Below are 144179 nucleotides of genomic sequence, written 5' to 3' on the forward strand. Positions count from 1 at the left end.
GGGTGGATATAGGGTGTATTATTGTGCTAGGAGTTTGCTGGGTTCTAGGAGCACTTGTAGTTGGTTAGATAATTAAGGGGGCATGCCAGTGGTACTATAAATGTAGTACTACCGGGGGTGGGTGGGATGGGGGGCAGAGTGGGGCACAGAGTGAGCAAAGCGAGTGGAGCAGGGCTAAACTAGTAAAGCAGATGCCTAGAGGCAGCATGTGTAGGTATGAGTTACAAGTACGCTTTTTTGTTTCTTTTTATATGCCCAATACTCTGTTCCTAGGCCCTACTGTTAAAAACTACACAGTTCCCTGCCTGCTTCTCAATTTACAATGGAGAGAGCCCATTTTCCAGTTCCCTTTTGTAGTACACTTGTTTCACTTAGTTTATTGAGAAATGCACTGTTTGGAGGTGCAGAGCACACTACACTCATCTGATTGAATAGTAGAAAGCACACTATTTTTACCTTAATTAGGGAAGAAAGAAGGCTACAGGAAAGTCTAACCCTTCCAACCTAATGCTTATCAGCATAAACAGATTGCAAACAGGAGTTATGGGAACATTCATCAGTGCTTTTTTGGACCCAGTTTGTTAGATTGACAAGTGGCAAGGTATTTTAGTGGATAGTGACATTATTAAAACAAGTTCCATGGTGGGGGAAGTCTTCTGTACTTGTTGTTATTCTCGGAATGACCCTATATGCTTTCACAAGCCTTTCAGGGGGAGGTGAGGTAGGAACACCTAGAGAGGGGATATGATTATTAGTACTATACCAAGAACAGAGGTAATGCATTCAAGCATTCAGTATACATGATTATCAAACAAGTCCACGTGCACCTTTTAATATTAGCAAACAGCAGCACTCTTTACTATTAATATTCATTATTTCTGTACCTTATCAATGCTACACTACCCAGGACAAACCACTAAATCAATGCAAATGACAATAAATGGATACAATATCAACAGCAGTTTGCGAGTAATTTATAGCAGCCGGTGCCAACAAACATGCCTTAATTCATCAAGGTTTCAGTTTGTGTGTAAATGCAGTAAACAGTTAGTACATTGAGCTCAGATAAAGAAACAAGAATTAAATACATAAGTATGTGAACATACCTCAACCGACTGGGACCTGATGCACTGGTTAATTTCAAAATGGCTGGTCAAGTAGGTGATTATGTAACCTCTGATTACCTGAGAGAGGTGGGAGGTGAAGGGCTGAAACTGGAATAAACCAGTAAAGCAGATGGGGTTGGGAGGGTGTCCTAATGGTTAAGGTGTTTGTCTTACAAACACAAGGTGCAGGGTTTGAGTCTCATAAGGAATAATTGGTTAGGCTTAAAATGGCTCGCAAGGGCAGTTAGCTTAGTACTATCCTATGAACCTATGCCTAGATGCAATACTCTGTTCTTAAGCCCTACTGTTAAATGAGTTACAAGCATGCTTTTTTTGTTTCTTTCGATATGCTCATTACTCTGCTCCTAGGGCCTACTGTTAAAAACTACACAGTTCCCTGCCTGCTTCCCAGTTTACAATGCAGAGAGCCCGTTTTCCAATTCCCTTTTGTAGCATGCTTGTTTCATTTAGTTTATTGAGAAATGCACTGCCTGGAGGTGCAGAGCACACTACGCTCGTCTGATTGAATAGTAGAAGACATGCTGTTTTTACCTTAATTGGGGAAGAAAGAAGGCTGCAGGAAAGTCTAACCCTTCCAACCTAATGCTTATCAGCATAAACAGATTACAAGTGGGAGTTATGGGGACATTCACCAGTGCTTTTGTGGACCCAGTTTGTTAGGTTTATAGGTGGCAAGGTATTTTACTGGATAGTGACTTTATTAAAACAAGTTCCGTGGTGGGGGAAAGTCTTCCATACTTGTTATTTTTCCCAGAATGACCCTATATGGTTTAACAAGCATTTCAGGGGGAGGTGAGGAAGGAACACCTTATTAAAACAGGTTCCGTGCTGGGGAAAACCTTCCATATTTGTTGCTATTCCCAGAATGACCATGTATGCTTTCACAAGCCTTTCATGGGTAGGTGAGATAGAAACACCTTATTAAAACAAGTTCCATGGTGGGGGAAAGTCATCCCTACTTGTTATTCCCGGAATGACCCTATATGCTTTTACAAGCCTTTCAGGGGGAGGTGAGGTAGGAACACCTTATTTGAACAAGTTCCGTGCTGGGGAAAGCCTTCCATACTTGTTGCTATTCCCAGAATGACCCTATATGCTTTTACAAGACTTTCAGGGAAGGATGAGGTAGGAATACCTTATTAAAACAAGTTCCGTGGTGGGGAAAGTCTTCCATACTTGTAGTTATTCTCGGAATGACCCTATATGCTTTTACAAGCCTTTCAGGGAAGGATGAGGTAGGAATACCTTATACAAACAAGTTCCATGGTGGGGAAAGTCTTCCGTACTTGTTGTTATTCTCGGAATGACCCTATATGCTTTTACAAGCCTTTCAGGGGGAGGGGAGGTAGGAACACCTTATTAAAACAAGTTCTGTGGTGGGGAAAGTCTTCCGTACTTGTTGTTATTCTTGGAATGACCCTATATGCTTTTACAAGCCTTTCAGGGGGAGGGGAGGTAGGAACACCTTATTAAAACAAGTTCTGTGGTGGGGAAAGTCTTCCGTACTTGTTGTTATTCTCGGAATGACCCTATATGCTTTTACAAGCCTTTCAGGGGGAGGGGAGGTAGGAACACCTTATTAAAACAAGTTCTGTGGAGGGGAAAGTCTTCCGTACTTGTTGTTATTCTCGGAATGACCCTATATGCTTTTACAAGCCTTTTAGGGGGAGGGGAGGTAGGAACATTTTAATACAACAAGTTATGTGATGGGGAAATTCTTCCGTACTTGTTGTTATTCCCGGAATTACCCTATATGCTTTTACAAGCCTTTCAGGGGGAGGTGAGGTAGGACCACCTAGACAGGGGATATGATTATTAGTATTATACCAGGAACAGAGGTAATGCATTCAAGCATTCAGTATACATGATTATGAAACAAGTTCACATGCACCTTTTAGTATTAGCAAAAGCAGCTCTCTTTACTATATATCTGCCTTAAAGGCTCAGTTAATATTCATTATTTCTGTCCCTTATCAATGCTACACTATGTGTTCATTATTTCTGTCCCTTATCAATGCTACACTACCCAGGACAAACCACTAAGTCAATGCAAATGACAATAAATGGATACAATATCAACAGCAGTTTGCAAGTAATTTATAGCAGCCAGTACCAATTAACATGCCTTAATTCATCAAGGTTTCAGTTTGTGTGTAAATGCAGTAAACAGTTAGTACATTGAGCTCAGATAAAGAAACAAGAATTAACTACATAAGTATGTGAACATACCTCAACCGACTGGGACCTGATGCACTGGTTAATTTCAAAATGGCTGGTCAGGTAGGTGATTATGTAACCTCTGATTACCTGAGAGAGGTGGGAGGTGAAGGGATGAAACTGGGATAAACCAGTAAAGCAGATGCCTAGAGGCAGCATGTGCAGGTATGAGTTACAAGCACGCTTTTTTGTTTCTTTTTGTATGTCCAATAATCTGTTCCTGAGCCCTACTGTTAAATGAGTTACAAGCACGCTTTTTTGTTTCTTTTTATATGCTCAATACTCTGTTTCTAGGCCCTACTGTTAAAAACGACACAGTTCCCTGCCTGCTTCTCAATTTACAATGCAGAGAGGCCATTTTCCCATTCCCTTTTGTAGCATGCTTGTTTCACTTAGTTTACTGAGAAATGCACTGTTTGGAGGTGCAGACCACACTACGCTCATCTGACTGAATAGTAGAAAGCATGTTGTTTTTACGTTAATTGGGGAAGAAAGAAGGCTACAGGAAAGTCTAACCCTTCCAACCTAATACTTATCAGCATAAACAGATTACAAGCAGGAGTTATGGGGACATTAACCAGTGCTTTTTTGGACCCAGTTTGTTAGGTTTACAGGAGGCAAGGTATTTTAGTGGATATTGACCTTATTAAAACAAGTTCCGTGGTGGGGGAAAGTCTTCCGTACTTCTTGCTATTCTCGGAATGACCCTATATGCTTTTACAAGCCTTTCAGGGGGAGGGGAGGTAGGAACATCTTATTAAAACAAGTTCCGTGGTGGGGAAAGTCTTCCATACTTGTTGTTATTCCAGGAATGACCCTCTATGCTTTTACAAGCCTTTCAGGGGGAGAGGAGGTAGGAACTCCTTATTAAAGCAAGTTCCGTGGTGGGGGAATGTCTTCTGTACTTGTTATTTCCAGAATGACCCTATATGCTTATGCAGGCCTTTCAGGGGGAGGGGAGGTAGGAACACCTTATTAAAACAAGTTCCGTGGTGGGGAACGTCTTCCGTACATGTTGTTATTCCCAGAATGACCCTATATGCTTTTACAAGCCTTTCAGGGGGAGGTGAGGTAGGAACATTTTATTAAAACAAGTTCTGTGTTGGTGGAATGTCTTCTGTACTTGTTGTTATTCCCGGAATGACCCTATATGCTTTTACAAGCCTTTCAGGGGGAGGGGAGGTAGGAACATCTTATTAAAACAAGTTCCGTGGTGGGGAAAGTCTTCTGTACTTGTTGTTATTCCAGGAATTACCCTATATGCTTTTACAAGCCTTTCAGGGCGAGGGGAGGTAGGAACACCTTATTAAAACAGGTTCCGTGGTGGGGAAAGAGTTCCGTACTTGTTGTTATTCCCAAAATGACCCTATATGCTTTTACAAGCCTTTCAGGGGGAGGGGAGGTAGGAACATTTTATTAAAACAAGTTCTGTGTTGGGGGAATGTCTTCTGTACTTGTTGTTATTCCCGGAATGATCCTATATGTGTTTACAAGCCTTTCAGGGAAGGATGAGGTAGGAACACCTTATTAAAACAAGTTCCGTGGTGGGGGAAAGTCTTCTGCACTTGTTGTTATTCCCGGGAGGTAGGAACACCTTATTAAAACAAGTTCCGTGGTGGAAGAAAGTCTTCTGTAATTGTTCTTATTCCCGGAATGACCCTATATGCTTTTAGAAGGCTTTCAGGGGGAGGGGAGGTAGGAACACCTTATTAAAACAAGTTCTGTGTAGGGGAAAGTCTTCCGTACTTGTTGTTATTCCCAGAATGACCCTATATGCTTTTACAAGCTTTTCAGGGGGAGGGGAGGTAGGAACACCTTAGTAAAACAAGTTCCATGGTGAGGAAAGTCTTCCGTACTTGTTGTTATTCACAGAATGACCCTATATGCTTTTACATGCCTTTCAGGGGGAGGTGAGGTCGGAACACCTTATTAAAGCAAGTTCTGTGTAGGGGAAAGTCTCCCATACTTGTTGTTATTCCTGGAATGACCCTATATGCTTTTACAAGCCTTTCAGGGGGAGGTGAGGTAGGAACACCTTATAAAAGCAAGTTCCATGGTGGGGGAAAGTCTTCCGTACTTGTTATTATTCTCGGAATTACCCTATATGCTTTTACAAGGCTTTCAGGGGGAGGGAAGGTAGGAACTCCTTATTAAAACAAGTCCCGTGGTGGGGGAAAGTCTTCCATACTTGTTGTTTTTCCCAGGATGACCCTACATGCTTTTACAAGCTTTTCAGGGGGAGGTAAGGAAGGAACACCTCAACCGACTGGGACCTGATGCACTGGTTAAGTGATATATGTATATATATATATATATATATATATATATATATATATATATATATATACACGGGATCTGTACTGATCCTCAAAGGAACTTTTCACCGAAGCACAAACAGCTAGGCACTTTCGCGGAAGTATGCCTGCAGCTAGAGGGAGTCGTGGGGAAATTACTGTTGTGGAGATCGTACTACGGTGCAGATAAGGGACTATTCCCTTTTCCTCACTGTAGTGCAATCTCGGAGTGAGAATATTAAAGTAGGGGGGGTGTGCGGGGCACAGGGTTAGGCTTGTCCCCCCTGCATAAATGTAGATTTATTGGGGTTTTTTTTAACGCACTTTAACGAAAGCACTTTTTTGGTGAAAGTGCTTTATTTAAAGTGTGTTCGGTGATTGTGGATTTGGATTATTGAACTTTTGTTCAATAGTCCTAGATATATAAATTTATATATACATATATATATATATATATATATATATATATATATATATATATATATAAAACTATATATATATATATATATATATATATATATATATATATACACACACACACACACACACACACACACACACACACACACACACACACACACACAAGCACACACAAAAGTGTTTACTGTACTTTTGGATATTGTTGATTTGTCACATTTACAATTGTTTTTACTGTTACATCTACTTGAAAACTTTTCTTGGTTTAACTACATCTAAATGTACATCTTCCATCATCCAAAATTCTAGTCTAACTTCCTGACTGTGGCTAATTTTTATCAGTCTATTAACCCCTATAAAAAAACTCAAATACATAAATAAAATAAATGCTATGAAAGTTAAAACTTAACACAGCAAAGTGTATATAAGATCACTGATAGTGACCAGTCTGTTAATGGGTTTTAGAAATGTCTTCATAAAATTTATCTCAAGTAGGGCAAAGTGAAGCTCATGAACTGAACTTCTTGAATCCATCTTAAGAATACATTGGCAAATAGTCTAGACTGATGATCCAGATATAATTCATTGTAATACAAGAGAAGTTTTAGCAGCTCTGATGTATTGCAAGTTCAAGTAAATAAGCACAAAATGATAGCTTTCAAAGCTATCTTTCCCTTCACATTGCCACATCAAGAATAACCAGAAATAAAACAAAATCTAACCAAAAATAGATTCAAATACTTTTTTTTTCTCTAAATAATAGTTATTGAAATCATGCACATTATATCTGAACACATAGCTTCACCCAATTGTCTTGTATCATTCAGTGCCATTCATCAATATAACTTAATGGGCAAAAGAAACAAAACTTTTTTTATTATTGTTAATACTTCATATATCCCATATAAATCAGATCAAAATTCATATAATGTTATAAAGTATTATATACTTTTTGTCCCCATCTGTTAGAAAATCTCCTCCTGAAAATTATAACACTTACCCCCTTTGCCTCTCATCTCCTTCTCTTCCCCATAGTCTCTTCTATCTACTTCCCCTGACCTTTAATATTTTCACCCAGCACCTGTTACCTTCACCTCTACTTCTGTTATTCTCTGACCTAACCATTCACCATTAACATTTCTTATATCTTTGGTTTCTATTCTTTGCAACTTCCCTGTCCAGTGACTATGCCATAACTAGCATCTCTCTGCTTTCTTCTTTCCTCCATACCCTGTGCCTTTCTTAACTACTTTGTTATAGTTCCATGTTACTTTGCTGTCTGCCATTTTTTTGTTCTGTTTTACCTGTCACCACACATGGATGTTATCTACTACTTCTTCTTCCCCCGCATCTCGAGCACTCTGAGTTTTCCCATTGGACTTCCTCTTCTAATATCCTTATGGTCCTACACCAACCAGTGTTACTGCCTCATATATTAATCTTCACTGACCTCGATACTTTTTAAATCTTCACCATCTCCCATGCTTTTAGCCACTTTTTGTCTATCTCACATAACCTCCTGTCCTTAATCCACCTATCCCTAAGCTTAATAGAATATAATACGTCCTCCTCTTCCCCCAACTTCCTGTATATCTCCCATACTTTTTCCACACTTTTTTCCTCTTCCATCTTCCATAGTCCCTCTCTTGATCTCATCTTTCCTTTCTACACCTACCATACTCACAATTATTCCCCTGTTTACTAACTGTTCTCCTTCTCACAGTCTAAAATTGCAATGTGCCAGCTTGAAGAACAGATATTGCCTGCTCTCCCATTCTTTTTTCATCTGTTTTATGTACATCAAACCTTGTTCATCCCAGTGTCACAATACTGTCCCAAATACTTGTTCCTGCCTGTCACTCATTGTTTCTCTTATTCTAGTCCCTTTTGATCCTTGCAATCCCTCCCCACCCTTTCATAAACATATGTGTTCCTACATCCATTGCTTTCTGTATCTAGCTAAAATAGTTCTTCCATCCTCCTATAATTATCCTCTTAGGCCTTCCATTCAACATTATAATTCCCCAAGCCATTCGGGCTTTGCATTGCATTCACTGCCACAGCATATGTGTTAAACCCAGGCATACATTATCACTCTACTGCCTTTTGGGCCTTGTTTACCCTACATATCCTAGTTTCATTGTTCTCCATACAAACCTATCAAACACATTCTGTATTTTCCCTAGCCATATCTCCATTGTTTTCATCTGTATATGCCTCAACACAGAAATTACTAATAGAGCACCATCTCTCTTACCTTTTCTCATCTCACATTTAATGTACTCACCCCACTGATCCATTATTCCAATTTTCCCTATATTTTGTCTCTTAACTCCTCTCAGTTTTCCTCTTGATCTCCCCTTCTCTTGGATATATTTTTACACCTAAGCATTTCACCCTGATTTTGACCAAAACAACCCTAAAAGATATCATACTTCCCTCATTTCCCTATTACTAATGTACCAACCAGATTCTTTCTTTCTTAACTTCCTCTTCTACAGTTGCCAATGGTAGCATACATTCATTGTCAAACAAGTCAATGCTACTCTTGTTGCCTGGAATCCTTTAGATTTCTATCAATTTATTCCCTGTGCCAGCTTTTCCATGACAGAAGTTAGGAATCCTGGGGCATTTTGCTTCTTATTTAGTTCTTTGATACTCCATATAGTCCTTCCTTCCTCTAATACCTATGTTATGGTTTTCATCATATGGTCCCAAAATACTGAGATGAAAACTTTCTGAACAATTATGAGTACCACCCCTGCTACTTTTATTTTATTTTCTATCATGCTAATTCATAAAATTTAATAATAGTCTGTAATGATCTATAAATAACCTCACTTTCATTAAACCCACTTTTGTCATTCCCCACTAACTTTGGCATTAGTGTATCTAACCTAGCTGTGTATATCTTGGCCATATTTTTGTGTCACTGTTGCATAAAGAAAACTGTCTATAATTTCAAGGGTCCCCTCCCTCCCCCTTACACAACTGCTTGCAGCATTGATTTTGATATCTTCTCTTCTTCCCGTATCTTATTAAACAAATTTAGCAGGTGCACACCATTTGTGCATAACAACCAACTTTAATAAATCATTTAGAAAATATATGGTCAATTTGCTTTTCCTTTTTCATACATCTAATCACAGCTACCACCTCTTCCTTGTTCATCTCTCAAAGTATCTCTTCCCAGTATCTTTGTCCAAGTTCTGGCTCTTCCCATTCCTCAGACTTTGTCCTTTCTGAATCCTTCAAATGAAATTCCTCAAATAATTTTCAAAATTCTTTTTTGGATCTCTATTCTGAGTAACTCTTCTATTTTGCTGTTTCCATTCCAGCTTCCCATGATTTCTTCTTTAAACATTCAAGTCTGTACACTAGGAACTTCACATCTATATTCCCTGTATTTCCCCACCTTGCCTCTCCTATGTCCTACTTCTGCATGTATCTGATCTTTGTCTAGTTCCTCCATTTCATCCTGCAGATGATTGATCCTGTCCACCCTACATATTATGCTTTCCTCTACTTGCTGCTCCACTTCTTTTTTGTATCTATCTGCTCCTGACACAATTCTTATCTCCTCCTTTTCTGATTTATTCTTTGAGATCACCTTTCATTAGCCATATGTTGTAACTACTCTACCTGATCTGAACATCTCCACTTACTTGGGTTCCATCTCCACCACTCCAGTCTTTCCTTACTGTTCTTGCATAACACTGCAACCAAGAAATGACTGTCACTCTTCTTTCATGTATGACTATAGTCTCGGTCTCACACAAGGTTTCATAGGTTCATAGGTTCATAGGTTTATACTAGGCTATCTGCCCCAAGGCATTTATAAGCCTAGCCCGAATTTTTGTGGCTTACGCCACCCCTTATATGAAAAAATACTGTACCCATTAGTTTGTTGTGCCTCTGTCCAGCAGTGACACAGAGATGATTCCCAGGGTAAACCTACGATCTCCCATCCACAGGTCAAGATTTCTCTTGAACAGAGCCAGCGAGGTGCTCTGCCTCACATGGACCGGGACTCTATTCCACAGCATAGGGAGTCTCTGAGTGATAAATCTGTCCCTCCAGCATGTCCTATTTATATCTGTGCTAAGGTTTAAGTCGCTTGCTCTAGTGGTTTTGGTGGATTTGGATTTTTTGAGGTGGAGCATGTCCATTAATTCCGGGTTGGACATGGCCTTGTATGTCAGGCACATGTCACCTCTGAGCAGACGGTATGCGACTGAATAGAGCTGGAGTTTCTTCAATCTGGCAGCATATGACAGATTTTGGAGTCCCTTTATCCTTTTGGTGAGAAACTTTTGGGGTCTCTCCAATTGCTGCAGATGTCGGGCGAGATACATCCCGAATGGGGCATTGTACTCGATCATTGGTCTGATAAGTGAAGAGTACAGGGAAACAATGACCTCACTAGATCTGGATGTGAATCCCTTCATGATCAGGTGGTCAATGTAGAAGGTCTTTCTAACCACTTTAGCAACGTGAGTGTCAAAAGAAAGGCCACTGTCAACCTGGGTCCCCAGGTCCCTGATAACCTCTTCTGTGCTTAGTGGATTGCCACCTATATGGTAGCTTGGGGTTACCTTGTTTTTCCTGAAGGGTATGACTATACATTTTTTGGCATTTAACTTCAGGCCATGGCTCTGGCACCAGCTATCTGTTTCCGTGAGTCCCTTCTGAAGGATATCCGTGTCCGATGGACTTTCCACTATGGCGCCCAGTTTGCAGTCGTCTGCAAACTTTGTCAGCCAAAGACCTCCCATGTTGGCCTGTACTTCTGAGAAGTAGATGCCGAACAATAGGGGGCCAAGGACCGAGCCCTGTGGGACACCACTTGTGACCGGCTTGGAGTCTGACATAGCGCCAGCAACTCTAACCCTGTGGGTTCTGTCCTTAAGCCAGTTTGCAACCCATCTTGTGACATATGGGTTTACATTTAAGCTGGTAAGTTTTTACAATACCCGAGTGTGGTATTGTGTGAAAGCCTTTGCAAGATCAAGGTAGGCTGTATGGACTGCCTTTCCCTCATCAATGGCCTTGGTGACTGTTTCGAAGAAGTCGACCAAGTTCAAAAGGCATGATCTTCCCTTGACGAAGCCAAACTGGGTCGGGTTCAATGTCTGCAAGTCCCCTATATCTTTGTTTATGAGCTCCATTATGATCCTCTCCATAGCTTTGCAGACTAGACTTGTTAAGCTTATGGGGCGGTAATTACCAGGGTCCGTAGAGGCACCACCTTTGTGGAGTGGGACCACAGTTGCCGTACGCCACTCCTTGGGCACGTATCCTGTGGTAAGGCTGAGATTAAACAGCTGCCTTATCTTCTTCTTCTTCTTCTTCTTTCGGCTTTTTCCCGGTTAGGGGTTGCCACAGCGGATCGCCTTATCCACACATTGAATGGCAGTGGAGTTTTACGGTGTCGAGTTGCCAGCCCGGCGCCCAACCTTCCACAGAAGGCACACTCACACACACACCTAGGGCCAATTTAGAGTGTCCAATCCACCTGCAGCATGTCTTTTGGGATGTGGGAGGAAACCGGAGCACCCGGAGGAAACCCACGCAACCACAGGGAGGACATGCAGACTCCACACAGAAGGCACCCCAGCCGAGGATCGAACCGGAGAACCTCTTGCTGTGAGGCGGCAATGCTAACCACTGCACCACCGTGGCTGCCCTAAACAGCTGCCTTATGTGCGGGTTTAATTCCTCATTTAGCTCGTGTAGCACACAGCCGGGGACACCATCCGGTCCCATTGATGCTGTGTTTTTAGCTTTAGAGAGAGCAGCTTTCACCTGCGCATTTGAGATGTCTGGGAGGCTACACTCCACTGGGATAGTTATCTCTCCTTTAGGGGGGGAGAGGGGGGTGAAGTTTGCACTGAACCTGTCTGCCAGTATGTTGGCAATGTCTGTGGGTTCAGTGATTTTTGTATCATTTTGGACTAATTCTGAGCATATCTGGGAGTTTCCACCCAGGTTCCTAACATAGCTGAAAAAGGCCTTATGATTGTCCTTTGAATCCATGGCAATTTTTCTCTCAAAATTGGCCTTAGTTGATTTTATGAGTGCTCGTATTTTTTACTAATAATGATCAGGGGTGACTTCCCTTTTATGGATTTTGTTCTATCATGTAATAGCTTTCTCCTCTTATTGTAAAGTTTGTTAATGGCTGGGGTCCACCAGACTGGACGTTTGCCCTTTGTGGAAAGAGTCTTGGTTTTATTTGGGATTGCCTGATCCATGCAGTCCTGGAGGTGTTCATAGAAGGCATTTGTAAGGGCTTCCGCAGCTTGGATTGTGGTTTCCACTGTCTCAGGGGCCTTGAAGGATACCACACCAGTCTTGAGTAGTGTGAAGTTTGCTTTAGAGAAGTTCTTCACTGTGGTCTTTTTGTTTGGGGTGGGGCGGGATGTGGATTTCCAGTGAGATTAGTTTATGATCAGATCTCACCAATGAGGGATATACTTCCGATGTGGAGCATTTTGTCCCCATGTTTGTGATAATGAGATCTAGTATATTTTCTCCTCTCATGGGAACAGTGACTAGCTGTTCCATGGCATTTGAATTTATGAACTCCAGGAACCATTGGGCTAGAAAGTTAGGGCTTGAGTAATGTTCCCAGTCTATATTCGGGTAGTTGAAGTCACCCAATATGATGGTGTTTGGAGATACATTTATACCCTCCAGTGTCTTCAGGAAGGCTGTGTGGTGTTCCTGAGTTTGAGAGGGTGGCCTGTAGCATGCTACAATTTGTAGAGCAGTTTTGCCTATGGTTAGTTGCACCTGGATGGTTTCAAGCTTGCATTGCCACCAACCTGGAGGTGTGGGTATCCTTTATGAATATGGATACATCCCCTCCTTTTGTGGTGTGGTCCGGGTTTTGGGGCCGGAATGCATGATATGAGGTAAAACCTAATAGTGCTGGGGTGCTCTCAGGAGCCTTGAACCAGGTTTCAGTTACAGCACAGACATCGATGTTCTCCATACTGAGAAGGGCCTCGAGTGTGTGCATTTTGAGATTTAGACTTCTGGCATTGAGCAGCATTACCCTCAGTTTCTTCCCATTTTTGTTTTCTAGGGTGGTAGGTTTAGAATTTGAGCCTTGCCTAAAAAAGGCACTATAGGGGTGGCAAGAGCCTTAGCCAATATCCGGAATCCCAGGGGTGACAGGTGCAAGCCGTCTCTTGCGAAGCAGCGTGGCTTGTCAAGAATGTCATCCCAGGCAGACAGACACTGGATCCCCTTTGAATGACACCAGACATTAAGCCAATTGTTAAAGCTGATCATCTTGTCTCTATATTGTGGCATCATTCTTGGTGAAGGAAGGATACTGCTCAGGGTTAGGGTCATACCTGCCTGGGCTACATAATCAGAGAGCTCCTCTATGTCTCTTTTCATGTAGTCCAGGGAGGTGCGTCTCAGGTCGTTCACACCAGCATGGACAATGACTGTGTCATATTTGTACTTGCCGTGGAGTGACCCGAGTGCTTGTGTTATGTGGCAGATTCTAGCGCCCGATAGGCAGCTTACTGTGACCCTCTCCTTGTTCAGCCTGGTGAGTGGGACGCCAGTGTGTCTGACTATGGAGTCACCTATGACAAGTATGTTTGGTGTTGTATTTGGCTTTAAGGGCTGTGACTGCTTTGCACACTGCTTTTGTGGTTTATGTGTTGCTTGTGGGGTGTCTTGAGGTAGCAGTTGTTTGGGTGTCTGCTTTGGAGGCCTCTGCTGTTTAGGTAAATTTTTACTCAGAGCCTCCGAGTATGTCTTTGTGTGTTTATGTGTTTGATTCAGTGGTGTGGTAGCATTATGTGAGGCTGGTTTTGTGGTGCGTGTAGTTGTCTTCTCCTCCAGTCTGGTCTTGCCAGTCCTGAGTTGAGAGAGCTCAGCCTCCAGTTTGGCTAAATAGCTGCATCTCTCACAAGTATTTGTGTTATGTGGGAGGAGGAGAGGGTTGTCTGTGTACATGAGGCAGTTATAACATTGCCTCAAGATTCCCAGATTCACCAGCTGGACCGGAGAGGAGATTGACAACTGACCTTTGGACATGCTAGAATAATATTGGGAATTCCTTTATAATTGAAAACAAGGGCCAGTGGGGAGTGAGGGTGTAGTGCTTTTAATTTTTAGTGCTGACTTATATAATTGCTTTAGTGAGCAAGTGCCAGGTAACTTGAGTGCAATGTGTTACAAGTAACTAAATGCAAAAACGACAAACAGTAACTTTCTTTCAAGTGAAACAAGGAAATAAGTACAGTAAGCAATGCAGATATCACTAGTGATCCACAGAAGCGCTGAGAAGCCGCGTATTAGGTGGAATTAGCTTCCAGGGAAATAACAAGCAAACAAACAACAAGCATATAAACAAAGCTAGATTCAGCAGGCCTGGATCTAGTCTATGCTAGAGCAAACAAGGTGTACCAATTTCAGTATAATACAGTTCAAATATTCAGGCACTATAAACCTTTAACCAGAAATTCCCAGCTCAGAAGGGCAGAGTCCAGCCTCTTCTCCCACAAGAGTGCAGACCACGAACCTTCTTAATGTAAAATAACTGGCCTGAAGCCCAAGTGCCTAAACCAGAACTAATACACTTGGACACTGGGCTCGCAATCAGCAGTTCCCAACTTAGAAGGATGAAAGCTACCTGTCCTGCCACCACAGTGCTTGCCACAAACCTTCCTAATGTAAAACAACTGGTCTGAAGCCCAAGTGCTTAATCCAAAAGGCTTAGAATGATAGCTACACTTTAATCAAGTTACAACCAAGCAGTAATAAATACAATTGAATACTTTAGAGAATGTCTGGATTAGTGCTCAAGTTACACAAACAACGCTAGATCCAGCAGGCTCGAATCCCGTCTATGCCACAGCAAACAAGGTGCACCAACTTCAGTAAGAAGCAGTTCAGATATGCATGCACAATAAGCCTTTAACCAGAAATTCCCAGCTCAGAAGGGCAGAGTCCAGCCTCTCCTCCCACAAGAGTGCAGACCACGAACCCTCTTAATGTAAAATAACTGGCCTGAAAGCCCAAGTGCTTAAACCAGAATTAATACACTTTTAGAATAACAGACACTGAGCCCTCAATCAGCAGTTCCCAACCTAGAAGGATGTAAGCTACCTGTTCTGCCACAACAGTGCAGACCACAAACCCTCTCAGTGCAAAACAACTGGTCCGAAGCCCAAGTGTTTAAACCAAAAGGCTTAGAATGAGTTACACCAAGCAGTAATAAATACAACTGAGTATTTTTAAGATGATGCAAAAGTAAAATGAAGTAGGTAGAAACACAAGTACAGTAAAAGCAGATGAAATTTTTTTTTTTTTTTTATCTGAACAAGTGCTGAGATCAAAGAAACAGATTTGAGAGCTGAAACTAGAAAACTGGCTAGTTATAAGGGAAAAAAAAACAAGCTAGAAGGCTTCCCTCAAACACAGAAGGGCTTGGGGGCTCAGAAGCCTACAAATAGTCTATACCACTTAACAGGAAAGGCAGGAAATGAGCTTAATTTTTTTTTTTGTCAGTTTCCCAGATGCTCTCTTTGTACACAGTAGGAGTGCCTGAAATCAGAATATGATCTCACTGCACTCAGTTGAGTGAGCAAATGAGATGAACCCAGAGGCAGGCTGAGGGGCGGGCAGTTTCAAGGCCACTAAGAAGAGCAGAAAAACTGCCAGCTCAGTTAAAATTCCTTCAACACAGTTTAAATCAAATTAAATACTGTATATATTTTTTTTTAAAAGTGCAGATAAAGGTACTTAAATTCTCTTATACGTCCAGTTGAATATAACCAAGTTGTTAGCCGGCCAAAGCTGAGGTATTTAAGCATCACCTACTTATATCTTGTTCAACTTACTTATTTACTCTGTTGTCTGCTAAAAGCAAACTGCTTCACCATTCCCCACAGAGGTGCATTAAGCATACCTAGTTGTACAGTTCCTTAAACATTTCTGACATTTCAAATTAAATTCTGATCTCCAGTATAACTAAGTTTGAATCTAACACTGCATTCAAATCTCCTGCCTGTATCACTCTTGTCTATTCTACGACTCACTCTTTCAGTTGTCTCTGCAAACCCTGTCAACAAATAGTTTTAAATGCTGGAACAAACTTTATTCTATCATATTTTTGTTGTCAGTTTTTAATCTTTCCAAGTCTTTTGGGTTTTTAATACCATGATGGGAATGGATGCCATTCCTAAACCAAAGTGTGATTAAAGTTTGTGAAATTAGTATTGTTTCAGTCTTTGATGTTAGCCAAAAGTGCTCTTCACAGCAGCCACAATGTCCCCAGAACTGACTCCTTTTGCAACTCATATGGAGTTGCATGTATTGGTAGCATATCTAAATATGAATGTACATTCTTTTTTATTAGACTCATTGCTCCTACTACTACTGGAACAGTTTGGGTATCCTGCTTCCACATTGCCCTTGTTTCTGTCTGGAGATCCTGGTATTTTATGACTTTGTGTCTCTTTGTACGTAAGACACTGGGTGTAGCAATGTCATTGGTCAGTGTTACTTTTGTCTCCTTTCATGGACTACACTACCTGGTTTTCTAGCACCTATTTTTTGAATGGTTGGTAATGGGTGATCCCATGATCCCATGTGATATAAACATTATCATTATCTGCAATGCTTTGTGGCTCATGTTTCAAATGCTTCTCAACTACTTCAATATTGTAATGTTTGCACAATCCCAGTTACAACAGCCTTGCCACATTATTACGCCTTTCAGTATACAGGCCTTCTACCATCAGTGTATCACACCCAGCAACAAGATGCGCAACTGTTTCCAGTTTTGTTTTCCAGAACCTGAATTTATCTGTTTTCTCACATGTTCAGTGGACTTTGTAAACCAGTGTGTATGTAGTCCACTATCCTGGGCCACCAATATCAACCTTTCATCTTTGGGTTTAAATTCTCCATTCCTTAACCATTCATTTGTCAGATCTTGATCGACAAGTGGTTGTTTGAAGATGTTTTTGTACTTACAAATATATATATGCCTTTTCCACATTTCTTGCCTTCTCATCTGAGCTTTTTCCATATATTCTCTTTTGCTTTTTTTTTCCACATTCAGTTTGTTGCTTTATTTTTGTCTACTTCTGGTTTGATTTCCATTTCCACTTGACACCAACATGCTTCTACTAAACTAAGCAGGAAAAGTCATCTTAGAGTTATTCTCCTCATGTTTTAAAACTTTCATTATGCTTGAATCTGGTGAAGTCAGCAGATATGCATGCAGTTCTACAATTGCAGATCTATACATCTAATCAATTTTGAGGAGGCCCATACCTCCTTCAGAATGAGGAATATATAATCTTGGTATGAAGTGATTTTTATACATCATTTGATAAGCATGACACATTTTTCTTGTTTTCCTGCCCAACTAAACAAATATCTTTTCAGGACAGTCAATCACCCAAAAACTGTAAGCTGGAACAGGAAGAACAAATTGATTCATAGCATGGACTTTGTTCCAAATCTCAGGGCTGTTTTCTGTATTAATTGTAGTCTTCTAAAATATTACTTACAGAAGTTAGGTACTGTACCTGAACCTGGGGTTTTTCCATTTAAAAGCATTTTTTAATTTTATTTCAATTTCTATGGTTGTTAATTCATCCCTTTTCATATCCTGCACATTTGAACTGATTACTGTTTCTTTTATTTCTTCCATTCAGTTCAGCATCTCTGTTATGTACCACAAGGTCTTCATAGATGTTGTTGTCCATGTTGAGGTAGTAAAAGTGATGCAGATTTCAGGCTGTTAAAAGGCTGTTTCAGTGCTGTTCTGTGGTGGTTGCTGTCTGTGAGGCAGTTTAAGCCTCAGTCAGAACAAGGTTTTAACACATGAACCTCACCATAGCAAGCTTGTTATAGTCAGATGAATCAATAAAATCAGGCTATAATAAGATTATTTTTCCTGATTTCAGTGCAAGTTGTCATGATTAGTGTGTTACAAAGGCAGCTCAATATACTTACTACTTGGCATCTTCATGACTTTACCATCACCACCATTTAATTGCATACTGCAGGTATTTTTGATGCCATTCAAACTTACCCTAGGAAAAAGTTGACTTTCGGGTTTATTCATAGGTTCATAGGTTCATAGGTTCATACTAGGCTATCTGCCCAAGGGCATTTATAAGCCTAGCCCATAGTTATGTGGCTTTCGCCACCCCTTTAGTTTGAATAAAAACTATGCCTATCATTTTTCTGTGCCTCTGTCAAGCAGTGACACTGAAGTAATCCCTGGGGTATATCTGCGATCTCCCATCCATTGGTCAAGATTCCTCTTGAACAAGGCCAGCGAGGTGCTCTGCCTCACATGTACCGGGATTTTGTTCCACAGCATAGGGAGTCTCTGGGTGATGAATCTGTCCCTCCAGCACGTTCTATTTATAACCGTGTCAAGGTTTAAGTCTCCCGCCTTGTGGTTCTGAGGGATCTAGATTTTTGAGGTGAAGCATATTCATCAAATCTGGGTTTGACATGGCCTTATATGTCAGGCACAGGTCACCTCTGAGCAAGCGGTATGAGACTGAATAAAGCTGGAGTTCTTTCAGTCGGGCAGCATAAGACATATTTTGAGACCCTTTATCCTTTTGGTGAGGAACTTTGGGGCCTTTCAAGCTGCATCAGGTGTCTGGTCAGATACATTCCGAACGGGCATTGTACTCAATCATAGGTCTAATGAGTGATGAGTACAGGGGACGATGACCTCCCTTGATCTAGATGTGAATCCCTTCATGATCAGGTGGGCGATATAGAAGGTTTTCCTAACCACTTTAGCAACATGAGTGTCAAACGAAAGACTACTGTCAACTTGGGTCCCCAGATCCCTGATGACTTTTTCTGTGCTCAGTGGATTGTCACCTATATGGTAGCTAGGGGTAACCTTGTTTTTCCCAAGGGTATGACTATGCATTTTTGGCGTTAACTTCAGGCCATGGCTCTGGCACCAGTTATCTGTTTCTGTGAGGCCCTTCTGGAGGATATCTGTGTCAGATGTGTTTTGGACTATGGCAGCCAGTTTGCAGTCATCTGCAAACTTTGTCAGCCATAACCCTCCTGTTTTTGCTTGTACTTCAGAAAAGTAGATGCCGAACAAGAGTGGACCCAGGACTGAGCCCTGTGGGACACCACTTGTGACAGGCTTTGAGTCTGACATGGCTCCAGCAACTCTGACCCTGTGGGTTCTGTCGCTAGCCAGTTTGCAACCCATCTTGTGATGTATGGGTTTACATTCAAGCTGATGAGTTTTTCGATGATACCTGAGTGGGGTATTGTGTCAAGGCCTTTGCCAGGTCGAGGTAGGCTGTATGGACTGCCTTTCCTCATCAATGGCCTTGGTGACTGTCTCGAAAAGTCAACCAAGTTTAAGAGGCAGGATCTGCCTTTGACAAAGCCAAACTGGGTTGGATCCAAAGTCTGCAAGTTCCTATGTCTTTATTTATGAGTTCCATTATGATCCTCTCCATGGCTTTGCAGATAAGGCTTGTCAAGCTAATGGGCGGTAATTTCCAGGGTCTGTGGAGGCACCGCCTTATGAAGTGGGACCACAGTCGCGCCACTCCTTGGGCACGTATCCTGAGGTGCGGCTAAGATTAAACAGCTGTCCTAACTGTGGGTTTAATTCCTCGTTGAGTTCATGAAGCACACAGCCGGGGACACCATCCCGTCCCATGGATGCTGTGTTTTTTGCCTTAGTGAGGGCAGTTCTCACCTGGGCGTTGGAGATGTTTGGGGGCTACAATCCTCTGGAATAGATATCTCTCCTTTGGGGAGGGCGAGAAGTTTGCACTGAACCTGTCAGCCAGTATGTTAGCAATGTGTGTAGGTTCAGTAATTTTCACATCATTTTGAACTAATTCTGAGCATATCTGGGAGTTTCCTCCTAGGTTTCTAACATAGCTAAAGAAGGCCTTATGATTGTCTTTAGAGTCCTTGGCGATTTTTCTCTCAAAATTTGGCTTGGATGATTTTATGAGAGCTCTTAGTTTTTTACTTATAATGATCAAAGGTGTCTTACCTTTCAAGGATTTTGCTCTATCTTGTAGTAGCTTCCTCCTTTTGTTGTAGAGCTTGTTTATGGCTGGGGTCCACCAGACTGGACGCTTGCCTTTGGTACAGAGAGTCTTAGTTTTGTTTGGGATTGCCTGATCCATGCAGTCCTGTAGGTGCTGGTAGAAGGCATTTGTAAGTGATTCAGCGGTTTGAGTAATGTTTACCACTGGCTCAGGGGCCTTAAAGGAGACCACACTAGTTTTTAGAAGTGTGAAATCGGCTTTTGAGAAGTTTTTCACTGTGGTCTTTTTTGTTTCAGGTGGGGGCGGGATGAGGACCTCCAGCGAGATTAGTTTATGATCTGATCTCACCAGTGAGGGGTATACTTCCGGTGTTGAACATTTTGATCCCATGTTCGTGATGATGAGATCAAGTATGTTTTCACCTCTTGTGGGGATGGTGACTATCAGTTTTGTGGTTTTCGTCTCAGGCTTTTAACCATCAATCATATGGGAGTTGAGATTTGAAAGTAGACCCATATATATATATATATATATATATATATATATATATATATATATAGAGAGAGAGAGAGATGTGTATATACACAAGGAAATGTTTTGATCGTTCAAAATGCCATCAATTGAAAGGTGAACCACAATGCCAAGGTTTTAATGGCTTATAGGTAGTTGCTAGGCTTCCAGTGGGAACCATGGAAGAGCTTACCCCAAATTCCCAGTTGGCTCAAGCACTGTCTGGATAAGTGGCTTGCTCAAGGACACAGAGTAGGCAGAGGAAAACTAACAGCTCACAACCTTAACCCTCTACACCAACTGTCAGTCTGGAAGTATCATTTTTGACACAGACCACCAAAACTCTAAAAACTACTTTCTTTGAGTTGTAGCAATGCCTGGGTTGGTCATATAAAAGAATCATGGTTCCCTGGAAGATGGGTGTGGAATACTCTACTTATTCTCCCAAAAACAATATTTGTATGCTTTCCCATCATTTATGTTGGCTTTAGGAATTATATTTGACCTAAAACAAATGCCAACTACTACAAATGTATTTAGTTATATGTAAACACGTGTGTCACTTCTTCTATACATCGATATTGCATACGTTTTACATATGTTCATAGGTACAAAGGAGATTACTAGACTAAAGGCTTAAGAACTCTTACAAGCCTAGCTAATATAACCTGATATTATACAATATATGACCCTTAGGGACAGGAGGATGGCATGGAATTGCACCTATGCATTCAGTGTCTTACAGAATGCCACTGTCCACAAGGGACATATGCACTACCCCAGGTGTGAATTTGCGATTTCCCATCCTTTGATCCAAACTGTGTTTGAAGAGGGCTAGGAAAGGGCACTGCTTAATGTGAATAGGAAGCCTGTTTCCGAGAAATGACAATCCCTGAGACACAAATCTCTCTCTCCATCATGTTTTGTTTGAGTCATTGACTAAGTTTAGATTGTTTGATTATGTCACCCTTGTGCTGTTTGACTTGTGAATCTGTAGCAGTTCCATCATTGTTCAAAGCCACAGAGAGCACACTGAAACTGCAAGGTCATAATGCCTCCCACACATTTAGACCAACTACTACACAGACAGGGATTAAAGGTGGAGGTACATAAAAATAAGTATACCTCAAGGCTTGTCAAACAGGACAATGGATTTATGCTACTCCATGTTCAAATCACTATAGGTAAAATCCAATACCACTTCCTTGCAAACTATAGGTCCACCTCTATGACCCAAGAAACCTATACCATGTATTTAAACTTATTGGAAACACTCACCATCCAACCCAATACCAAATTTATGAGGGACTTTAATTACTCCACTATTAAGTGGGAATTCTATATGACACCAAACATACAGGCACAGAGATTCCTGGATTTTATAAACACAGCTCATTTGGTGTAGTGGTAGTTGCTCTGACGGCAGTACACAGGGGCCTAGGTTCGAAACTTGGCCTGATTATTTCCATTTGGGAGGGTGGCCTAATGGTTAAGGTGTTTGCCTTACAAACACAAGGTGCAGGGTTTGAGTCTCACAAGGGATAATTGGCTAGGCTTAAAATGGCTTGCAAGGGCAGTTAGCTTAGTACTAATCTATGAACCTATGAACAAATTCCCTGGACCAGATTGTCAATACACTAACTGGGGGTGCAGCCTTACTGGATCTGGTCCTCAATAATATGGGAGAGTGCTGCACACACCCCTGGTAAGGTCAGACACCAAAATGGTCTCATTTGAAGTAAAAATAAAACCTGGACTCCTAGCTTACCCTGGAATATTCAGGAACAACTTGTAGGCTAACTTCCTGCTATTAAGTGATAACCTGGCAAAATTTCAAGCCCCCATACACCCAGAGAACACTGCTGCCTATGCAGAATTGTTCACTGAAACTCTATGCACACATGTTAATAGCTACATACAGGCAGCTGCACCCACCAGGGAAAAGTGTAGAACTAACTCAAAAACAAGCCTGCCTGGTGGAACCACAAAATCTGTATAAGAGAAGGAAGAAAATCATAGCAAAAATAAGGAGGTGCAGCACCCAGCAGGATAAAAGCACCCTCCTCAAACGAAACAAACAACTCAGTGGATATGAAGTAACTTTGGCCTCCCAGGTCAAGGACAAGCACAAGGCATTCTTTAGCTATGTCCGCCACCTCAAAGGCAATACACAATTGTGTGCAGAGCTCATTGTAAATGGATCCACCTATAATGAGCCAGCAGATATAGCAAACCTACTGGCTGACAAATTCAACTCCAACTTTACCCTTCTTTCGCCTTCAACCTTCCCTCAGGAAACTCCATCAAATATAAGACCCCCTTCTGTCACTAGGGACAGATCCTTAATGCTGTCTCTAAAGCCAAGAACACTGCATCAATGGGCCCAGACAATATCCCAGGATGCCTTGTAAATAGCATGAAAAATGACCTATCAGGCCCTCTGGAACTGCTATTCAACTATAGCCTCCAAACAGACTTCGTGCCTCATGAATGGAGAACAGCAACAATCATCCCTGTGCATAAAGGTGGGCCATCTACAGACCATGGAAACTACAGACCCATAAGTCTCACTAGTCTTATATGCAAAGCTATGGAAAGAATTATCATGGAAATGATCAATAATGATACAGGAAACTTCCAGACACTGAACCCAACCCACTTTGGTTTCACCAAGGGCAGGTCATGCCTACTCACCCTGGTGGACTTCTTTGAGAATTTCATCAAAGCAATTGATGAGGGCAAAATGGTTCACACTGCCTACCTTGACCTGGCCAAGACACTTGACACAATACCCCACTCAAGCACTATTGACAAACTCAGGAGGTTAGGTACAAACCCGTATGTCACCCACTGGATAACCAACAGACAGGACCCAGAAAGTTAGAAGTGGGGAGTCTACCTCTACAAAGAGGCCAGTCAAAAGTGGAGTCCCTCAAGGATCAGTCCTTGGACTGCTCCTTTTTGGCATTTACTTCTATGAAGTCAAGGACAATGTCAATCATCTCTGGCTGCCTATATTTGCAGATGACTGCAAATTAGGAGCTGTCATTGAATCCCACACTGACACAATTGCTCTCCAGGAAGAGATGCCACAGACAAACAACTGGTGTCAGAGCCATGGACTAAAAGCAAATGCCAAGAAATGCATAATAGTATGTATCCTTCAGGAAGTCTTCTACTCTTGGTAACTATCAAATTGACAACACACCCCTTAGAGCTGACCCAAAAGTCAAGAACTTTGGGACACACATAGACAGTAATCTAGCCTTTGACCATCATGTTTCTACAGTAATGAGGAAATAATTCTATGTTGCTCAACTTCTAAACAAACGTATGGCATCTAGGTGCAAGGAAGTCATTATGCCACGGTATTCAGCATTCATCAGACCTATCAGTGAGTACAATTCTCCCTTTGATATGTACCTAACCAGGAATATCCAAGAATTGGAATGTATAGAGAGGTTTCTCAGTAATAGAATACAGGATGAAAGTAAAATGTCCTATGCAGACCATCTCAGTGACCTATCCCTGTATTCTGACTCCTACAGGTTGTTGAGGGGAGATCTACGCCTGCAATACAGGGCATTATCAGACCCCATTCTGATGTACATCTTGCATATCCAATAAACAAACAGTACCAGAATTATCTATTCTAAAGACATAAACCTTGCCTGTGATATAAATAGGACATGCTGGAGAGACAGATATGTATGCCAAAGGCTACTTTAATCACACCTTCTGGAAGCAGATTTCCTTCCTAACCTGATTCAATTGAATGAGGAACAGGAAATTCATCCCTGGCTTGATACTTATGTCTGTAATGGACACAGGCAACTTGTAAATGGCTCATCTCCCAGGCCTCTGCTTGTAAACGTTTCATCTTCCAAGCTCCTGTTTACACTTGTCAAGAGTACCAGAACCTATCAGAGATTTGGGATGCATGGTTAGGCTTAAAAAGGCCCTTGTGATCATTAGCCTAGAAAACACCTATGAACCTATTTGTAAGGGCCTTGTAGGTTAGGCACAGATCACCCCTTAATAGTTGGTAGGAGACAGAGAAAAGGGATAAGGCGTTTAGTCTATCACAAAAGTCTTTTAGTCTGTCACATAGGACATGTTGTTTATGCCCTGCATTTTCTTTAGGAGGAACCTCTGCGATCACATACTACCTTCGAGATTTGATCTCTTGGTTTCTTCTGAAAAAGGACTCTACTCACTAGAACTTATTCAGGGTAAACATATCACAAATGCATACATAAACAGGCAGCATGGGTATTCACACAAGTAAATTCAGATGAATATGTGTTTAAGGGGTTTGCTGTCATTAATTTGACACACAGACGGTTGAGTCAACTAATGCCTAAAACTGTTCCATGAAAGTTGAAGTATTGAATACCAGTATACCTGACACAGACACCAAACCCTGAAACTCCCTACTGCTCTGGACCCAGGAACAATCATTACTCTGGATCCAGAAGAGGGGTAGTTTTGGACAATAAGTAATGTTGGTTTTCAACATTTCAGTGTTCGTAATGGGGGATTCACACAGGTGGACTCGACCACCTGTGTGTCAAGTTAATGATAGTAAACCATTTAATATCATGTATCAGGAGAAGCTTTAACTTCTCTTATTAGATAATGCTCCATAAGGGTATATCATCAGTATATCTATTAAGCCATAATTGTGGTCATTCTGAGCTACACTAAGTAAATCTCAGACTCGGGATAGCATGCTGTCAGTGAAACTCCCTCCCTGCATAGAACTTACTCAGAGTGACTTTCTCAGAGGAACAACAATAATAAAAAATGTGTACTGGCTAAAAAAAAATAGACAGAGAAATCAAAACACACAAAAAAAATAATAATTTTGAGCTATAGCATAAGACTGTGACACTCAGGGTAATATGCTATCAGTAAAGATGCTAGCACTGGAAATATAATAAATAGTGTCTTCATTCAGAAAGCATAACAGAAAAACTGAAGAATACTAGGTACTGTGTAAAAAAAATAAGAGATAAATCAACACAGAAAGTAGAGGGAATCTCTCCTTCACTCTCTCTCTCTCTCCATCTCCCCTCCTATCCCTCCTTCCCTCCCTCCCACAAACCCCTCCTCTTTTCTTCTCCTACCTCCCCAGCTAATTTTTTCCTCCCTCTTTACTATTTCTATCCCTATCAACTGCCTCCTCATCTAATAATGTACCTTTTACTTGTATTTCCGGGTAATATTGTGGTTTTTCTGATTCTAACAAATGTCCAGTCATGTCTTTATCACAATGTACCTATGGCTTGCATTTTTTATTTTAATGTTGTGTTTTTTCTGTTTTATAAAGCTTGTATATTTCAGTCTATAACTGGAGCTTTTCTCCCCAGTCTACCTCTGAAATTGGGTTCTTTCTGACCCAGTCAGACCTTCCCGGTAAACAAATACATACATACATACATATATTTCAAGCACGGGCATTAATGCCCTTCTACCTTGCCAATATACCAAAACACTTGTTCCCATAATAAGTATCCAGACTGTTCTTAAAAATATACAAACTAGTACTTGCTTTAATGTAATTAGGTAGTCTGTTCCAAGCATCAGCTACTCTATCAGAGAACCAATTAGTACACTTCTCATTCCTGTATAATCTTCTACATAGGTTATCTGATGATTCTCTAGTACTTTTTGATAACCCCAAACATTCCCAGAGTTAGTTGTTTCTAAATGTCCTATATACCTGAATAAGATCTCCTCTTAAATATCTGTAAGAGACACTGTACAAGTTCAGATATTTTAGTCTTTCATAATAACTTAAATTTTCACATCCATGGATTCCGCTGGTTGATATGATTAGAAAAATGCAAAGCTGAATCTACCTATATACCCAGGTCCTTAAATGAGTCTACAGTTTCAATCACTGTGTGCTGTATTAAATATTCACTTTTCAGTTTATGCCTACCAAATCTCGTATGCTAAGTTTTTTATGTATTTGTCAGCATATTATTCTCCTGTGCCCAAATGGTCAATTTAGTCAAGTTATTTTGCAGACATGCCTTATCTGTAACACATGTAATCAGTTTTCCCTAATTTCAGGTCATCTCCATATAGACTGTAGAACACCTCAGATTAAAAAGTTAGGTCTGAAAGATACAGTCTAAACAAGTAAGGGCCTAGGACAGAGCCCTGAGGCACACCCTGACTGTAACCAAGGAATTCACCTGTCCATTTATTGTATGATACTTGCCATGTCCTATTTATAAGCCATGCAGCTATCCAGCTTATCAAGAATACATCAATACCTAGTTGTACTAATTTATTTATCAGTGTTATGTGTATGACCCTGTCAAATATTGAAGTTAAATGCATATAAATTACATCACAGCACAATTTTTCATTCATAGCTGTTATTGTATTGTTATAGAACATCATATTACATGTGGTAAAAGATCTGTTTTCAACATATGCATGCTGATATATGGTTTCAAGTCCCAACCTATACATTTCTGACAATAACTTATCCAATATTAACCTTCTCCATTATTTTTCCACAACATGAAAGTAGACTTAAGGGTCTATATGATTCTGGGTTTATCCTACTCCTCTTTCACTTAAAAACAGGTTTAATAAGCGCATGTCTCCAATCTTGAGGAATCTCCCCATATTTATATGACCTAGTGAATAATAGATATAATGGTACTGTAAGTTCTTGCTGAGGTGTTCGCAGGTCATTGTTACTAATTCAGTCTCCTCCCTGCACTTTGTTTGGCAAATGTCAAATAAATAAATAAATAGTATGCAGATTGTGAGGTTCGGCCATATCTTAATGATACGCATAAATAATGAAAAATAAAGCAACTTAGGAAAGATTGTTCATATTTTGCATTGCAATTTCCTGGTTCAAGCAACATTTTCTGATGTTTTAAACAGTAATACATTAAGAAGCTTCTATATTTTAACTCATAGCATGCATTTCTTATTTATGTGGAAGTATGCCAACATATCATGCTGAGATGTAGAGTGCAAGTAGTGTAAATGTACCTTAAGGCAGCAGGCTAGACGGCAATGATAACTTCTTTCTTTCATCTCTGTTGTATGCACGGATGAAAAGAAAACATGCATTTTCTAAGGAATAGTTTGCAATTTTTGACGGTTCAGTGATGATTATATTGTGATTTTGTTTACATGGACCATAAAACGGTATGACTCCAGAACATACTTTTTCACTCAGTTTTTTCCTAGAAAATACAATCATTTTTGCATGACAATTTGCTGTTATTTCTATGTGTTAAAGAGAATGATTTGTGGTAGATTGTGGCGCATGTTATGAATAACTGCTCAATATGAGGATGCATACAGAAAGCAAAGATACTGCTAAAGCCATGCAAATTTTGGGCAGGAATAATGTTAGATGTCAGCCTTGTATTGTACAAAAGGCAACGTACAAAAACATGCATATTTTAAACATTTTAAATATCATAAGTTTAAAATTATAAGATAGAAATTCATTTGTATTTTAAAATATTTTAAAATGGCAGCATACTGCAGCATGTCTGTTTTAAGTATTAAGTTATTGATTCTAATAATACATGGGGTCTGGTGTATGATTCATGAAATATCTTCCTATGTATGTTTATGAAATGGGTGTTTTGATGAATGTTAAGGTTAAATGTCATGAAATCAAGTTTTGTAGTCTGACAGTGGGATATATTTCATATTTCCTCACCAGCCAGGAATATTTATATTCCAGGAATCTTTTTTTCTTAACATGTAAACATACTGAACCTTCCTGAAGTCTTCTCAACCCAAAAATATATATGTGTGTGCATGTTTGTGTATGTGCGTGTATATATGTGTGAGTGTGTGTTTGTGTGTGTGTGTGTGTGTGTGTGTGTGTGTGTGTGTGTGTGTGTGTGTGTGTGTGTGTGTGTGTATGTGTGTGTTGGTCTGTCTATCTAATGACTAGTTTCCTACCGTACTTCACAAGAAACATTTACATTTTGTAGTGTTTTAGCTTGCATGGCTTCTGAACGCCCATGGCTTTTTACATTTTAAGTCTTTGTGGGTACATTTAGGCAAGTAAAGCCAAATTAACAGTGAAATCTTAAACTTGGCTAGATATTTCTCACAGTTTTTACTAAATGGTTTATCTGTGTGACTGTTATACTCTTTGATTTAGATGTTATTTGGGATATTTCAAAGGCATCCTGCACCCAGATATTTATGGACATCAGGCTTCATTTTAAGATTTGCATTTCTTAAACATAGCCAAAGAATTCACTTATGCTATAATGATGAGGTCACAAAAAAAAACATAGCATGCCTATAACTAGTGAGTGTTGGCTTTATTTGTCTAAATGCACCCATAAAGACAAGAAAAAAGTTACAGGCACTCAGAAGGTATGTAACTAAAACACTGGTATGTTCTTAAGAAATCATTATAGCAATAACCCATGATGTGGGTGTGGTAAATTGAAGATTTACCCATGGTCGACGTTGTTTAATCACAAGGGCGAAGCCCGAATGATTAAACAAAGACAACCATGGCTAAATCTTCAATATACCATACCATAGAGTTGGTTATTGCTATTATACAATGACATTATTTAAGAACAAAATTACTTACTTTTCTTAAATAATGTTATTGTATGATGGCACCTTGGTGTTCTTCCACTTTCCTTGGATATCCCGCTGCTATTTTTTATGTACCGCGCATATGTATGGGGCTTTCATTCTCACAGTTACACAGCACATTAGTGTTGTGTGATGGTGCTGTGTATAGGAAGAAATGCAGAAAAGAAGATCTCCATTGATTTTTTTAAATGTTTTTTTAATTAAAAAAAGATACCTGGATACTCTGAAGGTATGTCAGTGATGGGACATAGAAAATAAAAGGATAATCAGGTACATTTCTCTAGTTTTTCATAACGTACCTGATTATTCTTTTATTTTTGTATGTCCCATCTCTCTCGTTGGTTTCAAGTGTCTGATTTTGCAAGTTTATTATTATTATTATTATTTTTTGTTTTGTTTAAGTAAAGGCAAAGTGAAATTTTTACGGCATATATTAATGGAAAAAAGATTTTTCATTGGTGTATGCTCAGATTTATAATGGGCATGCTGGTTGGGCTGACCAATTAGAGTGCTACATTTTGAATATTAAAGGCTAGTTGTTGTATAATTACAAATATCCCATGGCCCTTCTTACAGAAGGTTCAGTACTTTACACAGTGAATATTCTAGCTTGGCTGGGTCTTTTTTGCAGTTTTTACTACATGGTTTGTGTGTGTGACCTTTTTACCCTTTGGTTACGGTTACCATTAGAAAGAGCAAATAATTATATGAGTGAATACTCATTCAAATGGAGTTTTTGCTGGCAGCCTTTTGTATACAGTTGTGGTGCAGTCAAGTAAAGGAATTTGCCATTATCCCACTATTGTGTGATCTCAGAGTTAGTATATATAATTAGCAGGGGTGTGTGGGGAGTGAAGGGGCATTGCCTCTTGCAAAAAAAGAGTTTTTTTTTTTTTGCATTTTCAATCATTTTAGATTTGCATGCAAAGTGATTGTTCTGAGCATTCCATATTTGATGAGACACAAACACACACACACACACACACACACACACACACATATATATATATATATATATATATATATATATAGATATATATACACACACACACACACACATATAACACACACACACACACACACACACGCACACACACACGCACATATATATGTTCTGAAGTTCTATATATCATTAAAGAATGAAAGCGCTTAGCATCAGTTTTGTCTTGTCTTCCGTTTAGTTTATAGAAAAGATTTCTGTTGTTTTAATATATATATATATATATATATATATATATATATATATATATATATACATATATAAATCTGGATCTACAAAAGTACATTTATACCTGAGTTAATTTCTCTGAAATGGCATTTCAGTGAATGCACAGACTGCTGAATTCCTTTTCCGGTGAAAGGAACCAGTTGGCCACCATGGTAATTAACTGAAATGGAGCAAAAGTAAGCCCACCAAAGTGGGGGGCTGTGCCCCCCATGCCCCCCATGTGAGGGGCTTTGCCCTCCACACCCTCCCTACTTAAATATACCAATTCTGAGATCCCACTAAATGGAAGAGAGAGGGCATAGTTCACCATGGTGGCCAAGTGTTTCCTTTCACAGGAAAAGGAATTTGGCAGTCCATGCATTTGTTGAAATGCCATTTCTGAGAAATCAACTCAGGTAAGTCAGATTCATTTAAACATGCTTTTGATTAAACAATGGAAATCTCGCTGTGTGTGTGTGTTTGTGTGTGTGTGTGTGTGTGTGTGTGTGTGTGTGTGTGTGTGTGTGTGTGTGTGTGTGTATGTGTGTGTGTGTGTGTGTGTGTGTGTGTGTGTGTGTGTGTGTGTGTGTGTGTAGATATATATATATATATATATATATATATATATATATATATATATCTACACACACACACACACACACACACACACACACATATATATATATATATATATATATATATATATGTATGTATATCCAAAACAAAGCTAGGGATGTGTTCATCAAGGCCAGGTACTTAAATATATGCCAGAGAAAATATAATGAATAAAGTACCAAATCCACCACAGTTAAAACACCAATAAACTTTAATGGAAGTAAAAATTAGCACTTTTGGGTTTTCAAAACCGTTCTTCATATCAGCTTACAAATACGCAAAAGCATATATTTAAAACATCAAACATCCAATAGGGTTCATCATAATTAGCACCAAAAACTTGGCCAATCAGTATAAAAATCTTTCTAAAAAATAAGTAAATAAACATTCTCATTGGACTAAATGCTAGAGACTGTAACACCAATCATCTTCTAGCATTTATCAACTTGTCAAATCATAGTTTAAACAAGCTCATCATGTAAACCAATGGTCATATCAATGCCTTCAACCAATTGTTAAAGGCAGCGATAATCAAAAGTGAAAATCGGCAATATATTAGCAGCGTACAGTCCAATAACATGTTTCTTTATCCCATCTAGTCAGCAGAAGCCTTGACATTACTCACCCAATCAACAATGTAAGTCTCTTAACCAATAAAACAATAAACCGGCCATCCACTGCCTATACCATACAATATCGTTCTCAAAAGATTTAGCTCTAAAATAAAAATGTCAATAAAAATGAAGTGACATTAATAATTTACCTGTGCTATTAAGCTATGACTCTGTTAACTAAATGAGGCTAGTGGTGTACTTTACAACTATATAATATATTGGACTCGTCCTCATTTAAAAATGGACACCTTTCAATTTTCGATAGATCATATTCACAATATCTCCTTATATTGTACTTAAAAATGAGAATGCCAACTGCCAGCCATTCATAAATTGAATATAAATGTAAATATCTAGATGAAAAAAAAATATGGCTGTCATATACCCAATCCAGTGTATTTGCTGGCTTTACTGTCGAATCAAATCAACGAACAAATTGAAAGAACAAGCTAGCAATGCTATCTAATGAAGTGTTTATTTGTCCCTACCAATCAACAGAAGCCTTAACATTTATCATCCAATCATCCACATAAATCTTTAAAACAATTGAATAGTAAACTGCCCATCCACTACCCAAGACACGCAACTTCACTAAACATCAGTAGACAAACATAAACGTAGAAGCCAATCACTAAAAATAATATAGTAGAACTCTTAAATTAAACAGAACAAGTGGCACACATTTCAGCTGTTTCAAATAATACAATGATATAATGAGGCTGCATCTGGTACTCATTAAAATATCAAAATGTTGACAAGTAAGAGTTTGTATCTATCTTTGAACTTATAACTAAGCACTCAAGAAATATGATGCCAACAAAGAAATCATACAACGTCAATTCAAAAAAAATAACACTTCCTGATAATGTTGTTATAAAATTCAGTTAAAATTGTATTTCACTTTAAACTTCTGCATCCTAATTTGGGATTTATACTTGCCAGATTTAATCCTGAGGCAAATATGCCCCTGAAACCAACTGCCATTGCAATGCTTTTATTTCTAAACTATCTTACAGTTGTTACAAATAGTACTCGTGATTATTATAATATCATCAAAGCAGTCTAAAATCACCAACCTTATTTCACCCTTTTTTTGGTAAATGCCACTCTCATATCCATCAATGTTTTGTATCTATTGTGTCTGTTCTCTTCAACTTTTCTTATTTTAATGTTTATTACATGCTTTGTATAATTCCTGTTTTGGGACATAAGTATATATTCCCTCTCTGTCAACTCAAATTCCTCATAACTGGTAGATAGCCTAGAAGCCCTGAGCAGTACACTTTCAATAATTTTCATTTAAGCCAATTCAGACAGTTTATGTTAATATAAAAATATTGCTGGCTACCTCATTCCTTGATGGAAATGAGCCTTTCCCTTCCTATATCATTCACTAGTTGAAAAAAATGTATATTATCCCTATTGGCATTTATTTCAAGCTAGAAAAAAGCTGGAAGAATCATTTATGAAATTAAAGAATGCAAGTAGCATCATTTCATTTAGCCAAATTAAGAATAACTTGTTAGTGTACCAGCAGTAAAACTAGCTATAAGTCTTATATTTGGAACACCAATATGTCTTCTCACCCTGTCATTACCAAATTGGCATAACTTAGCACCATTATTGCACCATTAGCAGCCCCAGCTAATTGCCTATAAAATTCACAATCAAAAACAGAATATGTATTTTCTAAAACTAACACCAGAATTGTGTTTGTTATATGCATTTTGATATCTGTCAAGCCTTACTTTAGTTTCAGACATTTAAGTGCCATAACACTATTTTTCTTAGTTTTAAATTAATATTGTGGTGGTACATAGGTAAGTACTAGGTTAGCTGTCCTGGTGGGGCATTTTAAGACTAGCCAATTTTCAACAAAGGTGAAAATCAAACACTGTTCTTTGTGGCTGTGAGATAAAAATGATGTCCATTATGCCAACCATTAGTACCATCAATAGTTACTAAAAATACATAAGAATTAATGTATACATTCCTATTTGCATTTACAAACTGAAACAAATTTCTAGTATATAAGCTGTTTTTTTTCAACTGCATTTTAACTGCTCTCAATAAACATTGCTAAGGGGTCATTTCCAGATTTTGCTGCACCATTGGTCTAATGGCAAGAAATTACATATGTTGCTGTACCTTTGGAATTCCTAAAAATAAATAAAGTGGTATTCTGCAACTGTTTAACATTAGAAAATCGAATGTGTCATCACTAATCAAATTATTTGCAAATGACTCTGTGATTGGTTTCAAAGCTACTTAACTGACAGGTACCAAGCTGTGAAATGGGAAAATTCTCTCTCTCCTCAGCTGCCTATAACTATAGGAGTCCCACAGGGTTCTATCTTAGGACCACTACTATTCACAGTCTTCACAAATGACCTCCACACAGCATGCATCTATAATTCAGTATGCAGATGACACTACCTTAATCTGTGCTGCACAAAACATTCCCACCCTCCTGCACACAACTCAACTAGCATTCTCTGATGTTGAAAACTACCTTACCAAAGCCCAACTTATCCTCAATCCAAAGAAAACTCAGCTTATGATTATAACCAGTTCTAACAAAAACACTAACAGTCAATTCACTATCTACTCCACAAATGCTACTCCAATTGCTCCAGTGCCACAGGCTAAGCTATTGGGAATAACCATAGACTCCCACCTAAAATTTGATAGTCATCTGAACTTAACTATTAAAAAAGTACATGCCAAACTGGGGTCACTCTACAGTATCAAACCATTTCTTACCAACAACACAAGATCAGCCATTGCTCGCTCCCAACTTCTATCCACCCTACTCTATGCATCTCCCATTCTGACTAATCTCAACAAAACTGAACTAAGAAAAATGGAAGCTTGCTGTAATAGAATTGCCCATTTTGCTGCAAATTGCTCATATAGAACTCATCATTGTACTGCTTTGAGACAGCTCCACTGGCTTGAACTGCCCAACCTCCTAACCTACAATCAGCTCTGCCTCTGTCATTCTATCTATTACCTCCCCAATAAGTGTCCTGCCCTCAAAAACCTAGTACAACATCACTCAGCCAAAAGGCCTCTTAGATCATCAAACAAACTACTACTAGAAGTCACCAACAGCTACAATAGCTTTGGAGATGCACTATATAGTAGTTCGGTGGCTAAAAAATGGAACTCTGTCCCTACTAGCATTCAAAACACATCATCCAAAGCCTCCTTTAAAGACCTCATCAGGCAACATCTCAAGCAAAGTTGGCAGTGCCATGATTGCTCCCCAGGCTAGTGAAAGCGGATAACATATGCATACTAAATCTAGAGCAATTTATAATAGCTTTTCAATCTTACTCAAACACTGGCTAATCTACAATGTATGTACTGTACCTGTGTACTATGTATGTATTCTACCTACATTCCAAAGTTCAGCTGTACACCACAAATCTATTACTTACCTTTATTTTTAAAATTAATATCTTTTTTGATTGTTCTCTCCACTGTAACTGTTTGTGCCGCATGCCACTGTAAAAACATGTCTCTTGTAATTTGTGTGTATACTGATTATGTCTAAATAACTAAATGTGTCTGTAATTTTTCTTTGCGGAGCTTTTCTCCCCGGGCCTCTGCTGAAAAAGGGCCTTTTCGGCTCAGTCAGACACCCCCGGTTAACAAATGTAAAATAAATAAATAAATAAAATAGCTATATCGATATTTTTGTATGATTTGTACACAAGATTCACATTATAAACATCAGCATTTATAAAAAAAACAATACTTATCTGCCTTCAAAAAGCTAAAACATTTATAATTATATTATTCTTTCTATAAAACTTCTCATCAAAAGACTAATTGTAATACTTATTTTTACAGATATTTCTAAAAGGTTTTGAATTTCTTTGCACAGGTATTTTCAAAAACATTAATAGCTGGATTAAAAGTGGGGGGAAAATACTTTTTCTTTAAAAAGCACCACTTTTGTGAGATTAGAGTATACTGTTGGACTTTTAATCCAGTAGGACTCCATTTTCAGGGTGAACATAAAGTAAGTTATTGACTGTGTGCAGAAGTAATGCCCACAAAAGAAAATTCACTATGGTTCACTCCTCATCTGAAAAAGTCATATCAGCAATAATTTATAATTATTTCAGTAAAACAAATTTCACAATGTTTGCAGGAGATAAATGAAACTGTCTGTACTGATCTATTTATACTGTCACTAGCAGATAAAACAGATTGTGTCAAAAGATGATGTAAGCAATGCACCTAGTACATTACAACACAGCATAAAGAATGAGTAGCTATGAAACAAACATACAGCTGCTTATATAAACATAGACTTGTTTTTAATGTTTACCATTCCACAGGATCACATGAAAAGCAAGGCAACTAATTCACAAGACTATTTACACCTTACAAATACCTACCCTCACTTATATCATACTTCTCAGTAAGGATGAAACAGGTAGGTCCCACAGTAAATTTATGGGTGCCCATTAAAATTGTCTAGGTTTAATAAGAAGGATTCCAGCCACGGTGGTGTAGCAGTTAGCATTGTCGCCTCACAGCAAGAGGTTGTCCTGTTTGATTCTTGGCTGGAGTGCCTTCTCTGTGGAATCTGCATGTCCTCCCAATAGTCGAGTGACGACTAAAGAAATGCAGGTAGGTGCTTGCATGAATGGGTATGCCTTCTTTGAAGGCTGGGTATCAGGCTGGCAACTTGGCAACATAAAAATCTACTGTCAATCATTAGCGTACCGGAGTTCTGCTGTGGGGACCCCTAACTGGGAAAAGCCGAAAGACTTAAAACAAATTAGAAGGATTCCAAAATGTAAATGACAAGGGAAGTCTGTTTTGTGTCAACATGTAGGCACTGGGTAATACATTTGTCTCTCTAGTGCATTTTATTTATGTGGTGGTGGAGATTTAAGACCCTAATGCCGGTATTAGTGGAGCTATTTGGCTTACAATCAAAGAGGATGGTGTCACTAAATGGCATGAAATTCAAGGTATAGAATACCATATAAATCCCTAAAAGGATAGTGTTTCAACCCTTTCTTTACTGTTCAGGGATGTTAGACCATTACTCTCAAATAAAATAATACTAGAGTCAGAGTCCAAGGAACTTCCCAAACAAGATATAAAGTATAATAAAGGACATTTATTTAGTGTTTTCATCTCCACACAAACAGGACTTCATCAGAATGTCAGATAATACCACGCACTGTAATTTTCATGATTTTGAATATAACTAAGTAAGTAATTGCTTGCAAGATTTAAAGATATAAAACATAATTTTAATACGACTAAATACATTAAAATTTGACCAGCAATTAAATCATTATAAGACCTATATAAACTTATGAACTAAACTTTAAAAATCACCCCTTGGGTGAATTTTACTGTAATTTAGCTGTTCTAAACTTCAAAATAGGCTGAATAGATGCATAATAATTAATTCCTGAGTATTACATGGCATGAAGCTTAAGTTGCCATCTAAGTTCTTTATTCTCTAATGCTGTTTTAACATCTCCTCGTCAGGAGTTCAAAATGACTTGATCCAAAATTGCAAATTTAAACTGAAAAAGACAGCCAAGTAGTTGAATGTTTAAATAAAGCATTATTTTAATTTTGCTTTGAAATATCATACCATCATCTTCTTTCGGCTGTTCCCGTTAGGGGTTACCACAGCGGATCATCTGTTTCCATTTCTTCCTGTCCTCTGCATCTTGCTCTGTCACACCAACCACCTGCATGTCCTCTCTCACCACATCCATAAACCTTATCTTAGGCCTTCCTCTTTTCCTGTTACCTGGTAGCTTCATCCTTAGCATCTTTTTCCCAATATACTCAGCATCCTTCCTGAGCACATGTCCAAACCAATGTAATCTTGCCTCTCTGGCTTTGTCTCCGAACCTTCCAACCTAGGCTGACCCTCTAATATACTTATTCCTAATCCTGTCCACCCTTGTCACACCCAGTGCAAATCTTAACATCTTTAACTCTGCCACATCCAGCTCAAACTCCTGCCTTTTTTGTCAATGCCACTGTCTCCAACCCATATAACATAGCTGGTCTCACTACCCTCTTGTAGACCTTCCCTTTCACTCTTACTGGTACTCATCTGTCACAAATCACTCCTGACACTCTTCTCCACCCACTCCATCCTGCCTGTACTCTCTTCTTCACCTCTCTTCCACACTCACCATTACTCTGAACTGTTGATCCCAAGTATCCACCTTCGGCACCTCTACTCCTTGCATCCCCACCATTCCTCTATCCTCCCTCTCATTCACACACATATATTCTGTCTTAGTCCTGCTGACCTTCATTCCTCTTCTCTCTAGAGCATATCTCCATCTCTCCAGGGTCTCCTCCGCCTGTTCCCTACTCTCACTAAAGATCACAATGTCATCTGCAAACATCATAGTCCATGAGGACTCCTGTCTGATCTTGTCTGTCAACCTGTCATTGTTGAGCACACTCTAACATCACCATTGCAAATAAGAAAGGGGTCAGAGCTGATCCTTGATGTAATCCCACCTCCACCTTAAATGCATCCATCACTCCCCCCGCTGACCTCACTGCTATCACACTACCTTTGTACATATCCTGTACCACTCTTACATACTTCTCTGACACTTCCGACTTCCTCATACAATACCACAACTTCTCAATAGGCACCCTGTCATATGCTTTCTCTAAGTCTACAAAAACACAATGCAACTCCTTCTGACCTTCTCTGTACTTCTCCATCAACACTCTCAGAGCAAACATTGCATCTGCAGTGCTATTTCCCAGCATGAAACCATACTGCTGATCACTAATCATCACGTCCCTTCTTAACCTAGCTTCCACTACTCTTTCCCATAACTTCATGCTGTAACTGATCAATTTAATCCCTCTGTAGTTACTACAGCTCTGCACATCACCACTATTCTTACAAAATTGGTACCAAAACTCTTTTTCTCCATTCCTCAGGCATCCTCTCACTTTCCAAGATTTCACTAAACAATCTGGTTAAAATTGCCATTTCATCTAAACAGCTCCATGCTTCCACAGGTATGTCATCTGGACGAACAGCCTTTCGGTTCTTCATCCTTTTCCTAGCTATCCTTACTTCCTCCTTGCTAATCCATTGTACTTCATGATTCATTATCCCCACATCATCCAACCTTCTCTCCCTCTCATTCTCTTAATTCATCAACCCCTCAAAGTACTCTTTCCATCTCCTCAACACACTCTCCTCGCTTGTGAGTATGTTTCCCTCATTATCCTTCATCATCTTTACCTGCTGCACATTTTTCCTAGCTCGGTCCCTCTGTCTAGCCAATCAGTACAGGTCCTTTTCTCCCTCCTTAGTGTCCAACCTTTCATACAACTCTTCATATGCCTTATCCTTAGCCTTTGCCACCTTTCTCTTTGCCATGCACCTCATCTCCTTATACTCTTGTCTACTTTCTTCATCTCTCTGACAATCACACTTCTTCTTTGTCAACCCCTTTCTCTGTATGCTCTCCTGTACTTCCTCATTCCACCACCATGTCTCCTTGTCATCCTTCCTCTGTCCAGATGTCATACCAAGCACCTTTCTAGCCATCTCTCTTACTAGCTCTGCTGTAGTTACCCAGCTATTTGGTAACGCTTCACTGCCACCCAGTGCCTGTGTTAACTCATCCCTTAACTCCACCTCACAATTACCCTTTTTCAATTTCCACCATTTAATCCTTGGTGCAGCCCTCACACTCCTCCTCCTCTTCTTGATCACCAACATCATCCTACAAACCACCATCCTATGCTGCCTAACTAAACTTTCCCCAGTCACAACTTTACAGTCTCCAATCTCCTTCAAACTGGCCCTCCTACATAAGATATAATCCACCTGTGTGCATCTTCCTCCACTCTTGTATGTCACCCTATGCTCCTCCCTCTTGTTAAAATATGTATTCACCACAGCCATGTCAATCCTTTTTTGCAAAATCCACTACCATCTGACCTTCTGCATTCCTTTGTTTAACACCATACTTACCCATCACATCCTCATCCCCTCTGTTCCCTTCACCAACATGCTCATTGAAATCTGCTCCAATCACCACTCTCTCAATCTTGGGTGCAGTCATCACCACTTCATCCAACTCACTCCAACATTTTTCTTTCTTATTCATCGCACACCCAACTTGTCGAGCATATGCACTAACAACATTCATCATTACACCATCAATTTCCAGCTTCATAAACATCACTCTATCCGACACACTTTTCACCTCCAAAACACTCTTAGCATACTGTTCCTTCAGGATAACTCCTATCCCATTTCTCCTCCCATCTCACCATGCTAAAACAATTTGAACCCACCTCCGATACACCCAGCCCTACTCCCCTTCCATTTGGTCTCTTGCACACACAATATACCAACCTTCCTTCTGTCCATCATATCGGCTAGCTCTCTCCCTATACCAGTCATACTGCCAATATTCAAAGTTCCGACCCTCACTACCACAATCCTAGCCTTTTTCCTCTCATCCTGCCTTCAGCCATGCCTTCTACCTCTTCTCCTCCTTCGGCCAACAGTAGTCTAATTTCCGCCAGCACCCTGTTGGCTAACAGTATATCATAACAGTTTTCATGTATTCTTTTACAAAGGCTGCATTCAGTTTTCCCTACATAAAATGCAGGGCATCCTGAAGATTTAGCAAGATACACCACTAGTTTTGAATGACAGTTGCCTTTGCAAAAATATACTTTAGAGTGAACACCGTTTTCTAAAATCAAACTTTTCTCTTCAAGAATAAGTGAGCACTGATTCCATGTACCACACTTCACAGTTCCTTTCTTTTCATGTTCGAATCCCTGACTTTCTCACCCTCCTTCAAACAATTTTTTTTCATGTTGAATCCAGTTTTGTGAATGAATAAGGGTTCTCCCCCTAGATGGCTAAGCACATTAGGACTAGCCTTAAAAATGTTCCGTTTTTTTCAACTAATGTTCTTAATTTCACCTGACTGAGAATTATATTGAACTACCAGAGCTTTTTTCATTGTTTTTTGCTAGTGGGGCCTGGATATTAGGGGGTAATTTAATACTCAATAATGGCTTATATCTAGTACCCCATTCACCTTCTACTTGATGTCTAATACTCTGTACCAGGGAGCTAGGATAACACCTGGCTAAAAACATATTAACAACCTTGTCAAGTTCTCCCACCAGATCTTCATGGTGGGAGGTCATCCTTGCTATATGTATATACTGTCTTTTCACCAAAATTTTCTTTTGGGCTAGGGAGTGGCATCTAGAAAAATGGAGATATGAGTTGCTAAAACTTGTTTTCCTATATACTTTAGATCTAAATCCTCTGTCAATGTGAGAAATGCCTTTAGTTGCACAATTGCAGCCATTCACTACTTTCACTTTCAAATAAGATAGACTTACAAAAAGTTCAAGTGCCTCCGAAATGTATCAGCATTGATTACAATGCTTGCACGTTTTCATCTCTTTCATAGGTTGAGCACAAAAAGAAAACTGATTTTCAAAAATGTTTTTCATATTCCTTCCTTTTTTGTATATAATTTTGGTTCATGCCCTATCAGTTGCAATAGGGCTCTATTTGACTTAAATACCGCCCAGTACTTCAAAATGGTTTTCCTAATTTCATTACTTAATGGGTGGTAACTTACAATAAAACTAAATAATGCTAAATAAAGTAAAATAATGTAATCTTTTATACTTAAATGATATCTCATATACTTGAATTGTATTCTATGCATTATGGATTTTGATTTTTTTCGCAATGTATTATGTTAGCTATTATATCTTCCTTTATTCACAATTGTTAAACTGTACTTCATTTTGTAAATTTTTATGGAGCTTTTCTCCCCTGGCCTCCACTGAAAATGGGCCTTTGGTCCAGTAGGACATTCCTGGTAAACGTATGTAAAATAAAATAAATAAAACTTTTAGTGAAATCTGAACTCAAATGTGAACCATTAGGGGTTTCTGCCTGACCTGTTATTGGACCAAATCTTGAGGTTCTCTGTGGATAAATCTTCATCTTTTATATTTTCATTGCACCTTCTAGGGTATCCTCTCTCTCTCTATGAACATGTTACTTAGATGCCCACATTCCTTATCAAGTACTACATCCTCTGATATCATCCTGCTGATTCCGTCAAATTGACCTTTAACGACAGACTTCTTTTGAAACATTAGATGTGAGCTATTAAAATGCAAATATGAATTTGAGAATGTGGACTTTCTATAAATTGTAGACTTAAATGTACCCTTTTATTTATATATAGTCACATCTAAATAATTAGCAGATATTTCAGAAACAGAGTGAGTAAATCTTAAAAATGGAATGGTCGAATTAATAAATACTAAAATCCATCCAAGTTACTACTAGTATCTGTCCATGTGATTAACATATCATCCAAATGGTGTGTATAAAGAGACTGACAATTTCTAAAGGGAGAAGCAAAAAGTTTGTTTTGCTCCCATGCCCACAGAACTATATTTGTGGAGATGGGCACACAAGCAGTGCCCACTGATACACCTTGAACTTGCTTGTAATAGTTACCTTCAGATGACAAAAAATGTTTTTCCCAAGACTAATTCCATAAAGCTAATCAAAATTCTATACTGTTCAGTTGTAACAGTTGGGCAACATAATAGTTCTTCTGAGAAATTGTTTTCAATCCATTCGAAAAGGGGATACACCCAAATAAATCCTCAGCATTTATACATAGTAATAAAGCATCATCCATGCTTACATCCAAAAGTAATTGCCTCAATAAAATCCCATGAGTCTCTCAATATATATTTAAAATCACTCATAAAAGCCTTTAGCATTCTACCAATATAAATGGCTAAGGGCTAGATCTTAGATCTTTTAGCAGATACTATGGGTCTCATGGGATTATTACAAATATCCTTATGTACCTTTGCAAGTCCAAAGATGATAGGTATCATAGGATGCTCTATATACAAAAATTAATATGTACTATGTGTAATGACATCATCAAATAATAGTTCTTCAAGATATAAATTGATTTTACAATATGCCAAATGTATTTCATTCAAAGACACTGCTACATATTTATTTCTGTCTAATTAAAGGTGTAACATTTTGTTAAAATAATCTGTCAAATCCATCAAAATCAACCTTTCCCCCTTACCAGGTCTCACAATCTTAATAGTTCTATCAGAAGTTTCAGAACACAAAATATATTTTTCATCACTATTTAAATTATTATTATAGGGATGAAAAGTTTGAATAAGAGAGAAGATGCTCCCCCAGATTTACTAATCTTCTGTGTAAGACTAGATTAGTCTTGCACAGAAGTGCCAGTGTAAGATTATGACAGCAGCGTGCCATGCATATTAATGAGGGCACGCTGCTTCAACTCCAAAGCTTACATGGATCGTGGATGAGTTTAGGGGGCGTGTTGGACTGCTGAGCAGTCCAAATATCCATGCCCCTGCAATGAAGAAATGCTGCAATTTCACATTTAAATGAGCAAGTCCACTCATGTGTACAATGTAACTCTACACTCCCCCATATGTTCAACAACTAACAGAATATTTTTTTTTGTCTTCAAATATAGCTGCACATAATTGCATGGGTTTGCCCGGGTTTTCCCATTGCTTAGCTACAGTTACAGCAGCTTAGACACCAAAAGAGGATAACAAGAAAAATAAATGCAAATTACGCAACAGAGCAATAGCGTAGTGGTTAGAGCTTTTGCACAAAGAGGAGGAATTCCTGGTTCAAGTCCCACTACTGCAGGTTCCATTTTCTGTGGGAAATCTGTATACAAAAACATTTCCTACATTTTTTTATGTATAAGTTTTGTAAAAAGCAATGAAATGTCTAATTTGGTAGTGCATGAATTATATATATGAAGGTGAAATGTTTATGCATTCTGAGGCATGAATACCTTATTTTTAAGCAATATAAAGCACTGCTAACCACATGTTACCAATATTGAGTGTATTTAAATACATTTGCGTGTAGCTGCGCAATGCTAAGGAGGAGTAACACAGGTTCACCGCACATTACTGCTGATTACCTTTGCGCAACTCCGCGCTAACCAGTGCAACATCGGGCAAATTCATGCAAAGTCGGGTAAACATGCTCACACCTGCTTTACTGTTCGTTAACCAGTCAGTTCTGCCCAGCAGGAAAATAAAAAGCAATGACAGGGCTCAAACTCAGGATACTGTGCACTATAGTCACAGTACTTAACCACTAAGCCATGATAGCATTTCACAAACATGCACTTTCAATAGAGCTATATTTATCAAAGGGATTTTAAACATTGCCAACATCAACTAAGCAGGCGTGCCCACAGCTGAGCTTTTTCAAAACTGGCCAATCACAAATAAGTGTGGGAAATGAGGCATATTTAATCTCCACAGGCAGGAATACTTGCTATAACTTGTTGTAGCTTCCTTCTGCAGTCAGCATGGCTGGTGTAGGTGAGGGCACTCAGTTTAGAGCACAACGCTGGGACATCCAGTAGTCCAAAATTATGGTTTGGCTCCTCATCCACAAACATGAGCAAAGACTCCTGCAGAGCCAGTACCAGGGTACCCTACATAAAACGGAGGATTGGAACAGTCTTGCGCATGATCTCACCAGTGTCAATGGTGTTCCTTGGACTGGTGAGCAGGTCAGGCACCATTATTCTGACCTGAAGTGGTATATGGGGGATGAGCTGGACTGGTGGATCCAGGAATCCCGTAGGATGCCTAATGTTCCAGTACTGAGTAAGTAGCCATTGTATTAAGTAGTTAAGAATTGCCATGCTTGTCTATACTATGGAGAGGTATGTCTTAATATCACTGCATTTACTTCACAGCTGCAGGTGAGCGGGCTATGAATCTGCAAGCCCATGAAGATAGGCTGCAAAGGCTGTGTCATGAGGCAGGTTAGTAATTATTCTGCATGTACTGTTGTATAAAATAAATGAAAGAGCCTTCAAAAAGTGTTTTAACCCAATAAATAAAGGTGTAATAATCCTTTAATAAATGTATAATTCCTGGAGTGTGTCTTTGTCATTTTCTTTGATATGTTGTACTGTCGCATTCTACAAATAGTAGTGTTGTATTAAACAGTGTCAACCCACACTTGGGTAGGCCCATATAATGTGGATGAAGGGAGTGCCAGTAGCTTTTATGCATATTTACAGCCCTCAACTGTTGGTTCATGCCCAACATGTGCAGATTAAGATGGCACATGAGTAGCTTGGTATTGTGTTCCCCCAGAAATGTCAGAGGAGCTGTTAACATATAACTGATACTTTCACCTGAACATATCTAGATAATTATATGAAAGTAGAGCTGTCAGTGTACCATCTTAGCAGTAGTGTGTGGGAGCAATTCTCAAAATATGTTGCAGTAACATCTGCATCTTGGACAGTTTGTATGTAAGATACAGCTCATGTATATAATGATCTAGCAAAATCCAATTACACAATATAAGGACATTGGGTAGTGTAATAATACATGTAAGGGACATATAACTGCAGTTAATAGGAATGTAGTGAAACCTAGAAGGATATATAAGTTGTTAATTGAGCTATCTTTTTCCACCCTACTGCATGTGCATGAAGAATGCAATTCCACTCCTCAATTGGTATATCTAATCTCAAAACATTTGTTGGGACATATATCCTATTAGTTTATAAATATTTGCATTTATTTCTATGCATGTGCCCTGTTAAAATACCACAATATTGGTGGCCTGTTGCCATCAATTAAACCTGCATGCTATTGTAATGTCCACTATTGTTCTATATATGCATGTTTTATGCTTGCTTTTCAACTGTTGAAAATCTGGTGTGTTGGGTTAATGGGAATACTTCTGCATGCTGTTATAACTAATTGGGAATGCTGTTGACAGTTACTAACCTATATCTTTATTAAACTCTCCAAAACATAGTTCGTATGGGAAGGCCGGTCCCAGCAGACCCACCTGTCCCACATCAGCTGACCATGGCACCTGGCACCAGCAGATCCGGTGCCCAGCCTGGGACCTCCTCCTCCGTTGGCCCTGTGCCACCTTCAGGTGGAAGCCCTGCAGGGGATGGGGCTCACCCCCCCCCTGTGCAAGCATGGGCAGAGAGGCACCTATCACCCTTCGTATGGTCCGGGCTGTGGTGCATAGAGAGTTTGAACGTTACACCAGCTTGAGTCCTGAGTGGCGCAACTCATGGGTCAGCCTGCCCCTCCTACACAGCCCCCCAGCACAGCCACCTTCTGGGCTGTGAAGGTGCAGTGGTGACTGCCCATGGGTGGGGACCTCAGTCCCACTGTTTCCATCTGGGGGCTCATGGGCTTGCGATTTCCAAACATCCCTCCCCATCAAAGTTGTTCACTCACCACATGTGTCATATACTGCCCCTGTGTGCATCTTGTTTGTCTTGTCTGTTTACCTCCCCAACCTACCTCCCCAGATATACCTACTTCTCCTACCCCACATTCCACTCTCACCTGAAAAAAACAGGGCAATCTGTTCCCAAAAAAAAAATTATGCCCCATACATAGCTGCCCATTTTGCACACATGTCCACTGGACACATGATATGTTGTTTAATTGGCATTACAACATACTTTGTTGTCCTCACCCTTCTCTCAGGGCTTGAAGGGTTCATATCTACCTCCAAATTTATTGCATATGCACAGCTGTGGCTGTTGAAGAAATGGGCAGCTATGGAGCTTCCCTACACCCGTCCTGCACATCCTGAGCTATTTTCCATACTGTCTTTCCCTCTTTGTGCCCCTTTTTCACCACTTCGCTATCTCCCCATTTTTCTTTTCTTTCAAAGAAATTAGCGCGCGGGTGAGTGGGAGTATGCACTATTAAGCAGTAGTGACCGGGTCTGTGTGGGTTTGTGCTTGTTTGCGCTTGGCTAAGTAATGTGAGGCATTGCGCAAACCCATGCAAACCTGCTCACAACTGCTTAAAAGTGCCTTAATCACTCTGTATGTGAGGGCCCTTGTTCTGCTCAGGAACAAAATTAAACACCTCTGTAAGTCACGACCCTCGGACCTTACACACATTACACAACATGAAGTACCACTAAGCCACAGTAGATATACATTAAGTTGGCACTTAAATAATTATATAATGCATCAGAATGAGTGAATGTAAAGGAAAATTAGGAATACCATACCACTCAACTTGTTCTGTGGATGTTGACCAACAGTTGTGGGATTACATTACATGACTGTGATAAGAGAAGCAGTCAGTCTAGCAGGAAAAAGAAGTTATGTCTTACCATAATGTTCCATCTGTATTGTTGATCCTCGTTCAGTCATTACGCATGGGTATCGGTTCTGACCTCGGAACCGAGCCGGCCATATTAGAAGCTCGCGCCAGCTTCAAACTCTTGAGCTAAACTCTTACCCACAATCCCCCTATCCCTGTTACCTCAGATTGAGTTTGCAAGTCAAATAAGGTAGAGGCTACTTCTGGTCAAATAACCTAAGAGAGCTGGATGGTGAGATCCAGTAGAAATCACAGGAGGGGGAAGGAGGGAGTGTCGTAATTACTGAACGATGATCAACAATACAGATGGAACATTATGGTAAGATATAACTTCTTTATCTGATATTGTTAATCCTCGTTCATTCCTTACACATGGGTCAGAGTCCCCAGCTACCTCTATTCCTGGGAGGCTCTCATTTAAGGACATTCCTGAGCACCATAGAACCGAAAGGTGCTCTTCCCCTGGAGGCCAAATCCAAGTTGTAATGACTGATGAAGGTATGAGGCATAGCCCAAGTTGCAGCTGCACAGATGTCATGTAAAGAAGCTCTGGCATGGAAGGCAGCAGAAGTTGCCACCGACCTTGTTGAATGAGCTTTCATGGTAGTAGGTAACGAGATATTGCGTTGTGTATAGATGAAGGTCACACAGTCCTTCAACCATCTAGCTAATGTGACCTTAGCAACAGCAGATCCTAATGTAGGTCCAGAAAAGGTCAAAAATATCTGGTCAGATTTTCGAAAGGACCTAGTCCTGTTTAAGTAAAAATGGATTTGCCTGTGGATATCTAGGGTATGTAGGCAATACTCTCCTCTGTTTGAATGATTAGAAAAGAAAACTGGCAATTCAATGGTTTGATTAATGGACATTTCAGAGATCACTTTTGGCAGAAATGATGGATTAGTTCTCAGAGACACTCTATCTCTATGAAAAATCAAGTATGGACTCTTGATACATAAAGCTTAAAGCTCAGAAATACATCTGACAGAAGTAATAGTGACCAAAAACAAGGTTTTCCATGACAAATGCTTGAGGTTGCAAGAGGAGATTGGTTTGGAAGGTGGCATTGTCAGAGCTTGTAGAACTAATGATAAATCCCATGGTTGAATAGGTTCCCTAAAAGGTGGCTTCAGATGAGTCCCACCTTTTATGAAGGTCTTGCACAATTTGTGGGACATAAGAAAGGAATCCTGGACACCCTCATGATAATTAGAGATTGCAGCCAAATGAACTCTAATGGTAGAGGCCGATAGACTCAATTGAAAAAGGTCAGCCAGATAGTCTAGTATTATCGGCACAGGTGCTGAGAAGGGATCTACTTGTTTATCTTTCAGCCAACAGGTAAGTCTTTTCCACTTGCTCAGATAAGTAATTCTAGTGGAAGACTTATGAGATGCAATGAGAATGTCACGTACTGGTAAAGAAAGATCATTCTGCCTGGAAATCAAGGGAATTGGAGTAGCCAAGCCATGAGCTTCAGGCTGTTCAAGTTGGGATGGATCAGGTTCTGTGGATGTGAGATCAACTCCGGGGTTGGATGGAGAATCCATGGTCGATCTAGTAGGTGAGGCCAAAGAAAGGGGAACCAAATCTGTCGAGGCCAATATTGTGCTATGAGGATCACCTTGCTCTTCAACCAATGGGGTTTCTTCAAAACTGGGGAATGAAGGGATAGAGCATCCCTGGCTGACTGTCCCAGAGGGGGAATCAGGGCGAAGTAGTTGCTGCATTTGTTGTTGGTCGGGGATGCAAAGAGGTCACAGCAAGGACGGCCTCAGCAGTGGAAGATCTCCGCCACTATCAAGGGATTCAGGGACCACTTGTGAGGTTGAAGAATGCACCTGCTGAGTCTGTCTGCTATCATGTTGGAACTCCCGGGAATGTGCGTTGCTAGAAGAAAACAGTTGGTAGCCATCACCCATTGCCATATCATCATGGCCTCTCAACAAAGGGGGTAAGATTTGGTTCCACCTTGCTTGTTGATGTACCAGACCACCACCATTGTCTGATTGAATCGCAACTGTCCCAAACGGCAGCAGGGGATGGAATGCTTGCAACGCCAAAAGCACCGCCCACAGCTCTAGAATATTTATATGCAGATGGGCATCCAGTTCGGACCAAGTGTCTTGGACTGTCAGTCCCTGACATAGCCCTCTCACCCCATCAGGGAGGCATCTGTGGTCACTGTGGCCTCGGGTTGTTGGGGGAGAAGGGGCAAGACCATTGTGACAGATTGTGTGTCATCCACCAGTTTAAATCCTGTTTGCAACTGTGGGTTACTCAAATCATGGCTAAAAGAGGATGCTGAAAGGGATACCATTGGGTGAGCAGTAGCCATTGTAGAAGCCTCATGTGAAACCTGGCCAAGGGGACAATGGTGATGGAGGCTGCCATGGAACCCAACAGCTGTAGAACTGAGTGAGCGGTGGATTTCTCCCTTGAAAGGATTGGAATCAGTTGTTGCTTTATCCTTAAAAATCTGTGCTCTGGAATAGCAGCTCTGCAGTTCTTCATGTCCAGGATAACCCCTATGTATTCTGGTGATTGAGATGGGGTGAGTATGGATTTTTTGCCAGTTTATGGTTATGCCTAGCCTATGTGCAGCAAGGAGAGAGAGTATGCCAGGGCTTCTTTCAGTAGATGTCTGGTGGGGACGGAAATGAGCCAATCGTCTAGGTATGGAAACACCTGGAATCCTTGAAGTCGCAAGTGAGCTGTAACAACTGCCATGCACTTTGTGAATACTCTGGAGTCTGTAGAGAGTCTGAAGGGCAGTACTCTGAACTGGTAGTGACTGGCTTCCGCACAGAAGTGCAGAAATCTTCTTGATGGCCTGTCCACCTTTATGTGGTAGGACGCATCTTGAAGATCTATCGAGCACATCCAATCATCTTTTTCCAAAAGTGGGAGGATAGACTGTATTGTGACCATCTGGAATTTTTGTACTCTCATAAACTTGTTCACTACACTAATATACTTATTCATAATCCTGTCCATCCTTGTCACACCCAGTGCAAATGTTAACATAAATTGATTAAGGGTAGAGCTACAACAGATCCTGGAAACTCTCACCCTATAAGCCAGACAAATGTTACCTAGAATGCTATGGAGCACAGCATTATGGAACTCGTTAACAGAGACATTATGAACCTGCAAACACTGCACTATACCCACTTAGGTTCTCTAAAGGCCAGACCATGGCTCCTACACCTAGTAGACTTCAAGCCAGTTAACAAGGCTATAGGTGAGGGAGGGGAGGTCCACACAGCCAAGCTATAGCTCACCCAGCATTTAATACCCATCCCACATTCTGGTATTATACATAACCTCAACAGACTGACCATTAACGACTGTTAGATGATGGATTGACAACAGACACACAGATGTAAGACACACAGTAACATTTGCAGCCTCCATGTACAATTATATGCTAGTAACAAGTGGTATTCACCTGCACTCAGTCCTGGGACCACTCCTGTTTGGCATATAGTTTTCTAGGTACAGACAAACACAGTAGGGATATGTATGCCCACATTTGATGAAAATGCATACTGTGGGCTATACTTTATTCTCCGGATGACACACACATCCTCCAAAAGGGTATCATAGAGACAGATACCTGGTGTCAAAATCATGATGTAAAGCTATAAGCCAAAGAAAGCATAGTTATCCACTTTTAGAAAACAAAGCATTCCCAGAGTACCACATAGGTAGCAGCCCCCAAAATGTGGAACAGGTACTAATATACACATAGAGCCATGTGTTTAGTCATCTCTCCATTGATAATCATATTACCAAGGGGTTTTGAAAATCCCTCTGTGGAGCACATAAGCAATAAAGGGTTTGCATGCAGATTAACAGAGGTTGTTGCACACCTATAATGATTAGTCATCTTTGCCAGACTTTGCTTGCTTTGGAACAGGATTCAAATATACTTCAAGCATAAACCCTCACTCACACTCTTCAATAGAAACCGTGATGAGTGAATGTGAAACAGAAGACGTAGCCCAGGGATCACTGCAGTGGCTAAGCTTGTCACAAGCATACAGAAGTAACCTAAGGTCTGGAAAGCACCAGCATGCTCTGGCAAGGCTAACAAATGCTTTCATGGAGAAAGCATAGTACCCACCTATGAAAAAAATTGAGGTCACATGTATGTTTATGACTTTGCCCCACAGCTACCTTACATGTGTTATGCAAATACAGTTGTCATTGTGATATGTAATACACTAGAAAAATCAAAATCCACTCCACATTGACCAATTGTGTCACACACCTGGAACACACACAGTTAGCAAGTACAGGATTCAAACTCCTACCTAATTACATTATGATACTACAGCAGTATGGATTTACATGACACGCTACACACACATTACTGGGATTTCAGCTTCCCACTGGTGTATATGTAGGATGGTGACATCATCAGACTTGACAAAGATGAGTATATCACTTTTAAGGGGTGTGAGTAGTCTCCAAAAAGGTTGCTCTCTCCACAGGGAGAGACAGACAAACACACAGTTGTCATGTGTGGGATTCAAACTCCTAATTAATTATCTTCTGATACTACAGCAGTATGCATTTACACAATGCACTATACACATTACTAGAATTTCACCTCCCCACAGGTGTATTTGTAGGATGATTACATCATCAGACTTGAGAAAGATGAGTAAATCACTTTTAAGGGGTGTGATTACTCTCCAAAAAGGTTGCTCTCTCTTCCCAGGGAGAGGCAGACACACACACACTTGGTAATTTCGGGATTCAAACACCTACTTAATGATACTACAGTAGTATGCATTTACAATACATGCTACATACTTTACTGGGATTTCACCTTCCCACAGGTGTATTTGTTTGATGGTGACATCATCAGACTTGAGAAAGATGAGTAAATCACTTTTAAGGGGTGTGAGTAGTCTCCAAAAAGGTTGCTCTCTCCCCAGGGAGAGACAGACACACACACACACAGTTGGCAAGTGCAGGGTTCTTAATCCAAACTAAGTACTTTTTTACACTTCAGCAAGCAATATGGAGTTACAGGATGCAATACAGACATCACTCGCTGATTCAAACTCCTACCTAACTACATTATGATACTACAGCTGTACACATTTACATGACGCGCTATACACATTACTGGGATTTCACCTTCCCACAGGTATATTTGTAGGACTGAGAACAAATGTGGTTCAAGGATAAAGTTGAGTGTAGTAAAAAATGGAGTATGAACTAATAGTAAAAACACTCAAAAAACTTCACTGATGAAGCAACAGTGTGTGGTCACGAAAGCACTTACTTTTTAACATTAAATTGGAGTTATTGATGTGTTGTTGAGTGTTTTTACTATTAGTTCATATATTTGTAGGATGGTGACATCATCAGACTTGACAAAGATGAGTATATCACTTGTAAGGGGTGTGCGTAGTCTCCAAAAAGGTTGCTCTCTCCCCAGGGAGAGACAGACACACGCATACACAGTTGGCAAGTGCAGGGTTCTTAATCCAAACTAAGTACTTTTTTACACTTCAGCAAGCAATATGGAGTTACAGGATGCAATAAAGGCATTACTCGCTGACAGTTTGCCCAAAGATTTTTTTCACATTTGCTAACCTCAGCAGGCTTATCATACTAGTTGTATTGTGAGTGTATTGTATGCATAGGCCATAATCATATCATATATGGGTTGATGCACCACATGCTGGCACACACAGGGTCAAACTGGAGGCTAAGCTGTGGTAACCCAATCTTGGAAAATACAGTCAAGAGGAGTAGGGTCATACAAGCACAACACCAACAGTGTCACATAGACCTACAATATAAGCACCAGCAAAACACACACATAAATGCACATTAACATACTCGGAGAATACAAATATTAATCTGAAAAAGAGAAAGTGTCCTCCTAAGCAGACAAGCAAGCAACATGCACCTCCAAGCACATGCCAGAAAACACATAATACACCAAAGCAGTGTGCCTCACAACAGGCCGTAAGGCAAAACAACATACCCAACAGACTAGTAATAGGTGACTCCATAGTCAGACACACAGATGTTCCACTCACTTGGCTGGACAAGGGGAAGGTTACTGTCAGTTGTCTGTAGGTGCTATGATCCGCCACATAACACAAGCACTTACATTACTCCAGAACAGGTACATTTATGACACAGTCTTTGTACATGTCAGTGTGAATGATCTGAGACATACCTTCCAGGACAACATGACAAGAGACATATAGTAGCTCTATGATCATGTAGCCCAGGCTGGTATGACCCTGACCTTGAGTAGCATCTTACCTTCACTTACATGATACTGCAATATAACAGAAAGATGATAAACTTCAACAATTGGCTGAGCTTCTGGTGTCATTCAAAGGGGATCCAGTCTCTGTCTGCCTGGGATGACATAATAGACAAGCCTCGTTGCTTTGCTAGAGATGGTTTGCACCTGTCACTCCTATGCTTCTAAATACTGGCCAAGGCTCTTGCTGTCCCCATATTACCTTTTTTTAGGCAAGGCTCAAAGGACAAACCAACCCCCATAACCAACACAAATACCAACAAAGTGAGCTAAATGTTACTCAATGCCAGAAGTCTCAGCCTCCAAATGCACACACTCAAGGTATTCCTCAGTATGGAGAATATTGATATCTGTGCAGTAACAGGAACCTAGCTCAAGGCTCCAGAGAGCACACCAGTACTACCAGGATACTACTCATTCCATACCTTCCGGCATCAGAACCTGGATCATAACACATAGGGCGGGGATGTATCCATATTCATCAAGGATACCTACACCTCTCTCTACATCCTCTCTATAGGATATGCACCCATAGAATGTTGCACAGCACCGTTCTTCCCACTCCACAGGGGTAGGGCCACAACAGACCCTTGGCATTCCTGCTCTATGAGCCTGATGAGTCTGATTTGCAAGGCAATGGAGCCAATCACAATGGAACTCAACAATAAAGACATTGGGAACCTTCACACAGTTGAGCACACCCAGTTTGGCTTTGTCAAAGGCAGATCATGCCTCCAGAATTGGGTGGATTTCTTTGAGACAGTTACCCAGGCTACAGATGATTGAAAAGAGCTCCACACAGCCTACCTATACCTCACTAAGGCCTTTGACGTCATTCCCCAGTCAGGTATCATAGATGAACTTACCAACCTGGGCATAAATCCATACATCACAAGATGGATTGCAAACTGGCTCACATATAGATCCCACAAATTAAGAGTTGCTGGCTACATGTCAGACTATAAACCAGTAACAACTGGTGTCCCCCAGGGTTCAGTCCTGGGGCCCCTCCTGTTTGGTATATACTTCTCAGAAGTACATGCCAACACAGGAGGGTTGTGGTTGACTAAGTTTGCTGGGAACTGTAAAGTGTGTGCCATAATAGATTCCCCAGATGACACAAATATTCTCCAGAAGGGACTCTATGAGACAGATGTGTGGTGTCAGAATCATGGCCTCAAGCTCAATGTGAAAGAACGCATAGTAATCCCCTTTGGGAAAAACAAAGTACCCAAAAACTACCACATAGGTGTTACCCCCTAAAAACTGACGAGATAATAAGGGCTCTGCGGACACAAGTAGATAGTCATCTTTCCTTTGACAACCATGTTGCCAAAATGGTTAGGAAATCCTATGTGGCCCACCTAATCAACAAAGGGTTTCCATCAAGATCAAAAGAGGTAGTGGTGGCCCTCTACTCTTAAGTCATCAGACCCATCATTGAGTACAATGCACCATTTTGGATGTACTCGACTAGCCATATCCAGCAGCTGGAGAGACCACAGAGGTATCTCACCAAGTGGATTACTGGTCTCAAACAGTTGTGTTATGCAACACAACTGGAAAAACTAAATCTGTTCTCTGTTGCGTACCGCCTACTCAGAGGCAAACTCTGCCTAACATACAGAGCCATGTCCAACACATAACTGTTGAACATGCTCCATCTAAGGAATACAAAACTGAGTCGCACTACATACTCCAGGGATATGAACCTCATCACAACAATGAATACAACATGCTGGTGGGATAGAGTACCATCCCAGAGACTTGCCTTACTGTGGAACAGAGTCCCAATGTACATAAGACAGAGCCCCCTACTGACACTCTTCAATAGGAACCTTGATGAGTGGATGGGAAACAGACAATTCACTCTGGGGATCACATCAGCATCCCCACTAGATAGGGGCTTAGGGTACTAACTATTAGAACTAGGGCTTAGGAGACTAACCAATGGGGTGGTGAAAGCTGCACAACTTGCCTAGGCTAATGTATGCCTTCATGAAGATAGTCTACTATATACCTATGAACCTATGTGACAGGTACATGTCTACAGATAGTAGATGTGTACTTCATTGTACAGTCATGTTGTACAGCAGGCACATGTACCACATACTCTGTAATGCTTACAGATACTGGTGGCTATTAGGTACAGTGGGTGAGATGTGCACCTCATGTCTTTTGTGCCATTGGGATGTGTTCTGAGTGGGACAGTCCTGGATGGCTCCTTGTCATGGTCACCCTCTTACACACATCTCTGCCCATCCATCTTTGGCTTATTATACTGTGTTCCTCCTACATAGGTACATAGGTAGGTAATAGGCTATCTGCCTGAAGGCATATATTAGTTTGGCCAGAGTGTGCAGCTATCACCACACCTGGGGTTAGTTCTCTATGCCTCTGTGTAGTAGAGCTGATGACGTGATCCATGGTGTGAAAGTTCAGTTTCCCATACACTCATCAATGCTCTTCTGGAAGAGTGTCAGTGAGGGACTCAGCTTAATGTAGGTTGGGACCCTGTTCCAAAGCAAGGGAAGTCTGTGAGTTAGTAATTTATCCCTCCAACATGTTCTATTTATTGTTGTGATGATTATATCCCTAGAGCATGTGACACAGTGAGCTTGGGTTTACTTCAGATAGAGTATGTACATCAGTTCTGCATTGGACATGGACCTGTATTTTGGGCAGAGATCACCAGAGTAGATGGTATGCAGCAGAGTACAGATTGAGTTACTTCAGTCTTGTTGCATGGGGCAACTGTTTGAGGCCAGTAATCCTCTTGTTGAGGTACTTCAGTGGTCTTTCCAGCTGCTGAAGGTGCCTAGACAGATACATCGCAAGTGTGTTGCGGTACCCTCTGATGGGTCTGATGACTGATGAGTAGAGGGAACCTCCTTTGTCCTACATGCAAAGACTTTGGCAATTAGTGGGGACACATAGCATGATTTTCTAACCACTTTGTGAATGTGTTTGTGAAAGTAGAGATGACTATCCACATGTGTCCATAGATCCCTTATTATTACCTCCATATTTAGGGTGTTGGCACCATGTGGTATTTGTATGACTGTAGCTCAAGGCCATAATTTTGACACCACATCTGTCTGACTGAGACCCTTTTTAAGGATGTCTCTGTTGTCCCAAACATCGATTATGACAACCTTTTTGCATTCATCCACAAACTTTGCTAACCATATCCCTCATGTGTTTGACTGTACTTCTGAAAAGTATACACCAGACAGGTGGGGGTCCCAGGACTGAGCCATGGGGGACAGCAGTTGTTACCAGCTTACAGTCCAACAGGGAGACCACAATTCTTACCTTGTGGGATCTATCTGTGCCCCAGTTGGCAATCCATCAGATGACATACGTGTTTATGTACAGGTTGTTGATTTTGTGGATATGACATGTGTGTGGGATGTTGGAAAAGGGCTTTTCAAGGTCTATGTAGGCCGTGTGGAGCTCATTTCATTGATGCATGTCCTGAGTAACTGCCTTGAAAACAGTCTAGCAGATTTAGGGACCATGATCTGCCCCTGACCAAACCAAAATGGGTAGGGTTCGGTGTTTGTAGGCTCCCAATAGCTATGTTTATGAGTTCCATAATGATGGACTCCATGGCCTTGCAGATCAGGCTTATTAGGCTTATAAGACAATAGTTCCCATGATCTGTGCCAAACATTGCTGTAACCCATTCAACAGTTTCATATCCTGTACAGAGAGTGAGTCTCAACAGACTGTTCAGGTGCAGGGTCTGTTTGTTTTGGAATTAACATATGACACAGCCAGGGACACCATGTCATCCCATAGACGCTGTGTTTTTAGGTTTGCATAGAGCTGTTTAACCATTGTATATGTGATTTCTGAGTTTTCACAATCTCCAGGTATGGTAATGGGCTCTTTTGTCAGTGAGAGGGGGGTTAAATATGTATGAACCTGTCTGACAAGATGTTGGCAATGTCAGTCGTGTACATGTATTCATTTACACTTTGCACTAACTCAGAACATATATGAGTTTACATTGATATTTATGACATAACTAAAAAAGCTTCATGGTTCTCTATGGAATCTTTGGCAATATTTTTGGCAGAGCTTGGCTTGGATAATGTTAGGAGTGCTCATTGTTTCTTGATGATACTGATCGGAGATTTATTGATGATCTCTGGATTTTAACTTTCTTTGAACAACTTAAGTACTTGTATTACATAGTTTTATTATGACAGGGGTCCAATATATTATATGGGTCTGTTTTCATATCACTGTCTGCGCAAGGCAGGATTGGTGAATAGTGACATGTGTCTGGAGTAAGAACTGCAGCTGCCAGATATGTGTGGCCCACTGCTGTACTCAGACATGGCCTAAGTGTGTGAACATGCCCAGTATATCCTTTCAGTATGTTGTTGACTGACATTTGCTTCATTTAAGTGTGTGAGCATGCCCAGTATGACCTTTCAGTATGTTGTTGACTGACATTTGCTTCGTTTAAGTGTGTGAGCATGCCCAGTATGACCTTTAAGTATGTTGTTGACTGAAATTTGCTAAATTTGTTAAGTGTGTGAGCATGCCCACTATGGGCATATATACTATATGTGTGTGACAAATCAAGTTGTTTTTTACTTCAGAGCTCACCTTTGTGTTGTACATAGACAGGAAGCACACTGTGCCTGCAGGGCTTCCATGAGTCAATTTGCATAGACTTATCAACATTTCTACATACAGGGGGGACAGCTATTATTCGTACATTTATACCCAGGGGGCATACCTGATTGTTACTGTGGGTGTACATAGGATGAGGGGTACACCTGACACGTATACACATTTGCTGGGCCTGCACTGCTATGTCAGGTACTCCATTTCAGTCTGTACTGTTGCCTATCGTATTAGCTTGAGGCATACCACTGTACTACAGACCTTAGCTTCCAATTACATGCGTATTAGTTTGTGACTTCATAGCCTACCCAACCCACATCAGACTGCTTGGCTTGCTATTATCTGTCTGCATAGGCCTGGGGGGAGGTTACCCATAGGCCTCTTCAGAGGGCATGATGCAGCATTTGTTTGTGTTTGCATTTATCTACAACTGTCCTGCTGGCTGTGACTGTTAGGTATGTGACCCCCCCCCAACTGGTATGTGTGAGTGACTTAAGATGTGTCTGTGCCAGTATTGAGGGTGGTGCTGCAGGGCTGCCTATGTCGGATGCACATAGTACCCTCACTACACATGTTTGAAAACAGGTAGTGTCAAGTTAGGCATCCCTTTTACTGTATGTGCGAGTCAGAGAGAGAGATGTCATTTCCAGTGTCCCTACTGATTCAGTGAATGTGCTATGCGTTGCCTCATTGTCAAGGCCAGGGCATACTGGGCATGCCTCCTTCTGCCTACTGGGGCAGGCTCAAGTTGTTTCTCCTCCAAGTCACGATGTGCCTGTACATGCCTTGGCAATGGTGGGGGGCTGTTTGGCCCTGCCCCATGCTGTTCCTGCTGCAGCTGTTTCCACAGGATCATATTGTGTAGCATGGCACATATCATAACAATTTGGGTACATGTAGTTGGTGAGTACTGCAAGGCTCCCCCAGAACCATGACTTGAACATCCCAAACACATGCTCTATTATGATTCTTGTTTGTGCGTGTGCCTCATTATGGAGTTCTTGTTCAGGTGTGTGTGCATTTCTGATGGGTGTCATCAGCCATGGCTCCAGTGCATATCCAGCAACCCCTACTAGGTGGCCGTAGGGAATGTCCCCATTGGCAAATGACTGGTACAGCTGGGTCACATGCCAAATGTGGGAATTGTGATAGCTACCAGGGCATCCAGCATACACATTCATTATTATGCCCTGTGCATCACACAAACTGACATTTGATGGAGGGGAAGCCCTTGCGTTTGATATAAACCCTACCCTGCTCATCAGGTGGTGCTTTGATGTGTATGTGTGTGTAGTCTGTTGCACTCACTACCTCAGAGTATTCTGCTATTTGATGGAAAAGACACACATTGCTGGCCAATGCCTCATGGGAAGTGTGGAAATATATGTGATCACCGGTATGTGCTGACATGGCATCCAGGAACTGGTGGAGTACCCTGGATGCTGATGCCTGTGAAATCCCCATCATATCACCAGTTGATCTTTGGAAGGTACCTGTAGCTAGTATTCTTAGGCCAACACATACCTTGGTATCCACTGGGATGGGTTCCCCTCTGTTGGTGTAAGGCATGGATGGCACAGCTCAACAATTTGCTCTAGGAGGTCCCTGTCTACCCTATAGTGCTCCACTATCTCCAGCTCATGTAGCCCCTGGTAGGTTACCCTGGGTCTGTACACTCTTCTCCGTCTCCTCACTGTGGGTTGCTCAGCAGCATTCACAATATCACCACCCTCAGCACCTTGCACATGGGGCGGAAGCGCCTCGCAAACGAGTGCAAATGCGCAACAATGCGCGCACACGTGTGCACACACTGTGTGCATGTTTGCAAGGAGTTTCCTATCTTATAACAGTGTGCACCTTGGGTTTGAGATTTTCAAATAGGACAACTGTAGACACGTCTCTTTGCAATCCTGAGCAACTCAGGGCAAACACGAGCCACTGTGCTCCAATTAGCTTACAGCCTGTTTGACACACCCCCTCATGATGTCACCTATATTCTAATGTTACACTCACCTACTCCAAATCTTACACTCTTGGGACATGCCTCACATGCTGGGGAAAATTGGGATTCACTATCCTTATCCTCATTTGCATAGGATTGCCTAGTAATGCATGGTTACATCTCTCACACTGAGCTTCCCCCCGTTAGCAACCACTAGTCAGTAGCCATGTTGTTTTCAGCCTGCCATTCACCTGCATGGCAGAATAAGCATTTTAGTGAAAATGCCTATTTATGGCTTTTTTTAAATAATTTTCTTGTTTTTTTAAGTGCTGCACATTTGCGCGGAGATCGGGGGGAGTAAAATGTTTATGTTTTTAAACATTTTGCACTGCCAATGGCCTTATATTTGGCCATTGGCATGCTTCTGCAACTGTATGCATCCTTTATTTGGAGCTGTCATAGCTCCGTTTAGCTATTTGCAGAAATGTACTCCATTACCAATGGTAGTACATTTCTGCAGGTAACACTAATCTTCCACGGACAGGTTAGTGTTTGCTGGATCTCACATTTACCTCATTTGCATGGATTTCACCAGCAAATTAGGTCATTTGCATACCATGACGCTGTCCATGCAAGACTAGCTTTAGCAGCTCTCGTGCATGCCCCTACAGGCTGTTCCTGGATCACAGAGCAGACATCTTGCCTGTGTGATGTCATACACTAGTCTAACACTCCGTGTAAGCTTTTGAGAATCTGGCCCATTGTGTCTGCATAAACTTTTAAAAGAGTTAACTAATGGGACACTAGGGAGGTTAAAGGTACTTTTTTCTTGATGGCATTAGTGTGTGGCTCAGTTACCATTATGTCATTAAAAAGAAAGATAAATGTAATTTTCGAACAAAGAACTTTAACTCCAAAAAAGTGTTGGTCACATTACATCTGGATGTAAGAATGAAAGAAAAAAACATTTCAAACAGATTAAAATGTGCATCAGTGATCTCAACTTTTGAAAAATTAAAGATTTTAAACCCATTTTTTGAAGTTGCATAATAATTATTGTCAGTACTGGATCTCCCAACTGATTCTATCTCCTGGCTTGTTCCCAGCCTTGACCTCTCAAAGCATTGTGATTTTTCTTCTTCATGGAGTGAGGTCTCAAGTTGGTAAGTAACTGTTCCTCCATACTGATAACATTGTCCAAAAAAGAGGCCATAGGATGTTTTATATGGGAAGAATTGACAGAAAAGGAATTAGCTGTATTAGACACTGTGTTAAGGCCACCATTAGTGGTGAGGTACATACAGAAGGGAGCACAGTACTTTATTGGTGGTCTGATGAGAGATGAGTACAGGGGAGTTATAACATCCTTAGCTCTGGATACAATGCTCTTACTTATGAAGTGTGCACCATAGAAGGCCTTCCTTACCACTGTGGACACATGGTGATCAAAGTTAAGGTTGATATCACCCTGTGTTCAACATCTCGGTACAGGGTTTGAGCTAAAGGGGTGTTAATATTGTAATTTGCAAGGACTTCCCCCTTACTGAAAGGGATGATAATGCATTTTTGCATATAGTTTAAATCTGTGACTTTGGCACCAATCATTTGTCTGTGCAGGCCCTTTTTGTAGTATGTCAGCATCATTGGGGGACTTAGTGATTGCACCCAGCAAACTTGGCAAGCCGGAGGCCATCTATTTTTGTCTGGACTTCTGAAAAATAGATTCCAAACAGTAGGGGCCCAGCATAGATTCTTTTGGTACACCACTGGTAACAGGTCTGCTGGAAGAGGTGGAATCTCCAACTTTGACTATATCCATTCTGTTGGTGAGCCGGTTGGCTACCAGTCTAGTGACATATGGGTTAATTCCCAGCTGGGTGAGTTTCTCAATGATGCCTGAATGGGGGATTGTGTCAAAAGCCTTGGCTAAGTCAAGATAGACTGTATGTACTGTTTTGCCTTCATCCAGGGCTTTGGTGACATTCTCAAAGAAGTATACCAGGTTTAATAAGCATGATTTATGCTTAACAATACCAAACTGGGTCGGGTCAGGAGCTTGAAGGTCACTTATGTCTTTGTTGCTAAGGTCCATGATGATTCTTTCCATGGCCTTGCAGATAAGGCTGGATTGTCTTATGGGTCGATTGATGGACCCCCTTTGTGCAAAGGAATTACTGTTGCTGTTTTCCACTCTGCTGGGACAAAGCCAATACTTAAACTGTGGTTGAAGAGAGTGAAAATTGGTTCCATTAGGTCCTGTTTTAGACCATTTAATAGGCAGCCTAAGATATTATTTTGTCCCATAGAGGCTGTGTTTTTGTCCATGGAGAATGTGGTTATGACTTGCTCTTTGGAGATACCAGATATAGGACTGATGACATGTATGTTTTGGGTTATTTCTGGTGGGGCCAGGGGGGTGTAGTTTGCATCAAATCTGTTTGCTAGCAGGTTAGCAATGTCTTCAAAATCAGTATGAATGATAACATCCGTTACTAGTTTGGCACAAAACTGGGCCTTCCATTTTAGATTTCGGACAAAGCTAAAGAGTGCCTTGTTATTATCCTTAGCTACAGATGCTAGTTTAGCTTCATAACTGGCTTTAGAAGACTTTACAAGATATCTAATTTGCTTGTTCAAGCTCTGGAGGGTGTCCTTCCTCTGCTGAGCCAATTCCCTCTTGTTCTTAGTTGTATAACCTATTTATGCTTGATGTCCACCAGAGTGGCTTGTTTTTTTTTTTTTTTTTTTTTTTTTTTTTTTTTTTTGTGAGGATCTTGTTTTGATCTTTTCAGGTACAGCTGAATCTATACATTTGTATAGGTGTTTTTATAAGGCATTTTTGTACACCTCTGTATAGGAGATATTGCTAACAGTAGTAGCAGGGGACCTGAAACTATTGATGTCATTGCTTTGGGGGCTATAATTTGCTTTGAAGAAATGTTCATCCTTTTTGCTCTTGAGGTTGGGGGAGGGTCAGGCATGATAGTTACTTCAAGCAATATGATGTATGATCAGACCTTACAAGGGAGGGAGGGCAACACACAGGGGGTAGTGCAAGAGACCCCCTATGTTGGTGAGTGGTAAGTCTAAGACATTCAAGCCCCTTGTGGGGTTGCAGACTGTCTGTTCCAAAGCATTTGCATTAACAAAGTCCAGGAACTTTAAGGTTAGTGTGTTTGTGCTCATATATGACTCCCAATCGATAGAAGTATAGTTGAAATCACCCATGTCCAAGGTGTTTGGCTGCATAGTGAGTGACACAAGTAGGTCCAAGTAGGCAAACTGGTTCTCCTGGTTCATGGTGGGGGACCTATAGCTAACAGTGATATGGAAGAGGGTTTTATCTGCAATTAGTTCGACTTGGAGTAGTTCTAGGGAGTAGTACTGTTTGACAAGTTTTGAGGTGTATTTGTCTTTAATGAAGATGGATACACCTCCGACCTTGATTCTTTCAAGCTCATTTTGAGATCTGAATATGTGGAAGGCATTGTAGCCTTGCATGGCAGGGGTGCTCTCTGAGACCTTGAGCCATGTCTCTGCGACTGCACAGACTTCAGCATCTTCCAAGGTAAGGAGTGCTTCCAGTGAGTGCAGTTTCAGATTTAGACTCCTAGCACTAAGCAGTATAACCTTGAGTTTGCCTCTAGTGGATTTTTTTTACATTGAGAATTTTGTTGTTATGACATTGCCTTAAAAAAGGCACTATGGGGGAGGCAAATACCTTTACCAGTAACTGAAATCTAAGAGGTGACAGGTGAAAATAATTTCTGGCAAAGCAGTGTGGTCTTTCGACCATATCTTCCCAGGCTGACTGATACTGGATCCCCCTGGACTGACAGCAGAAGCTAAGCCAATTTTTGAAGTCAATCATTTTTTTGTTTTTGTTGAGGCATCATCTTGGTTGAAGGTAGAATGCTGCTTAGCACTAGGGACATATCTGCCAGGGACACATAATTTAGGAGTTCAGTCATGTCTCCCTTCATATAGTACAGTGAGGGGCATCTCAAGTCATTCACTCTAACATGGACTATGATAGAGTCATAATAGTACTTGTTGTTGAGAGACCTGAGTGCGTGTGTGATCTGACGGATCCTGGCACCTGACAGGCAGCTTTCCTTGTCCAGCCTGGTGAAGGAGGCATCTGTGTGTCTCACTATGGAGTCACCTATGACCAAAACATTTGCTTTTGAGGTGTTTGCCTTAGGGGCTTATTGGATGAGACATTGTTGTGTGTATTATTATGTGTAGTGGATTCTGTTGGCTCTGCAGTTTGTGCAGCGGGTTTCCATTTGGGAGGTCTCCGAACTTTAGGTAGGCTTCTATCGAGTACCTCCACATATGTGAGTTTACATCTTGTAAGCTTATTATGTGTAAGAGGTGAGGTGTGTGTGCTGACAACTGTTTTGATATCTGGATTGTTATGTGAGAGAACTAATTCAAAATTCATAGTATAGATACATCTCTCAGATGTTGTATTTGTTTGTTTTAGGAGAAACTGGTTGTCAATATACATGAGGCAATTGCTACATTGCCTCAGTATGCCCATGTCAATCAGGCTGGCTGGAGAAATGGTGGGAAACTGTCCGTCCATTATGGTAGGTATATACTGTAGTAACTAGTGGGGAGTAGGCTAGATGGACCAGTTTTTTCTGTAAGAGTAACAAAAAGCAACTATTCTATGCAAGGCTTGTGGTAAATAACTGCAGCAATGTTTCACAATGCAGAACTGAATTGCTTGCAGGGCACAAGTGCAATTTCTGAGCAGCTCCAGTAAATTGAGCACAAATGCATGCAAACACAGTGCTTAAATACAAGCAAAGTTAAATAATTGTAAACAAAGTAACCAAATGGAAAGCCCAAGACTGAGCCTTATTACAGCAATCCCCAACTCAGATGAGTCCTTGGCTGCACACTTCTGCCACAAGGGTGCAGGGGAGTTTTCGTAATGTAAGATGGCTGATTTTAGTGCTCAAATGATAACAAAGATTCTAGATTCAGCAAGTCTGAGTCTAGCCTTGCTAAACAATGCAGAAGTAGCAGAAATGCAAAGTGCAGAAAATCACAGTCACAACTGCAAAAACAAGGCAGCAGTTCAGTAGAATATTCCCGCAAGACTGTGGACCATAAACCTTCCTAGTGTAAAATATCTGCTCTGGAACCCAAGTGCTTAAACCAGAACAATGACACTTAGAATAACAGGCACACTAAGGTTTTACCTGCAATTCCAAGTTTAGAAGAGTGTAGACTACATTATCCTGCCACAATTCTATACCACAAACCTTCCTAATGTAAAATAACTGGTTTGGATCCCAAATGCTTAAACCAGAACTAAGACACTTTCAGAATAGCAGACACAATAAGGCTTCACCCAGCAATTCCCATCTTAGAAGGATATAGGGTATAATCTCCTGCCATAATAGTTTAGACCACACATCTTCCTAATGTAAAATAATTGGTTTGGATCCCAAGTGCTTAAACCAGAACAAAGGCACTTAGAACAATAGGCTCAATAAAACTTCAACAAGCAATTCCCAGCTCAAAATGGCAGATGCTACCCTCTCCTCCCACAAGAGTGTAGACTATAAACCTTCTTTATGTAAAATAACTGGCCTGAAGCCCAAGCACTTAAACCAGAACTAAGACACACTTAGTATAACAGACATAATATGCCTTTAACCAGCAATTCCCAACATAGAAGGATGTAAGCTACCTCTCCTGCCAAAGGAGTGTAGACTACAAACCTTCTTAATGTAAAACAACTGGCCTGCAGCCCAGGTTCTTAAACCAAAAGTAAGAGACTTATAATAACAGTTACAATTTAATCAGACTACTAACAGGCAATAATAAATGCAACAAAATAAATGCAAATGAACACTTTTAAGAACAATCAGCAAAGGCAAATAATATAGTAAAGTAGGAAAAAACACAAAAAGTACATTTTTTAAAGTTAAGTGGGAAGGGAGGACACAGAAGATAATTCAGGATTAAGAAACTAAGGGGGTGGACCTTCCCAACTGATCTCTCTGTACTTAGTAGAATGGGCTGATGAGATTGGACTGGGAGGAGTGTCCAAAATCAGATTTACAGTATGGGAGGGCAACTATAAAACCACCAAGTTTAAGAATACAACAACAGTTGGGTGAGTGGGTGGGAAAATAAAATGCAGAGAGAGGTCAGTAATATTCAGGCAGTACAGCAAGCAAGCCAAACCAGCACACACAAGATGCCGCCAAATACTTCTAACTAAATGAGGAATACTATTTCTCAGCTGTTCCCGCTAATTAGCTGGTGTTATTCACTGTTTGCAAAGGAATTCTTTGTTAAGTTTTTTAACTGACCCTAGCAAAGACCTCTTAAAACACGAACAGAAAAGAAAACTTAAAACTAAGCAAATGTAATACAAGAAAAATATAAAAAATAGAAGTAACCAAACCTTAAATAAAAAACTTCAATTCAAATGGTTAAGGTGTTTACCTTACAGACACAAGGTGCAGGGTTTGATTCTCACATGGGGTAATTGGCTAGGCTTGAAATGGCCCACAAGGGTAATTAGCCTAGTACTAACTTATGAACCTATGAACTTATGAACCTATAAAATGCAGACAGAGATAAGTAATATTCAGGCATAGTACAGGAAGCAAGCCAAGCAAGCACTCCAGCTACAGATGCCTCTAAATACTTCTAGCTAAATGAGGAATGCTATTTCTCAGTTTCTCCCACTAACTAGCTGGTGTTATTTACTGTTTGCAAAGGAATTATTTGCTAAGTTTTTTAACAGACCCTAGCCAAGACCTATAAAAACTCTAACAGAACAGAAAACTTAAAACAAAATAAATGTAATACAAGAAAAATATATAAAAATATAAGTAACCAAATCTGAAATGAAAAACTTAATTTCAAAATAAAATGCATATAGAGATCAGCAATATTCAGAATAATGCAAGTAAGCCAAACTAGCACTCCCGCTAAATAGACACACTTTCAAATATTTCTAGTTAAATGATGAATGCTGTTTCTCAACTCCTCCCTCTAATCAGCTGATGTTATTTCACTGTTTGCAAAGGAATTCTTTGCTAACTTTCCTCACTGACCCCAGCCAAGACCTCTTAAAACTACAACAAAACAGAAAACAGAAAACATAACAAATGTAATACAAGCAAAAGATAAAAAAAAGAAGTAACCAAACTTTAAATGAAAAACTTCAATTCAAAATAAAATCCAGACTGAGATCAGCAATATTCATATTCTACTGGTTCTGAAGAAGTCTACAATGGACACTGAAGTAGACAAAAGCACTTAACTGTTCCATATTCCCCAGGATTCAATAAACTCTGTGTAGGTTTGGCACAGAACCTACACAGAGTGTTTTCATGTAAGCAATGTTGCTCATTGTGCAGCATCATGCTATGTATATCAATGAACTGCGTTATCAAGGTTTTGAGCCTCACACCAGTGTTGCTTGCCACAAAACCTGTAATATGAATGTGGATCATACCTCCCAACCTTTTAGTGCAAGAAAGCTGGACAAGAATAAAATAATTGGGGGGAGGGAGGGAGACAAAGGCCCAAAAATAGGGACAGATTTACAATATTTTCTTATAAAGCTAGAAAGTAGCTAGAATAATAGGATTTGTGTTAGCATGCATTTTTGAAAGATATGAAGTATGAAACTCAAATGTATGTCATTATGTATTGAATTCAATCTTCAGTGATTTTCTAGAAAACTACAAATTTTACAAGGACCAGCCCAAAAATAAAATGCAAACATCTGGACATTTGGCAAAATTCTGGATAGTTGGGAGGTATGATGCAGATAGCATTACTCTGTAAGATTGGGACAGCACAGCAATTTATTTTCCCTTACTTGAGTTTTCATAAATAAAATTTGCATGGGACACTGCCATAGATTGTTTTTCCTCATTTCAACTATGTCTCCATTTTTTTTTGAGACCAGTGTTTGCTCAATGTGCCACTTAAAACAAACATGTTTGGCTGTGCTCATCTGGTTTGCATAAAGTGCAGCAGTGCACATACTGGAGGAATGGAACACCCAGATTGCAGACAGCCACAAGCATAAACTAGATGCATTCAATTAATACTATTGGTCATTGCACAAACACTGTAAGTGGCATTGTGTTGCGATTAACAATGAGAACTTTATAATGAATACTAAGATAGGGAATGTCATGATACTAATCCTGTGGCAGTAGGTGTTAAGTATAGGTCTGGAGAGCAAATGGTCTGGGGTTCTAATATAGGGTGTGCAAACATTGCTTTACTATTGTGACATTTCTTGATATAGCAATGAAGTGCAACATACACAAATGTATTCTCAACCTTCTTGTGGCGACAGCTATAAGTGTAGGACAACTATAGACATGGTACATTTGACTAGCACATTTACAGAAGTGCCTATATACCAAATAACCTTGAAATTGCATTGTTTGCCACTATTGTGCATTGCTTACCGTTGTGCAAACAAGTCACCCGCCTGTGTGCACCCTCGACTACCCTGTTTGCAAGATGGTAAGTGATGCACAACTTTTTAAAATATTTCAAAACCAAAATGTATGTACTCTCAGTAAGTGTGATACATGCAATTGGTCAGAAAATATCAGGATACAAAATGAAATTGGTGGGAAATGCTCATTCTACATTGAGCTTGAGCTACAGTGGACAATTCTGGTGTTGTGCCTGTGTGCACCCTCGACTACCCTGTTTGCAAGATGGTAACTGATGCACAACTTTTTAAAATGTTTCAAAACCAAAATGTATGTACTCTCAGTAAGTGTAATACATGCAATTGGTCAGAAAATATCAGGATACAAAATGAAATTTGTGGGAAATGCTCATTCTACATTGAGCTTGAGCTACAGTGAACATGTCTGGTGTTGCTGGTGAAGGAGTCTGCATCCAAGCACAAAGGTGGGGTGTTCAGGAGTCCAAAGTCTTTTTAGGACTCCTAGTTAAGAAGCATGTGCCCCATTTGCTGCAACAGTAGTATTCAGACTCAGAATACAAGTCTGAAGTCTGGAATAGCATTGCCAGGGCTTTGAATAGTGCAACAGGTATCGCCACACTAGTGAACAATGATGACCTCTGGAGGAGGAAGTGGGATAACCTTGACCACTGGATAGAGAAATTTAGTACAGGAAACACCCCACAGATGTGTATGTGTCAATTTCAGTGAGTAATTGTAAGAGTTAAAAGCTGAATATAGTCAAGACTGGTATCAATAATGGTATTCTGTTCTGTTTTATCCATAGCTGCTACTGACCAAGCCTCAACTGTCAGGTCCCATGCCACGTGTTTAAGGATGTGAAAAGCATGTGGTATGTATGCATCAGAATAGTACTGTTCTAAATAATACTGTATTAATAATAATAATAATAATAATAATAATAATAATAATAATAATAATAATAATAATAATTTTGATAGTAATTTAGTAGCATTAAAAGTTAAGGACCACTTAGTTGGTATTTAATACAGTTGTATCAAATCAAGCATGCATATCTCAACTGTAAAAGAAAGTATGCATGCCTTAGTCTGTAGCACAAGCTACAAGTTCCATATTCTCAAATAACAGAGAGCATGAATCTCTAAAATGTAAAAGGAAAGTATTCATGCAGTAATCTGTATGACAAAATAACAATACAGTATTAGAGAGTAGTCAACGGCTGTGGGTTCAAAAACCATACTTCCCAAATATACAGTAGTGTTAGGTTTTCATCATTATTGCAATGTAACTTCAGACCTCTATACCAGTGGCACAAATGGCTTGCAGTAAACTGTAATCAGTATAATTGGAACACATATGTGCAATATATGTACATAAAAAGGATTGCCGGCTACAATCTGTACTATAGTATGCATCTGTTATGAACTGGGAGGCCTTAAAAGTGATGAAGAAATTTGTTAAGAGTTTGTAGTGTTAAAAATAAAGGTAACAGAATAGAGTCAAATAATTGTATCAGTGCTTTGTATGTCACAAATGAGGTTACTAATGTTCTCCCTGTTTTTCTCTCACCCCAACCCTTATCTTTTCTCTTTTTTTATTTGTTTTTTTTCCCCCACAGCACAGTGGGATAGGCCTGTCCTACAGGATCCTCCTGCCCCCACTCCCCTTGTTAAAGCACCGCTGCCCAGCACATCTGGTGCACAACCAGGCATCACTTCGTCTGCTGCCCCTTCACCCCTGGCCCCTCAGGTAATTATGCTCTGGAGGATAGGCCTGTGGCTCCCTCCGGAAACAGTGGCAGAGGTGCTGATTATATAACCTGAGAAGAACTGCCAGGGATGGTGTATAGGATTAGGTGCTGTACTATGGGTACACACCTATGCCAGATGGAAAGCCTGCTTTCCATCCTGGTTTCAGAATACCCATAGGAGATGCAGACATCAGGCCAATAGTGCAGCTTAATGTGAATGGGATATCCATTTCCCCACCATCTCCCCAACCACGGTGTTCACCCACCTCTTGTGTCCTTCACCATCTCTGTCTCTTGTCTTGTTTGTCTTGCCTGTCTGCAATTTCTTCCTCACCTACTCAACTTACTTCACCCAGACATTCCTGCATCCCTTCCCCAACATTCATCTCGCTATAAAAAACAAAATAAAAAGGCATCTGTCTGACAAAAAAAAAATCATCCCATACATGGCTCTCCAATTCTCATGTGTCTTCATGACACACTTGATTTAGTCCATTTGGCTATACAGCATGATTGTGTTGTGGTCATTCTTATCTCTGGAGGTGACAGTCCAAATTCAGCTAATCTTTTGCATATATGATCATGCTTTATTGTTGAAGAAATGGATAGCTATGGTTCTTTCCTACAGCCCTCCTACACATTCCTGCCCTCCTTTCACTTTGTTTCCCCCTGCTTGCTTCCCATTTCACAACTCTCCTGTCTTCTCTATTTCTTTTCTTTAAAGAATTATTACCCAATGGTCCAATGGTGTACATCATACACCAACGTGAAACAACACTGAACAGCGACATTATAAGTAAATGTATTTAAAGTATCATACACACTTGTAAAATTACTACTTACACCCATGTTTGAACCTAGTAACATCTGCCTCCAACAACGATGCATTAACACATGTTGCCACAGAGTCAGTTAGGTAACAGATGTATTTTATACAATAAAAAAGTAAATGACGCAGCTTAGCAAGGATTTCCCTTTGTACTCACCCATGCTTGCTCTCCACATCATCAATGTTGTATCTTCCCCATTAATTTTGTATAAAGCATCATTGCACGATCCCCAGTAATGTTTTAGAAAACATTATTGAGAGATACCCATTTAGTTTTATAAAGCATTAGTGCATGATCGAGCATGATGGTGTGCATCTCATAACATTGTTAAGCAACACTAATACAAAAGTAGTTCAATGTATTATCTACAGCCATATTTGGAACCAGTACCATATGGCCCAATAAAGGAAAGAATTACTGCATTAAGTGAATTAATACCTGTAGCCAGATAGTCAGTTAAGTAGTAGGTGCATGCAACAGCAGTTAACTTTGCCGTTTGCTATTCAGTCTCTAAAATACACCTACTATGCAACTGAGTCTGTAGCACCATCTGTTAATGCATTGATCCATTCATTTTTGGAGTCAGATGGTACTGGGTTTGAATCCAGTTGTATGTAACAGTTTCAAATACTTTTCTGTGTAAATTCAAATTCTAAAGTGTGACAGTTGACATGGAGTCTGTAAAATATGGCTAGATGGTACTGGTTTCCAATGCAGCTGTATGTAACACTTATAACTGCTTTTTGCCGTAGTTGAGCATTAGTGTGCTATGTGTACCATTGCTCAACTATGCTTTAAAGAAAAGAAATGGGAAAGATAGAAAAATGTTGAAATGGGAAGCAAACAGGGGAAAGAACAAAGTGAAAGGAGGGCAGGAATGTGCAGGATGGATGTAGGAAAGAACCATAGCTATGTATGGGACAACATATTTTTGGGGACAGATGCCTTTTTTTTTGAGAGAGAGAGAAGAATGTTGGGGAAGGGATGTAGGTATGTCTAGTTCAGATAGGTCGGGTGGGTGAGAAAACAATTGCAGACAGACAGGACATACAAGACAAGACGCAGGGATTGAAACTAGCAATCCCTGATGTGTGCATATATTGCACATATGCATGTTCCAGTAATACTGCTTACAGTTTACAGCAGGCCATTGATGCCAGTGCTTTAGAGCTCTGATGTTACATTGCAATATCAATCAAAACTTAACAGTATTGTATGTTTGGAAGTGTAGTTTTTTAACCCACATCCTTTGACTAATCTCTAATACTGTTTTTTTTGGCCTATAGATTAATGCATGCATGCTTTCCTGTTACATTTGAGAGATGAATGCTCAATTTGATACAAATGTATAACAAACCAATAAACGTGCCTTTACTTTTAATGCTAAAATAACTGTACTCTTCAGATGCATACATACCAAATGCTTCTTACATCAGTGTCAATCGAGTAGCATGGATTCATGCATTCAGTTCTCGGTTTGTCATGGCTGCAGGAAAAAACATAACAGAACAGACTACTCTTATGAATACCAATCCTGACTATATCCAGCTTTTACCTCTTACAAGTAGTGTCTGTCAGTGATACTTACACATCTGTGGGGTGCCCCCAGTCCTGCATTCCCTGATCCAGCATTCGAGGGTATCCTTATTCCTCATCTGGAGGGCTCTGTAATGATTCCCTAAACAGGTTAAAAGCCCTGTACCTCTACTCAGTTTCATACAGACTCCTCAGAGGAGACCCCTGTCTGGCATACAGAGCAACCTCAGACCCTGCCTTGATGGGACTGCTGCATATCCACAAGTCAAGCTTCACTCGAGCAACCCATATACATGTCCTCAACCTGGTCTGTGATATCAATAGAACTTCCTGGTGGGACAGATTTTTGCCCCAGAAACACCTCCCTCTGTGGAACAGACTCCTTTTCCACATCAAGCAGAGTGTATCTTTATCCCTTTTTAAGCACAACCTGGATAACTTAATGGGAAATAGAAAATAAACCCCTGGGATTCCACCTGTGTCCCTGCTGGACAGGGGCTTTGGGTGCTGACATGTCCAAACATGGGCTAAACTCTTGGCTAGGCTTATAATGGCCTCAGGGCCAAAAGCCTAGTAACCTCCTATGATCCTATGATCCTAAGTAACAGCTCACATTCACACACACACAGCTGACTGCAATTAGAATAGAACCCCACCTATTTAAGGTACACAGACTACAGAACACAGTACTTTACACAAGCCCCATGGCACAAGTCTGACTTTTGTATGGCTGCAGGTCAACTTATAGTGGATGACATCAGCAGGCCATGTGGGAAACAAGAGGTTGTAAGGGCTGCATGAAATGGATGTGTAGGCTTGTGTAACTATCAAAATACTGGCAATGCATGCCATTGGAGAAGTAACTGTAGGACAGCATATCTCTCTGGTGAGTAGACACACACACGCACACACACACACACACACACACACACACACACACACACACACACACACACACACACACACACACACACACTCACACACATGCACACACACACACACACACACACACACACACACACACACACTTGACTGCAGTGAGAAAAATACCCCTACTTATCTAAGTACACAGACTACAGAACTCAGTACTTTAAGCAAGTGCCATGGCACAAGTCTGACTTAAATGGATGCAGGTGAACTTATAATTGATGACATCATCAGGCCATGTGGCGGGGCAACAATTTGGGAGGCCTGCATAGGCACATAGATTCATAGGTTCATATGAGGCCAGTCGCCTAACAGCACTAGGGTATGTAGAAGCCTAGCTGTGTAGAAACACAAGTACCCTTATTGAGCATAGTTGGATGTTTGAGTTTAGCAAAGCAAGGAAGTCAGAACAACTGACTGACCCTGTCCATGAAGGAGCACACAACATTATATATTATACTTTGTAGTGTGGTTGATATATGTGTGTAAAAAAACACTGAGACCCCAGGGTTGTACTGCTTGGCGGGGGGGGGGGGGGGCACACATTAATGTAATGTGAATATATGAATACTTAGAATGTGCCCTGAATTTGCAATATTTCCACATGTACTTTTATCTCATAAAAAGACAATGGACAATAAACAGCAATAAGAAAGCATCATATATACAGTTCCATTGTGCAATGAGCAGTGGATTTGCACAATGGTTAACAAATTGTACTCATGTGTGAGGTACACCTGTTTGTGCGTAGGTAAGCAGTGGGCAAACCTGAGCTGTAATGCTAATGTCTGACAAGCAGAATGCAACAGCAGCAAGCAGTTGCATGTACAGACAGTTGTGTATGTGTTTTTTTCAAAAGTAAAAGCCTTGCTGGTCTAGATAGCAGGAATAGATTTACAGGACTATAGTTCACAGCATACCTGAAGTCATACATTGGATGATAAATGTGATAATACACAGATTACTCCATCAGTAAAAGAAATATTGTATGGAATATACTGTAGCTGAATCCAGGACCATGTGTATGGCAGTCCTACACTTACACTTGCTGTCACAAGAATATTGAGAAACAGTTGTCTATGTTGCATTTTGTTGTGGTAGACTGCAATGTCACAGCAGTAAAACAAAGGCTGGACCGTTTGTACTAAAACCCAGTGCCATCTGTACTCCAGGCTGTTTTTTCACAATGGCCAACAACATTCAATGAATGTATCTGATTTGAGCTGTCTGCTTTCTAGGTGGTCCACTGCATTTCACCCAAACCAGATAAACACAGCCAAACCTGAAATTTATTTATTCCCGCATCATGCAAAAAGTGCAATTAAAAATAAGAGGAATATGACATAAAAACTTGCTAATAGACACATATAAGTAAAATAAGTGTCTGCTGTGACATATTAAGGTACTTTCTATACAAATCTACCACTATTTACTTGATTACTGCACCAAATTAAGAAAGACAAGGATATGGCATAATGTTATTAAAGAATACATTCTAGGTTCAGGACATACCTTGCAAATGCAACAGTTGACAAAAATTTATTTCAGGGCTAAGATTTCCTTGTCTCTACTGACATAGAAGTGAAGTATTAAAAAAGCTTTATAGCTTGTTGAATAGCTCCACCGTACTGAAAATCACCCGCTTATGTTGTAATTAGCACCTATGAAAAACATCAGCTGCTTTACTGAATATATCAACTCCATTGGTGCTCATTAGTGCAGGATGCACACCTATGTGCATCAATGCTTAAATAGGGTAAACACAACTAATTGTATTACTTTTCTCCATTCCTGTGATATTGCACAAACATGCAACTCAAAAAATGAAGGAAAGTTTGCAGACCCTGTACTAAAACCCAGGACCTTTTATACTCTAGCCCTACACGTACACATGCTGCCACAAGCACTGAGAAATCTGCCATTCATTCCTCCATTTCCTGTGGTTGTGTAAAGCACCACATCATGCAAACAATGACAAAACTTAAAAAAGAAATTTTAACTTAAAGCAGACAGAGACGCTACATTTTAACAAACAATAAAGAGGAAGAAACAGAGTTTGTGAATTGTGCACTGCTTACATGCACTTTTACAATTCAGACCTACATGTGCTCCTCTGTACGTTTAACCTGACACACTCCCCTGATGTCATCATTCACTGTTGCCATCCACTGAACACAAACATTGTGGAAGTGCCTACAAGAAGTTAACAGCTCTACATGGTTACAATTTTGGGGGATTCAGCAATTCTAATGAGTTTTGATCTCATTTGCATCTTCATCATGCTGACAGCCCCTAATCTACATGACTGGTAACCATGTTGCCAGGGAAACTGAAGCCCAATGTTATACAATCAAGGGAGGGTGTTATTTCACTATGTATTTGCACAGAGGAATGCAGGGTTTGATAAAATCTGACTGTATTCCATCAGATACATACTGCATACTTACATGACAGTATAAATAGTATATTTCATGAGGTTTACACTTTTAGCTGTCTACATTAATTACAAGTATATTCTTCATTTGGGGATGAGGGAGAAAAGTTGTATTTATGTCATGGCACTTAAAAAGGAATTGTTGCTGTTAATCTAATTTTCTAGCATCCATCATGTCTAATAATGTAATAATGTTTGTGGGGTTACATGTTGTGATTAGTTCTGTACAAATCTGCAGACTTTTACTTGGTCTTGTTTCTGTGCAGATTCCTTTCCATGGCTGTATTCTGAAAACTTTTAATACATGGGCAACACTAGCATGGAGTCTGCACAGTTGCTTTACAGCTTGCTGAATGACTCCACCGTGTAGGTTCATTAACATACAATTCAGTGACTTATGCATGAATTGTATGCATAATTTGTATGCGCAGAAATGTCCATGTTTTCTCATGAGTGCACACCACTATGTGGAGTTTACTGAAGCTAAGAATATTCACGGCCATGTGTGCATCACACCACAACATACACACAGTCAAAAACTACTGTGTAGGCATTATTGAATATCCCCCATTGTTTTTATTATGAATTGTGGTTTATGTTGGACTATGACAATAAAATGGTGTCATTTTTATAATCAGATTTGGATATCTTTGAGCAGCCTTTGTGTTTTCTTAAGAAATGACTGGTCTCAGTACTAAACTCTGGAGCAAACCAGAAGTGACCCTTCATACTTCTGAGTAGGTGCCTGCTACCTTAATTATGTAAGTTCTATTTTTCAGCCAGTTGTCCATGTACCTCACCATGTGTGAATCTACTTTCCAAGTACTTGTCTTATTATCAATACCTGCATGGGGATAATAATTACTTTAGCCAGACCCAAATAAACTGTGTGAACAGAATGACCACTGTCTTCAGCCTGTGTGACCTTTCTAAGCAGGTTAGCTAAACTGAGAAAGCCAAACTGATGTGAGTCTAACCTGATAATCCTTGTTTACAGTCAGGGTGTACCACAGGGCTCAGTCCAAGGCCCTTACTTGTTTAGATTGTATCTTTCAGACCTAACCTTTTCATCTGAGGTGTTCTACAGTCTATACACAGATGACCTGAAATTAGGTAAACTGATTACAAGTGTTACAGATGAAGCATGTTTGCAAAATAACTTGACTAAATTGACCATTTGGGCACAGGAGAATATTATGGTGATAAATACATCAAAAATTAAGCATATGAGATTTGGAAGACATAAACTGAAAGGTAAATATTTAATACAGCACACAGTGATTGAAACTATAGACTCATTTAAGGATATGGGTATATGGGTAGATTCAGCTTTGAGTTTTTCTAATCGTATCAACCAATTGGTTAATGATATTTATAGAAGTATAGTATAGGTTGTATAAAAAGATTTATAAAGTCCAGGAAATTAAAATTAATGAAGTCATTATTTGTTAGTTATATTAGACCCAAACTTGAATATGGAGTAGCAATACTGAAACCCTATAAGAAGACAAGCATGAGTAAACTGGAATGACGACAGTGGAAATATACCAAGGGCATTCATGGATGTGAAAATCTAAGTTATTATGAAAGACTAAAATATCTAAACTTGTACAGTGTCTCTTGCAGATATCTAAGAGGAGATCTTATTCAGGTATAGATTTCTTATTAGATTTTACAGTATACCCAAAAGACATGAATGAGAAAGCATGATGAACTTTTTGACTTTCTGGTTGCCAAAGGCTTTAAACTTAGCAGAAGAATTGTTCTTTGGGATAGGAAGAGCTGATAAGTCTTTGGAAAATCCACCTTCTAAGAAGGATTCTCCTCTAAGATCTGTGATTGTCAAATGTGTCTTCTGTCAAGACAAAGAGTTGTTACTAAAATCTTCTTGGTCCAGTACCCCCATTTAAATAGATCAGATTTGATAATGATTATTCATCTTTAATAGTTGCCTAAAGAAAAGCTCACATTCCTTTAACAAAAGAAATGGGGAAAAAAACACAGCATCAAACCTCATTTGATATTTCTAACTAAATTAAGAATATTGACTCATCTGATATTTCTAACTAAAATAAGAGCACTGAAGAAAAAACAGGGAACGTATCACCACAGTAAAACGATATGTAAAACTTTAATAGAGAAAAGCCACTTAACAGCTCAGAACCAGGACAAGCGCTTTCGGCGTAATGCCTTCTTCAGATCCTGATTATTCTGTCCTGAGTATCCTAAATTTAAAATACTAACTTCCAATCACATATCCTAACTTTTAGTCAGATGACCCATCCAAAAAATATAATCATAAAGTCTCTTTCGCCAAATTTCATAGTCCAACCAATCATACTTTGTTAAAACACGGAAGTTCACTTTTCAACCAATTGAATATCTCCTCATTCTCTTCCTATTCACTATTCTCCAATGAAGACAGACTTATTCAATCCAAAATATGTGGCCAATAGTAAAATAGAAAACGGCAAGTTGCTGTTATTGCCTATGAAAACTTTTTGTTAAATAGTAGGCTGAAACCTAGTGTCAGTGACTAAACATGATGGCAAAATATGTGGCCAATAGTATGCATACAGGTGCCATACTCCTCGTTGTCATCCAATCAGATACAAATGCTTTCGTTCTTTCAATACCCAGTAAACAGCCTCCCATGACTGAAACACTACAGACTACAAAATGCTGCAGATTGTTAAAATATTAGCTGTATCCATTGTTTCTGTTCTCTCTTACATCCCAAATATTTTTTTTTTCTATTTTTCTTTTGGGAATATCTACTTGTAACAGCTTAATGCCTCCCGATCAAAGTACTTTTAGTTTCCCCACTGTGAGAAAACAGCCTTGTACTACTCTTTACAAACATGGTAGCAATTTATTCGTAGAAACTTTTGATCTTTATTTAGTTGTTCTCCAATAATAGTAGCTGAAATTTTCAACTACACATCACTGATTTTCAGAGAAAATGGCAAGTTGCTGTTATTGCCTATGAAAACGTTTTGTTAAATAGTAGGCTGAAACCTAGTGTCAGTGACTAAACATGATGGCAATATCTCTCTTTTTGTCTGCCATCTGTTCTGAATACAACTAATTCCTCTGGAATTATGTTGATATTCACATTAAAATGTAGAACAAGTGTAACTTTAACTGCACATCAACTGGCCAATAGAATCTCAGAAAAGACGGAAAATTTACTATTCTAACCAATGGAGATTCATTGTCTCTTCCCATACTGTGGCAAAGCTTACAGCCAGTGATAGTTCATAATGACAAAGTCTCTTGATCTCCATATTTTGTGTAATCCATCTGAAAAATTCCGAATATCTCAATTTACTCTAGCTATAGTAGCAATTGCATTGTTCAGTCTTTTTCATCTATCCAATGAGAAGCGGCAAATCGCCATAGATACCAATGGAAGAATATCACTTTGCTATTATCAGACTTGCTCACTGAGCTAAATATTCTATACAACATTAATATTATTATCAGTCTTTCATTTTCAAGGTTAGATAATTTGGCAATCTAGGAAACATTAAACTGGTCTGCCATTTTATTTGATCAGTAGTAGAATTCCATAACTGCAAGTTCTACTTTAGCCAGGGAAAATCTTTATTTTGAAATTCCCAATCAAGGTTAAAGGGAAATCTCCATCTTCTGTCTTCTATAGCTCTTAGTTATCCAAAGAAAGGGGGGCACCCATAACCAAAGTATGTAGATTGTCAGATTCTAGCTTTAGTTCTGTACAACCAATGAGAGGGCTGGAGAAATAATGATATTATATTCCCACCAATGGGGATAGATCATCCTACATGCACAAATCTCTAAAGCAGCAAGGATCTACTCTCATCAAAAGAGTTCTTAGTCTGTATCATAACTCTATATGACAGCTTCTATAATGACCCTCTATAGCAACAAATATCAGAAGAAATCTTCATTCTTGTAAACGTGTCATGACTAAATTCCTTATCAAACGACTGAGATCTACATCTGGTTACTCTATGGCTCATATGGTTATAACTTTATATTCAGATTTTTCTTTTTCCTTTATATCGTGTTGTCCATAGCACTTTGTGTTTTCTGATCATAAATAAACTGAAGATTGCATCTTCTTCCATCCTCTATGGCCCTTGTTTATTCAATAGAAAATGATTGTCAGAGCTAAGGTAAAGAGGCAATCAGGTCTCAGCTTTCGTTCCTCTCAACCAGTAGGAAGAGCGGCAAGTCTCCATTCTCGCCAATAGAAGTGTCACTTCCTATATAAACAAGTCTCTATAGTGGCAATTATCTACCCTTGTGCAGAGAAATCTTGTATTTGTTTCACATTAAGATCTCCAGTCAGGAATAAATTAATGTCTGCATCTTCTGTCTTATATAACAATTAAATTTTTACTATACAAGGGAAATTGTCAGTGGTCAAGGCTTAGATGCGTTCAAGTCTTAATTTGCTTTCCGCATGAACAATATGTATGCTCGGGTAACGAAAAAGCTCTCTTTCACCAATAAAAATAATATTTCCTATGGCATAAACTCTTATTCAAGTGATGTCATGCCCAATAGCAAAGTGGTCTTATTTCACTAATAGATCATTCTAATTTTTACTACTTAGTCTTTTCTTTCAGGAAAGGTTTTAATGGTACCAAGCCATTTAGACCTGGTGGATGGTCAGCTCTCAGGTTCATAATCCATTTAGTATCTTCTATTTCAGTTCTGCTAACTAAGTCACCTTCTCTTGTAGTAGGTTCTAACTTTGAGATAACCACAGTTTTAAAAGAATGTGTGGTATTATCTCAAATATGGGTAAATAAAGCATTTGTCTCAATTTGATCCCTTATATCTGATTGATGTTTATATATACGTTCCTTTAACATCATATTCATCTTTCCTACATAGTAGCTTGGACATCTAGTACAGGTTGCAATATAAATATCATAAAATAAGAGCATTTCCCCTGAAAGGTAAACAAAAGCCTTTGACTCATTACAAAATGCTGTTATTTATGTTTAAAAAATACAATTTTAGATTGTTCTAAAAGGGAGTCAGTAACAAGTAAGTGCACTTCGTGCAAAGCCTACACGATTACTTTGTGTTAACACATCAAGTATGCATGCTGCTAAGAAAGTGTACACATTTATAACAACTTTTTTCATGGCCAGCAGAAGTGTTAGCAGCCATGAAAATGTGTATGGAGGCTCAAGCACACAATGTAAACAAAAGGGTTATCCTGGATGCAAGACTAGTAAGCGAGCACAGGTGGACAGCTAATACTAAGCAAAGGGCTAGTTTAGTGACATAATTAAGATGCAGGAGAAGCTAAATAGGGATACTGTACACATAACACAATGGGGTTTGTGAAGTGGACAGTAAATGGAGAAATATGCTTAGATATGTCAGTAAAATGTAATTATTTCACAATGAGCATTTTCAGCATAAATACTTTCATACTGATGTAATAATTAATCCTGTTCAGAATTGATTACCCATGTACATAAATAAAAATAAACATGCTAACAAAGGATGTGAGAAGGGCACAAAGCAACAGTATAACAAAGGGGTTGTAAATGTGATATAAATGTTAATAAAATGCTAAAACTGGATAACAGCAAGGACACTAGCTATATTAGGAGATATTTATATACTATAGTTATTGCATATAATATATATATATATATATATATATATATATATATACATATAAATATATATATATATGGGTCCTATTTGTGTTGTCAAAAGTACGGTTCATTGAACCGTACTTTATCGAATACACTTTAGCGAAAGTGCATTTTGTCGAAAATGCACTTTTGCTAAAGAAAAAAAAACAAAACAAAACATGCAGTTTGCATGTACCGTTAATTGTACATCAACGTATACTGTTGATGTACAAGTAAGAAAACTCCTGTTGAGATCGTGGTACAGTGGGGATAAGGGAATATTCCCTTTTCCCCACAGTAGTGCAATCTCGGAGTGAGAATAATAAAGTAGGGGGTGTGGGGGGGTGCAGGGGGGCTTGCCCCCCTGCATAATGCTGTTTAGTTTTTTTTTTTTACATTTTCCTGGTTTTCTTCCACGAAAATGCATTTTCAATATAATGCATGCACTTTCGCGGAAGTGTGTTATTGGAAATACGGTTTGATGAATCATATTTTTGATAATACAACACAGACCCATATATATATATATATATATATATATATATATATATATATATATACACACACACACACACACACACACACACACAGGGAATTTATTAGTAGTAACCAACAGCATTTCTGTATTCTCCACTTCATCATCTATAAACATCCACTGTGTCATGTACATCTGAAAGGAGCATGGCTTTGCCATATGCTGTGACTTGAAACATGAAAAGGGGTGTATTACATGTATTTGGCATGCATGTGTTTTATGTACATGTAAACGTTAAACTGTAAAACAGTAACAGTCAAAATGCATAAGTGACAAATGACAACACCCATCTGATGACATTCATTAGTTTGATGTATTTGTTCGTAAATGGTGAGCATCTACTACAGCATTATACTGGGCATGCTCACAAGGAATTACAGCAAACACATCAGCAGGCCATGTTGGCAATTACTACCTTAACTGCAAGTAAACCATACAGATACACAACAAAGTATCATAACAAGCCCAATCACATATTCTGATGATCCTGCAGCAATACCATAGCATACCATATAGTAAGAAATGTTATGTAAGTCCTCATGTCCTATAAGTATCTACAGTGTGAAGAAAATAATTACAGTAATCCAGAAATGTTTGGATGAAGACATGCAGTACAGAACGTTATTATTTTTTGGAAATAAGTAATGCCTGTGAGCAACAAATGACATATTCAACAAATTCATCTTGCCAGATATGAACTCATAATAAATCCAAAAGTAAGGCAAGTACTACCACACTGTATATGAAGCAACTTTACTTTATTAAAGCAATAAAAGCAGTATCATAAGCGCTTTCGGGTAAATCCCTTCATCAGATGATAAAACACTAATAAAAATATAGTATCTAATATAGTCAATGAAAATCAATAGTTTACCCTCCTTTTTGCTAGAGCTGGTTTTAAAGGGACAGCATCATTTAATCTTGAGGCTTTGTCAGCTCCCAGTCTAAGAATCCATTGCATCTCTTTGTATTCAGTTTCATTATACAAGTCACCCATTCTTAGACTTCTATTTGCAACACATATAATCATAAAGGCAAATACATGATCATTATGAAATTCTATATGCTTGTACAGTACATTGTGTTCATTTCTTAACCTTATATCTGATAGATGCTTAAAAAGTCTCTCTTTAAGTCTGCAATTTGTTTTTCCTACATAATATGCAGTGCACTGTTGACAGTTCACAATATGGACAACAGTTTACGTGTTACAGTCAGCATACATATTCAAAAAATAATTCTTGTTGGTCCTGGGGTGTATAAAACAATTCTCTTGTAGAATGTGCTTACAGGCTTTACGATGTAGGCATGGATAAGTTCCCTTCTTCTTAATGCCTGAATTTTTAAAATGCATAGGTTCTTGACACAAAACATATTTCAGATTTGTATTTCTTTTAAAAATAAATCTAGGTTGTGTCCCTACAACTCTAGTTATATTCTCATCTGTTAAAAGAATTCTCCAGTTGTCTCTAATTATATTACTGTCAAAGGAAAAAATAACTTCAAAATGATCAACACACGGCAGGTTCAGGTTAAGGCACTTTAATCTTGCAGCAAGGCGACAAAAACGTGCTAATACAGAGTTTGTCTAATTAGAATCAGGAAGTGAAGCTATTCTTATACATTTCTTACAAAGCATTGCTTACCAAGCTGACATAATAAATCGCAAGTTCTTTCAATATTATTTCACAGCAGCTGTTTGTCCATGATTTTCTGCTGGCTTATCAAGTTTACAAAAAAGCTTCCTAAGAAAAACAATATGGCCTTGATGACCACCGGTCAGATATGACTTCTCACTATGCAATGTTACCATTCAAGGTACTATGGCTAATTCGAGCACAAAGCAAGCACAGATTATAGTTCATTTCTTTAAGCAGTCTTTGTTTGGTGTATCTTTTCTTTTCCGCTGCTGTGCATGTTCTCATAACATGAACAGAGCTGATTGTTCATATTCAATTACATTATAGAAAACAGTATTGTTCTATTCATTTATTTTCCTGACCTAGCAGATAATCACCTGCTTCTCAGTAGATTTCCAAAATGCATAAACATGAATTTTGCTGTGCTAGCAAATACTAAGTCAGAGAGCATCTTGCAATTTCAGAAAGCATACTGCAGTTTGAAAAGGCATCTTATAATTTCATACAGAATTAAGCTGTACATAAAATAGAATGAAATGTGTTAACCCTTTTAGCTTCTAATAAGCACTAAACATATACATTAGTACATATTTTTCTAACATTTCCCCCCTGTTAATACTTTTTATTCTATTTTCAAAAGCATAAACAGTTGCTTCTTCTCCTAACCTCTTTCTGTTCAGAATTTGCAGTTAAGAGAGTCATTCAGTTTAAACTTATGAAAGTGTTTCACTTTTCAACAGTTCTTCAATTTCAGTACTTTGATACAAAGTCTCAGAAACTGACATGTCTACAAAATCTTTGATAAATCTTTTCATGCAGGGAATACCACAAGAAACACACACTCCTAATAGGAGTAATCCCACACAAATGGCAATCAGGATGTTCATTAGGATGCTAGCCCACCCCCAAACAAATTCTGGAAAAAATCCGTCAGTGGGTTTGGGCCTGGTTTGGTCATGGCTGACACTTGCTGAATCACATCAAGATGGTCGTTTATCTCATGCTGGTTGTCAGGAATATGCGAACAGCACTCCTCTTTTATTAAAGTGCACGTACCACCTTTCGCCGCTGGGGTGAAGTCAAGAGCCATGTGGTTTTGAAGCACCACAGTTCTCATAGCGTTCAGTTCATCAGTCATTAATTCGAGAGCAGAAAAAGTAGCATTACTCATTACTTCGAAAAGTTTGGACAGTTTTCTCAGCTCCCAAATCGATTTCACTGCGCCATATGCAGGGGCTATACCTGCCCACGATATAATAGTGTCACTCAAGTCCATGTGTGTCAGTTTATCTTTATTTTTTACGGAGTTATGGTTTCTCCAGCCTGCTTCGATTCATCCCATTGGATTCTCAGGTCTCTTGACTGGATTTCCAGGTTTCTTGGTGACCTCTCTGACATTTCAAATTCTTCCCTGAGGCAAAATTGCAGTGTGTCATATGGCCGGAACCAGGTAATCCAAAAAACAGTTCTCAGGTAACCATTTGTATATGCCCTCCCAAACAGTATTTCAAAAGGAGTTAACCCAAATTTAGGTCCATACCAATCCAAGTGTACCCATTTATGTTCTCATCTATTTCGTAGGTTTACTTTTTAACGCATTATTTCTTCCTTGTGGTGTTATCATGGATTCTTTAGGCATTCTGGATTCCTCAGGATATTTATTTACAAATCTTGCCAACAGTAACTTCTGGATGATTTCGAAAATTCTAATGTAACTTTATACGATCTATTTGTGGACAGTTGTTACTTTTTGGATACAAGTATAATGCAATGTATTTTTGTGAACCTTTTTTAGTTCTAATCACTGTGATGAAGTTTTTGAAATCTGCTAGCTAATTTTTTTTGATTGTTATTACATGTACTCGTACATTGTTGATTGGAATGCATGGTTGAAAATCGTTTAACTGTACACTTTGGAAAATTTTACTCATTTGGAACAAGCTTTCTAAATAGTTTTATCAATTGTTTTTCTATTTGGAAATAAGCCTTTCTATTCACATTTTAATATTTTAACTTTAGTAGTAGTCCTTGTTTTAACATTTCAATTAACTTTAAGGTTTAATCTCTTAACTAATTCTACCTTTGCTGTATTGCACTTTACAATGCATACTTTGAGTCAATTTTAATCTTAAAAAATTACAAGCTACTTCTTTGCAGGATATTCAACAAATCTAAATATTGGCAAATTTCTTTTTTGAGATGTCTTTCTCTATTTCCCTTTTGAATCATTCTAATTCAACTCTTATAAAATGTTCTAGTTAACTTTGCTAATCAAGCCTTTAAATCAATGCTCTTGGAATACTGTGGTAAACTTCTCTTAACTATCAGAATGCCTTCAATCATCTCTGAATCCTTCTGATAGCTTCATTAAAGTCTTTTATTCCAAGGTCATCATTCGTATTTTGTGTCGTCTATAAGTAGCTGCGATGTTGTTTGCCTCAACGTTCAGAGGAAGGCATTGGTTAGTTGATGTGTTGTATAGTTGGTAATTTAGTCAAAAGATTCTGCAGAGAATCTGTAATTCTCATAGTATTGTTATGGATCTCAATTGGTGAAAATGTCTGGAGGCAAGCTTTCATTTAATCTGGACATGCTTCCATTCAGGGATCAACCATTAGGTACCTTGTGACATCCAAGTCTGGGAGTGTTATTTTGTAGTGAACAAGGTATTACCTTGTTCAGTTTTTAAAAGCTGATGTTTTCCTAAATAATGTGATGAATTGTTTCAGTTGAGAAAGTGTCGCTCTGGTAATTTGATATCAGGGCCCCAAGGTGAATCAGTTGGCAGGGGAACGCTGGCTTGGATCAGTCTTGTAAATTGTGTCCATGTACTTTTACTTTTGGTATGTTTGGTAGTTTAATCTTTTTCATAGCATTATGTTTTCTTTTGACTTAGTGGCAAGTATTTGTCTATTTCAACTGCTATTTTTTGTCTATTAGGCTTGTGTACATTAAAGTGTTTGGTCTCTTGTAATCCAAGTGTGCCACTTTTGTGCCAATAATTTTGGCGTTTTGTAGGCTGTATCTTTGTCCTTTTGTGCTGTAATTGTTGCTTTGATTTCGGTTTCGGTATGTAACCTTTTCTATTCTCAAACAATTTCTGTTGGTTATCAATCATGAAGTGTGTATTGACTCCTGTATTCTTCAGCCTTATGGTTGTAGGGGTGTCATATGCATTTGTCTCTGGTGGCTAAATCATAATTCTTGTTCTTGTAAATTGGATTCTCCTTCTTCCTGAGATAGTTGTTTATTTAATGTGAATTCTCACATCTGTTAGATGCTTTATGTAATTCTAATTTTCCTTAAGATTTGTCTTCGTTAATTCATGTGATATGGTTGTAATGTCTCTGATATTAGTCTTCTATTTCAGTTGCAAGTTCTGGAATGTCAACTGGGTCTCTTCTATAGGTCTTACTTTGTGCTATTCGTTTGCAATTGATTGTTTTTTTCCCTTTAATTCTCTTCTGCTCCCTTCTAATAATTTGTTTGTTTCTAACTTGTGACTTTTATTTAAGTTGCATTTATCTGTCCTGAACATCTAATTTTGTATTTTGTTTCGTACAAGATTTCTACCTCTGAAGTTAAACAGTTCTTCTGTTCATAGTCTGGTGTCTAAATTGTTTACATTCTAAAATCTTTCTCTATTCTAACGGTGGTTGCTTCCATTTATGTTCTTCAAACTGCCCTTTCAGTTATGTCCTCTTACTAGTGAATGTTACTCTTGTCGCCCCAACTACTTGCTGTCTGCATCCGATTATGTGCTCCTCAGTCCAAATTGTACATCTGTCCAGTGTTTAACTTCTTGTCGAATACTTTCGCCATTTCAAAATCGTCAAAAGTTATTGGCATTTCAACAAAGGTGCTTCTGTGCCTAAATATTCAGTATTCTGGTTTGTAGGTGGCTGATGTTCCATAGTGTTTACTGTAAGAATTTAACTTCCTGGCTTACCAATATGTTCCGGTTTGCTATCCAAAATCGATAATACTTCCTAATCCTGATTTCGATTACATTTTATTTCTGTAGTCCTCATAATCTAGTCCATTATTCTTAATTTGTTTCTTACTTGTCTCTTCTTATCAATTTATTCTCATCTCTTTTTTTTTGGTACTCCTTCTAGTGTTTTACCATCTTATCTCTCTTCCCTTATCTTCGCCCTTTTGTTTTCTTAATCCTCTAAATTACATTCCATTTCCACATTTTTTTCTTTTTCCTTTGTACTCAACTTTCTCATTTTTCCAATTTTTCTCTTTCTCTTTTTTTATTACTCCTTACTTGTCTTGTTCAAGTAATCTTCTCTTATTTCTTGGTTACAATGCTTTTAGCTGCTCTTTCAATATGCCTTATTTTTTCAGTGTTACCATTTCGATTTTTATGCTTTAGGATATATCTTTCAATGTTCTTTATGCTTTCATAGAGCTATATTTGTCTTCAACTTCTTCCATTGTTATTAAAAATGAATCCTTGTTTTGTCAAGTTTCTTCTTTGAACTTCATAATCAGTCTTTGTCAAGTGCATCTGTGATTCTGTTATGATTTCATCTTGATCGTGCTATTGGATTTTGCTTTCATTTGTATTTCCATTGCTATTCCAATCTGTACTAGTCTTCTACTTTTTAATTCTTTGATAATTCACTTAGCTTTCGTTACTTCTCAGGTTCTTCTAATTACTTGGTCGCTCCTCTGTGGCTTTGGATTCTTCTGTTCGTTATCTTGTGGAATTTCTTCTGTTGCGGGATTGTCTTGTGATCGGTACCTTTTCACTGATCTTACTCTTCGTTGCTTAGTTTACTTATTAGTGTTAGACTTCTCATGGAATTTTAATTCGTTGGTACTGTCAGATGGGACTATCTGTGGTCTTTTTATCGTCGCTTTTGTATGTGGCTTTTGTTGCCTTGTTGCTATATTCTTCTTTCTAGGAATCAAGTTTTATTTCACTTTTGTCCCTTGTTTGTTTCAAACCTTATACTGAGGTTCCTAATTGCATTGTTTCTACCTACCTTTTGTTTTAGGTGAAATTGTAGTGGATTCAAATTTGCATTGATTTGTTATGCATTGGGATATTTTTAATTTACCACATTATTTTTTCTTCTGTTCTAGCGTGTCTTGACTTTTTGGCCTTGTCCAATTTTTGTTTTTAAATTTACATCTTTTTCTTTTGACAAGAATCTTTTTCTACTTTCAAAAAATGTCTATTATTCATTTCTTCATTCATAAAGAATGACTCTTTACTACATCTGTAGACATTTGTTCCTGATTACCCAAATTGAACTATTACGTCCTTGATTAAATTCTGTTAGTTTTCATCGTGAACCGAGTGTCTCTCTTTGACCACTTCATCAGTCTTGAACAGAAGATCGATTATCCATCGTCAAAGGCAAATAATTCACTGACCTGAGGCAAGTCAGGTTGGAGTCACTGCCAAGGAAAAAACTCTAGGTCAATGCTGTTGGAAGGAAGTAATTTTCTAAGTGACAAAAAGGGTTGTACGAGTTGTTAATTAGAAAGATATAGCTTTCTCACTTTTCATTATTGCAAGTGATATAAATAAATTCTTAAAATACAGCGGTTGAATATTCACTGCATTAGTTTAAACAATCTTCAAGGAATGAACTGCATAAGCAAGGAGATATTAACTATCATTTACCATTGTTAAGGCATTTTACTATAAACTGTTTTTCATTATTTCACAGTGTTTGTCTGATTTTTCTGAACATTTAATTTTATAAACAACCTATCTTATCATCTTATACACAAGATGTCTACATTTGTTCTACTACAGTATATCAGCTTCAGTATTTCCAGATGATAAACGCGATTTGTAGGCTGATTTTATTCCGACATCTTGCATTCAAAAACAAATGAGTTTGAAGCATTTCAATTCATAAGCATAAAGTTTTATACATTTTAAATTTCCCTTTCACTTTTATAATTTCTAAAATATACATTAACTTTTTTCTAACATTCTGTCAAACTTTTTCATTCAAGCATTAGTATTATAACTCTTCATTTTAATTTCTAAATTAGTCATTTAGTAAACTTGAAATGTTTACTTTTAAATTCTTAATAACTATGTAAACAATTCAACACTACATTATTTCAAATTTCATTAAATTTATCGTTTCAAAAGAACTTCCTCCAATCTATATCTCAAAATGCAAGTTTGGCTCATTGCATTCAACTTTGAAATTCTCAAATGCTCATTCTTGGTGTTGCAAATCTAACAACTTTATAATTATCTTTCCATGCGTTGGAATCAAGACACACTGTTTATCACCAGTATACACAGTTCTAGTATGTAGAGCCAATGGTTTGAGAAAGTTCTAAGTTGGGCTTAGTCATAACATTGCAGATCATTCATGCTGTTTCAAGTTGGAACAGTATATAGTCACAACATTTCATTTACTGGCTTTACGCGCTGGTCTAGGCCTCATTTCATTCATCAGTTCATCATCTTTACGATTTAGTTTTCGATCTTATAGCTTGAATTTTCATGTTTGAATGTTTTCCCAGTTGCGATCCTTCACCATTAAGTTTCCTAGGCCATTATTGCTTCCACCAAATCAGTTTCAGTTTATATTTATTACTTTTTCTCCAAACATTCTATATTCTTTGTTTAAAAAAACTTCTGTTTAAATTTTTTTATCAATTGCAATTTTTCAAGCAGAATTACGTGTATTGGCGTTAAATGTTAATGAAACAGTCAAATTTATCTTATCCACTACAATACATTTTTAAATTTTATTACACATTGTAAATTTCTACAATAAATTGATTTGTATATAACAGTTCATTTTTCAATTACAATCTTTTTGTATGGGACTAAGATTGTATATTCTATTTTGAAGCTGCATTCAGAATTAACTTTAATAATCCATTATATTTGTAGCTGACAGTCAATTTGGAAAACAAAAAGTTTCATTTTAAGTTCAATGCTTGTAGTTAAAGTTGATCCAATAAGAGTATTATTTAGTCATTGCCGTGGTGGAAGAAGTCTGAGTTAATGTATAGTTGCCAATCGAATATCTCAAACTGTTAAATTTTAATATTTTATTTGTTGCTAATTTATGTTCGATGACATGTACTCTGTTTTCAGTTCAAATGTGTCATAAATTACAATTACCAAAGTATCTAATTTGCTAATGTTACTAGTCTTGTGGTCCTTTCTTTGTGGGTCTGTTTTGTTCTTTTAACATATCAACTTGAATTGTCTGTTAAAGTCTTCTTTATGTGCAGAACAGATTGACTCAATTGTATGCTTAGAGTGCCATATTTTGAAGTCCTCCCTACTTCTGGAGTAATGCTTTCTCTGGAGTTATTCTTCCAACCAGTGCTGAATGCGTTAACTTTGTTTTAAAGTTTAATGCTAATTGTTTTGAACTTACCTCAATCTGGCATGAGGTTCCAATTGTTTTAAGAATTTCCCGTTATAATATGCCCATTGATGTTTACAAGGTTGAATGTATGCTAATTTGGTTCAAGGAAAGTTTCATACAAGTTGTCCATGTCTTGTCCATTTATTTCCAATTATGTTTTTACCTTATTATGCCTTCTAATCTGAAGTTTGTGTGTAATTTATGTTTTGGAAAAATTAATGATCGGAAATGTTGTTATTGAATTTCTTCTTTTGAATCCTTTGATGTTTTAAGAATAGTTTTGGAAAGTTTTTGTAGCTTCAATCCCCTTCATGGTAAAACATTACATGCACATATCTTTTTGCATTTTTTTTTGCAAACTCATTCTAAAGTACGCAGTGGTGGAACTCCTTGTTGAAGCTCTAGTACAATCTTTGCAAATTTTTTTTTTGTAATTTTTCTTTTAAAATCTTTCTAGATTAACCATTTCAGAGTTTATTTTACTAATGTCATTTCAAATCTAAGCCAGTTTCAAAGTTATTCTAACTAAGCTTTGCTAGGTTTACTACCTTTTCAATGTATTCTCTTTCATAATTCCTTCTATATTTTAATGATATCTTTAAGTAGTATTCTACAATAAATCTTCAGAATGAAATGCTTGCAAATCATCGTTCAAATTTGATCCTCAGTTACTGTTGCTTACTTACATATAAAAATAGCTTTGAAAATTTCTACATATAGTTAAGAATTCCTTTAAGTAATCAATTCTCTGCTTTCCAATAATTTGTGTAAACTTCTATATTCAGTTCAAATACGCATCGTACAAGTTCTGCCTATACCCTTTTAAGCTGTCTTATATCTCCTGGCAATCATGGAATCCTCAATTCAGGCAAGTATTGGTTATCCTGTTCAGTCCTGTTCCATCCGGTGGGTCAAATATGGTGACTCAGGATCATGTATTTTTTTGGCTAAGATATTGTAACGAAGTGAGCGTGAAAGTGTGCATCTTGAGAAACTGTTTTGGCATCAAGTAATGGGTGACAACTATGAGGTGAACGGATGCTACAGTAACTACGAGTTCAGTGGTGATACACATTGGAGTAGCATTTAGTAGAGTTGAACTCATGTATTGTTACCTATGTATTACTGCTACACTGCTTATGAAACGTTCTCTGGTTCTGAAATAATGCTTGATTGTCCATGAATTATTCTGTTTGGTTACCATTATGATTCTGTCATTGATAAATGTTGTAGCTTGGTAAGCACATTTACCAAGGTAGTGTTTGGGTTCCAAAATTATTGTGCCTATGCATTTAATTCTTGTTGTTTGTCTTGTATATTGCTGTTTCAAGCCATTATGTTTTGATTCTATTGTCTTATATCAGATTGTAAGTTTCTCACTTAATTGTTGTGGTTTGTCTTATGGTATCTTGATAATGTTTGCTCTCTTGGATTTTTGCTAGTTGCTGCCGTTCTCAAAATTATTTTGGATTTCTGTGGCTGTCCTAAATTCTTGCCTGTATTGTGAAATATTGTTGGGTTCGGTGTCGTTCATAAAATCCCTTTGTGATGCCACGAAAATGTTGGGCTGTGAATATAAAGGTGCTTGTTCATATTGTTAATACTCTTTGATTATTAATTAATAGGCTTGGTTCCTTTGGTTCTGAATTAGAGCTTTTACAGTGTAAGTATTGACCTTTGCTGTTAAATCTTTACTACAGGATAGAATCTGTTACAGGTGATTTTTCAGATCTTAGCTTGTAAATGGCTATATGGTTTGTCTTTTTCTCTAAGGGTTGCTTTGTGAGCAATTCTATTGCTTCCTAATACTGTTTCATTTCTACAGTATTCTCCTGTTACGTATTTTTTTTTGTCTAAAGCTTTTTATCAATAGTTTTTCTTTGCTACTCTGATTTTACTTAATGGTTTGTTTTAACTTTTACTTCTCTTCTTATCTTTCGTATCTAATTAATTGTTTGTTTTTATCAAGATTCCTTTAATTCTCCTTGTTACACTTCTGTGTCATCATTTTTCTATGCTAATTTTCCTGGTCTAATACTATCTTGCTTATTCTTATCCCGTACTGATTCAATATTACAGTCAATGTTTGATTTATGTCATATTGTAGGTCTTGTGTCAATATAGTTACGGCTAATGTGTTATCAGTGCTTGGGTGCTAAGATGGCTCATCATCAAGTATCATTTTACTCTGTTCCAGTCCTGCTAGGTGGTGTAACTGTTTACTTCAGTCGATTCTATATCCAGTTTCGTGGCTTCTGCTCATAGTTCTTGTATGCCAAAATCTGCTCAGTCTCTGCCCAAAGTTTATGGGTTTTGCGTAAACAATATTTTGCTTTTCGGTCATCCTGATACAGTGTATTTTGTATTTATGTGAGGTTCTGTAGTTGTGATACGTTTCCTTATATGTAATCGTTCGAATTTTGGTATTTGAAGGTGTAAAGGCTTGTAGCCTGTCACTAGGAATTAACTTTCACTTTCTATTAAGTTCAGTTTTATGTCTGCTAATAGCTCAGGTCAATAATCTATCCAAATTTCTTTCTCATATTTTATTTCTTTACTCCTCTATTTCTTTATCACATCTCATTCCTCTCACTTTGCTTTTCTTTCTTGTTTCTTCTATTTCTTACTTCTATATCATCCTACCTCCTTTCTTCTTGGCTCCTTTTGATTTTGCTTATCCCTTTAAATGTCCGCTTTTTTTACTTCATCCTTTTTCCCTTCAACTTCTTCTTTACAATTTTTGTTTCCTTTTTTATTAACCTTTTCCATTGTCTATAAACATTTGTCTCTTTAATGTTGGTTTTCCTTTTTCTTTGTTATTAAGTGCCTAAATGTCTCATCTTCAAGTAATACTGTATCTCTTGTTCTGTCTACATGGTTTGTTAAGCTTTAAAAATATGCCTTTCAAAATTGAATTTTAGTGTGCTTCAGGGATCAGTGTTTGGTGTTAAGTACTGTATTCCAAATGTTGTTAAAACATTCAATTCTTAATATTTCACATTCAGTCCTGTTGAATGCATTGATTAATCAAGTCATCGCTCTGGTTCCATTTCTAGGTTCGTTTGACATTTACTCTGATGCAGTGCTTGCTTTGGGATGCTTTTTGTCTGTCCATTTCAGTTCCTTGACTTGTGCCATCTGGACTAGTTTGTCTGATACTTTTTATCTTCCTTTGATGAAATTAACTTGCCCTGTAAGTCTTCTAAATTTTGTAATTATTTTGTGTTCCTTTGGCTTTCGGATATCTTCCGTGTCCATTCTTTTCAGAAGTGGGTACTTCCCTTCTTCCTGCTTAGGATATTCTTCTAGTGTGAACTCTTTTCACTCAGGGTGATTTATTTCTTACTTATCGGATCTGAGTTAGTGTCTGCTATCTCATGGATCTCTGACAAAGGGTTGTTGTAACCGTTAAACGGTAGGTGGACCAGCTTGTCTAAACATCTATTTTGGGAGAAGGCAGAGGGCTTGCTATTCCATTATTTCTTTTTGTGAAAATGCTTTTAATTACATTTTTTTCCTATTTTGCTTCTTAATCACTATACCTGAGGATTTCTAATTGACATTGTTTTTCCTACTTTGCCATTTTAACTGTTTCTAATTTAATAGGGAGCTTTTGTAATTTCCTTAAATTAAGTGTATTGCCATTTTTATGTTCTAATATTGTCAGCGCTGTAATTGATATTTTTGCACTTCGTTAGCTTGGACTTGGAACTTTTCTCATTATTCCTAGTTCGAGTTTACAATTTGTACCCTTCTTATTTACGAGACCAATTTTCTATTTCACATTTACTAAAATTGTCTTACTATTTTTTCCTATCTATACAGATAAGTATCTTCCTGTTCATAAACAATCTGCTACAGATGTTCAACAATCCCTGATCGAAACAGAAAAGGTACCTCACTTCAGCCAATCTTGACCTCTGTTTTGAATACCTACATCGCATCGAAGTGTTGCCCCTTGTGAACTCAATCAGTCGAGTTTCAAAGAGAAACCGTGTGCCTCTTCAAGTTTCAATCCACAGGCTTGCTTAGCAGTGAAGTTCGGTTGAGACAATTGTCAAGCAAAAATAGTTCAAATGACAACACATGGAAGTTCAGGTTAGGCATTAATCTTGCAGAAGGAGAAAATACTTCAAACAAGTTTGTCAATTAAAATTATAAAAGTTTTTAAATTTTTACAAGGTTTGCTGCCAATTAATATAAAAAGTTTTTCAATATATACTGCTTTTGACCTGCTTATGATCAATAATTCAAATCTTCTAATGAAAACAACTGTCCTGATACACTGGTCAATTACTTCTCAAGCAATGTTCCTTTATTATTGTTTGGTGTCATTCTTACATTTCCATTCTTAAGATTTTTTTGTTATATATTCACTTCATGTTCTATAACATGAACGTATTGTTCATATTCAATTACTTCTAGAAAATATTGTTTATTCATTATTTTCCGACTACGAAATCCCTTGCTCTGAATTTCCAGTTTAAAATATTTTGCTGTTAGCAATATAGGTAGAATTAGATTAAAAGATACTGCATTTGTAGACTTATAATTTCTAAGATTAAATTATTAAAATAGAATAAATGTTTAACTTTTTTTTAATAAGCAAAACATATTTCTACTATTTTTCTAACTTTCCTGTTAGATATTCATTTAAACTATAAACATTGTTCTTTCAACTCTTCATTTCAAATTTGATAAAGTTCATTATTTAACTTTAAAGTTTTCATTTTCAACATTTTCAATTTCATATTTGAAAATCTCAAAAGAATTCTACACAAATCTTTGATAAATTTTTCATCAGAACCACAAACATCTCAAAATATCAATGCAATGGGAATGGTTGTCTATCACCTCAATAAAAATGCTAATGTCTGGCTGGTTTAGGATGCTGCCTTCTCTAAAATCAGATCACATTTCGTGTGGTGAGCTGGTTGTGGAATTGACCATCTCATGTTGTTCAGTCATTTAGAGCAGATATACATACCATTTTTAAGCACAGTTATAGCATAGTTTCATCATTAAGTTTCTAGACATACAGTGCTATCTCAGATTGATAGTTTATCAGTCCAAGTTTCCTTTCATATCAGGTATCTCCTGTTATTTCTCATAGTTCCAGTTTGCAGGTTTCTGTTTTTCGACTTGGTTTCAATCTTCGCTTGGAAATTTCAGTGTTCTTGGGATCCAGGTTTCTAAAACCTCTCGAATTTGATTCTTTTGCCCAAACAATATCATTGTCTAACCAGTTAATCTAACTTCCCAGAAACATTTTCTTATTCAACAAAATAATTTCAAGAATTTATACATTTCCTATAACATATTTTATAAAATAGTTAGTTTTTATAATAACCGCATTATTGTTTCTATCAAATTTTATTAACATAAATTACAGTACACCTCATAAGTATATTTTTAATAACTAATAACTATTTGTAATGACAGTAACATGCTATTTTGCTTATTTTACAGTTTATTTAAAACAAACATTTTTTAAATCATTGCTCTGTGCATCAGTCATAATTCCGTTGGTTATATACTTCGATGCCATTAACCTAAGGTTGAGTCATAAAATTATTGCTGGTAAGGTTAGTGCCATATAGTCATTCATGTTTTCATAGCTTGGGTGGAAATTAAAGTGAAAAGTGATTAAGTTATGGTATCAGTAATTATGTAATCTGTGGTGATGAAGTTTCATATATATTGGTATTTTGTCTTGTAAATAATCAATTTTGTCATTAATTTTCAATTTGTTTTTTTCAGTAATTGGTTTTGTTAACTTTTTAGTGGTTCAAGTTGAACCGTTTGCCTCAGTGAGTCGGTAATTCTCATTGTTACTGTACGGACACAGTGCGCTGACTGCTCTTCCACTGGTTGGTTCCATTTTCTTAACAGAAATTTACCCAACTCTGCCTGGATCTTCTTTATTCTGGTTTATTGTTGGCTGCTGGGAATTTAACGCAAGGTTTTCTATTGTAAAAATCCTCTCAAAGTATTTAAACTGTTACCTCCTGTCTGCAGGCAGAGGTTCACTGAGGATATATGCCTCCAACAAGTTTTATACTCTTAACCTTTGCTTGGAATTTTCTCACTCCATTTGCCACAGCATCTGATTCGTTTTGTGCCATGATCAATTCTTAAGTGTTTCTGAAAACCCCATTATGCTTCTTTAATTTCAAGATTGTGGCATTAAACTGTTCTTTGGTATTCTAAATTGGCTAACTGTTAAGTTTTGAATTTACTGTTGCATTTCGTGTAAAAGTTTTCCATTGTAAGGATATCTTTTGACAAGGAATTTTAACATTACATCTGGTTTTGTAGAAATGCTTCGCATTGGAAAGATAGCTATGAAAACATATTTCTTTTTAATTTGTTTTTTATGATTAATTCCATACATGAGTGAACTTTTTGGTGCAGTTTGAAATCCTTGCTTAGGCTACTGCCCTTGTGCACTGTATCCCATATTGGCATACGCACACATGGCTACAATTGTAATCCATATCAGTAACATTGGCAACTTGTTTCCTTTTGAACCGTCTGAAAATTGCTCATCTTTTATCATTTCTAATTAGATGGCAAAATTGGTTTTCCTTCTTTGGAGATGTACAGCCCTTTCTCAAGAATTGCTCCTCGTTTTATCCATTTCTGTTTTTCTATTTTCGTAGTAAGTGTCTGCATTGTTTTCAACATTTCTAAATCTAAAATCTCAGAAGGTTGTAATTCCTTACTCAAAAGAAATACTTCAGAAGCTGAAGCTGCCTGCTTTGCAGCTGTATCAGCTCTCGCATTACCTTTTGAAATCCTATCCTGTTGCTTGGTATGAGCTACACATTTACAAATAGCTACTTTCTGAGGTAACTGAATAGATTCTAACAAATCTAAAATAAATTGCGCATGATTAATCGGTTTACCAGCAGATGTTATCATTCCTCTATTTTCCCACTGTTGTGCAAAAACATGTACAGTAGAAAAAACATACTGGCTGTCAGTAAAAATGTTCACTCATTTACCCTTTGCTAAGGTACAAGCCCTTGTCAAGGCAATCAATTCTGCTGCTTGTGCAGATAAGTTGTGTGGTAAAGACTTCGCTTCTAAAATCTCAGTATCAGAAGCTACTGCATATCCTACTAGATTCTGTCCTGTACAACCCCTTCTGCATGAGCTGTCCAAGTAATATGTCACCTCGGCATCATCCAAGGGAACATCCATTAGATCTTTTCTAGGCAGTGTCTTTTGCTCAATCTCCTGCAGGCAGCTGTGTGGTGTGCCATCCACAGGGGTCGGGAGCAAGGTAGATGGGTTTAAAGTTGTACATCGTTCAATCGTCATATGAGGTTGGCTCAAGAGTATAGTCATACAGGAAAGATGTCTAGCAGGAGAAAGATATGCTACTTTTTCTTGCAGTAAAATAATTGTGACTGCATGAGGCACTCTCAATGTGAGAGGGTGGAACAACACTACTGAGGCTGAAACCTGTACTGCCATTGCAGCTGCAACTACTGCGTGTACACAGTGGGGCAGGGATCACGCCACTTGGTCCAGCTGTGATGAATAATAAGTCATGGGACGTTGCTTATCCCCATGTTGCTGTATTAACACTGATGTCATGTAACCTTGCTTACAATCTACAGTTTGGAAAAAACGTTTATGATAGTTTGGTAATCCTAAAACTAATGAGGATGCTATCAGTTGTTTCAGTTTGCAGAAAGCTGATTCTGCTTCTGGTGTCCATTGTAATAAATCTTGTGCTGCCATAGGCTTTTTGTATATCAAGCTGGTCAGTGGAGCAGACGCCAAGGCATAGTTTGGAATCCAAGTCCGACAGAAATTAGTTGTGCCCAGGAAGGACATCATTTACTTCTTGGTAGTCGGTTTGGGTGCTTGTAAAATTGCTATTTTTCTATCTTCATCTAATGTTCTGCCTTCTTTGGATATTACATATCCCAGGTATTTAACCTGCTTTCTCCAAAGCTGCAATTTGTTTTTGTTTACTTTATGTCCTTGGGTGGCTAAAAATTGTAGTAATGCTATGGTATCTTCTCTGCATTCTTGCTGGGTGGGGGCTGCCAGCAGGATGTCGTCTACATAAAGTAAAATTTGGCTGCCTCTTGGTGGGCTAAATCCCACCAAGTTGCTTGCCATCTCTTGTGCAAATATTGTTGGGCTTTCATAATACCCCTGCGGTAGTCGTGTGTATGTACACCTTTTCCCCTGAAATGTGAATGCAAACCAATGTTGGCTGTCAGCGTGTATCGGTATCGAAAAGAACGCTTTGCTAATATCTACCACAGAAAAATACTTCTGTTGAGGCTTTAAATCATTTAATAGGGTGTGTGGATCTGGCACCATAGGTGCTCTAGTTATTACTGCATCATTTACAGCTTGTAAGTCTTGGACCATATGCCATTCTCCGTTTGCTTTCCTGACAGGAAATAAGGGTGTGTTACATGGTGAATCGGGAGATTCTACCAGTACTCCTTCCTTAAGTAAAGCTGCTATTATAGGTTTAATTCCTACTTCTGCACCCTTTCTTAAGGGATATTGTCTTTTCTGTGGTCTAAATGCTGATTTTGGCGTAATAGTAACTGGTCCTGCTGTACGAATTAGTCCTACATCTGATTTTCCTGTTGACCAAAGAGTTTCTGGTATGCTTCATAAAGCTTTTTCTTCCCCTTCTAGTAAGAGTGCTAATCAGCTGTCCTCGCTAGACTGCAAGTGTACAGCTGGGTGTGTCTGTGTTATCCAATTTAACTTCTGCTTCTGTACTCCCTGTTCTGACAATTCTAACTCTGTTTGTTTTTCCCACTTTGTGACTTTTTCTCCAAGATCTGCCCATTTCATATTCTTGTCCTTAGTTAAACTAACATGTGGTAATTGATTAGATTTATAGAGTGCAAAGAATTCCTGGGGCAATGAACAGCTAACTACACTGTTCCCTTCTGTGTCCCAGTACAGATTACGTAATACTAATCTGTTTGCATGGTTTTTAAACAGTTCTTGCTCATATTCCTTATCAGGTCCTGGTGTGCTACAATAATACAGAGTACAGTGCAACAAATGCTGTTTATCAGTGTCAAGGGAGGGGGACTTACTGATGGCTACGTTCATCAGTTCTTCGGTTACTGCCCCTGGACCAGTCGTGACTAAGTCCTGGCTGTACCAATAAAATGTTTCACCCTCCAGTCGCACCACAAAAGTATCCATTTGTCGCTGTGCTTCCATACCCTGCATAGTCGGTACTACTGCTATGCCAAATATCTGCATAAGATCTCTGCCCAAAAAGTTTACTGGGCATTTTGCAGAAACAACAATTTTGCTTTTCTGGGTCATCCCTGAAACAGGGTCAGTTATTGCTATGTTATGTGAGAGTGGCTCTCGATACAGCTGTCCATTAGCTGCTTTCACTAATATGTAATCAAGTGATTCTGAATTTTCTGGTAGTTTGGAAGGATGTATCAGGGTTTGTGAAGCCCCTGAGTCACACAGGAATTTAACTTCCCTCTCCTCTACCAGAAGTGTAACTTCCAGTTTTATGTCTGCTAAATAGAGCTCGAGGCTCAATAATGCTAAGTCCAAAATTTCACTTTCTTCACTATCTGTGATTTCTTGTACTTCCTCTATTTCTTCTATCACATCCTCTATTCCCTCTATCACATTTGCATTTGTCTTTTCTTGGTTACTCCCTTCTAGTGATTCTTGACTATCATATAGTCAGTCCTCACCCTCCTTATCTTCCATGGCTACCTTCTTGTTTTGCTTGCAATCCCTTTCTAAATGTCCCTTTTTTCCACATTTAAAACATTCACCCCTTTTCTTTCTCTCTTCAAACTCTTCTGATCATTTATCAGATTGTTTGTTTCCCTGGGCATTTTTCTTGCCCTTTTTTCCTGATTGTACTACAAAAACTTCTGCTCCATCTTCTACAGCAAATACTTGGGTTTTCTTTTTCTTTTTGTTATTAAAATGCCTTTCAGCATGTCTTGCATATTCAAGTAATGACTGTAATCTACTTGTACAGTGGTCTACCATGTGCTTTGTGATAAAGCTGCTTATAGGAAAAATACTGCCTTTCAAAAATGCATTCTTTAGTTGCTGCTCATACGGGGAATCATGTGTTTGGTCTTCAGGTACCTGTATTCCACAATGGTTATTAAAACATTCTAATAATCTAGCATAATATCTGTCAACAGTTTCACCTTCCTGTTGAATGCATTGATTAATGCAAGTCCAGTCTGCTCTAGGCTTCCACTTCTCAGAGATTCGGTCTGTTAGACCTTTCACTCTGTGATCCAGTTCTGCATTGCTATGTGGGAGTGGCTTGTGTTCTGCGTCACGGGGATTCCAGTTGCCACTGATCATGTGCCAATCTGGACCTACGATTTGTCTGACTACTTTTTATACTTCTTCTCCATTTAAATGATAACTTTACCTCATGCCCTGTAAGTCTTCTAAGAATTTTCTAAAATTAACTTTTGGATGGGGAATTCCCTCTGTGGCTTTCCGGATATCTTCCTGTGTCCACGGTCTATATACTAGGAGAGTCGGGTCCTGCCCTTCCTGTCCTGCTTGAGGATTTGGTACTTCTGTGAGCGGACATATCTCTTCTTCACTCATAGCTTGTGAATTTTTATTTCATATAACTCAGTATCCCCTCTTAAGTTACGTGTTCAAGACCTAGTCTCAATGGGATCTCTAACATACGGTCTTGGCTTTGCGGTAACAGCCGGGTATAGCGGAGGTGGACCAGCTTGTCTACTCGCTTCATATTCTGGTGCGGGAAGCAGAGGGGGCAGATGGGCTGATGCTATTACCAAATTATTGTCTTCTTTATCTAAAAACATAGCTTTTGAATTATCACTTTTTTGTTCCCTATGGTTTGCTTCCTCAATCCACCTGTGTGCCTGAGGAATGCCTAATTGACATTGCTTTTTTACCAGACCTTTTGCGTCAGTTTTAAGCTGTTTGATAAGTTTAATAAGTGAGGATTTTTCTAATTTGCCATTAAATTCATATTTATTGACCCATTTTGTATAGTATCTAACATTGTCAGCACGCTGTAATTGCATATATTTTGCATCTTCGGTTAGCGGTGGATCTTGGGAACTTTTTGTGCACTTATTACCCATATTGTTCTGACTGTTAAAAATGTTACGTAACCCTTCTTATTTTCACGTGGTACCACGATTTTCTATTTCACAGTTTATCTAGAATAACTGTCTTACTATTCTGTTTCCCTGATCTATGACAAGACTGCAATCTTTCTGTCCCTGACTTGTACAAAACAAATCTCCTGACAGATGATTCAAATCAAGTCCCTGATCTAAAACAGAAAAAAGGTAAATCTCACCTTACCTGAGCCTCCGTGATTGACCATCTCTGGTTCGTATGCTAACTCATCCTCCAGTCGCAGATCAGAAAAGTGGCTGGCCTCTTTTGAACGACAATTCAGTCGGAGGTCTTTCAAAGCAGAAGAACCGATGTGGTCTCTTCGCCGTACGGTTTCATGCCACCTGGTCCATCTGACCTGAGGCGAAGTGAGAGTTTCCGGTCTGAAGGACCAATCTGTCAAAGGAAAAAATAACTTCAAAATGATCAACACATGGCAGGTTCAGGTTAAGGCACTTTAATCTTGCAGCAAGGAGACAAAAACGTGCTAATACAGAGTTTGTCTAATTAGAATCAGGAAGTGAAGCTTTTCTTATACATTTCTTACAAGGCATTGCTTACCAAGCTGACGTAATAAATAACAAGTTCTTTCAATATTATTTCACAGCAGCTGTTTGTCCATGATTTTCTGCTGGCATATCAAGTTTACAAAAAAACTTCCTAAGCAAAACAACGTGGCCTTGATGACCACTGGTCAGATATGACTTCTCACTATGCAATGTTACCATTCAAGGTACTATGGCTAATTTGAGCACAAAGCAAGCACAGATTATAGCTCATTTCTTCAAGCAGTCTTTGTTTGGTGTATCTTTTCTTTTCCGCAGCTGTGCATGTTCTCATAACACGAACAGAGCTGATTGTTCATATTCAATTACATTATAGAAAACAGTATTGTTCTATTCATTTATTTTCCTGACCTAGCAGATAATCACCTGCTTCTCAGTAGATTTCCAAAATGCATAAACATGAATTTTGCTGTGCTAGCAAATACTAGGTCAGAGAGCATCTTGCAGTTTCAGAAAGCATACTGCAGTTTGAAAAGGCATCTTATAATTTCATACAGAATTAAGCTGTACATAAAATAGAATGAAATGTGTTAACCCATTTAGCTTCTAATAAGCACTAAACATATACATTAGTACATATGTTTCTAACAATTACATATACCACCTATATCATTACTGTATGTTAAACTTATTTTCAAACCTTCATTAGCTTTTTGAACCTATGCATCTACCTTATTAGGCCATTTTTACCTCTATGTAACCATGGTTTTGCACTTTGTTTTCTATAGCGACTGCTGTTGTCCATTTTCTTTTATAATACATTTTTACTATAACCTTGTGCTTGAAAATTATTCTTTAAAGAGTCCAATTCCTGTATAAAGGAATTTATTCGTGCAAAGTCTGGATATTCTACAGACTTGTCCCTTGACTGTGTGTTGGAATACATGTCTAGGGTGCATGCTGTCATATCTAAGCATGCTGTTGGTCCATCAAGGCTTCCTATATAGTGGGGTCTCTACCTCCCCATTTTCTTTCTTAATACTAACATCCAGGTATTCAATAACTGAACTAGAGTAATTCAATGAAAATCTGAAGAAGCTGGTAGTAGACTCTAGGTACTTAACAAAGGATGTTAATTCTGATGTGGTGTCCCACACCCCCCCCCCCTCACAAAAAGAAAACATCAACCACAAATCTTTTGCAAAAGAGAAGTTTGTCTTTCCAATTATGTGCTGCCTCAAATATCACCATATCTTCCCAGTATGCCAGGACTAGGTTAGCATATGTGTTTGCACAAGGTGTACCCATAGCTATACCTTGTCTGTGGCAATAATACTTTGACAAAGAAAAACATTGTTCTCTAATACTAGCCTTAATAAGGAACATAACCGTATATTTTCATCTGTATGTATATTCACCTTTTTGTTCAGTATTTCTTCTATGGCAGTAATACCATATTGATTTTCTATGACAGTGAACAAATTCTTTACATCTAGGGTAACAAACATATAGAAAATGTCACTGATCTCTTGTAAATAAACACCCAATGTTTCCAGAAATGTAGCAGTATCTTTCAAAATTCTAGGGAAAGTTTGTAACATTGGTCTGAGAGTGCATTCTAACCAGATAGACATGGTAAACCACAGTCTGCTTCTTGATACCCTATCCACCTTAAATATAAGTCCCTTCTCTATATCATGGTTCAACAGCTACTTATCTGCCTGTCAGCAAGCAGTCCTATGGCAGGACCAATTGTCCCTCCTGTTACCAGTAACCACAGGAGTCCCCTCAAGGATCCATCCTTGGCCCATTGCTGTTCTCTCTATTTACTAATCAGATCTCTTCATCCTCTCCCACTGCCTCAACAGTACAATATGCAGATGACACTACCCTCATATGTGCTGCCCCTACCCTTAGAGAACTGCAAACCCTTACCCAAAATAACTTTACCCTAGCCAAAACTTGGTTCACCAACATCAAACTTCTTCTTAATCCCAAAAAAAAAACGAATTCTTTTCATCCCTGGCTCCTCCCCTAAATAATAATTTCACCATTAGCTCCAAAGAAAATATTCAAATCAGTCCAACCACACACACTAAACTGCTAGGCGTAGAAATAGACAATAACCTGAGGTTCGACATCCATATAGCACAAACCATTAAGAAAGTTAACGAAAAACTTGGTTTCCTCTACAGGAACAAACAGTTTATGACAAAATGCATCAAAGTAACCATCGCAAGGACTCAACTTCTATCCACCCCTCTCTATGCCTCTCCCATCTTGACCAATCTCCGCCAAACTGATATAAATAAAATGGAATCTTGCTACAACAAGATTGCCAAATTTGCTACTGAAGCTTCATATAGGTCCCACCACTGTCTATCCCTTAAGCAACTCAACTGGCTTGAGTTGCCTCATATACTTCTACTCAATCAATGCTCTATAGCACACAAGCTCTACTACCTTCCTGAGATAACTCCAGCACTTCAGCACCTAATTCATCCCCTGAACACCTGAAAACCCACTATTTAAGTAACTGGCTATGCTCATGCCACTCACCAGGCTAATCCATACCAAGAGAATTTGTCAGAGCACAGCTATGTATAAACAGTTTCTTCCCTGAAAGCTTCCAAACCCGTATACATTTAACTCACAAAACTTAAAACTGCGAAAGAAAAAAAAATGTACCTCTGACTGTCTACTGTAAGAAATGTTAATCAATAGCATGATGTCCTGTTGTATGTATATATGCTATATGTATGTTTGTTAATCAGCAGCATGTTGTCCTGATGTGTATATATGCCATATGTATGTATGTTCTACTTCATTTTACTCTCATGTAATGTATTGTAATGTGGAGCTTTTCTCCCCAGGCCTCTGCTGAAAATGGACCTGTGTCCAGTCGGACTTTCCCGGTAAACAAATGTAAAATAAATAAAATAAAAAGTAAGTTCGCAGGCTAACAAAATGTGTATGAATCGCATGCATTACATGGGAAGTTTTAACATTGTGAGACTCCACCTATGTGAAGTAATTGCATCATATGATTGTGTTGTAGACCAGTTATTTGAGGTAAAAGAAATGAGGGAGACCTCTCCCACTGTAGTACACTTCACAAATGTAGTGGATGTCACTCATGCATAACAGTATAGTGACACTCAATGATTATAGTTACTCTTGGCAGGTTTTCAACACCTACCTGAGTTACAATAGAAGCAACATGATGTTATGAAGAATGAATGTGAAGCACAGTGGTGCAGCAGTTAGCAGTGTCACTTCACAGCAAGAGGTTCTCCAGTTTGATTCTTAGCTGGGGTGCCTTCTGTGCAGAGTCTGCATGTCCTCCTTGTACTTGCATGGGGTTCTTCTGAGTCCTCCAGTTTCCTCCCACATTCCAAAAGAAATGCATCTGGTGCTTTTCTTCCTTGGCCTCCACTGAAAATGAGCTCTGTCCCAGATGGAAATTCCTGGTAAACAAATGTTAAATAATAAATAAATGAATGCACCACAAGGGAAGTCTTGCTACAATTGTGAGATGTTTGGATATTTGAAGGCATTAAATTACTTCTCTAAAATGCCACTCAGATATTACAGACAAGATCACTAAATTAGATATAAACTCATTTATTACCTGCTGGATAGTCAACTGGCTTAGGAGGTCAAAACTGGTGAGGCCACCTCCGCCAAGAGGACAGTCACTAGTGGAGTCCCCCAGGGATAGGTAATGGGCCTGTTCCCTTTTGGTACCTATTTCTCTGAACTAGAAGCAAATGTTGAAGCTTTATGGCTAACTAAGTCTGCAGATGATTGCAAGTTGGGGGTTATCATTGACTCCATTGTAGACACTAGCATTTTTCAACAAGGCCCATTTCTGACTAACAAATGTGCCAAAGCCGTGGTTTTAAACTCAGTGCTATGAAATGCATAATTTTACCCTTTGGGAAGTCAACCATCCCAGCCAATTACTGTGTTGATAATACACTGCTAAGAGTCAACCCAGTGATCAGGGATCTGAGTATGCACATCCTTACTTTCAACCTCCATGTGGCCACAGTGGTGAGGAACTTCTTTTATGTTGCACAACTTATAAGTAATGGCAAGGCATATATGTCCAAGGAGGTCATTATCCTATCTACTGTGTTCTTATCAGACCAATCATAGAGAACAATGCTCCCTTTGTTATGTACCTGACCAGGCATATGCAACAATGAGAGTGACCTCAGAGGTTCCATACAAAAAGAATACAAGGTATAATAAACCTGCCTCACACAATCGTTTCCCTCTACTCAGTCTCCTATAGGAGTTCTGTCATGTAATTTGTGAGACATTTCCCTGCAAGCCACATCACCAAAACCAGAAGACTGCAGCAGCAATTTGCCATTGAGCAGTATGGCTGAAAAGCATAATCTTTGCAGCTACATGCTATGAAAAGAAATGTAGAATATAGCGGCGATCCCCTAAGGACTATTGCCCAGCAGTTTTCTAACAGACAGATGCACTAGAAGAGTTAACTGTCTCTGTTAGAAAATAGCCAGGTAACAGCCTTCTGATTTTGGTGATGCAGCTCGCAGGGAAATGTCTTATGAGCTACATGCCAGAACCCTCCTATAGATTGCCGAGGGGTGATCTATGCCTGGCTTACAAGGCATCCACATATCCCACACTTATAAATCTCCTGTAAATTTGTAACCTAAACTGTACCAGAAATACAAGGTCTAGGGACACTAATTTTGTATGTGACATAAACAGACTATGCTGGAGATATGTGTGCCAGAAACTGCCCCTTCTGTGAAACATACTTCCCATCCATGTGAAGCTGAGTTTATCTATTACTCAATATAAGTGCAACCTAGACCAGTGAATGGGGAATAGGAAATTTACACCAAGCCTGACACCCATGTCCCTTATGGAAAGACGTAACTGATAAATGCCTGGCTCTCTATGTCCTATTTAGATACAGGACATCATTATTCTTTTAGGAAAACTTGGCTAGGCTTAAAAGGCCACCCCCCAGGTCATTAGCCTAGTAATAGTCTATGAATCTATGAACATAATGTTATTGCTGCAAGGCATACGTGTACCTGTAATCTGGTTAAAAGAGTGCTGCAATATGTCTCTTTGTCACACAATATTGCATGGTGCTAGGTATACCCAAATATACATGATGCATAATGTAGTCATCACTGTGACAATAGAGCCAGACCCACAGAAGAAGTCTGAATTTATAGCAAGGGAGAGCACTTATGAAAGGATGAACTCATCAGTATGTTGCAGAGCAGATGTTTGAAGCAGAATTGGAATAAGAGAGTGCTGTCCCAGTTTAAATGATGTTTCTTCTCAGTGGAAGTGGACACAGATTATCTATTGTCAATGTCATACTTACCTAACATTAGAAACACACACAAACACACACACACACACACACACACACACACACACACACACACACACACACACACACACACACACACACACACACACACACACACACGTTCATCACTGTTAGATTTGCACCACCTACCTGTCTAGTTACATAATCTAGAGGGCACTGTATTAACCACAAGCACCACAGGAGAAGCCTGACTTCTGTAGTGAGAGAGTGCACTTATGAAAGGATGCCTCATCACTATATTGCAGAGAAGCTAGAGTGCATCACAGGTTTGGGTGAAAAGGCATGTGTTGAGTGACAAGAGTAACAGCAAGGTGCTGATCACAAGTAATTACATATCCCATCTATGCTATCATTTACGTACATTGTGGTAGTGAGAGAGATGTACCTGTTTTACATGATGGCATTCTCATGACAATTGAGCTTGTAAAACAACAGACTGGCAACCAAGCATTCATGAGTGTTCAATTCAGGATGATTGTATGCAAACAGTAATCATCTGTTGTGTTATTATAGGCTCACAGGTTCATAGGTGTTTACTAGGCTAATGACCACAAGGGTCTTTGTTAAGCCTAGCCATGCATCCCAAATCTCTGACAAGTTCTGATACCCTTGATAAGTGTAAACATGTGCCTGGGAGATGAAACATTTATAGGTTACCTGTGTCCATTAGAGACAGGTGCCAAACCTATCAATGATATTTGGCCATGCTTGGCAATGTGCAGTGTAAATACAAAAAGACAGGTCAGTAATATGACAAAGCTGCTTAAAACCACTGATGAAGTATGTGTGAAAAGGTTCCATATGATTGCACATCATTTACAAGTGTAAGTGTTGGAATGTAGACATAACTTTACAGAATGAAGTGTTCAGTCAACATCACAGTTAAATGCAAATACATTAAGTACAACAGTTCAATATCACATACAAAAGTAATACAAACCACTAACAACACTTTTATTTTTTTTTTCAAAATATATTCCTGAAATGCACCAGTGACAAGCTAATTTGCCCAGCCGATGGCAAAATATTAGTGCATGTGTAGTGATATTTCAATGTGTTGAACTTAGAATGTGAATTAACAGTAGTCAGTAGTGATCCGTGCCAACCTTAGTGCAAATAAAGAGTATAGACAGACAACCTGGTCTGATTGTGATGACATCTAGAGCAGATATGTGTTGTATTAATGTTTTTATGTGTCTTAATGTCCAGATTAGTTATGACACTTGCAGTACTTTATTAATTATATGGATGATATAGGCACTATATTTGCATAGTCCTCATATCTGATGACTGCGCATGTATTGTTGTCATGCAATTATATTTTTCTGTGACAAGACTGAGTAATAAAATGCCAGTACAACAATAACATGCACGTGTCACCATTAATATAATTCAGAACATGGATTGCTATGAAATCACATTGATAGTATCACCTTATGTGTGTATATTAACAATATTGTCCAAATGTGATTACTGTAGCATGTTTGTTGACAAATAAAACCTTGATTGTATCTAATGTCCTGCAAAGATTTCTGGAAAGATATGAGCATTTGTGAATGACTATGAACTGAAGGAGGGGCCTAGCTTGTTAATACTGGTGGAGATCTAGACTATGGAAACAGTATGAAGCAAGAAAGCTTGTGCAGAGCACTCTTCATAATGATATTTAGAATTCCACTATCCCATATGGTGTACATTCCAGTCTGCAGCCTCTTGATGAGATGATACTCTCTGTCTCCTCTGTGCTTTCAGGCAGTCTTTACATACTGCAGTGAGGCTAAGCACAGTAGCATTAAGGACATCAGACTAATGTGGCTGAAGGCAAAAATTCACAAGATTTTGCCATCAACTGTGCACTGCCATTTCCCACTTCCCATTTCCCAGTTACTGGTGCTGCTCAGTTCCAAGCATTGCCCAAAGGCTGAGGACTCAGACTGATACTGTGTACTAACATTTCTCACGTCCCATTTCCCAATTACCGGTGATGCTCAGTGCCAGGCATTGCCCAAATGCTGAGAACTCAGACTGATAACACAGAAGGGGGTAGAAATATAGAGAGATAGGGAGGCAGGAAGCAAGTAGATTATAACAGAAGCAGGATAGTGGCGGCTCAATGGAATATGCAGACAAGAGCTGCACATAAAATAGTCTAATAAAAACAAATATGTTTGACATAGTTCTGGATTCAAACCATTGACACCATACGAAAATCAGTCTATAAACATGAACATTATCTCACCACACCACAAAGGAACTTCTTCTTCATGAAGTTAAAACATATTGAAGAAAGGGAGGATGTAGGCATTAGGTTTTATCACAGCAATGAAAATAGTAAAATCCCATAAGAAGAACATTACATCCATCAGTCTAATAAATAAGCAACAATAAAAACTGAGTGGCGCACAGCTACAGTTATCCCACTCCACAAGGGGGGATCCACCTTGGATCCCAGGAACTACCGCCCCATCAGTCTGACGAGCCTAATCTGCAAGGCCATGGAATGTATTATCATGGAACTTATAAACATAGACATTGGCAACCTTCAAACACTGGACCCCACCCAGTCTGGGTTTGTGAAGGGCCGATCTTGTCTCCTGAACCTAATTGACTTCTTTGAATCAGTCTCCAGAGCCATGGACGAGGGTAAAACAGTCCACATAGCCTATCTGGACCTTGCCAAGGCCTTTGACACCATCCCCCACTCTAGAATCATAGATAAACTTACTAAGCTGGGCATTAATCCCTACATCACTCGATGGGTTGCCAACTGGCTTACTGACAGAACCCACACTGCAAAAGTAACTGACTCCAAATCCAGCTCCAGACAAGTGACAAGTGGAGTACCTCAGGGTTCAGTCCTGGGACCTCTTTTGTTTGGCATCTACTTCTATGAAGTACAGGCCAACACTAAGGGACTCTGGCTAAAAAAGTTTGCAGATGAGTGCATACTGGGAGCCATTATTGAATCCCCAAATGATGTTGATACTCCACAAAAGGGCCTTACAGAAACATGCTTGGTGCCAGAGCCATGGGCTCAAGCTCAATGCCAAGAAATGTATAGTTATCCCCTTTGGGAAAAAAACATGTACCCGTGAATTACCACATAGGTGGCAGTACACTAAACACCAAAAGTGTGATAAGGGACTTAGGGACACAGGTGGACAGTGGTCTCACCTTCAATAACCACATCGCCACAACAGTCAGGAAATCCTTCTATGTGACACACCTCATCACTAAGGGCTTTTCATCCAGAAAAAAGGAGGTCATTGTCCCACTGTACTCATCCCTCATTAGACCCATTATAGAATACAATGCCCCATTTGGTATGTACCTCTCAAGACATCTGCAACAACTGGAAAGGCCACAGAAATACCTCACTGAAAGAATCACAGGCCTAAAGCAGATGCCCTATGCTGACCGCCTTAAAAAACTCCAGCTATACTCTATCGGATATCGTCTACTCCGAGGCAATATCTGCTTAACATACAAGGCCATGTCAAACCCAGAGCTGTTGGACATGCTACACTTAAAGAAATCCCAATCCCTCAGAGCCACATGCTCCAGGGATCTAAACCTTGTCATCACAATAAACAAAACATGCTGGAGGGATAGGTACCTGACCCAGAGACTCCCCAGACTCCGGAATAGATTGCCCATACATGTCAAGCAGACCGCCTCTTTGGCCCTCTTCAAAGGGAACCTTGATGATTGGATGGGAGAAAGGAAATTCACCCCGGGGATCACGTCAGTCACCCTGCTAGACAGGGGTCCAGGGAAGTAAATAGTGTGGGAAGAAATAGCCAGGGAATTGTTACGGCTAGGCTTGTATAGACCCTAGTGCCGATAGCCTAGTACCAACCTATGAACCTATAAAAATGGGTGAACAGAGAGAGAGAGAGATAGAGAGAAAGAGAGAGAGAGAGAGAGAGAGAGAGAGAGAGATGGTAATAATTTGGTTTATGGGGCATTCATGAACATCTTTATGGTGTATTAGGCTTAGGTGTTTCCTCATTAATCTGTCATGCTCTGTACCATTAAGTGCTTGTTATAGGTAGAAAGAAGGGGTGGGAGAGTAGAAAAAAAGGAGTAAGACATAAGCAGGATAAGGGTGGTTTAATAAGTCTCCCTGTCAGGGATGGAATGATTTTCCAAATGCTTTCTTGCTGCACTATTCAAATCCTATGTTCCTATGTTCATGAAAGGCTATAACTGGAGATAAATACAGATGTTTGCATTTAAACATATGATAGGAATATAAAATGACATGAAACAATAATTTGACGCTATGTAAAAACATCATTCTATAGACAGGTGGATTATCTCAACAAACCACATAGGAACTTCTAGGTCATTGTATCCAGTAGCCTAAGAACTGTTAGAGTAACTGTTGCAAAGTACTGCCTTAACTCTGCCTTTATTCTGTATTCCTATAGAACAATTTGTTTAAGCACACTTGCACATAGGTTACTGGAATAGTGCAAGCAATGGAAAAAACTCCAGTTTTTGCCAAAGTACATCGAAGGCCATTCACTCAACACTGATGAGCAATGACAAGCTCTGTGCAAGTGCTGAGGACAAACAATGAAGCCTTTTTGATGGGCCATTTTTGGCCATGTATGTTGTGTGTAGTTCTATTTTTTGACTAGATTAAACATGTGAATAAGGGGTTAATAGGATAGTGATGAAAATGGGGGGACAATCAGAGGGGAGGCATAGGGAAAAGAATACAGAAATTTGCAGGAGGGTGGTGGAGACAGCGCTAACTTCTTCACAACATATACATAGAACTGTGTTCAGATTTTGATGATTATGGAGTGTCACCACACCAGGGACAGATGTCAACAACAGAATACTGTTGTATAGCCAATTGGACCAAATCAAGTATGTTAAGAATACACATTACAGGCAACGTGGAGCGCTGTATATGGAGTGTACTTTTTTGTGGGGCAGGTGCCCATTGTTTTATTTTTACCCAGAGGAATGATGGGAAGGAGTTTAGGAATGAGAGGATCTGATAGGTAGGATAGATTAGGTAGCAGGTAAAGCTATTCAGATCATACTAGACAGAAAGGGGTGGTGATGGACACAAAAGGTTGTGGGACACTATGACTGCAGATAACTAGGGAACATCACAGGCACATTCATATCCAGCTTGAGAACAGTGTGAAACTAGTCCTGCCTCTCAGAACTGTCATCATTATCTCCTGTGTCAGTTGCCTGGATCAGTGCCAGGCATGGCATCCATTTGGCAACACAACACAGGACATTTTCAATTCAGTTCAATTCAATTGAACTGAAAATCAATTTCCAATTCAGGCACCAAGGCCCCTCTCTATTATGTCCTCCACCAGCCCTGTCAGCTCTTGCTACGTGACAAAATCACCAACTTCACTGCTCCTGTAGGGTACCACTGCACAATTAGCTGGGGCAGGGCTACCTAACACAGGTGGAGCAGGTAGGGCAGGAACTGTGGAAGCAACACTGACAAGCTGTGATCCAGATTAGCTGGGTGTTTGCGCTGCCTGTGGTGTTGCCACTGCAGCCACCTGCCGAGGTATGGTGGGCCAATCCTCCATGGTTGCTCTAGCTGCCTGTCCTGATGGTCATTTTGATTTTACCAGCAATCAGTGAAAATAATTAATATTTATTAAAAAACTGAGAGAGGGTGTAGGAGATAAAAAAGAGAGAGAGAATTAGATCAATGGGAAGTCACATTATTTTATTATTTCAATACATAAACCAATATGACAAATAAATACGTATACCTTTGCCACATCCAGATATGATGTGAAGGTGTGTATGTATCATAAAACCAATCACAATGCTATAATATGGCCAATGGAATCATTTTTTTGACTGTGCAATATTGAATATACTCTTTCAAAGTTAATAACTGCTTTTGTAAAAAGTAAATTGTTAATATGCAGCATTGCAGTTAATATTTTATAAATAATATGTATCTGTTTCTAGGTACTGAATGCACACACAATTAAGCTGATTTACTCATTGTGTAATGCAAGTACCAAGAGTTATTGGAGCAAGCATTTAATATAAAAGTTTAGATAAGCCTGCTCAAGTACATATAGAGTGATGAACTCAAAATACTAAAATATATATATATATATATATATATATATATATATATATATATATATATATATATATATATATGAAAGTATAATGCAGAACTTTATTTGCTGTTTAATCAATGCTATATCATAGATCGGTGAGTATAGTTACACAACTGAAGGTGTTTGCATCCTCTCACCAGCTAAGGAGGCCTTACTTGCACCCCTTCATGTCACTGTAATGTGTGAAATGCCAGTGTATTTATTGTTTATTTATTTGTCTCTGTTTGTTGAGAATGTCTAACTTGGTAATACCAATTTCCAGAGGAGGCCCATGGAGAACAGTTCCATTTTTTACATTGTATTATACTTAGTTCCAGTTAAACACAGAGTAGTTACATTCCTCTTTACATTTATACACATACAGTAGTTACATTTATACATTCTAAGATTTTACAGCGGTAGAAGTTACTAAAGGGAAAGCCAGTCTGTAACTTGATGGCCTGTACAGGCAGCAGTTATGTTTAATTTTTTTTGTCATTTTAGTGAGAGTTAGAGAGTATTTTGTTTAAGGAGAGTATTTGGAGAGTATTGAATGGTGAGCACAAATTCTTAACTTAGTGATGAGTATGTGCACTTGGTGTTGCACTGGAGACAGTTTTAGCTAAGCTGTTCCAAGACTCAGCCTTATACTGAGAACCAGTATAACCCCCCTGGCTGTAGTGCTTAACAAGGAGTGCCACAAAAATCCTGGACTCTTCTACACCACACCTTTGTGTTCTAAATGGAACACCATGCTCACCTTCGCCAGTCAAGTCTAAAGAAGTAAGGCAAGAAATGAGTGTCTGAATTGGCACCCAATTCAGATCTCACAGGTAACAGCCTGTGCACAATGATGCATGGCCTTACCAGCTGCATTTGCACAACTGAAAGCACAACAATGGCTTGGCAGACACATTGGCAGTGATTACATCAAAAAACATGGAAGATGTGAAATATGACAGTAAAATTTGGCCATGTATGAAGCTCAATCTATCGGTACATGCTTCATTGTTAAACACCAAAATACCTTATGACATTTGTTGTAATTATTGTTGACTGGCGTAAAAATGTTATGACTTGCAACATATTGGGCTGTTGGGATATAAGCACTAGTAAGATTGGGTAGTACCATCCAATGGTTGAATCCATGAGAAAAAAGTATAATATTTTAAACTTTGCTTATTAACTGCTAGTGCCAAAGGAGAACTTATTTTATAACATGGTAATTAGAGAAATGCTAATCTAAGAATGAATGAAGATATGCTTAAGAGATACCTGTTTGCGTGTGACTTTAAGTAGTCATGGGACTGCATTACTAAGTAAAGGGCAGTATTTGTGATTGTAAATACGCTTCAGTTGCATGGAGTTACATGATCTGAGTAATACATGTTGGAGTATGTTATATAATACTTCCCAATACATACTGTACTAACCATGTACATATAATATGTGATGAGTCATGATAATTATAATAAAACTATTATGCACATCATACCAAATGCAAGTGTGTTTTAAATTAAATATCATTGCTAACATACTTTACACACATTATGTTGGGGTTATATAGCAAGCATTAATGATACATTTGTTGCAATAAACATAATTATACTCACTTGTATTTACTGTTACATTCTTAATCAAAATGTTGTGACAAATGGCATTCTGACCTCCTCTGTAAAAGTACCTGTAAACTGAATTCAAACACTGTATTACCTGTCTTCTTTCTCTAAGATCATTGCACTTACAGCCTGTGCCACCCAGAAAGTTAACTGACAGGGGCATTTTCTTCACTCAGCACTTTACAGAGATGGTTGTGCACCAGTGCCAGGCTCATTTGTGTTACATAAAGCAGCCAAAATTAAATGTTTCACTTTTTTCTTCGGTCATGCACCGTGTCTGCAAGCTGCCAAGCAGTGCACAAATGAAAAAGCCAATAAAAAAATAATAAATTTGAAAACAATTGAAATGAAAATTTAAAACAATAAAAGAGCATATCTTCCAATGACCAGAGCAAAAAGTACATTACACTGACACACTCACCGTTCTCACATCTCGTCACATTAGAACTTTAAATTCTCTCACACATTATCAGGATTTTAGATAATGCCAAGTGACAGGAAAGGGAACAGATAACTGACATGTTGTTATCAATGCTAAGAATAGTTACGTTTCCAACAACACTATCATATACCCAAAATGTGTGGCAATATCGATTCTGATCCCCATCAGTAAAATTATTTGTAAACTGGATTTGAACCCTGCATCACCTATCTTTTTTCACTTAGATAACTGCACTTACACCTTGTGTTACAGAGAAAGTTAACTGAAAGGTGCATTTTTTTTACTAAGCACTATCCAAGTGCTGACAGCTGTGCACTGGCATCAGGTCCATTTGCATCACAGAAGGTAGTCTAAATTCATTTTTTCACTTTTTCCTCTCTGGCCATGAGCAGGTTTGTGTGCAAGTGCAAAAGGCAATGGCAATAAAAATATTACACAAAGAAATATTTCAAAGCAACACAATTAAAGGATATATCTAGCAAGGAAACTTCTAATGCCACTACACTGCAAGTTATTACTATGTACCTTTCCAATTTCTCTCATATTTTTTTATTTTCTAATTTGTAATCTTGTAACTGCTATCATTGCATTTGTATTTGTATTTAGTATTTTTCTGCATTATCCTGGAGTTTTCCCCCCAGGACTCCATTGAAAACGGGCTTTTTGTGGCCCAATGGACCATCCTGGCAAACAAACTGCACTAAAATAAAATAAATAAATAAACTGTGAGATATGGATAGCTTCTCCATCATATATGAGACATATGCCCACATTACTCATGCTACTGCATTTCTGTTTTCCCACTTTACAAAATATACTACATCATCTACAGCACATAGTGATTTTAATAATGAAAAGAAGTAAGTTTCCAACAACACATTTGTAAAAGTACTATAGGTAAGATTTTTTGCAGTTATCACACAGAATTTAGCCTGTTTATTTCATACGCAACACTGTTGTGCCAATAGTTATTCTGAACCCAATCAGAAAAAAAAATATTTGCAAAATGTTTTCGAACCCTGCATTATGTGGCTTCTTTCTCTAAGCTCACTTCACTTACACCTTGTGCCAAAAAGATGGGTAACTGATAAGTGGGATTTCTTTACTTAGTACTGTGCACAGCCCTGATGGAAGTGCATCAGCACTAGTCTGAAATGTGCTACTGATGGCATTCCAAATTAATCAGTTTTACTATAGAGCCTGAACTATGGTTTACTGCTAGTGACTGCTACCATTCAAGAGTGTGCAATGCCAAATGATGTGCAAAAGATGAACAAGAATAAAGGAAACATTATGGAATAATTATTTAAAATGTACATTTCTGATGTTTCTTCAACTTTGTTTTCATGTAACATAAACATATGCTTCTTAAACATCAATAGATTCACACAAACAGTACTTTCTCTGGATTTGAACCATCAAACCAGGATATTGAAAACACATACTTGAAATTATTATCACTATTTGCCACTGGCATAGATATATACTTGGAAGAAGAAAAAGTTGATTAAATATGCTCAAGATGTGACATTGTATCAATTCACATTACAGTGTAACAGAGACAAGTTGTGAAAGTTGTCTTTTGTAATTTCCCAGTAGATGTGTGGATGAATGAGATATTGGCAACAGTGAAGTTATTATCTCCCCTCACAATATAAAAAACTATTTCCAATACTGAAGCTGCTTTCTTTTCTATTTGATGAGGATAATTTCCTTATCATGATTTTCTAACAAGTATGCAACCTCATTCCATTGCTTTTGATATATGTTTCAATGAGTAATGTATTTCCTTAGAACTGAAGAAAAAAATTTATTCTGAGGCACAAAGTGTGCTCATAACCACTTCAAAAAATGTTAGAAATGATTCTATCCTAAGCCAATGAATGCAATTGCAAACTTTTTAGTAAGTCTCTTTTCTCTGACACACAACCTCAGTAAGTGTATATCAAAAAGCACATATTGTGAAACACTCATTTTTTCCTGCAGTCTGACTGATCATTCACACTTGCAAGACTTTAGCAAGCAGGACTTCATAATGCTCATGCATGCAGTGATAGGGCATGTTTATGCAGCTGCATAGGTGTTTACACCATGTTTACCTGCCTTGAACTTTGTGCAAATAGTGGAATTCAGGAATGCTAATGAGTTCACACTTTATTTGCAAATTAACAATATTCAAAGGGCTTGGACAGGATGAATGACACATTGGATTGGGCAGTGCCTGTAATGAAATATCTGTTGGGGATGATCAGCATCCATGTGGCCAGAGAGCTACTAAATCATCAGGTGTTCTCCATGCCAGATCCCATACCTGTAGTGGCACTGCTTCCTCTGCTCCATCTGTGATTGAGGTGTTCAAATCCAGATGTGGTAGGCCATGTTGTCGTCGTCCTGGACATAGTCATGTTGAGAGTTCATCCAGCAGACATTAGTCACATTCATATAGCACTCTAGCTTTTACCCAGGGCCATGAAACTAGCAATACAACTCCTTGCAGAGGTAGTGCTCATGTTCATGGGCAATAACACTGAACTGACTATTTTGCCATGCATGGCTCAGACCTTTCCAAAATGTCAGGGTGTAGTGTTAGCACAGTGTTTGATAGTCTTCAAGCAGAGACACACACATTGAAAAACTATTTGCTTATGCCATCACACAGACACACACACACACACACACACACACACACACACACACACACACACACACACACACACACACTTTATATAAACACTAATGTTGACTAATATAAATCTCTTGCTAATGGACCTGATGTTTGCATATTTACTGAATATCTGTTTGCTACTCACAGAGACTCACTTCTTTAGTGTCGGGCTTGACCTCCTGATCCTCCCCACCCTATACAAGTACTGATGACTGTGCCCTCCCCATAGAACATTTCTTTGTGACTTAGGGTTGCACATATTTATGATGCAAAGAGTGGATAGCTAATGCTTGCTTATTTAAAAGCTTATTTTAATGTAAATGTATTGCAAAAGAAATGTTTGTATTTATTGTTTCTACTCAGTTGTGAATGGTTCTTTAATTGTTGACCTTCACTGTATATATGTGTTAGTATTCCATTAGTAATGCAGTCAAAGTAGATTTTAAATGTTGATCATTGTTATACTTGTGCAAATGATGCTACCAGTGACCTGCTCACTTCTAGCTTATGTTCAGTGGTCAACTAAAATGATTCATGCACAGGACTGGGCAAAATCCATAGCTGTATATTGAAACATCAGTCATATGCAGTTACTAACGTTACTATACATCTGAGACATGTTTCATCTTCAGGATATGTAAGTATTGGCATATGAAGGCAGTCAGTTATATACCTCTTTTTTTCATACAGGTTCCACACTTACCTTGTTAACACTGTAGCTACCAGATAAGTCCTTGGGGGTCATCTCTGTTTATGATAAAAACAAACAACCATTACATGGTTAGGTAAAGGCTGTGGACTTTTGTAAGCACCAGTTTCATTTAATCTTTCTATCTATTTAGGATCTTTACTTAGGTAGTACATATGTGTGCTATCCTTTGCCTCTTAGCCAGATCCATGACATATTATACTCGTTTATGTATGCCAGCACCATTTGCAACTGGTGGCTCTCCCCCAAACTCCTCATCTGTATCTGCAGGAGCTGTTGCCCCTGCTTGTGGTCCCAAAGACTGTGGTTCTGCCCCTTGTTGTCCTTGTTGAAGAATTATATTTTGGAACATGGCACAGACTGTGAATATTTGAGCAAATTACAAGACACCTACTGATGTACCTAGACACAGGAAGCTTGATTCGAACAGGCCAAATACACATCTATTATATTCCTAGTTTGAGCATGGGCATCATTGTATCCTTGCTCAGTAGGGTTGTGTCCATTTCTCATGGGTGTCATGTGCCAAGGTTCAAGTGTATAACCTACATCCCCCACTAGATGTCGTTGTGGAATGTCACCCCTAGCAAACATTGTGTAAAGCTCATATGTGTGTTATATGTGTGAGTCATGAAAACAGTCTGGGTTACCTGCACAGAGATTGTAGATGATCCCTTGGGCATTACAGATAACCTGACAGTTTTTAGAGTTGTATCCTTTCTTGTTAATGCACCTCCTTACTGTTCACCAGGTGGGCTTTTATTTATATGTGAGTGCATTCTATAGCTCCAAAATATTCAGGAAAGTTTGTTATTGCATAAAATTATTGCATGGTTGTTGCTCTATCCTGTGGGATTTGTGGGGAACAGATATGCTTCCTTGCATGTTGTAGCATTGCATTTAAAAATTGATGTAATATTCTGGAAGCTGGGACCTGTGTCACCCCTGATATATCCCTGTTGGTTTCCAGAAAGTATCTGTAGCTAGTATACATAATGCTACACATGGCTTTTTGTTTCCACTAGGATGGGATCTCCAAAATTTCCCCAGGGCCTGAGGTGAGGATGGCAGAGATTGCATATCTCTTTTATGGTTTCCCTGTCCACCCTGTTTTGTGCTACAACTTCTGTGTCATGCAGTCCATGGTAGGTCAAATCAGGTTGAAACACCCTTCTTCTTCTCAACCAATGTCTGGCAGCAGCAGTAGTACCTTCAATTAAAGCCTGTTGCACATACAGACTAATAATGTCAGTAGGAAACCCTAGCATTTTTTTTCTAAGCATAAGGGTACCTGTATTTCCAAGAATTTTGGATTACAGGGCAAAAAGGATCACTGAGTGTATGCCATTTTTTTCATTAATAGCTCTGCCATGTTGGATTAGTTCATTAGCATATAATTTATCCACTTATGCTTTCATTAGCATATGTTGTTGCTTACTCATGTTTTGAAGCACTGCACTAAGTTCAGAGCTGTTTAATGAATGTGAAATAGCATGCTATTGTGTGAATCTAGCCCATGCACTAGAACAGCTGCCCTACACATGCTTGAGGTGAAATAAATCGAGCACCAGTAAATCCCAGAAAAAATACAAACAGCATTTCATTGCTTTTCATTGCTAGTGCAGTTTCTCAGTGTGTGCCAGCAATAATTCACTTGTTTAGGGAGATTTCTTTCTTTTTCAAGTTGATGCAAACCTGGAGTTTGCATATGTAAGTTCAGGGGCTAGGGGGCTTGCCCCCCCCTGCAAAAAGAGATAAATCTTTTTTTCCCTTTTCACTTTCTGGCATTTTAGGTTTTTTTTTTTTCTTTTTGTCCTTTCAACACATTGACTTTTCAGGATGTCGGTGTTTCATAGTAGAATCAACTGGAATATTACTTCATTTAAGAGGCATGTAGAAAATAATGGATGGAGAATTACTGAGAAAACAATAAAACAACTAAAAATAAATAATATAATATTATTTTCTTTTTTTTTTCTTTTTTTGTGACAGAAGTATAATAAGTAAACTTATAATAAGTAAACTCTAGTCTGTTTGAAATTTTGCTTTTAAATTAGGTAAAACTCTTCATATAACTTCTTTATATAGTTCCCTCTCACCCCTTTGACTTGAACAGGATGTCTGTTTTAAAGGTAGCTATGAAGTGTTGGGGTGATTTTATAAAAGTTTCAAAATATAGTAAATATATTTTTTCTTTTCTTTTCCTAGAAGATTTTATAGATTTGGAGTTAATTCCCTGCGTCATAATGATGATGATGATAATAATAATAATAATAATAATAATAATAATAATAATAATAATAATAATGTTATTTTATAATATGTTTTAGTGGTTGTAGGTAAAAAAACATTTAGCACTCATGAAAAAATGCTTTATGGAGCTGTAAATAAGAGCAAATGCTTATATATGAGTGAATATTTTCTAAAGAGTTTTTGCCTGCAGCTTTTTCTGTGAGATTTCAGTGCAGTGGGGGTCAGGGAATTATCCTTGACCCCACTGGTGTGTGATGATGGCAGTGGTATATATAACTAGAAGAGGTCATGGTGGGTACAGCTCCATAATTGAGGGATGCAGGGGGCCTTGCCCCTAACACACCAAATATCAAATTACTTTTACATTTTATTGATTTCAACCACTTTAGGTTCTATCTAAAAATGATCATTCTTTCTTCATTTTTATTAGGGTGTGATGTTTGATAAGACAATCAATTGACATACAGGCATTTTAATATAAATGACTTATTTCTCTAGCTCTGTAAGTGTTTAAGCTTAACAGTAAACTATATTTATTCAGCTGTAATTTACTAATTTAAATGTACTATATTATTGTCTTGACTTTTGTCTTCTTGTTAGAATATTCTATGGGTACATTTAGGTTTGTATGATATTTAAGGGAAATATCTATTTCTATAAATAACACTTTTTATACAAGATGACATCACATAACTGCTTGTCAGTCTCAGTAGGTTAGCATGTAACTGTATAGCTTAAATTTTGTTTAAAATTACTTACTTATATTTGATTGTTATATTGCTTTGATAGTCTTGTTTATTGTGTTTTTTTTAGTATTATACATTAAAAATATTATATTTTATTAGGTTGTGGCAAAAAATTGTATTTTGTTTCAGTGATTAGTGTTTGGTGGATAATTTGAATGGGAATGCTTTTCAAACTAGGAACTTTAAGTTCCCTGTTAGGTTATTGGATCATAGTTATCCTAGTTGCTGTTAGTTTTATAATATTTTAGCTTTGTGTCTATATCAAGCAATATGATATTTATTTAACATATGTTTACCAGGAAAGTGCAACTTGGAACAAAGCCAATTTTCAGTGGAGGCTTCATTAAATAAATGCTCCAGATGCATGTCTTTGTAACGTGGGAAAAAACTCACATGAACACAGGAAGGACATGCAAACTCCACACAGAAGGCACCCAAGCCAAGAATTGAACCAGAGAACCTCTTGTTGTGAGGTGACAACACTACTGCTGCACCACTGCATGGTCTTAGCTATGACTGTTTCTTTTCTTCATTTTTATATTAATTTTCTAACCAGTCATATAAATTCTATTATGAGTAAATTCAATTTTTATCTTAATGTTACAAGTTTAGTCTGTCTGATTTAAAATGAGTTTCACTGAATGTTAATGGTCTTACTAGTGGTTATAAGAGGGGTGGTTTACTTAAAAATTTAACTTTACATAAAGCTCATTTTTTTCAGAAAACTTATCTAGTTCAAAACGATGTTAGCATAATCTGAGAAGACTGCACAGTACTAGTGAGTTTCTGTTTTTTTTTTTTTGTTTTGTTTTTTTTAAGGAAGAGATACTACTATTCTTTGAAAGAACTCTGTTTTGATGCTTAAGATTATAGACTGTATAGTGATGATAACAGTATAAACTTTTAGGATTTAGGGAAGGTGATTGTAGTTTAACTTTTTGTAAGGAGATCAAAACTTTATTTTTTAAAATTTATATGTATCTTGAATTTAACCGTTTCATTTCAGTTAATAAATCTTTGTTAAATTTCAGTATACTGGACTTTAATTTATCAATTTTTCGTTTAAAGGTACATTAATAAGAAAAAACATGGAATAAAGAATTATTAGAATTACAAACTAAAATTGATAAATTAAAGTCTGGTATACTGAAACATAAAGATTTATTAACTGAAATTAAAAGGTTAAATTCAAGATACATATACATTTTGCAAAATAAAGTTTTGATGTCCTTACAAAAAGTTAAACTACAATCACCTTCCTTAAATCCTAAAAGTTTATACTAGTTAGTAATAAAAAGGAGGTCAGTTCAGCATAATGGTTACGGTTGATTTTGATTCCAGTGACTGGTTAGGCTTAAATGACCCTTAAGCACATTTAACGTAGTGTTTACCTATGACCATTTTGAAGTGCATTAGGAATTAATTTTGCAAAATAAAGTTTTGATCTCCTTATAAAAAGTTAAACTACAAGCACCTTCCTTAATTCCTAAAAGTTTATACAAGTTAGTAATAAAAAAGGAGTCAGTTCAGCATAAGACTTAAGGTCTTCAGTTCATGGATACAAGGTTGATTTTGACTTCCAGTTATTGGCTAGGCTTAAATTACCCTTAAGCACATTAGCTTAGTGTTTACCTATCACCATTTTGAAGTGAATTAGGAATTATTATGAAAAATGTAGCACACCTAGTAATGTTATAGAACATGAGATTGCTATTAAAGTTTTCCTAGATGAAATTTGTTATATCAAGTTAACTGCAGATCAAATAAAACAGAAAAAAAATCTTAGTATCGGAAAAAAAAGAACAAATAAGATGAAAGTTAATAAAGTTCATGGTACTGATTGAATTATTCTAAAGTTATATAAATTGTTGCCTCAAGATGTTTTAGTTATTTTATGAAAGTGTTTGCAGATGTTAAGAATACATCAAGTACCCTCCCTCATGGAAATATGCACTACATTTACCTAGCTTAAAACAAGACAAAATTGGTCTTTTTGTTCTTTTCTTATAGACCCATAACTCTCCTAAATGTTGATTATAAAATCTTTATATTAATTTTTGCCAACAGAATTAAATATTTACTTCTCTATTTAATTGATGAAGACCAGACCAGCTTTATACTGGACAAACAGGCACATATCAACAGCAAAAGAATAATCACATTAATTGTTTTTGTAGATAACAATTAAGAAGGAATTGTCAATAATCAGTCTAGATTTAAATAAGGTATTTGATTCTGTCAATTTGTTATATCTATCTAGTGTACTTGAAACGTATAATTCCCTAAATAATTTCATAATGCTTATTAATCAGCAATATAAAAATTCCTTTGCAGTTATTAAATTAGGTTATTTTATCTCTCTCTGTGCATGAAGATTTGTAAAGGTATTAAGCAGGGTTGCCTTCTGTCTCCTTTACTATGTGCCTTTGTTGTTCATAATTTCATAGGTTCATAGGTAGGTACTAGACTATCGACCCTAGGGCCTATACAAGCCCAGCCAAAAAGGTACCCTGACTTTTGCCATCCAAGAAAATATTTTTCCTGTGCCACTGTCAAGCAGAGCCACAGACGTGATCCCCGGGGTGAATTTCCTATTTCCCATCCAATCATCAAGATTTTTCTTGAAGAGTGCTAATGAGGAGCTTTGTTTGATATAGACAGGTAGTTTATTCCAGAGTATGGGAAGTCTCTGGGACAGGAATCTAACCCTCTGGCATGTTCTGTTTATTGTGGTGACAAGGTTTAGGTGCCTAGAGCATGTACCTCGGAGGGATTGGGATTTCTTTAAGTGGAGCATGTCCAACAGCTCTGGGTTTGACATAGCTTTGTATGTTAGGCAGAAATCACCTCTGAGTAGGCGATATGCGACGGAGTAAAGCTGGAGTTTTTTCAGACAGTCTGTTTAGGGCATCTGTTTGAGGCTGGTAATCCTCTTTGTGAGGTATATCTGTGGCCTTTCCAGTTGTTGTAGATGTCTTGTGAGGTACATACCAAAAAGGGCAGTGTACTCTATAATGGGTCTAATGAGTGATGAGTAGAAGGGAACAATGACCTCTTTTTTTCTGGCTAAGAAACCTTTTGTGATGAGGTGTGCCACATAGAAGGATTTCCTGACTACTGTGGCAATGTGATTATCAAAGGAAAGACTACTGTTCACCTGTGTCCCAAAGTCTCTTATCACACTTTCAGTGTTAAGTATACTACCGCCTAGTTGTAGTTCATGGGTACAGAGTTTTTACTAAAGGGGATGACAATGCACTTTTTGGCATTGAGCTTGAGGTCATGGCTTTGACACCAGGCATCTGTCTCAGTGAGGCCCTTTTGTAGGATGTCCACATCGTTAGGAGTTTCGATTATGGCTCCTAGTTTGCAGTCATCTGCGAACTTCATTAGCCAAAGACCTTCTGTGTTAGCCTGTACTTCAGAGAAGTAGATACCAAACAGGAGAGGACCCAGGACTGAACCCTGTGGTACTCCAATTGTCACTGGTCTGAAGTTGGATTTGGAGTCTGCTACTTTCACAGTGTGGATTCTGTCAGTGAGCCAGTTGGCAACCTATCTTGTTACATAGGGATTTATACCTAGTTTAGTGAGTTTATCTATAATTCCAGAGAAGGGGATGGTGTTGAAAGCCTTGGCAAGATCTAGATAGGCTGTGTGAACCACCTTACCCTCATCTACGGCTTTGGTGACTGCTTCAAAGAAGTCTATCAGGTTTAGGAGACATGATCTGCCTTTTACAAACCTGAACTGAGTGGGGTCCAGAGTTTGGAGAATACCAATGTTTTTGTTTATAAGTTCCATGATCATACGTTCCATGGCCTTGCAGACCAGGCTTGTCAGGCTAATGGGGTAGTAGTTCCTGGGGTCCGTGGTGGCTCCCCCCTTGTGGAGTGGGATAACTGTCACTGTGCGCCATTCAGCAGGCAGAAAGCCTGAGGTGAGGCTATGACTGAACATGGTACTTAGGTGGGGTGCCAGTTTGTTCTGTGGTTCATGTAGAACGCAGCCCGGGATGTTGTCTGGTCCCATGGATGCTGTGTTCTTGGCTTTGGAGAGTGTGGTTTTTACTTGTGCAGCCGTAGGAACTTTGCATTGTTGAGCCTTTTGCTAATTTTATAAAATCAAATACTATAAAAGGCTTTAAAATAAATGACAAATACTTTAAAAATCCAACTTTTTACAAATGACTTGCTATTAACAATTGAAATTAATTTTGGGATAAGTTTTAATCAAAGTAAGACAGATGTTTTATTAATTAAAGACTTAAATGCTTTGTTAAAGGAAATAGTGAATTTAACTTGAATAATCGGCAAATTAAATACCTAGAGATTACTTTGACACTCAACTACAAATACATACCAATAGTTAATAATGAAAACACTTTAGAGTCTATTAATTTATTAATGAATAAATGGAACAACATTTTTCCAATGTGGAAGATAGATTAACTCTAATTAGAATTATTATACTTCTAAAAAAAATTGCATATTCTTCAAACAATCAAACAATTTAACAGTATGGTCTTGAAGTTTTTTTAACACCTTAATAAATTTAAACTAGCAGTGGGATGGGAAAATGGTGTAGTGGGCTTTGATGACATAAAAAAAATGTATGTTCTATCTTCCATGATTAAAACGGTAGCATTGTGGTTAAATTCTAACTATACTGCTAGATGGAAAATGATATGTGAGTTTATATTGCTAAAAAATAATAATAAAAACAATGATAAGAATTAAAGTGTATCTACACAACACAATCAAATATTAAGAGATAGTGTCATTTGGTTGTTAAAGAAATATTTTACTAAATTGTTAATAAACCAACCGATTCTAACTATATAAATCATATTCTAAATTTATTCAGAAAATTTATTTACAAAAATCCAAATATAAAAGCTTGATTTTTTTTCAGATTATTTCCCATGGCTTTCAATGAGGATTACAGTGTTTCTCTAAATGTTTCTAAAATGTTAAGTTTTAAAACTATGAAATTAATTTTCTGAAATCAAATGCTAAATGGGACAAAAATACTCATATCTGAGCTTATAATGAATCAATGTGATATTAATAGGAATAATTCCCCTATTAAGTACGGAAGAAGTAATTAGGGATCTGGGGACCCAAGTTGATAGCAATCTCTCATTTGACAACCACGTGACCAAAGTGGTTAGAAAAACATTTTATATAGCCCACCTAATCATGAAGGGATTCACATCTAGATCAGGGGAGGTCATTGTGACTCTTTACTCATCCCTCATCAGGCCCATAATTGAGTACAATGCCCCTTTTAGGATGTACCTTACTAGACACCTGCAGCAACTGGAAAGACCCCAAAAGTACCTCACCAAGAGGATCAAAGGGCACAAACAGATGCCATATGCTGCCCGGTTAAAGAAACTCCAGCTCTACTCAGTGGCATACCACCTGCTCAGAGGCGATCTGTGCCTGACGTATAAAGCCATGTCCAACCCGGAATTAATGGACATGCTGCACCTCAGAAAATCCAAATCCCATCGAGCTACGCGCTCGAGAGACTTGAACCTCAGCACTGAAATAAATAGGACATACTGGAGGGACAGATTCATAACCCAGAGGCTCCCTTCACTCTGGAATAAAATCCCAGTCCAGGTTAGGCAGAGTCCCTCATTGACTCTCTTCAAGAGGAATCTTGATGAGTGGATGGGAGATAGTAGGTTTACCCTGGGTATCACTTCTGTGTCACTGTTAGACAGAGGCACAGTATACTAAGGCACAGTATACTAACCTCAAAAAAGGGCATAGCAAAATTCATTTAAAATGGGTGGCGAAAGCCAAACACACTCTGGCTAGGTTTATAAATGCCCTAGGACAGATAGCCTAGTATGAACCTATGAACCTATGAACCTATGAACACTATACAATGTCTAGACTTGATATAATGTCTGATATAATTAAAAAGTCTTTCTACCCATTATAGATTTTTATAGGCTTGAATTACATGATGTTGCAGAAAGATTTTGCATATCAAAAATATACAGAATAATAACAAATATAAATCACATATTAAAAATAATTATTGGAATTGCACCTTATAAATACATTTTTTTACATTTAAATGAAGAAGTGAAAATAATGGTATTGTTACCAAAAAGAAAAACTATCTGGGGGATTCAATAAACTCTACATTGTAATTTTCTACTGTGTGCATGTCACTCTATGACATCTATACAGTAGCAACAAAATTCAGATTCAGTAAGCACCATGTAGAGGCATGCAACCCCGGGCAAATAAGGTTAACACAGTGGCATGTTAACTACAGCATAAGTAGCTGAATTGCATGCTAACAAATCCAACTTGGTGGAGCTATTCAACAAGCTATAAAACATCTGTGTAGACCCTGTGCTGTTTTTTTTCCTGTGGATTCCAAAACTTTTGGAATACAGACATGGAAAGTAGTCTACATAGACAAAATGTTATGAGCTGCTGCTGTTTTAATTCATTTGTATGTACTACAGACTGAAGCCAATGCTTGTTTAATAATATGAATATGTGTGGCATATCCTTGTATTTCATTAATTGGTATGGTAAGCAAGTAAAAGGTGGGAGTACAGAAATTACCTTAACATGTGGCAGCAGAGAATTATCTGACTTATATGTATCCATTTCTAGGTAGTAGTCCTTAGGCATCAAAGATTCACACAGTCATACCTCTCGAAATACTGAGGATCACTGCATACCCTCAGTTTAGCACCATGCATGTGTACTGGAAAATCATTGAAGAGAGAAGTTAGAAATTAATGATACACATTGCAGTTTCTGACTTCACAATCCTCAAAAGATCATTCACTATAAAGCAGGGAAATTGTGATGTTATCAACTGTCTAACATTCCAAGACGGGTTCCCTATTATGAGAGCGAAAGTCTGTTTAAGCAAATCCATAAACGTCGACACATATTGCACAAACCAGCATTACAGCGAAAGTCCAAAACCGCGAATTTGGAAATGTCGAATTACCATGGTTGGCCTGTCTGTGGTATAGCTTCATAAGGTAAGTGTGTGATAGTTACGGACCTTAGGGTTAGGGAGGGGTTAAGGATAGTGCATAGATAGTTGTGTATGTGGGGTTTAGTGTAGGGTTAGAAGTAGGGTTTTGGTGCATTACTTTAGGGTAAGAAGTAGGGTTCGGTTAGTGTATGTATGTGGTTTATTATTTTTTTTGGGTAGGTAGTATGTAGCGGTTGGTGGGGTTGGCCAACTATGACAGTTTTAGATTTCAAATTTCGCGGTTTGGTGCGTTCCATATTCTTGCAGTTCACGCAATTCGTGTCTGTGTTTTGGTATTCGCTCAAAAGGAGTTTCACTCTGATAATATAGACCCCCCCAAGACCACAATAAGTCAAAAGTACAATTACAAGTTCAACACCACAAATGCAGATAAACTAAGCACTAAGTTAGCTGTGCACCCTGAGCATCAGATACAAAGCTTATGTATTCCTGAATCCAAAAGATAGAAAACAATGATATGGCACAGTTATCATTACTTACACAGGGTGTTGTGGTGGGGGGGGGGTGTAGACTGACACAAAAGGTGAGTGAATGTGTGCAAGTAAGAAAGAGACGTAGGCAGACATTTGGATAAACCAACATATGGCCAATGAGACAAAATGAGTAACTGTTGTGCATGTGTCTGTAGGGGGTTCTCCAAGTGAAATTGGTGTGTGAGTGTCTGCATAAAAACAGCCAAGTTCTGAGCTTACTCTACATCTTGGTATGTCAGACAGGTGTGTGCCATCCATGGTAGAGGTGGCAGTTCATTGTTGTCATCCTTAACCAGGAGACCTGGCTCTGCCAGGAGATACACTGGCACATCCACGCCCATAGTCAGATGCACTCCTGCTCAATGAATGTGACTGATGTCTGCTGGACAAGCTCCCTTCAGGGGATGCCCAGGACCACAACTCCATGGCCTGCCATGTCTGGGTGTGGGCAGCACATTCACTGATAGAGCACTGGAAATGCTGCCACTATGGGAGCAAGATCAGGCATGGTCACATTGGCTGACAGCAGATGATGTGACTGACCTACACCAACAAGGATGCCATTCCCCACCCAGCAGAATTTCCACCACAAACAATGCTTGTTCATGGCAAACACCCCTTCTTCCATCACAGACATCCCTTGTTCCAATGTGTCATTCAATAGATCCATTGAATCAGCAAAGGTATGGAGGCAGTCATGCATGTCAGTCTGTACCACATCTGCAACCCTGAACATTTGTCTGGAGCACCTACGGGAACATGTCTGTTCCTCCATGATGGCCTTAAACATATGTTGAGTAGCACAGGTAGAGACACCTGCAACAGTTGGAAGAGTGACAGCAGACCCCCTCCAAGCACCCCTATCAACCCTCCTGCATGGCACCTTACTCACACTTTGGTTATGGCCAGAGTCAACAGGCACTGAAGCTGCAGTAGCCACACTTCCTTGATCAATGGTCTTGCTCTCCACATGTGCAATATCTGAGGGCTCACTGGAATGAGTAGGTGTAGGCCTACTGGCTGTGTCTGATGGAATTGCAGTGAATGGCTGTATGTCAACTTCAGTGTCAGATTCAACCTCTGCACCCCTAACTGTGCCTCAGTTTGGCCACCATCATCATCGGAGTCTGCTGATACACTGACATCAGGTGGAAGAAGGCCTACACTCCCAGTGTCATGATCACCTGTGATAAAAGCAACAGACACAGGAAAAAAATAATACCTACACTACTATGGTCCAATATATGCTCACAAAGTAACAGTGCTGCCACTATTATAGACATTACATCAAGCCTGACATCAACAGCACACACTAAAATATTTCTTTAAATCGCTCAGCAGTACTGAAATAAAAATGTTTGGCTTATCATCTGCAGATGAGATGCTCCTCTGCAATCCAGATGGTCCTGGAAGAAGTTAAGCAAGGGTCTACTTTATATCATCGAAAAATTAAAATCTTGAGCACTGACATCAGCGAAAATGCAGAATGTCGAAATTAATTTTTTTGGATCGCAGTACAGTGGAGATCAGGATATTTGCCCTTTCCTCACTGTAGTCCGATCTCGGAGTTGGAATATATATTTAGCAGGGGGTGGGGGGCACAGCCCCCCACAATAGTGATTTTGACATTCTGCATTTCCGCTGATGTCAGCGCTCAAGATTTAAATTTTTTGATGATATAAAGTAGACCCTAAGCAAGAGGTAAGGGCAACATCATCACAATTAACAGTGACACATATATTTACCTCTTTATATGCCCATTAGCTATACTTTCAACAAAAATGTGGCTGTCAACTTCAACCTAAGCTAATAAGCGTATCAATCTTCAATCCCACCCTAAAAGAATACATGTGACACTGAAGAAACTTATTGATTTCAATTGTGTTACTATACCACAGTATTCAGCTGTTGAGATACAGAAGCCTACCTTGAAGCTCCTCCTGGGACATGCTTGCTGTCTCTGAAACTGTTGCTCTGACATCCAGGATATGCTATACTGCACTCTCCTGGGAGCTATCTGGATCTCTGATATTGGCCAGGAACTCTTCATTGGGTGTTAGTGATGGTTCCCTAGCAGGCCCTACCCTGGTAACCATCTGGTCATGGCCCATTGCAGCTGCTCTCCTCCATGCAGATGTGATCATGTCACTGACCATGTGGTGCACCTGCTCATATGTCCTGCCATGACCAACCATGCCATTCACATCATCAACTATTTGGTGCAAAATTTCCATCCTAGATGTCATATTTCCTCAACCCCTTTCCAGCAAAAAAGCACCATGTTGCCTAAAGGCATCCACTATCACCTGGTTCTCAGCAATGGTGAAGGGGGGTCTCCAAGGATTGACACACCTGGGTGGCATAATTCTAGGTGCCCTAAAAGACAACAGAAGGATAATGCACATAAGTATCACATAACTACAAAATAATTGTTTCCAGACAAAACAGAAAAGGTAGCCACACAGTACTACCCCCTGGATAAACATACAACAGTTTACAGATGTGAAATGCGAAGAACAGACGGGATGCAAAACAAGGAGAGTAACAAGAGCAACATATTCTTGTTTGTGCCATAGCAGTAACTCACTGTTGCTTCTCCTCAACTGTTCATTCTGTCCTTGCTTGTGCCATAACAATAACTCATCTTTGCTCCCTTCCAGAAGAACAGTCTATCCTTGTTTGTGCCATAACAGTAACTCAACTTTTTTTTACTGTGTGACTTGCAGTTTATAGCAATGAACTGCAGCATAGAAAAATGCAATTTCAATCTTCTTGTGGCAACAGGTGTAAGTATGGGACTGTGATGCACATGGTCCTGGGTTCAAATAGAAGATTTCCCATATACTTTTATTGTTGTTGTTCCACTCCCCATTATAGTCACTCTCAGTTATAACACTTTAGATAGTGGATCCGATATTCATTATATGTATGAGGGATAAGAAACTATTATTGTGTCAGTTATGTATTTATTTATCTAGGGATGTATTATCATATTTATTTTCAGGTGTATGCCTGTGGGTATAATGTGTACTAAATTTCTGTAAGTATAATGCTGCTATGTGGAATTGCATGGCCTTCACATTTGCCTAAGACACATGCACAACTGCCTGTGCATGCAATAACCTTGCAGTTGCAATTACTGTTATTTAATTCCTCACTACTTGGTGCTGCTGCTCTCCACTTACCTCATGAAAACACATTGTTCGGGGATGCACACTCCCGAACAATGCGTTTTCATGAGGATAAGCTGAGCTAAGCTGAGAATGTGTGCATTCTAGTAAACATGATAACTGGAGTTGGTGGGAAAGCATCACTCTCCATTGCTCTATATCCATGGTAGACATGGCAGGCATTTGTGGGGAGGGTGCCAGGTTTAGGGCACACAGGTGGAGTGTCCAGGAGTCCAGGATATTCATTGGAGTCTGGCTACCAGTACAAGTCTGAGGCTTGGGATAGTTTAGCAGGTGCTATATGCAGTGCTACATGTAACCTGTGCACTGGATAGCAATGTAGGTATCATTTCAATGACCTATGGAGGAGGAAGAGGGATACACTTGACTGTTGAACTGAGAAATTTAAGACTGAGGGCATCCTACACCTGTGTAAGTAGCAACTACAGAGAGCACTTATAAGACTTAGAATGTTGAATATAGCCAAGACTGGTATGTATAATGATGTTCTGTTCTTTTCTGTTTTTTCAACAGCTGCCAGTGATCAGGAGTGCAATGTCAGAGCCCAATGGACTACGTTGGAGAGAATGAGGGAAGAATGTGGTATGTATGCAGCAGAAGAGTAGTGTTATTGTAAGTTAAATACTTTTAAATTAAAAGTTAAAGATAGCTTTTTCTAGTATTTTATACAGTTGTATCAAATTTAGCATGCATATCACATCTGCAAAAGCAAGTATGCATGCATTAGTCTGTACCACAAACCAATTGTAAGAGTCCAATATTAGACTTCAGTCAGAGGTTCTGGGTTCAGATACCACACTTCGCAATTATAGAATACTGTTATTTCTTCAATAATATTTTCATTAAATTGAAACCTCTATGCCAGTGGCAAAAATGCCCTACTGTAAGCTGCAATTTGTATAATTGGAACACACATGTGTGAAATATATATATATTTCAAGGATGAGTTGCTGCAATCTGTAGTATAGTGTGCATCTGTTAGGAGGTGAACACTTAAATGTAAAAGTTAAGCTTATAGAGTTAAATTGTATTAATGCATTGTATGTCACATATAAAGATACTAATCTTATCTCTTTTTTTCTCTCACTCCAATATTTATCTCTTCTTTTTTATTTTATTTTTATTTTATTTTATTTTGTTTATTAAAATATTGTTGTTTAATTTGTTACTGTATTTTATTTCATGTTATTGTAAAAAATTTTTACTTTTTTTTATTTTATTTTTTTTATTTTCTTGTTTTATTTTTATTATATGTCATCAAAAGGTGTCCATGTGATCCATGAGTACAACATCACTAAATGCACCACAGCACAGTGGGGTAGACTAGCTCCACTGGATCTACCTGCCACCCTTCACTGGCTTCAGGATTGATGCCCAGCACATCTGGGATCCAACTTGGCAGCACTGCCTCTGTTGCCCCTGCACTACCTGCACCCTCAGGTAGTTCTGCCCTGGAGGCTAGTCCAGTGGGGAGGTGGTGATATCATCACCCTTACCGAGTTGCCAGGGATGGTGCATAGGGTTCTGTGCTGCACCACTAGTACATGCCTACACCAGCTGGAGAGGCTGCTCTCCCTTATTTTGCATAGTACTAGGAAGAGGAGGAGGTGATGTCAAACACTCCAGCCACCAGCAGAATGAGGTGATAGTGATGACGGTCCAGTGGGTGAGGACTCAATTCTCACTGTCTCTCAGCTTGAAACTATGGGCTCTGGATGTCCACACCCTCACCCCAATCATGGTGTCCTCAACCTTTTGTGTCCATCACCATAACTTTTTTGTCTTGTTTGTCTTGTCTAGCTGCAATTTCTTCCTCACTCACCTTCCTGCCCAACCTACCTGACCCAGACATACCTACTTCCTTTCCTCAACTTTCCTCTCTCTCTGAAATAATAAATAAATAAATGGGTATCTGTCCCACAAAAAAAAAAAAATCTTCCCATACATAGTTCTCCATTTTGCACACATATGTCTTCTTAATACACTTGAGTTGTGGTCACCCCTCTCTCTGGAGGTGATGATCAAAATTCAGTTAATATTTTGCACATATGTTCAGTTTACAGTGTTAAAGAAATGGATAGCTATGGTTCTTTCCTACCTCCCTCCTCCACATTCCTCTCCTGCTTTCCCTTTGTTCTTCCCCCTGCTTGATTCCCATTTCACCACTTTCCTATCTACCCCATTTTATTACTTTAATCTGGTCAAAAAAAAAAGAATCAGAAACAGCACACATAAATTGCTGCAAAAGCAATGGATCTCTTCACTTTTTGGGTTCCATGTTTGCACAGAGCTGTGCATTGCTCACCAACATGCAGCAACAGTGAATGGCAGAAAACAGCTATGGTTACCCCAGTGCAATGTTGCTTAACACCACTGTGCTATGCCAGCACACAGACACACATTTACTATAAACAATTCATATTGCAATATCACTCTGCAATTAAAAGTACTTCAAAGTATTACATACATTTGAATTTGAACCAAGTACCATCTGACCCCAAAAAGGAATGTATCAATGCATTAACATGCTACTACAGATTCTGTCAAACAACAGGTATGAATCATAGACTCAGTACTAACTGCTAGACTGTAGCAATGTGTCTCGTTTTTGTGCACTGCTTAGCTATGTGCAAATGTGTATCCCGCATGGGAATACACTTTGCTAATGGTTGTGCAAACCCGCTGCCCGCCACACTATGGAAAACCAAATATTATTATGTATTATTCTTGTTTACTGTCCATTTATTGTCTATGACAGGCTATTACATGTGTAAATGTTATAGATTGAAAGACCTATGTCACAGAAAGTCACATATTTACAGTACAACCATGTGTTGCCACCCCACCAAGCACTGCAACCCTGGTGTCTCAGTATTTTTTTCACACATATATCAACCACACTACAAAATTTAATATCAAATGTTGTGTGATATGCAATGCACACCAATCTGGTAACATGCAGAACTACAGCTATTGACCCATATGTGTAAAAAGCCTTATTTGCAAGGCTAGGGAAGGAATCAGCATGGACCATATCCACAAGGACATAAGTGACCTTCAACACACTTGACTTGACCCATTTTGTTGCTGTCAAGGGTAGATCTTGCTTATTGAACCTTGTGAACTTCTTTGATACTGACACCAAAGACCTGGATGAGGGATAACAGGACATACCACCTATGTTGAGGTATCCAAGGCCTTTGACACTATCCCCATTCATGTCTCATAGTGAAGATCGCCCATGTGGGAATTATGCCATACAGTAGTAGATGTATAGCCAAGTTGCTCACTGACAGAACACGCACTCTCAAAGTTGGGTACTGGACCTCCACCACTAGCCACTTATCATTAGAATACCACAAAGGATCTGTGCTGGGCCCTCAGCTCTTTGCAGACTACTTCCTTGATGCACAGGCAATGGTAGATGGCCTGTGCTTTACCAAGATTGCAGATGAGTGGTAACTGGATGCACTCATATAGAATCCCCCAGTGATCGTAAAATATTACAAAAGGTGCTGACACACACAAACAACTGGTGTCAAACTCATAGACTGGACCTTAAAGCATACACTGCCTCATTGCCCCCTTTGCCAATAAAATACTCCTGCTGATTATGATATACACAGCACCCATCTAAGCTCAAACACACAGTGTTGTGAGACTTGAGAACACATGTTGATAGCAATGTACACTTTCATCACTATATGTCTATAGTGGTGACACACAAATTATGCATATGGACATCACATCCAAGACCAGGGTGGTCATACCTCTGCTGTACTCTACCCTTATCAGATCACTAATGGAGTACAATGTTCCCTTCTGTCTGTACCTGACAAGACACCTGCAGCAACTGGAGAAGAACCAAGTTTGTGCCTCAGAGAACGCAGGGCCTACAAACATGACAGATATGGAAAGACTGACAGACCTGTCACTGTACTCAGTATCATGCAGACTGCTGAGAGGTGACCTCTGTCTGGCCTACAGAGCAGTCTCAGACCCTGCCCTTCTGGAAATGCTGGACATTTGCAAATCAAATAGGACAATAATAATTTGCCCCAGGGTTCTCAACCTAACCTGTGACTTAAACAGAACATGTTGAGGAGACAAATATATCTCCCAGTGGTTTACACTCCTCTGTAATAGGCTCCCACTGCATGGGAAGCAGTGCTTCTCAATGACCTTGTTGAGGCGCAACCTTGACTACTAGTTGGGTGATTGTAATGTCCCCTCTGTGGTGGCAACTGTCTCTCATGGACATGGCCAGTTGGTGCTGCTCACAAAATCACTTTGCTAACAATGAATATATAACTATGATCAATAAGGGTACTTGTGTTTTTACACAGCTAGGCTTCAAAACACTCTAGGGCCATTAGGTTAGTAGCCTCCTATAAACGTATGAAGCTATGAACCTATGCAGGCCTCCCAATATCTTGTTTCTCACATGGCATGCTGATTTCATCTACAATAAGTTCACCTGCAGTCTTGTAAAAGTCAGACTTGTGCCGTGGTTCTTGCATAAAGTGCTGCGGTCTATAGTCTGTGTACTTAGATAAGTGGGTGTTCTGTTCTCACTGCAGTCAAGTGTGTGTGTGTGTGTGTGTGTGTGTGTGTGTGTGTGTGTGTGTGTGTGTGTGTGTGTGTGTGTGTGTGTGTGTGTGTGTGTGTGTGTGTGTGTGTGTGTCTAGATAAAATAGCAGAAATGTATATCCCACAGTCACTGCTCCAGTGGCATGGATTGACAGTATTTTGATACTTGCAGATGCCTACTCATCCATTTCATGCAGCCCACCCAGCATCTTGTCTCTCACATGGCCTGCTGATGTAATTTACTATAAGTTCACCTGCAATCTTGTAAAAGTCAGACTTGTGCTGTGGAACTTGCATAAAGTACTATGCTCTGTAGTCTTTGTAATTAGATAGCTAGGGATTTCATTCTTACTGCAGCCCACTGTGTGCATGTGTGTGTGTGTGTGTGTGTGTGTGTGTGTGTGTGTGTGTGTGTGTGTGTGTGTGGGTGGGTGTGTGTATGTGTGTGTGCTGTTGCTTGACATTACAGACAGCATTTTACATCACCATGTGGGACACTGTTATTACCATATTCTCCTCAGTAGACACTGCTGACATCATCAGCTATATCAGATGTCTGAATATGCAGGACTCCCACCAGGGAAGGATCAGAGACTAACCTGGAGGCCAGGCAGAAGTCACCTCATCCTTACAATAAAGATTATAGTGGCATGGCTTTTAATCTATCCACATATATCATGTCATGGTTTGTAGGCCTTGTGTTATCTTGCTGAGAAAGTCCTGTGGTCTCTCCAGCTGCTGCATTTGTCTTTTGAGATGCATGCAAAAGAGAGCATTATACTCTATTAGTGTTCTGATGAGGTTTGACTATGTTGTCGTACAATGCTAAGATCTCAATATGATGGTGTGACTTATGATGTACACATCATAGGCATTCAATACCAGTGTGGCCATGTAGTGATCACAGTTCAGATTGCTATCTACATGTGCTCCAAGTGCTTGCATCACTGGACTTCTGAATAGTAGGAATGTTATCAATGCTGTGATTAACATGGAATTCCACTTTTCAGATGGACAACATAACAAACACACATTTCTGCATTTGTTTGCAGATTGTGCGCCTTTGTCATTATTCAGTTGTTTGTGTTAGTTCCTCCTGTGCTATGCTATCATCATTGATGGACTCAATGATTGCACACAATATGTAAGAATCAGCAAACCTGGCAAGCCAAAGGCCGTATACTTTAGCCTGAACTGTCAGAGTCCAAACAGTGAAGGGCCAAGTACAGATCCCTGGGGTTTACCAATGGTGACAGCTCTACTGGTACAGGCTGATTCACCAGTTTTCACATTATGTGTTCTGTTGGTGAACCAAATCCTTACCCATCAACTGATGTAAGGGTTAATCTCTAGCTGGAAGGGTTTCTCAATGATACTTGTGTGGGAGAGTGTGTCATAACCCTTGCCAGATCACAATAGGTATTAATCACTGTCTCACCTTTATCCAGACCTATCACACAGAATCACTGGGCTGTGACAACATTACAGATTGCCTATGGCATGACTCAGCACATAAAACGTCCTTATACAGTTGAATACACACTTCAACACATCCTGCATATGGACTATCTTCCCATACAAGGGTGTACATCAATATGCATCTACTTGAGTTGGGGGGGGACACCTGATGCATACATATATAGAGACATCCTGACTCTCCTCAACCGTGAGGTAGAGCAACATGTCAATGCACACCTCTTTTATGTGTATATACAAGCAATATTCTGGCTGTGTGCAACTGACTTGTGTGAGTTGTTAATGCTACATTAGCTCTGTTACATCTGATGGGTGTCCTCAAAGAGGTCATCAAGGGCATGCATGATGACCACAGTATCATCTTGTGGAACATGACCAGGTCAAGGCATTTGATACAAATCCACACTGAGGTAATAAATCAACACTGTCATATGTGGCCATAAACAGCTATATCACCAAATGGGTAGACCAGTTTATCACATATGTGGCATTTCACTATGTTGAAATGTGTGATGTGACCTATATCTCAGGTCCAGTGATCAAATTCTTACATCAGGGCTGTCTGCTAGGTTAGTTAAGTGATGGACATCACATATGACATACACATGTTGTGTCCAATCAGCTGCCTGAATGACAACAGATTGTGGGCAATCATTGACTCTAACTGTGATATTAGCATAATACAGACAGTATCAACACATACCAAAAACTTAACACCTGCATTGACAAAAAACATGGGGGGATTTTTTGATTCAGGAAACAAACACAACACCCAAGCATAATGTGAACATCACACCCTATAATCAGACCAATAGGTGTGTAACCCATGTTCTGGGGTAGATGGTAAGTGGTACATACATCAGCATGTGGTCACAGTGCTGACTACTTCTTTGAATGTAATGCAAGTACTGGGTATGTGAAGGGCATGCACATCAGAGGCCATAATACCTTCATGTTTCCCAGCTGTCATCATACCAATAACTGTGCACAATGCACCCTTCTTCATGTACCTCCCTACACATCTTCCAGTGACATGTAACTGAAGTGTAGCACCTTTGTCACAGTGTGCTGTCACACAGCTTATTGACCATACCTAGGTATTCTTTTTGTGGAATATACATGACTGTCTGATGGTGCAGAAGACCAATCAAGGTGTTACACCAGATACATGTGTGTTACCTGTTCTGCTTATGCACACACTACATGCATAGGTGCTTCACAACATTAATGGCATGTATATCATTTGTGACAGTATGGATTGTGTCATATATATATATATATATATATATATATATATATATATATATATATATATCATGCACACAAGGCAACTAGCCTGTATTGCTCATACTGTCACATACAGGTATAACAGTGTCCCTCCTAACAACTCTAGCAAATGTTACAGTACCAGAAATGTGTGCGTGGTTGCCCTCATATAGTGTAGATGTATCATAATAGTTGTTCAAGTGTGTGTGTGTGTGTGTGTGTGTGTGTGTGTGTGTGTGCAGATTCATCTCTTATCACTCTACATCGCATATGATATGTCAGAGGTATGGGATTACTGGTGGTATTATTCTGATTTTATCCATAATTGTGGTTAGTTCTTGTAATGTTTTCCATGATCCTTTACCTGTGCCCACCTTGCTGAAGATCTCTGCTGAGAATACACTCATATTCAGACATATCAGTTTGCACAGCTTCACAATATGCACCCTACCCCAATTGTATGTCAGACCCTGATTGATGTCCTCTGCATTATTCATGTAAGGATGCATATCTCACACAGCTATCCTCCCCATTTATATGGCATCTTGTGTGACAGTCACATAAAACACATTTTCACTGTGCAGTCCCTACTGTACCATATAGATATTTGAATGGTGCTGCTGCTACAACCATTTTCCACTGACATGCCCTCTTCTGCTGTACATGATGGAGGTTTACCGTTCGTCTTTCCCTGTGTTCATTCCTACTATTCATCTGTGTGTCCCTATTCAATACACACACTTCCCCTGAGTGATCATTTTACATGGCAGTCCATGTCCTGTTACAGATCATTAACACAGCTGCAGTACAGAATGCCAGGAATTGGATATCACAATACTCTGCTCTATAGATACACTGTCCTGTCCTGTTCTGTGCTTGGACCATATTCTTCACATTAAACCTCTCAACTGTCCAGATATTCCCAGGATGTCCAGATGTTTTCTTTGTCAAATTTGTAGCTTTCTGCCATATCACTGGGATGATCTCTGGACTGATGTGACTCAATATTACATACATTTGAGTGCATACCTCTCAGCTGTCCTGATTTGTGCAGATTGTCCTGTTTTTGTCTGATATTTGTGATCTTTTCCTCATAACATTTGTTTTTTTTTTTTTTTTTGGCAAATCATTGGCATGTACTTGCAGAGTGAAGACAGAAACTAATAACAGACATTTGAGTTTCAAACTTCATGCTCTTCAGAAAGTCCATGATACTATATAACCTATTATTCTATTAACTTTCTACAGTTGAAAGAGCAATATTACAAATCTGTCCCAATTGTTGGGTCTTTGCCCCCCCCCCCCCATTATTTATGGCTTTGTCTAGATTTCTTGCTCAATGAGGTTGAGAGGTATGTTTGATTTTCATTCTACCACATTTTGGTGCGAGATCTATGGCAAATATGTCCCTATTTCTGGTTAAATGTCCCTGCATTATGTTGGCCTTTGTACAGATGTGTTGCACTAATTGATTGACAACTATCTGTGAAGCCCTGGTGATCATAGTGGCATTCTTGGCAAATCTGCAGACCACAGGTGCTCTACTTGAAACAGAATTGTATTCACATTCTCTTCTGACTGTTGCCAGCCTTGAAACCTAGCTTAGACGTGCCCACGTGGAATTAATATTCATTGCACACTGCCACTGGCCAAGCACCATCATGCAAATCTGTAAACTCCATGTATGCTCCATGCAGAGTCTACATGGAGTTTATTGAATCCCAGGTTATGTCTTTCTTACAGTGGAGATTGTTTTCATAGAAAGTTTTGAAATAGATCCTTTATTACTTTTCATTAGTTAAAAACTATTTAAATAAAGAAAGACATTGAATATTGGAGATGCAAATCTTTAAAGATAAAGCTGCAAAGCTGTTTGGCAGCAAATGATATATGATTGTTCCAGTCTTGCAATATTTTCAGAAGGAAGTTAACAGATTTATGCTAGCACTGTGGTCTAATAAATGCAATATTTCTAAATCTCTGGTTCTGTTCAATGCTCTATTTCCCAGATATGTTCCCAGATTACAATTTTCACTTCATAGAAGCCTTTTAGCTATAGCTAGAAAAGTTATTACAAAAATTTGAAAAATGAAACTACTACCTCTTTATCGAATATATAAATATTGTTAGTGCTGTAAGTAGAAATGAATTATTTACTATCAAGATGAAAATGAACAAGACCACTACAGAGTATAAATGTTAGTTAAAATAAAGCGGTGTATCAGACAAAATACTGATTAAACTTTTATTAATTGCTTTTTTTCTTTTAATAGTAATTATGCATCATTTGATTAGTTTGATGTGCATACCATTGTAAATAGTTTTGTTGTGTTTTCCTTAATATGTTTTTTATATTAAAATCCAATACAATTTTTTTTTAGCAAAAAATTGTTTGCCTTACTAGCCCTCATGGTAGCTTTTAGTTCCTTACTGGTATTCTTAGGTTCATAGTTAGGTACTAGGCTATCAGCCTTGGGGCCCTGTATAAGCCTAGCCAAAAAAGTTCCCTGGCTTTCACCACCCAAGAAAGTTATTCTCCTGCACCCCTGTCTAGCAGAGCCACAGAAGTGATGCCCAGGGTGAATTTCCTATTTCCCATCCAATTGTCGAGATTTTTCTTAAAGAGGGATAATGAGAAGCTTTGCTTGACATGAATGGATAGTCTTTTCCAGATCATGGGAAGTCTCTGGGACAGGAATCTATCCCTCCAGCATGTGCTGTTTATTTTGGTGGCAAGGTTTAGGTACCTGGAGCATGTGGCTCAGAGGGATTGGGGTTTCTTTTAGTGTAGCATGTCCAACAGATCTGGGTTTGACATGGCTTTGTATGTTAGGCAGAGGTCACCTCTGAGTAGGCGATAATCGATGGAGTACAGCTGGAGTTTGTTGAGACGGTCTGCCTATGGCATCTGTTTGAGGCCAGTAATCCTCTTAGTGAGGTATTTCTGTGGCCTTTCTAGTTGTGGAAGATGTTTTGCAAAGTACATGCCAAACGGGGAGTTGTACTTTATAATGGGTCTGATGAGGGATGAGTAGAAAGGAACTATGACCTCTTTTTTTCTGGAGGTGACCCACTTTGTGATAAGGTGTGCCACGTAGATGGATTTCCTGACTACTGTGGCAATGTGATTATCAAAGGAGAGACTATTGTCCACTTGTGTCCCAAGGTCTCTTATCACACTTTTGGTGTTTAGTAGGCTGCCGCCTATGTAGTAGTTCATGGGTACAGTGTTTTTTCCAAAGGGGATAACAATGCACTTCTTGGCATTGACCTTGAGGCCATGACTTTGACACCAAGCATCAGTCTCAGTGAGTTCCCTTTGTAGAATGTCCACATCATTAGGCAATTCTATTATGGCACCTAGTTTGCAGTCATCTGCGAACTTTATTAGCCAAAGATCTGCTGTATTAGCCTGGACTTCTGAGAAGTAGATGCCAAACAGAAGAGGACCCAGGACTGAGCCCTGTGGTACTCCACTTGTCACTAGTCTGAAGTTGGATTTGGAGTCTGCTACTTTCACTGTGTGGGTTCTGTCAGTGAGCCAGTTGGCCACCCATCTTGTGACATAGGGATTTATGCCCAGTCTATGA

Source organism: Protopterus annectens, chromosome 1.part1 (genome assembly GCF_019279795.1).
Source record: "Protopterus annectens isolate FY-2018-M chromosome 1.part1, PAN1.0, whole genome shotgun sequence".
Lineage (NCBI taxonomy): Eukaryota > Metazoa > Chordata > Ceratodontiformes > Protopteridae > Protopterus > Protopterus annectens.